The sequence below is a fragment of the Labrus mixtus genome, chromosome 9 (genome assembly GCF_963584025.1).
Source record: "Labrus mixtus chromosome 9, fLabMix1.1, whole genome shotgun sequence".
NCBI classification, from domain to species: domain Eukaryota; kingdom Metazoa; phylum Chordata; class Actinopteri; order Labriformes; family Labridae; genus Labrus; species Labrus mixtus.
This window is the reverse complement of record NC_083620.1, coordinates 19,373,981-19,517,516: the sequence shown is the minus strand read 5'-3', so window position 1 is coordinate 19,517,516 and position 143,536 is coordinate 19,373,981. Positions and strand designations below refer to the sequence as shown.

Sequence of the window (143,536 nt, the reverse complement as noted above, 5' to 3'; positions counted from 1 at the left end):
TGTGTAGAGTTTTGCTTAAGCAGACATGGAGAAGAAAAAGTTGCATTCAGGGGGGATAAGCCATTTGGGGAGCCTGAATAGGTAATGACTCCCTTTTGCGGTTTATCAAGTCATCATTGTAAGGGGGGGAGGAGTGAGATTACCCAAAGAAAAGGTCATAGCGGAGTTCATCATTAGGATTCCCCGAGGGGGTCGCATAACAGTAGTCCATCAAGATGTTCCACCTGCAGAAGGACAACACTGTGAGACAGGATGGAGGATAGAGATCTAACTGCACATGGGAAAGTAAGGATCAGGGCTTTCTCTGCCAGACTGGCGCCTTCAAGCAGAATTATACTATAATTGCATAATGAACATAAGCAAACCTTAGAAAAAAAGAACTAAATCTGTAAAAATGATGGTGGGAAAGATGTTGTGATTGACCAAAATACAATATCTACTTCAAAGAAATGATTGTCCCGCAGGCAAAAGGTTTGCTATGTGAACAACATATGTTTAAAGATTTGGGACGCCGGAAAACCCTTTTAAAAGTGGTGAAAATCAGATGTGATGTGATACCGTTTGTCTAAGTTTGTGGCTTTAACAGCAGCAAATACTCGAGTTTTCAGAGCCAGCCCGGCCATCGGGATGGAGAGAGGTTGGTTGTAGGTTGAATCCTGTACAGAAATGAAAAAGAAATAATATAAGTTATTCATTCAAAATTTGAAACTGAATCAATAGAGGTGCTCGTTCATGACATCATGAGCCTTTAAATAGTAAGACTGGCTCTATTTTTGTTGTTGTCACTTCATCCTTTAAAAATCAAAACTGAGGTTACTCTGCAAAACTTTTCTTTAACACTCAACACCAAGGTTAATTGTCCCTACAGAAAACGTAACTCAGAAAGGACAGGTAAAAAATGGCCACTGTACTCTTGAGAAAACATTTCTCCAACATGAATAAAATTTGTTGGGGCTACTTTTTGTGGCGGATTAATACACATCTGATGCTCTTCCTAGCAGTAGTAAGTAATTCTGAGTATTTAGCTTTTCATTTAGTTGAAAGATTAATTTAGAGTTTTACATCATGAGCCTTACAATCATTCAGTGTACCCTACAGAATCTAATCATTATGTCCATGCTTTGAAGAAAGAAACGACTTAACACAAGTTGAATGCAGCAGCTTTGTACTCACGTTGTAAAGCATCAAACTCAATGTGCTCACAAATGTACCGTTGCTGTCCTTGACGGATACAGCAGCAGAGGAGCTGTGAAGAGATTCAACACATACATTTCAACTCTATATTCCCTTTGCAGATGTTTGCCCAATAAATATGATTTAAAATGTAATACATTAGAATCATAAAACGTCCTGACATTAATGAATGTATTTATGAGTTGAGGGAAATGTATGCATATGAGTTTGCATCTCAGTCATTAAGGAAAAAAAGGTATTTATGTAAAATAAATAGCTCTCAGTATAAAATTAGTTTTACACCAGGCGCTTAATTGTTAGTGCAGCTTAGGAGAACAATAAATAATTCTTAATTATTCTAAATTTAATGGAACAATCCTCCTTTCAAATCATACATTGTGAAAGATTTCTCTGGGATTTTTTTTGGCGGGAACTTACGATGCCAGCTGTGAGTTATTGACCAGGTATTCCAGCGGGTAGCTGCAGCTGAATTTATACAACAAACCGGGCAGGTAGCTTATTATAGTGGGAGGGTCAGGTGTGTCGATGTAACCGGAGACATTCCCGATTTGTACCAGAGACATGTTCCCATAAGCGTTGGCCCCGTATGCTGTGCTGACCTGCAGAGAGAAACATCTCAGCCGTGTCACTTTGCTTTCTGCTCGCTCAATAAACAGCATGTTGAGGCTGCTTATTGATTTTATTAAAACCATGTTCTCTGGTTTGTGTATTCTTTACCACCAGGCTGTTTCCGCAGGCCTCCAGAGTGCTCAGACTGATGCTGAACAGGACCGCCGTGGGGAAGGTGTTGTTGTTGATGAAGCCGCGGCATTGGGAGTCAGTGTGGCGACCGTTCAGGGCTAAATCTGCGTCGGTGTAGCCGGAAAAGAGCACGGGGCAGAAGTTGATCTTTAAGGTGATGGTTTGAACCCCGCAGTACACACTGATATCCCGCTCACCTGGAGGAGAGGAGGGGTTAATGACGTGTTTTTGAACTAAGAAGACAGTCAGAGGTCGTAACAATCTGCGAGTACTGCTCAAACAAAAATCCCTCATGATCCCTAATCCCAAACTGCTTTTGCTAATGCATGGGCCAGAGTTAGGAAGTACTGTTGGCTTTGATAAGCGAAATGTACCAAAATTAATATGAAAAGAAAAGTATGCAAATTTAAATCCTGCAGAAAAGTTAACGGTCAAGGTTTGCATGTTGCAGCTTTGTTGAAACAGGCTCCAGGTCTTTGTAACCCCGAACACAGCTGCCTTCCTTTCTTTAAAAGCATTTGTCACACATCACAGGGGTCAAATAGTCCCTGATTTGATGGCAGGACTGATCCCCATAGGATTCTAGTACCATGAAATCCAGGTTCTTTAAAAAAAAAAAAAACAGTGATTGAAAAACAGTGAGCTCAAAAAAAGGCAAGGAAATTGAACGTAGCTTCATCAAAAGCACTGCTGCCAAAGTAAGAGACACGAGGCTGAAGTCCAATACTGACCAGCTTTAAAGGAGGTCTAACAATCAACACATGTTTCAATCTTCAAATTAATATCAGTCAGCTAATGGAGACATCATCAACCAAAGTTAAAAAATCATCCACAAGAAACCTTTTTTACACAGCAATATATTTAATACTTTAATAATTATTTGAATGATCAGTTAACTTAACTGTTTATAACAGTTACAGACTTGTTAAAACAAAAAGTGTTACCATTTTTTTTCTTACTCCATTTTGCCCAAATGATTATGGCTGATTGTTTGTTTATTATAAAAGCATCAAAAATAAGTAAACTAAGATATGTCTTTTTAGCTTCCTTTAAAGAGATATTAAATGTCAATGTTACCCATATCTCAAAAATATACATGCTACATAATCTCAGTGTCCTTGATAGTATCAGTGTTCCTGCTGCATAGCTACACAAGTTATTTAGTTGTACAGGATTGTCATGTTTTTCAAAAATATAACTTAAGTGCTTTTATAAGTTAAAATCAAGTCACTATGACGTGATGAACGTGATTGTGAGTTTTAGCTATTTCTGGTGATGAAAGAATCTTGCAATTCAATACATTGAACCAGACTTAGCTTATATCTATTCCTTTAAAATACACTTGCACTATGTGCCAAACTGGACAATTAGACAAGAACATTTGTTTTAATGTAATAAACAGATTGTTTAAACTCGTCATCATGAAGTTTTATCAGATGCAAGAGACACTTTCTTTTTATTAATGTGTTTGTCCAAAAATGTTTAAGCTGAAAAACATAACAAAGCTTTAACAATGAATAATAAATTATATTTAAAAGATGAAATTTGCCTGAGAATGATTTGTGCGCGTGTACAAACAGTTAATAAATGCCTTATAACACAATTTAAGTCTCGTTCATGTGTTATAGGCCTACTGTATGAGCATTCATTAAATGCTAACTCATCAGTTAAAGATTATTCTTTGAAGGAGCTATACTCTGGACATACATACATACATAAACACATTAAAATGTCCTTGTATTTGCTTCATTATAGAGAAGTGTATGAACTATACAGTACAACATGTGCAGAATTCTCACCAGGAAACCTGCTGTGGAAGTTTGAGTCACAGTTGTATCCATTGAACTGAGCGGAGACTGACCAGGCATTACTCATCAGCAGGACGACAAACAACATTGGCGTCATTTCAGCACTCGAGACAGGTTTGCCCACTGTCATCTTCACAAGGTCAACATGGCATTAATCACATTCCTCGGGTACGTGTTCAGAAACAGCACTTGTCCCTCAAATTAGATGTTCAAAAACAAGGTTCCCCTGCCTCGCCTGTTTCCCCGACTGCTGCACGCTCTGACCTCTATCAGAGAGCTACAACCTTCTTTCCCCAGGTCCCCTAATCCTTCTTATCCTGCTCCCTCTGGCCCCTTTTTACCTCAGGCGCTCACGTTGTCCCAAAACCTCGATTACCCAGCCCCCTTTTAAACAGAGGTCACCCCTCTTTCAAGCTTATTTCATCCCCCCCTTCCTCCTCGACCCCTGTTTCTAATTTTTCTTCAATGTTTACCTGCCTCCTGCTTTCCCCCCCCCCCCCTCACAGTAATTGTTTGGAACCGCTCTTCCCCTTGTTTGAGAAAAAGTTTCAACTGTGGCTGTAGTTTTTTGAGTAGCCAAACTAAACACAGCATCAGGCTTATCTGCTTTGTGTGCACAGATGGGAAAGATAGATTTCCCAAACATTTCAGTGCAGAACATGGGAAACTCTGTCAGATCTGAATGGCCTGGACAAATCTTTTCACAGCGCCCAGAAACCTGAGCACACTCGGAGGGTTCCCACTCATCTCTCCTTGGTCTGATCTCCGTCTGTCAGCTCACAACAACGGTGGGGCCTCAGCAGGAGGGGGGGCATCCCGGGAATTAAGCTGTCATCGGTTGCCGTTGCTGCTCGCATTCACACGAACATAAAAGTCAGCTCACGGTCTGATGCAGGGCTGTGTGTGGGTAATTGTGATGCACAAGGCATCACTTAGAGTAAAGGCTTTCAGTGGTGTGTACAGCTCCAGCACAGTGCTGTGTTAGAGGCTCTTGAGGCTAAAAGAGGAATCTGTGGTCTGTTTTACACTTTTAAACTCTGCCTCAAGATCACAGACTCACCACTGATTTCACGGCAGCCCCTCTAACAAAACAGGAGAAGTATTACTCTATGTTAAACTTGTATCAGGAGAAACAACTACAACGCTTGAGAACATATAGTACTTTTTTTTAACCTCTAAACTGAACTGAAGGATATAAAAATAGTGTTTATTGTATCATTGAAATATTTAATTACTGCGTAAAACCCCCAAAACATACAGTTCTTGTCCAGTATTTTGGAACTTCACTGTCCTGTCTGTGATCTATAACCAAGTCCCTTTTTTTAATAAATTGAGACGCACAACTTAAAAAGCACAACAATTACAGCATAAAAAAAAGGCTCAGTTATTTCCTAAACAACCTGGGCACTTTTGTTTTAAGTCAATTATATAAACCAAAAAATTGCATCCAGTGTTTGAAAATGAAGTACAACAGAGTGCAGTTTCTCATGTGACCATTTGAGGCTGGCTCCAAATGCCCAGGGAATCCCATTAGATCCCATATTAAAAGTATGCAATAATCGTACAAGAAACTTGGTCTAAATAGCTAATTTCCATTTGTCTACACTGTATGAGGGCTGAATTTCTTCATTTTGATTAAGAGACATGCACACATTTAGGGGTGAACATTTCTTTTGTGTAACCTGAAAAAGCTTGCATTAGATACATCTGCAGGCCAGCAAAAAGCTCCATCTACTTTCATGGATTAAAAAAAAGTAGTTAGTTTCACCTCTGATGACCTAAGGTCTTTCTGCTACATCTACAGCAGGCTGCCTGGATGATAACGGATTGTTTAATCATAGCTTTTTAGGTAACAAACTAAAAAAAATGAAATCTCTAAACTTTTTCATAAAGCTTCAGCACCATGTTTTAAAGAAAGCTATGTGTTAAAATATTGTAAGATATTGATATCTTAAAAACTGCAGATCATTCAAGGCGACCCTTCCTGACTGGTGATCAATATTGGATGACAATGCCAAACTTCAGATGCTGTGGTAAGTTCAGAACAAAAAAAATGTTGGATGGGATCCCGTAAAGTTTGGTGCAGAACAGTTGAACTTATGGGACCCTTGACTTTTCATCTCAGTCGATATCAGTTTAGAACAAACAGTTTCAGAGTTAAAACAAAGTGCCACAAAGAGGTGCTGGCGGACCATGAGTCTTTGCCCTGTTTACATCCTGATGCCAAAATGTCAAACAAGTGTTATATGGTTGGTTTGTGCTAAGATTGTAGATTGTAGAGTATAGGCACATCTAAGTTAACATATTTTAATGAGGCACAATAGAAATGTCTCATGGCAAATAGCAAACATTATGAGGCTGAATTTCAATTAAGATGTTCAGTTTCAGGGTTCAGGTGTTATTCTTATAGGCTTACTGTCACTGAGTTAAGACATGGTCTCCAATTTCTCTGTCCATGTGTGTTGCACTCAGTCTTAGACCAAAGTTACTAGAAGACAAAAAACTTTCATTTTGGAAATCTACTTACAAATAGTTCTAGTTTTTAAAAAGTAATCAGGATTTTACTAAACGTCGGGGGCACTGAGGTTTTAACCAACATAACTCTTAAAGGAGTAGATAATGCATATTCTTATAACTTTCTTCACTTGTGAATTTGGTTTGTGCCTTAGTGAATATGAAATAATCAGAAATGCAATATTCGATGTTCCTATTTTACATTGTACAGGTGCTATTTCTGTTAAGTGTCCTTCAGGCACCCTTTTCGTCTGCTTTGCATAAATGAAATCAGGGAAATGCAGACTTTCTGGACAGTTTGTCAAAAATTGTATCCCTTTTTTTTTGTTTATCCATTAGTCTGTCATTGCAACTGGTTAGTTTTTGAGGCTCTAGACTAAACTATTTTGGGGAATGTGTACAATAATGGTAGGGGGGTCTGGGGACTAATTTTTGCCCTGAGGCACCAGAGCAGGTTGTTTCAGCCCTGTTGGGCAAAGGTCAACTGTTTAAGACCTTATGAATTGTATTTTTAAAACCTTAAACTCAATGAAACAACTATTTCACTAGTGCTAAACACTAACCCTTACATTTATGTCTAGCAAGTATGGGTAACCTTATATGCTAAAATGGTTATTCACATCCCACCCATCATACAGTCACCCTCATCTCACACCTCTCCTGAGCATCTCTCTGCTTACACTCTTCCTGGCCTCTGGCCTCACGTGTCACACTCAGATCCGGACCTAAGCCACCCCCTGTTCAGCTGCAGGTGTTTGTTATTCACTGCTGCTCACCTGCCGTGATGAGGTAGAGCTGAAATCAAATATGAAACGCTTACGAGTAGACATTCAGAGCAAACCGGATCAGGTGGCCACATGTACATAAAAAGAATACATCAGGTGAACCCCTTACCATACTCCTTATTTTACAGATCCCACCCTGTAAATGGCCTATTTAGCTAATGTATAGGAATATGCTCTACTTCTGTGCTTGGGTTTCTTTCTTTAAGATATAAGGCGAGGTCTAAGAAAAAGAAACACGTGCTTTAACAGCCAAAACAACAGAACAATGCTTGAAGTCTTGTTTTTCATTGTTGATTTTCTTCAGCATACATTTCCTGATTCCTTGGTCATAAAATAATTGAGGATTACTTTCATTATACTTTATTTTGCACCACAAAGCAGCTCATATGTTGCTGGAAAACATTCTTAATCATACCAACAGTGTCTATTGTAACTCTCTCTCTCTCTCTCTCTCTCTTTGTGAATGGCCCCTGTAGGCCGTGCTGCTCAGAGACTTTTAAAGGCTCATGACCAACCGCCACACGTAGATCTGCCTGATAGAGCTGTCTCTATCTGATCAACCTGAACCATCCCAGACTCAACAAGCAGACATCTAAATCACACAATCTGACCTGCATCACAAAACCCGTGAGAGCACTGCTGTAATCCGACGCTCCAGTTTTAACACAGGCAGGAAAGTGAAGCCCTCATCAAAGGCCAAGCTGAGATTTGATCCTCATTGAGCAATGTCTCCAGAAGCAAGAAACCTACTTTTTTTTAACTCCCTTAGAATGCCAGTTTTGTAGAGTTCTTATGCAAAATGATTGTTTAATATATGCGACAGATAGCCCCCAAAAAAATAGTGCAAGTAAAAAAAGAAAAATAACATTCCAAATTATAATGCATGATGCAGCTTGTTTAAAAACACAAAGTTTGTTCCTCATTCCCTCTGAAAATAAAAATAAATAAAATAGTTTCATTCTAAAGGGAAAAGGTTTTTTGAGAGGCCTCTGTTAGCTCCTTTTGTTCGGCATGAAAAACCTGCAAAAAAATTCCCAGGTGAGAAGAGAAAACAACAGGCTGACTTATTGTTTATGTATGAAACCCGAGCCTGTATTTAGAGAACAACATGTGGGGAGCTCTGCTTCTCTTTTAACATGACCTTGTCAAGGATGTCACTCAGAGGCAACAGCAGATATTGTACCTCTGAAATAGTTCAAATATACACATGCACACACCTGGACTACAAAATGAAGCATTGTGTATGGAATAATGCAGATCTGTCACTTTATCATGTCACAAAAAGCATAAATTGGCACATTTTTTACATGTATTTTGCCCAAATATACAAGTTAAAACCTTGGATGAATTCTTCTGTAGAACTAATATAAGAAGTATCTGACATTTACACTGAAAACATAATTTTTTGGTTCTAAACATGAACCCCATTTTAATTTAGTATGAATAGAAAATGAAGACCTAACGTTTGAAAAATCAAAGGAGCATCTGCATGATTGTACTTTAATCACATTGTTTCATGAAAAGAATACTTAAATTTCACTGAGACTGTTACTCTTTAAAACAATAAGCGTAGTTCAACAATTTGGGCTCATAATCAGGTCAAGTTCTCTTAACTGTCATTTCAACCATATACAGCATTGACTTTTGTTTCTCTAGTACCGTGATGCTACATAGGACATTTGAGAATTAAAAATAAAGAATTCATAATTTAGAGGTAGGAATATGAGATTAAATGACAAGCAGGGGGTTATAAAAAGTTATATTAGTAGACAAAGCAAAGTGGATTAAAAAAAATCAGTCAATCAATAATCTATCCTTCAGCATGGTGAAATGAAAGTGTCACAGAATGCATAAAATAAGTTTTTGTTTTGCATTGAGGACAAAAGGGAACCATATCAGTGAGTAGTGTGCCTAAAAGTTCTGGTACATGGACGCATATTGTGACCAGAACTGATACATTAATAACGGAAACTTGTTGACTAATTTTAAACACACCTATTGTAGTTTGTGATGTTGATGTCTTGTCTCCTAAACTGCAATACTTTTCCGTGAAAAAATTAGAGTAGTCAAAAATGTTCAGATATTGCGGTCACTCACGATTTGTCATTGAGGAGGTGGTGGTGGGTCCAGAGTCTTCACCAGAGCTGCTCGTTTGACTTGAAGTTTAGAGGTAATCGTGTCACTGTACTGCCCCCTTGTGTTCAATGTGCCACATAACAGCTACAGAGATCTATAGTTGGAGAAAGCATTAACTTAGAAAATGTACCTAAGTACTGTTCGAACTCACATTTTTGAGCTACTTGTACTTTTCTTGAATTATTCCACGTTTAAGCTGTTCTATTCTCTTGCTCATATTTAAGGATGAGATATTACCACTTATTCAACTACATACCATTCGTTCACTATTTACTTTGCAGATTAATTTTTTTGGTTAAATAAAATAAACTTAAAGATAATAATGTATTATTATATATTTAACTACATGTTAGCTATAGTTCAGAAGTGTTATTTTTTATTTTAAGCAGATTTATTTTATTCTAAATATGTCAATCAAGTCATATTTATTTATAAAGCACATTTAAAAACAGCTACAGCTGACCAAAGTGCTGTACAATACATTAAAAAAGAAAAAACAACTTCAGATCACAACGTCCACAAGAGAGAAACATATATATGTAAACATATATACAAAAAAAGAAAGAATATATAAAGAAAGCAACAAAATGAAGAAAGCAACAAAATAAAGAAAGCAACAAAGGAACCTGAAAGAAATGGTCTATTCAGGACCAGGGGATCCATCCAAATACGGATCCATTCATGTGTAACCATGACTTTAATGTTGCCGCTGGTTAATGCTCTCCTCTTAAAGCTTTGAAGCTACTCAGATATACTGTATGTGTCATATAGTAAAACAAAATAGATTACCCTTCAAATTAAAACATGCAGATGTCAAATGTCAAAAATGTTTTGGAAGTACACAAAACCGCCTCCTCTACCTTTTGTTTAAGATTTAAACGTCTTTCAATCTAAACAAAAGCCTAGCTGTCTTTAGTCGTAGATATCAGTGAATTAAGTGTAATGCAAAAGTAGAATTTTGAATAATGTCCCAGTTCATTAGGCTACCTTTTGATTTCAGCGTTGGACAGCAATAGAGGACGGACTCAGATATTTTATTTACTGTAAATGCCGCATGCAGTGCAGAAATACTCACAACAAGGAGTCCTGCATTCAAAGTTTGACTAATGTACAAAACTATTTTTATCAAAGTTTTTTAAATTTACTACTTATTACATAAAACTAATCATTACAAGGACAAGTCTGTTTGATTTTATGTCATGAACCGTTTGAAAATATTCCAGTCATGTCACACCAACAACAACAAATACAATCTAATGCTGTTGGAAACCCTCAACTTGTAAGCTTAATGTTAATCAAATAGTTTGACAAGTGGAGCCCAAGTTAAAAGTGCTATATGTATAACCCCAGCCCAGTTTTTTTTCTGAAAATTGCAGATGCTGTAGCACCACAAAGTACGACCCAGCTTATTTGCAAAGACACATTAACATTTCATCTAGTCTATATACATTCACCTGAGGTTATAATCTGCTGTTTGAGAAAAACACCTTACCCCCCTTATCACTATTGGATTGTAGTCGGGGAAAGATAAGTTCCTACAGGTCTGTCCTTGATAGAGTCATGTGCATAATAAGTTTCAATTGGAGAAACTTTGAAGGTACACTATGTAGTTTAGGTAGAGAAATGTGAAAGTTGGAGACGTGTACAGATTCTGTGGGATACACAAACTGTCCGCAGAGGAAAATTTGGTCCCTTGCGAGAAGTTATGGAGGAGGCCCCGCAACACTGAAACCGTAACTCTCTCGGTGGCTTTTAAGCTCTAAACAGAGTTCCAGGGAACCATTTTTTCTTTGAGCAAAGTTTGTGTATTTAGTTCAGAAAATATACATTTCTAATTTCCCTACCAAATCTACAAATCTGCACCTTTAATTCATACTCTGTTGGTGCAGTTTTTGACTGAGTTGTTTCAAAGAGGAAGTTAAGAATAGATAACAGTTTTCAAATACATTTCCAAGAACAAGAACAATAAACAGGAAGATAGAAACAAACATATAGTACAGCCGCACAAAAAACAGGAAACAAAATCTAAACCAAACAGCTCGGCAATTAACAACAAACAAGGTCTATTCTTTTCAATTCCTGATCATTGTAAATAAAAATGACTGGAAGTGCAGAAATATAGGCTACACTTAATGACTGATCGAACAAGTTCCTTTATATAGGCCTACGTCACTTCAGTTATTATCAGAGAGTAGTAATATCTGTGCTACTAATTGTGTTTTTAAATATGCCATTCATAATTTAAAGGCACAGCAAATATTTTACAATGCTTTTTAGTGCTAAATGAGTGATTTAACTAGTCATCAGAGGGATGGCATGTGGTGAGAGTTACTCTAGCCTACTCTTGTGTTCTCTGTTTGAACATCCTCTAAAAGGCCCTGAACATGTCTCGTTTCTTTCAGGTCTCAAGTCAGAATCGGTAACAGGTTTTTTTCCCCCTCAAATAGCCTAGTTATTGAAATACAAGTAATTTTTCTTTGGCATAAGAAAATGTAAAAAAAAAAAACCTCTAAAAGTATGTTTAAGACATCTGATTTTAGATTGAGAAGGCTGTGCAGGAATGTGCAGACTATTGACAAGAGGAATGTGCAAACATTCAGCGTTGGGGGATAATGATTATATGCAACATAATCCATAGTTGTGAGGAAGTGTGTAATGTAGGCTACGTAATAAAGATGTTGTGAATGAGTAGCAGCAGTTTGTCTTGGGTGAAAAATCACAAAAATGACATTTGGAAGGGGGAAATAGCCTATGTCTCTTTTAGGCTTCACTGCCTGTGGACTTAAAAAAAAAACACACTACCCAATTTAGTATGATATAAAATAAGGTCACCATTAATGTTAGAATGATTGTAAAAAAATAAATAAAAATAAATAACGAGTAGGCAAGACTACAATGTGCCATGACTTCTTTTAGGCAGCCCTGTTGCATCCTGCTCACTTCACTGTGTCCACTCCTCAATCAATGCAGGCTTCATCCTCGCATCCAGGCCTCTGTCTCCCTCTGACTGAGCATTTGTGCATTGTCCCCCCCCCCACACCCCCCACCACCCACCACCCCCCCTCTCAGCTGGACTGCAGTCAGTGGGTGTACACCTGCACCACAGCGGGCCTTGTGGACTCGGAGCGTCGTAAGAGCTGATTCAGAGTCTGCCGGGCGAACAGAGCACGAATAGGCCCGCCATTTCCCCTCCTCAGTGGTCTTTTTCCTTTCATAGCGCTTTAACGCCGAGCAGCGGCGGCGGCAGCGGCAGGAGGAGGAAGAGGAGGAGCGGCGGAGCGGCGGCGGCGAGCAGCGGAGGAGGCAGGCAGGCAAGGCAAGGCAAGGCAGGCAGGCAGGCAGGCAGGCAGGCAGGGATCCGGTGTTTCCTCATCGGGATGAGAGCGAGACAGAGACCCGGGTCGGATGAGTCAGCGAGCGGACCCTACAATCCCTGCGATCTGAAATAATAAAGCTGGGAGCCGAGCGGCGCAGCGGCAGAAGAAACAGTCTGGCAATTTTTTGATTGTTGTTGTCAGATTCCGCTTCTCTTTATTCCGCCCTCCCCTGGTCCGTGTCTGCCATAGCCTGGTTTTGATTTTTGTATCCTCCAAGCCGGGGTGGAAAGAAAAGGGGGGGGTCCAGCCGGCAAAGGTTTTGGAGGAGGTGGAGGTTTCATTATTTTATCTTTTTTTTTTTTAACAGCTGAAGACAAACTAATCTCTACATATTTTTTTTTTTAAACACCTATTTGTGGTGCTACATCGAGAGAGAGAGTTAGCGAAGATGTCGGGCCAGAGCATTACGGACCGGATCACCGCAGCCCAGCACAGTGTAACGGGATCCGCCGTGTCGAAAACAGTGTGCAAGGCCACCACACACGAAGTCATGGGCCCGAAAAAGAAACATTTGGACTGTGAGTATCCTTTCCACCCTCCCCCCCCCAGCAGTGTTTTAAGTTAAATCACCGCAGGCTCCAACGCCGCTTTGAATGACGATAGAGGAGCTACCAGGCCTCAAAGCCTCAACATAGGCTAAATGCTACTGCTGCTGGTATATGTCAAGAGGAGATTATAATGTTTTTCCATCGAGGACAGGCCTTGTTGACATGGTCCTGAGTATAATAAGAGAGTTCTTCAGCGGTAGCAGGCACTATTCACTGTTATAAACACATTTCTTGTCGTATTTCTGTCTTCCAAACTAGCTTTTCTAGCTGTCTGGGTTTGCTAATTGCGTCCCTTGTCTCTCTCTCCCTCTCTCTCTCTCTCTTCTCACATTTTCTCATTCTTCTTTAACTTTAATATGTCGCCGACAGAAACACTTTGTCAATTTTTATTTTATTTTAAATGTTTTATATTGATTGGTTTCACACAACATGTTTGAAATAATCAGTGCAAGCAAGCAGGTGTGCCCCTCCACACAGAGGCCCAGAGTTATGGCTAACATTTACAGGAAGTCTTTGCAGTTTAATTACATTTCCTCCCCCCCACCCCCTTGCTAAACATCTCCCATTTTAGTGAACCTGCAGCAGCAGCAGCAGCAGGACAGGTGTCTGTGTCAGCCCAGGCTTCATACTGAAGTAATGTGACACCTGCTGTTCAACGTTGGGGTCGTGATTCTCCACACACAATGAGGCGTCACTGTAAGGACAAGACTATCAGTCTGGGGTTGAAGTTTGTGAGGTGAAACAAAGGAGGAAGTTCCCCTCCTTAGTGCTTCCTTACTTGCCTTCTTGAGGACATCGTATGCAACCTGATGTCAGCATAACAGCTTAAATCCGGGTGTGATCATTAGTCTGATGCTCTCACAGTCTTCCTGTACCTGGAGATGCAGTGGCGTGTTTTTTTCCCTGCATATTGATCTGCACTAACAAATGCATAATGGCAGGAATTAAAGTGTTTTTTTTTTTTTTTTTACGAAGGGCCGGCATCATTAGAGGAGTTCAGCAACAGCCCAGGGAGATGTGTATTCTGTAACATAAGTCTACAGGTTGTATAAAAGTCTGTGAAGAGTAATTCAACTTAAACATTCTTATTTCTTAACTGGGTTTTTTTTTAAGTTACTTGTAGGTCAATTTTTTTGGGCTGATTGTAAAAGTTGCAGGTTCCCCCCACCTGTTGTGCTGCTCGTGTTGCTCCCTTGAGGTGAGATGAGTGAAAGTTGGCAGAGCAGCACTCTTGTTGGCTCGACCCAGCCACTGACGGCATGCCTCCATAAGCACTTCACAGACGGCGTATATAATTATTGTGGATAATTGCACGTTGTCCTCTTGGTTCATGTCGTAAAACATACGAGATGATGACTGCCAGGATGAGCCAAACACAGCAGGAAGAATATTTATTGGGGTTAATGGATTTCTAAAATGTCAGCCGAAAGTTGGTCTCGTCAACTCCTGACAAAAAAATTGAAGAAACTACTGTTGAAGTTACGGGAAAAGAAATGCTCAGTAGGGCTCACATGATATTGTGTGCATTATGAACACACTATTTTTCATGGCTTAATCTGAGAAATAAACACTCGTTCTGCATCAGTCTTCTTGAACAGACAAAAAAAAAAAAAAACTTTAAATTTAAGCTCAACACAAGACGTTTTAAAATAACCTTTTTGAAAATTACAGAAATCAATATCCTGCCTTGATATTCATGCTCTGTCAGAGTGTACATTTGTTTTTTAACTCTTGCTGCACTGGACGTGTTTGTGTTCGAACCGAAGGGGTGTTTACATTTGATTCCACGTCTCTTGAGTGACATGAGCCGTTTCAATGTTATCACATATAAACTGTACTTCAACCTTACTTTCTGTCAACCTAGTAACAGGTGGAGCTGAGGCAGGCATTTATCCTTCTTATGAACATCGACTTTCCCGCCTACTGACTCCTAGCTTAATTCAACCATTAACCCATTTCTCTTATTCCCATGCAAACATGACAACTGAGCACGGTACCAAAAAAATAAAAAGTTACCTTAGGTTGAGAAGAATACTGCTTGTGTATGTATACACATTGTCAGGTGGTTGTGTTTGTGATGATAAATCGTGAAACAGACTGTGGATTATTTTAGATTTTATTCGGCCGAGGTCAGACAACACAGCAACAGAACACACACGGCTGGCTAACTTTTCATGTTAACAGTCTTTCTTATATTCTGTTAGCAGGTACAGTCGACAAAGTCCTTTCCATTTGGGTACACTTCTAATAGGCCAGAAAGAAGACATTACTGTACCTTCAGTTGTAAATGTCAGACGTATCCATGTCCTCAGTCTCAGTAAATCATATTTCCTTTTCAGCTCACAACATACACTTGGCTCCTCTCCAAATATAGATCTGCTGCTATGAGATGTCGTACACATGTGTTTTACAGCTACACAGACCTAAAAGAAGAATGACCCTAAATGGTAGACAGATTTAAATAATATATCCACAAGATTACCAAATTGAATGAATTCATGAAATGACGTACTCACACAACAACAACAAGCAGAGAACATTCTCTAAAATAAAACATGACATGCAGCGTCCTCGTACAAACGAAAGTTGTTTGCATCCTAAAGCTCTTTCAAATCTTTGGAAACTCTTTTGTCCTCATAAAAAAAAAGGATTTTATAGAAAGAACAAGTTTTAAACCGAGATGTATTTACATCATTGTGAACAGGCTTACATTCTTCTTCTTCTCTGCTTTGGCTGGTTCATTTTTGCACGTCTTGTTTTATCATCTCCACCTGTTGAAGGAAAAGTGTCAAGAACTCCTTGGAGTTCAAACAATTGTGGAACAGAGCTGCCCAACTTTTCTGATCGTTGAACATTTTTCATAACAACTGAATTATGGTCACAGACATGTTTGAGTTTTCACTCACGTTTCTACAGCGAATAGAGCGATCAGTCAGTATTAAAAGGACACATACTGTTATTAACACTTCAAGTAGAACCCCTCTATGACCCTTTGATATAAAGCGAACATTATTTTCTCAAAACAATCTCTTTAAAAATGAATTGAGTCGTTCAAATGAAGATTTGTTGTATTTGTTTAGAGTTTTGTCTCATTCAAGAAGACGATAAAACATAATTGACACATTGCTTTAAACTATTAAAGAAACAATAAGTTTGCCAACACATTTCTGCCACATGTCTTACAACATTCTGAATCAAATAAAAGTTGATTTATTTGACTGATTTAAGATTCCCACCATATACTTCAACACATTGGGGATTCTTCTCCTCTTGCAGATAAATGAAACGCTGTTTAGCAGCATGGTGTACCGCCATGACTGCTACATGAATACATTTGTGTCCCATAAATTAATCACATCAGAAATCATTAATTTCAAACACTGAACGTTTAGTGGACTGACTGAAACATGACGGTGCTGTCAGTGTTTCCTCCTCCACCATATTCCTCCTCCTCCTCCTCCCTGCTCGTCTCCTCTTCTCGTCGTCATCTCCTTCCTCTCTGGGCAGTTCATCCACCCATGCTAACTGCTGCTGCTTCTGCTTCTCTGGAAGGTTATCCTGTCCTACTTCTAGTCTCTCCCCCCCCCCGCCTTTAGAAAAGTCAAATATAGGACAGATAGGGAGGCCCAGTTCCCTGTCAGTCTGATCACTGTTGTGAATGGCAGGTCTCTTTCACTAACATCACTGAAGCACACATTGGAGGATAGAGAGCATATGAGCAGAGGAAGTGGGACATCTTGATGCCCCACACTTCATGTCGGGTTTTTTAAAAGGATGTTTCGTTTCCATTAGCAATTCAAACGAACAAAGAACTGTTTACACTTCAGCTGCAGGGATCTCTGATTGCAAACTGATGAATTAGGGTTTATTATGTTAATGTTACTCAGACAAACCGTCTAGTTTAAGACACTGTTTTCCCATTTAACTCTCAGTGTTTTAGAGATCTTTTTTGCTGAGATGAAAATGAATACCACTTAGCTATTCAGCAGAAGCCTGACAATAGTACTACATTCGCTAACATTGTCACTTCCTCATTAAGAGCATGATTTGTCAGAAAGGAGTAAAACATGGCTGCAAGAGCTGTAGCTGTCGTTTAGGGTAATGAGATCATGTCTGCCTCAGTCGTTTTTGCAAATATAGATGAATAATAATGAGTTAAAAGTTAATGACATACATTTTCTGACATGTTTACAGCGTTAGCCACTTTGTCTCCTTCTCTAACAAACGTGAAGATGTGGGAGGATGCAACAGTTTAATGGGAAGGATTAATCACCAGTGTGTGGCATTTTGCTGGATTCATTACTTAATCAGCTATCAAAGTATAAAAAAAAAAAAAAAAAAAAACTGCTTGAAAATGAAGTTTCCCAATAAACCGAACGTCATATCTTTGGGGAAAAGATTTGGGCATTTATGTCACGTAGATATGCGTATAAAAAAAAAATCCTGTTTCATTCTACCTTTTTTAGTTTTGTCTATACATAACAAACGAGAACTGGTCTGGGTTATAACTTTTGGGACTCAGTGCTTCTGCTCTCAGGTTCTCAACTCAAACCAACTGCATATGTGGTGACCAGTAATGGAGGACAGGGGCATGAGTCACGTCTCTGACTATTTTTGGCTCTGACTTCTACAAATTATTTTAAGCATCTGTGGTTACTTTTTCATAGAAGGCAGCAGGTGTGTGATCAGCAGCTCAACACGAAGCCTGCTGGACGTCTGAGAGACAATAAACGAGGTCATCTATGAGTCGATGTGCGTTCCCTGATTAAAAAAAACTGTCTACGGGAAAAAGTTAAAAATGTGTTTCATATTTAAGTTTCAATGACATTGAAACATTCAGTTTGAACAACATGGCAGCGTTAAGACAGTATTGTCAGCATATTATTTTATACAGACGTTTTGGTACTTAGCAAGGTTGCTTATAGTTCCTGTTTGTATTTCGGGCAATTTGTCAAACCCATCAATCCAAAAAAACAACTCAAAGATAAGAATTAGATTTATGTTATAATCAAGTTTTTAAAGTGTTTGTATACGAATGCTGACACAACATATGTCACCAAACACCAGATCAGCCAATGAAAAAAAATCAATTGAAGTGCAGTAGCTGGGTTACAACCTGTAGAGGGCGGTTTCTGTGCATATTTCTAACACAATATGTGGAATTGAAATACTTGATATTCAAATGTCGAGATTTGGACCTGTATTGATCAACAACACTACTTCATACCCTTACACATCTGAAAAAAGTGTTCTAGGGGTTCAGTTACTCTTTAAATGATGAATAAATTGTCAACCAAGTTGCTGAACCAGTGTGGCTTTTTTGCCGCCATTACATTTTAAAACATGTTGACACTTTTTGTTTGTGATTATTATTTGAAAGGAGCTGTTGAACTCCTTTGATTTTTTTAAGGCTTCTTTTAACCACCTAGGAGAATTACATTCAGCACGACATTTATTTAACAAATATTCATTGTGATTCTATCCGTTTGTTTATCATCACAAACACACTTCTTTATCCTAATCAGCTGAACACCATTAACCTCATGAACGTCTCCTCTTTTCGATTTAGATTTAATCCACTGTACCAACGAGATGAACGTCAACATTCCCCAACTGGCCGACTCGCTGTTTGAGCGGACGACCAACACCAGCTGGGTGGTTGTGTTTAAGTCTCTCATCACGACACACCACCTCATGGTCTACGGCAACGAGGTGAGACAACTCAGAGGAGACACACACACACACACACACACACACACACACACACACACACATACACAAAATGTTTAATATCCTTTAACAACACTGTAAACTTGATATGTTCCCTGATAATTTACAGCAGGTTATTTCAGCATTAATGTGTTATTAATGATGTTATTGTGTCCTCCTCTCCTGCAGCGTTTTGTTCAGTACTTGGCTTCAAGGAATACACTTTTCAACCTCAGTAATTTTTTGGACAAAAGTGGGCTACAAGGTAACAGTAACTTCTGTTTTGATACCAGCTACATTTAAAGTGTAACAGTACATTAAGATTAAAAAAAAATACGAGTTGAAGTAAGTTTTCTGCTGTCTGTTTTTCCCTCTAGGTTACGACATGTCCACGTTTATCAGGAGATACAGTCGATACCTGAATGAGAAAGCTGTTTCATACAGACAGGTGGCTTTTGACTTCACAAAAGTTAAACGAGGGTAAGAGCTTGAAACTGTTTTTTTTTTGTATCCTACAATATCAAAGAAAGTCGACATCCTTATCACTTTTTTTATTTGAGAAAAACAAACCGGTGTGTCCATTATTGATTAATATCGAGTACTGTTAAAATTATCAACATTTGTTTTTACTACAAGCTGTCCGTAATTGGTTAATGGTATTTATCACAATTTTTTGGAAGCCACATTGCAAAATGTGTGAATATGTGTAAAATACTGTAAAACAATAAAAAACTTTAATTTCAATTTGAGTTATTTTCAAGATTAATATGCAAATAAAAAGCACTCCGTGAACTGGATCTGTAACTTTATTGAGTCAATTGACAGAAAATCAGCTGGCAAATCATTATTTTTTTAATTTAAAAAAAACCAAAAAAAAAACTGTTTTTAGTTAAATTTTTCTAATATCTATTCAATTTCTAATATCTAACAGAATGTATTTTGTTTATTTGGACTTTTGAAAATAAGATATTTTTATTGAATGGATGAATAGATGGTCTCAGCCCGACAGTCAAAAGAAGTCAGGAGTCTGTTTTCATGTTTTAGTAGCTGCACTGATGTACTCATCTATCCTTCCCTCCCTCTGTCTCCTCTCCATCCTCCCTCTCTCCATCTTCCCTCCCTCCGTGTGTCCACACAGCGTGGACGGCGTAATGAGGACCATGAATACAGAGAAGCTGCTGAAGACCATCCCCATCATTCAGAACCAGATGGACGCCCTCCTCGATTTCAATGTGAGTTCGCGGTGAAGCCTCCTGCAGCTCGAGTCGTACCAAGCTGCTCGTCTGGAGTAAACAGATTGCACCGTGGCCGTCAGATGCATTATCTCTGTTCTCATACATAACGGGCGTTTGCTTTTGGACGTCGCTGTAAGACAAATGTGATTGCTTTCCCTCAGGTCAATGCCAACGAGCTGACTAATGGAGTCATCAATGCAGCCTTCATGCTCCTCTTCAAAGACTCCATCAGGCTGTTTGCTGCTTATAATGAAGGCATTATTAACCTGCTCGGTACGACCTTCACAAACAACGTTCACTTTCTAACATTTGATTTGTCCTCCGTTAATTTGGTTGGTGTTTTTTTTCCTTATTCCACTTTCATGTTTATCACCAAACAGAGAAATACTTTGACATGAAGAAGACTCAGTGTAAAGAAGGTTTGGACATTTATAAGAAGTTTCTCACCCGAATGACTCGGATATCGGAGTTCCTCAAAGTAGCAGAAGTACGTCAAAGCAAAAATATTCTGTAATTTTGTTTCAATTCTGCAGCAACAGGATTGTAATTTTAGTTTTCTCTCTCTTGCCTAACAGCAAGTGGGCATCGATCGAGGAGACATTCCAGACCTTTCTCAGGTAAGCACAGAACACTTTGAAAACAGTAATTAATCAAACAGGTTTCCCTCTCCTATTAGAAGGTTTTTCTGGCTTCTTCTTTTAAATTCCAAGCTTTAAACTTCTCTTTTTGCATTTGCGTTGTCCTTGTCCGATTCCAGTCTTAAACACTGACGATAATCCCTTTTAGATAAAACACCTTGCATGGTTTCCTTCTCCTAGTGCATGTCTGCGAGAGGAGGTGCTCTTCTTCTCTTTCTGGTCCTTTTTCTTCTTCTTCTTCTTCTGCCGCTCTTTACCTTCTCCCTTTTCTTCTCCTTCTTTCTACAGTAAATAAAGGTGTTTGAAAGTAATCATGGTATTTGCAACCCTCTTAGCAGAATTGCTCAGTGACAGTTAGACATTTCATGATGAAAAAATAACGAGCGCATACTCTTGCGCCCGACTGTGGGGGCCATTTCCCCATAAATATTTCACCTCCGGAGAGCTGCAGCTAAAATGCATTCCCCTCTGACTGTCACCACCTTTATATTCTGTATTTTCCCCTTATCTTTCCACTTCAGTTCACAGTTTGTGTAAGTACTATCATTTCACTCTTCTTCTATGTCCGTGACTTGCTTCAGTGTTGTCTTTTTGCATGCCTCTGCTCTGACTCTGTCTCCTACATCGTGGTGAAAAACAGTTGAAGGAAAAAACACTCGCTGTGGTAAATCCTGTTCACTTTTTGGTCACTTTTTTTTTTTTTGAGGTGTAAAATCCAGTGTAGCTCATCGACTGTGACATGGCTACCCTGTTGTGCTTAGACATGGACGATTCAACAACGCACAGGTTGTTGAAAGTGCTGTGGTGCAGTACGTCATCCCACACAGATGTTACTCTCATCCAAAGTAGCTTTTGGCTGGAATGCAGTCATCGATCAGTGGTGGGTTACTGATAGCCAAAAAGCTGTGTGGGGCAAAATCTAACCTCCTAATTAACACAATTGGTTTGGTGTATTTCATTTGTGTAGTGGTTTAAGCTCAATCTTGGTGGCCCACCACTGTCTTTACTGGTCTTGATGTCCATACTGACCACATTTTCTGTGTGTCAGGAACGTGCTGATTGTGTTTTTCTGTCACCACAGGCTCCCAGCAGCCTTCTGGAAGCTCTGGAGCAGCACTTGGCCTCTTTAGAGGGCAAGAAGGTCAAAGACTCCACCGCAGCCAGCAGGTATGCTAATCCTCCCGTCACTATCGCTGAAAGAATCTCATCTTTTCTTTGAATCTCAGGGACTGAACAATTTAACGTTTTTTTTTTTTTTTAATTTGTAAGAGATTTATCTGCGCTGCATCTAATCAGTTGATGGACGAGATTTGTATGGCGCCTTGTTGAATGTGTTTGTGTAATTTAAAGTGTTTTACAGATGACTGACAGGCAGTAAAATACAAATGCATAAAAACATCTGACTAGTTCACATGAGAAATGAAGATGTTACAAAATGCCGAATAAAGCGAATAAAAAAGGAAAAATACAACAACAGGAAATTTGTGTTTTTTTTCCTGCAGGGCCAGCACTCTGTCAAATGCCGTGTCATCGCTGGCCAGCACGGGGATGTCCTTCACTAAAGTAGACGAGCGGGAGAAGCAGGCAGCTCTGGAAGAGGAGCAGGCTCGACTCAAAGCGCTGAAGGTTGCTTTTGTTTCGAGAAAACGTTACCTTTGACCTACATTAAATCGACATCAAATTGTATTAATGACTCGTTCGCTCTCACTCAGGAACAGAGGCTCAAGGAACTCTCTAAGAGGCCCTCCTTCGCCACCACCGACACATCACCAATCTCCACCACCGGGGGCACCATCAGCACAGCACCAGCCATCGACCTCTTCTCCACACCCAGCTGCTCTAACGGGTACTGCCTAGATCTCACAGCATATATCCTGGATATTTATTATCAATCTTCCAGTTGAGGACAGTTGAAAGCAATACGTTATCACAGTTATTCCTCCTTTCATTTTTTATGGCTAATTTGTGGGGGAAAAGTTAGTTAAGTTTTTACCCATTCCTCAGTTGAATAGCCACATACATTTATCTAGAGCCCTGCTTATGGCAGAAATCAAATAGTCACTCCCTTGTAGCTCTGTTTGTGGTCGACATAAGCTCCCATCACAATTACTATTCTCTTAATCCGTGACTTTTTATGAAGAGATAAATCCAGATATATGACAGTGGCAAACTGTAATGCACAAAGCCCAGTGACTCAAAATATGGCAAAACAATTTTTATTTTAACAATGTGTTGGTCTGCAAATACGACTAAGTATTGTTTATTCAAATGGAGTTAATCTCATACAATTCTCAGAAGAGACCAGAGTCAGGACAGAAACCATTTGATTTTTTGTTTTTTTCCCCAGGCTAGTACACCACTTTTTTTTTTAATAATGTGCACAAAAAAATGCATCTTCTGCTCTTGTTTTCTTCCTGTCTGCAGGGCAGTGAAGATTGAGAGCGACCTCTTTGACCTGCAGTCGACTTTCCAGCCCTCCATGCAGTCAGGCTCGACAGGGCTTCCAGTGGCAACAGCATGGGCAGGTAAAAGAGCTGCCTCCAACCAACACCTGAGGTTGAGGACTCTGGAGACCTGTTCTGCATGCTCTCCTTCTTTAGTTGTTGTCTGACTCTGATGCCCACCTCTTCCTCTCCACTCTGTTCTGTCTTTTTCCCCTTTTCTCTGTCTGTCTGTCTGTCTCTCTTTCTTTCTCTCTCTGCCTGCATAGATCCTTTCACCTCTGCTGAAGCTGGAGACGATTCCATGCCAAACCTTAACCCTTTCCTCTCAAAACTCGTTGTCGATGCCACTCACTTACCTGTCGTGTCTTCAGACGGTGTTAGCTTTCCCTCTAGGACATCTGGTCATGAAATGTTTGGTGGTAACGGCTCATTTTGTTTCTCAGAAGTCTTGTCACTCTTGTTCATTTCTCTGTAGTCACTTCAAAGCATGACTGACTTGCATGTTACTGTGCTGCTGTAGTTTTAACGTTGATTATGTTTCTTATCTTTTTCCTTTGTCTGTCTGCATAATGCACCTCATTACTGTACAAGCTCAAACGATGTTATTTTTTTTAATGATAACACTACTTCTGTATCAACCAGGAGCCTCCATGTCCCACTGTAGAGCCCATACCATTTTGCTTCACAGTTACCCTCCATCCTCTTTTTTTAATGAACAGTTTGCTGTTGCATTGTAATACAAAAGTGCCATAGAGCTTTTAAGTTGAAACCTGTTTTCTTTTACCAACACTATGTTTGATTCTCCAGATCGTTACAATCCCTTTACTGACACAAACTCATCAGTATCAACCAATTACAAACGCACAGTGCGGATAGAACACTCCATCTCAGGTACTACGATGGCTCACCATCCCAGCCTATGTTTCCTGAACCCTGGCAAACATAGGACCCTTTGCAATGCCCCCAGGGCTCTAATTAAGAATGCTAGAAATGTGGACATGAGCTAATACTAAAGGACAAGTTCAAGACATTTTGAGATTTTTTGTTTCTTGCCTAGAGTTAGATAAAAAAAAGTTTGATAATATTAGAATAAATGTACCTCAAAGGCCAAATGCAATACAATTAAAATGAGATGAAACTTGAAACCAAAAAATAAAAATAAACTATGTACATTACACATTTGTACACACACTTTTAAACTTCAAATCAAATCAAATGTTTCCCTTGGACAGAGCCAGGCTAGCTGTTTTCCCTTCTCCCCAGTTTTCTTTAAAGCTAAGCTGTCGGCTTTGGCGACACGTTTAGCGAGCAGACATTAGAGTGGAATCAATGTTGTAATCTAACTACAGGCAAGAAATCTATAAGCTTATTTCCCAAGATATCCCAACTATTCCTCAAGCTCCTCCCCTTTGGTTGCTACAATACTGTTCTAAACAGATTCTACTTTTTATTGCCCCTAAATTGAACTTAAATCTAGCAGAATGTTTTACAGCTACAGAATTGTTAGATCAGTTAGCTGTCTTCTTCCTGACTGCATTGCTGTCTTTTCCAACCTGTCTCTCTGGCCTGGCCTTGAAATGCCTTTCTCCTTTTGCTTTCTTTCTTCCTTTCTTTCTCTTTTTCTTGGTCTTCCTCTTCCTGCTTCGTGTGGCGTGTCAGACTCCTTCTGTGGTCCAGTGTCCATTGCCCAGCACCTCCCACACCAGGCTCCTTACCCCACTGAGCCCTCTACTGTAGCAGGTCTATTCAGAGGTAGAGTACTGAGGCTCTCTATAGCATAATGCCTGCAGATTGATGCTTGACTTGTATTCTGTAAAGGAATTAGAGGTGTTCAGCTCTCTGTTCAAATAACCAGTGGTAGTTAATAAATACTCTACTTCCACGGGCTAGTGAAGGGCTCAAAGTCCAAGGTGTAGACATGTTTTCAGGGTGCATTAAATTCTTCCGTCTTCTTTCTTATCTCTCGTGAAGGATACTCAACGCCACAGGGCCCTCCTCAGCAGTCTGCAGGGGGACTCCAGGTGGACTTTGAGTCTGTTTTTGGAGCCAAAGCCACAGGCAGCAACAGCCTCAATTCTGATGGTGAGGGGTTTTATTTATTTCTATATCGCTGAACATGCATAATCTGTGCTACAAGAGAAGATAGACATGCTTAATTGTAGTTTGCTGATGACTAATCAAAGGCCTATGTCACGAATGCAAAGCTTGACCCAGTCATGCAAGTCTTCAGTTAGAGAACAGGCTTTTGTCGTCCATGCACTATATCTACCACCTCTGTCAGAGAGTGGCCCAAAAATGCTGAGTGTCACTTTGTGGTTTAAAGTTATTCAATGATTCTTTTGAGTATTGCCATCATAAAGCTTCAGGGACATCAAACACAAGACGACTCAAACTGTTATTTCTTAGTACAAATGGATTCTCCGTATGTGTTGTCAGATATAGCTGGGAGTATCTTAAAACCTACTCTAGCCGGCTCCAACCTGCAGCCTGGCCAGCTTCCAGACAAGCTGGTTTCAGATGACCTTGACTCTTCCCTGGCTAACCTTGTCGGCAGTGAGTGTGATGCTTTGCTTTCAGTCGCTCTCATTAAAATCAACATCTTCGTTACTGTACAAAATGACTACAGATAGAAACCTAACAAGTTCCCCTTTCATTTCCTTTCCAGACCTGGGTATCGGGAATGGCACGATGAAGAAGTAAGTGATGTACCGGCGCTGTGTTACTCTGCTGTACAGAAGCAGCTTTGAGCTTTCAGTGCATGTACAAGCTAACGCTAACATCAACTGTGTTAATCTACAGTGACATCCACTGGAGCCAGCCAGGGGAGAAAAGGATGACTGGTGGCACCAACTGGCAGCCCAAAGCGGCCCCATCCACGACCTGGAACCCCGTATCCATGGTGACACACTTTTCCTTTTCACTGTAGCGCTCATGATTTCTGCCTGTGGTTACCTGTCATCTTATTTTACAGCTGCGTGAATGTGATTGTTTCTATTTTACGCTGCTGTGTGCCTTTTTATTTTTGTGATAAAAAAAAATCTCACTGTCCTGTTTTTTGTCCTGTTTCAGCCTCCTTCAATCATGGCCTTCCCTGCCACCACACCCACAGGCATGATGGGATACGGCATGGTCAGTATCACGTTAATTATACTGTGCAGTACAAGTGGATTTTATAACAGTCTGTGTAGCTTTGGTTCAGTCCTTTTTTGAAGCTGAAAAAAGAATCAGATATTACGTTCAGACTTCTTTATTTTTTAACCTGCTCCTGTTTTTTTGAGAATTGATTAAATGCACTTCAAGTGGATCAAGTGAGACATTGTTTTGCTTTCATTAGAATTAAAAAAAAATGTTATCCAAAAAATGAAGGATGAAGACTTCTCAATAGGAGAAATGTTATTTTGCTCATGAATTGGTGAGTGGTGGTATTGTTTTTGATGAACAAATTATTTTAAAAAAGGGATACATTCCTTATGTATCTTAATATTAATTAATTGTAACAATCATGATGCAGAAATGATTATCCTTAAAGACTGATATTTGAAAAAGATCAGAGATGTACACATTTAAAAGAAATCACAGATGAGCCTGAAATAATTTGTTGAAAGATAAAAATGATTTTTTAACAAAATGTAAAAAATGTACATCTTCCAGCAACTCAAATGTAGATGGGTTTTTTTAGCCATTATTATACATTAAAAATCTATTTAAATATTTTCCCTTTGGTTGTGACAAATTCTGGCTTTTTTAAATATTACAGACCACTTGATAATCTATAAAAAAAAAAAAAAAGAATCAGCAGATAAACTGTTGATGAAAATCATCCTCAATTGAGTCAATAAAACAGCTGAAATACACCATTACTGACTACTTTCTTCTCTCTGCAACCTGCTGCAGCCTCCACAAATGGGCTCTATGGGGATGATGAATCCGCCCACCATGATGTACTCGCAGCCTGTGATGAGGCCACCCAACCCTTTCGGCTCTGTGTCGAGCGCTCAGGTGGGTGCACCGCAGTCTGACTGCTCCACCACGCTGCTGCACAATGAAGTCAGTATCTGTTTGCACAGTTGTCGGGTTGAGTAAATAGGTGTTTCCATTGTGACGTGGACCAATTAGTCAGTTTGTTAGCTTTTCTGTCATTGTGGATTCTCAAGAAGATGATGACAGTTTTAACCGAGAACTCTTCACTCTTTTGAGCTGAAGGGTCAAAACTGTGAATCATCTTCCTTGTTTTTACTCCCTGTTCCTCCCCAAACAACTCCTTTTTTATTAACCCTTCTGTCATTCATCACAGTTTCTCCAGACTAATCTCATCCCTCCTCAGTCTCAGTACTGACTCTCTGACTTCTCCTCTGGTCCTCCTACTTCGTGTATTTCTTCCCTAAATAGCCCTCCGCAGCCTCTAGTCCTTCCAGCCAGAGTCCTCTCCGAGCCCCTGGACAGGACCCGTTTGCACACCTCTCTCTCAAGGATTTCTTGTAGAGCATCTCTTTAGGTACAGCATGCTCTCTGCCTGAGGGTGCACCTGCATGTTCTGCATGCCCAGTGCTTATAATACCCTTTTCTTTTCCTTTTTTTTTAACGTTTGCATGATGTCGTCCTCATCTGCTTAGATGTTACATCTATTTCTCTCAATCATTTTGTTGTATCATGACCATGAAGTGCTTGGAATTCTTGCTTGATATAACGATTTAGCTGCATCATTAACAAAGCCAGAGACATTGTGACCCTTTGTTCTTTCATTATCATCACATATTGTCAGTCTTTGGATTTTTTGCACCTTGTAATAGTTGCAAATGTGATTTGACTGTTCACCAAACTCCCCCCCCCCCCCCCCCCCAAAGTCTTGCAGTTTCTAGTCGCAACATGCTATTTTAGAATTATAACAACATCAGTTTCATTGATATTCAAATAGTTTTGTAAACTTTAGGGGCACAGAAGTAGATAGAAGTAATCTTCTAATTTTCAACCACTGACTGATTTGGTTGAAACAGGTGCTGGCAGATGTTTTAAGCTTTTGCTGTCAAGCTAATTAAGCTAATGCTACCTCCATGAGTTGGTCAACAATGATGTCATCAGCGGAAAATGTAATGACTTTTTCTGACTTATTTTAGACCAAATCAAGGTAAAACATTTGCACTTGATGATCATAAGAAAATATATCATTTATTATATTTGACTGAGGTAAAAGCTAGCAATGGACTAGAATGCACTTCTTGCCTGAGACATGTAGAAGATGTGCTAGCCTGTCTATAACTAAACATAGTCATCTGGGTAAAATAGAATATCTCTCTTAGGGAGGTTTTATTGAACACTCACTCTTTTGTATTATTCTCTTAACATGTTAAGCTTTTAACTAATGTCGTCTGTTGCCTCTCTTGCAGATGCAGTTCATGTAATTTGAAGAAAAGCGTCTCTCGGAAGATGAAGCACTTAGCAGCAAAGCTTTGTCCTCGTTGCAGTCTAACTCTTCAGAGAAACATTCACACACTATCCCCCTCTCCCCCCCTCCCCCAAATACAGACATGTCAAGAACACAATGGTGCAACGACTGTCAGAAACCATGGTAACCATGTCCAAATGACGTTTGGCACTAGCTCACACCCATTATTCTGTAACTTGTCCAAGACGTCGAGTGATGCTGCTGTCTAACCCCCTTAAAGAGGATTCCTCATCCATTTTACAGCGTGATCTGTAAAGATAGTTCTGGGTGCGGAGAAACTTTGATGTTAAGTATTTGGACAAACTGTGGCTGGATGCAAACAGCTTGATGTTCAGCGGGGCAGGGGATTGGAGGGAAAGTGGAGAGCGGTCCTCCCCTTTCTTGATCCGATCATCCGTCATCCGTTCCCCACAGTTATTTAACTGTCACTAAGTAGTGATGCTAATGGCGTTTACACCTGTTTAGTTTTTGTCTTTTTTACCGTGTTTACAGTAGACATTCCTTGTGTGTTGTTTGTATTTATTTATGATTATTGGTTTAAGATTGGGGGAAAATAATAATGTAAAATCTACAGTACATTGAACACCTGTGGGAGTGCTTCAGCATTAAACAAGGATCTCAGACTATCATCGAGAGGTAGAGTTAAAAATAGCTATTATATAAATTACACCTATTAAGCGGAATGATAGAGCACTAAATATTCTACAAGTTTTGTGTTAAGAAAATTTTTTACTAGATGAAAGATTTCACCATCTCCATTGTACTTAAAGTGCAGGGGTTAGAGTATGAGTCAGTTAACAGTATATAGTCGATTCTGTGCCTAGGGTTTTTGCAATGGATCGGTTTCCTGTCTAGTTGAAAAATGAAAAAAAAAAAAACACGTCATCCACGAAAATCTGAAGCGTGGCACTGGGTGGTGGGCTCCATTTGCTTTAAGCTTGGCATGCCATTGACTCACTGACCGTATTCAAGGCTGCCTTTACTCTGAATGTGAAAGAGTTGTCTTCATGTTGCACACATCTTTCCACACTACAGTTCCTCAGCTGGAGTTTTGAGGGGCAGGCAAGGGGGCGGAGTCGAGCGAACATAGTGTGTCTGCTTGCTGGTTAGCTGTGGCTATGAGGGGGGGAAAAAAAGGGTCTCAGATTAGATGTAAATTAATTGTATAAAAGATCCAGAGGACCGGGGGGGGGGGGGGGGAAGGGGGGCGAGTGAAGGAGCACTGTTGATCGGTGCTCTGTGTATATAAAATACTGACTGTTCTTTAGGAGGTGAAAAGTGAAAGATGTATGAAATATGAAAGCAATTCAATCAAATTTGACTCTACCTAAGTTTGATTCAGGATATTCTCTGCGTTTGTCTCCGCAGATATTTTCTTTATGTAATTAGAACGTGTAGCAGACAATGACTGAAGTCTTTTCTTTCTTTTACAAATAAAGAGCAGCTTCCACAACATATTGGTCGTTTATTTCTTGTTAAAGTTTACATTACAACAACCACTACATTTTAAGAATAAGAGGCAGATATAATGCATTAGTAAACTTGAAATTTACATTTGGTTTTAAACTTAATGGACACCTCTCTTCTGTAAAAAAAAAAAAAAAACTCTAAAAAGAGACACGGTTCCTGGTTCACTGTGACAATACAGTATGCAAATAGTAAGCCAAATTAACATCTGAGTTAGGGACCATCTTCAAGATAAAGACCCTAAGGTCAAGTAATAAAGCAGGACCCCAATAAAAGTCACATATTCTCCATCTGTTTTACCCTTTATCATCATTTAGTTTTACATATTGCTAGAAAAAAGTTTGATATTATTCAACAATCAACGTCCAAAATAGTGAATCTGGGTTTTTTGGAGGCTGTCTTCGGGTAGTCTTACTAATGGGTCACACTTAAAATCAAACCCTAATACTATTTTTTGTGTCTTTCTTTTTTCCAGGGTTCTCAAACACAGATTGCTTTCTTTTAATTTGTCAAAGATAAAATGATCTTATGAGTTTAAACCACGGGCACAGCAGTTAAAATCAGCCGAAAGCTTAATTTGGGGTTATCCTTCAATTAGATAAACCCCTCTTATTACAAGAATGTGGAGGCAAGTATTCCACACGGAGATCAATAATGAGGTCACCAGAACAGGTTTTCATGCTTCTCACACAGTCTGGTTTGCTTTCATTTTTCTCCCTTTCCGGTCTGATCAACAAGAAACCATAGTTCTGGTTCTGGTGGTCTGTGGCGGTGTCCTGAAACACATGTCCTCACAACAGGGAAATGATGTCTTCTGAACACTCATTAGCTCTTCATGCTGTTATTTATATTGTGTTATATTGTGAACAGGTTATTGCTGTGTGAGATGCTTCAGGCTCTAGTTGCCTGCTTCTGAAGGGAGATGTTCACACCCTTTTGTCAAACACGGATGATATCATATTGTGGGGATCGAGGACACCTGCTGGACTGTGTCTGCAATTACACCCTAAATAGAATTTCTCAGTTTATTTAAACAAAATGCAACTTATATTTCGAACAAACAAAAAAAAGGAGAGACTTATGCCTGAAATGTCATTAATTATTTAAACATTGATCAATCCACTAAGTTGTTCGCTCTCTCTGCTGCAGCACATGTCAGGCAGGCTTCTTTTCATCCACAGCAGACTGATCCGCCCTCCTCCTTCTCATCCTCCTTCTCCACCCCTCGCTGCTGTCAGAGGAGTACCGCTCATCCAGGAGGAGCAGCAGATACATGGAGGAGTCGAAAGTTTCTACCTTCTTAAACTTTCTTGTCACTTTTGTTTAACCGACGTGCGACGATGCAATAGCGGTTTGAGACGAACCTGCAGGGGCCCTTTGAGGTAGGCAACATGTCAAATACTTCAAAGTCAGAAAATCCTTAGTAGGCCACTGAAAAAGCTGTAAGGGGGAAAAAAGGTGACAAACTGTTAAGTATAAAAGGTTTCTCGTAATACAGTAAGGAAATGTGACTGAAGTTTTTATCAATTGACTACTGTACAGTTTCTTGCATTTTTGTACTTATTTGCTACTTTTAAATAGCCTACTAGTCCACTACATGGACACTATATGCTACTTTTTAACTTCATTACAATTGTCTTGCAGTTTATGCTAATTGCAGATTAGAAATGTATCAACCATTGGCGTCAAAATGTATTTTGCGTTTCGAAATGTCATCCCAAATTCAATATGTTTTGATAAACTCAAAGTGTCCCTGTACCTCTTCAACTAGCCTATTATAAACTGACGTAGTTATGGAAAACAGTGAACAATGCTTCGTCACAGTGGTGTAAACAGAACAGTATATTCCTGACTTTTTAGAGAAACATAACTCACTGGAAAGTGACGCCACGAAAATATGACAACATTAAATAGTCTGTAGGCTAATAGCCTACATTTCTAATGATTCAACCATCCAACACAGGAAAAGGTAGGCTACCTTATATTTATTTGAGCTTAAAAATCTTTAAAGCACAAAATGCACATCAATGCAAGAGTAGGCTGAAGTTAGCCTAAATTCAAAATAACAAAATAAAAGAAGTAGTAGTAAGGTCTTGCAGGGACCACTTTACAGCGTTTATAGTCTGACACTTAGTTTACCTATAATTGTTTAATAATAATAATGTCTCTTTCTGAAGTAGGAGGTTAATACAAATGTAAGACTGCCCCTTAAAAAAAGGATATCAGAATACATCTTCTGAATGGTACAGTGAGATATTCATAAATAGACCTACTACGTAAGGCTTCTTAAAACAGTTCAGACTTTTAACAATTCAAGTGGAAATTTAAATTAACTTATTCTAAATTCTGGTGGTTAAAAAACAAGCTACGTGGGCTCCATAAAAAGCCAAATTGAATTCTTGAAAAGACAACCATGTCATCAAATAAATTACATTTCATTAGTTACAACAGAGAAAAACAAGTTGTTGACAATAAAAGATTTTCAGAATCTCATTCGCTTTATCTCAGAATCCGCGGCAGCAATAAGACTCACATGACTAAACAATGTTTTCAAGTGGAACAAATACATGCTCAGACAGCTTGTTTGTAGAGTTGTCACTCTTAGTTAGCATATGTTTTGTAGACAACCAGTTCCCAAAGTAAACATGCAAACACACAAGTAGCATTACAATACATTTTCAAGCCAGGGGTCAAGGCCCTTAGAAAACGATGAATCTCATTGGTGTAGAATGATTAATGGGAGAGCAAAATAAGTGCATAATAATCTGTTTTTATTCTCAAAGTTTGCTTTTGCTATTACATTATGTAACCGATCTGGGCCTCAAAGGGTTGTTTGCAAGCTTCTCGACATAGCACCGTTTTACAACATGCTGCATCATGTTTGTTGAGATATTCGTGTCATTTATCAGTATCAATTTTTGCTTTTTTTTTTCATGTCTGTTATCTGCTCACCTTGTGACTACAGTCCAGCTTTGAAACAAGACGTATTCTAAACCCCAAAATCTTCACTTGCTTCCTCCATGTCTCAATGCTTCACTTCTTCAGCTAAACAAACCAAAATCAGATAGCGCCCTCTGCTGGTTAAAATACGAGTATTGCAGTATATAGATTTGTCAAATCGATTTAAATTGTCCATAGTTGTAATGATTTTTAATTGTATTGCAAGATATTGTACCGAGCGGCTGAGGATCAAGGTGAGGGGTTCGATCCCCAGCTCCTGCAGCCACATGTCCGATGTGTCCTTGGGCAAGACACTTAACCCCAAGTTGCTCTCGCTGCTTCAACAGTAGCGTATGAATGTGTCTGAATGGGATTAGTTACTTCTGATACATTGCAGCCTCTGCCGTCAGTGTGTGAGTGGGTGTGAATGGGTGACCTGCGGTAACTAGAGAAGCATTATACAAACTCATGTACTGTCACACTTTACCATCCATTTACATTACTTGTAAAAAAGTTAACCTTAGAAAAGTACAAGTACCTCCAAAAGTTACATAATTACGTTTTTTCGAGTCATTGGACTCACCACCTTTGCAGAACTGTTACAGGAGCTGCAGTGATTTACTCTGCATCACAATTTTTTTGCCCGACTATTTTCAAGCACTTCAGTTGTTTCTGATTGAAATGGCTTTAATAGAGACACCTCATTCATCATCTTTAATCAGAATGGTGTTGTATGGCAGTCACTGTAGTTCAATGTTTCTGTATGAATGGCATGCTTTGGTTTTGGTCTCTTTTGGTCCTGTGATTCTTCTCTTTGTTTTTTTTTATTTCCATTCATGATTCTTTTAAAGGCTCCACTTTCCCTTGGAACTAACAAAGTTAGTTAACCTTTTCAGGATGTGACAGAGTGAATTCGTTGCTCCTGGATTTATTTGACAACCATGATTGACCTGAGCCACCTGACGGAGGAGGAGCAGGGGGTGATCATGACGGTATTGAGGAGGGACGCCGACCTGAAGAAGGCTGAGGAGGAGAGAGTCAGGTAGAAATATGTAATCAAGTTATAACATCCTCAAACAATCTGGGGATTTTTACATGAGCAGAAATGCTTCAGCTGACATTCAATCTAATGTTGAGCTTTTCAGCTAATGTGATTTTATTGATTCAATAAGTGCGTCCATCGCCTGCTCTGTGAGAAGAGGCCTTTGTGGGACATGATACCCGTTTGATTGTAATGGAATAACACAATAACAGCTTGTCTGGATACAGACGCTGCCTCGGCCGCTGAGAAGTCTCGATGTGAGACAGGGAATTAGATTAGAGACACGCATGGGAGAGGATCATGCTGCTCTGGGGGACAGGAATAGAAAGGCCTCCATGATGGGCAACACCTCACCTGTGAAGAGTGTGATGACCACAGAGTTTTAATTTGGATCCTGATACTGCCTCATTAGTGAAAAGTAACAGCTCTTGTATGTTTCAGCTTGGTATTGGGCTTTTGGGAGGGTCAAACATTCCTCTCAGTGTATGTCCAAGGCTTGTAAAGACAAACAAAAGGCCTCTGACCTCTCCCATGTCCTAAAACAAAAGGAGAAACATCTTTCTGTATTAAGACCAAACAACACTTGCAACTCTTTGAAGATGTGTTTTATTTTGTTTTCAAGAGTCAGGAATGGTCTTGAAACAATGTGCTTTTCGAAGAGTTTAATGGAATTGGTCAGCTAACTTTCTTCTTTGAATGCTCGCTGTGTCTCGACCGGTCGAGTGTAAAAGGATTAAGCCAACAGCCTGTAATAATGTGCTACCCTTCATTCACATGACCACGGCGGCTCTCCGTCAAGAGGAAAGATGAGTGCTCATTTTAATGCCTTTGATTCAATTTTGAACTTGATGGAAATGTTTTCCTGAATTCCTTCCTTTAGAAAGATCATGTGCAACTGTTATATAAGTCTCATAATGAAGTGGTGGAATGCAGAAGAGATTTAGTAAGAAAAGGTTGCCGCGTTAGGAATTGGATTAGATTATAAATAAAGTGAGTTTCTGTAGAGAAGAATAAAAGCAACACAAAAAGGGTCGTACCATTTAAACTAAGTATATTTACAATTTTTCATTCCATTGATGTCTGTCTTTTCTTTGTCTGTCTTTGGTTTTATATTCCCCCGCATAATAAGAGATTAGTGCAGCTTAAAGCGAAGTCAAACGGTGTCAGATACTCCATTCAGTGCAGCTTAAAGTAAGCGTTGTCTTCTATCTGTTCGTTCATAAGAGAGTGTCTGTAGCCACCGGGCTGGAGAGGCACTGTATTCTGTTCGTTTTTTAATAACTTCCATTCGTCTAAGCTAGGATTAACATATTTCATTATAAAAGACAATGACTTTAGTATTTGTCTCCTCTGTGTTTCCTCTCCAGGAAACTGGATAAAATACTGGACACTGGCTCACAGTCTGACTCGAAGAAGAAGTACCTGACTGGAGAATGGTTTTACGAGGCCAAGTCTCGCAGACACATGGACAAGATCCACGGCTCGGAAATCATCCTGGCCTCCATGAAACCCAGGAAAGCTGGTTTAGGTGTGTTCGAGCTGTACTGTTGACAAAGGGTTTGCTTTAATGCACACATGTTGTGATCAAGGGAAGAATCCAGCTCCATTTGTGGAGCTCTCTGGAGGTTTCGTCCTGATCCTGTCACAAACCTTAATTTTACCACTTATCCATCAGTAGGTGAAAAATACATTTACTTGTCTTGTAAAAGACTACCATGTGTCCCTGGGGTGAAACCAGAGTTTAATTCCACTCTGCTTGCACAGTGGACTTTAGGTGTGTTATAGTAGGGAAGAAGATTTGGGTGAAGCGGCAAAGCTTGTGGAAGATATATGATTTGAACATAGATCGTTCTCAGCTTAAACAATTTATCATTCAGGGCAGAAAGTTGAATCAAAAAACCTATTGATGATAGATGGTTGATAATATAATAAGTAAATCTCCATTTATGGGAACACATACTGTACAGTACCAGGCCACAATAGCAGAATCTGATTCCAATACAAAATACAACCTCTAAGGTTCAACAGAAGAATTGATGTGTGACCTAGTTACAGAGTAACATTCAGGGTTCAGAGGTCAAAAGAAAGAGAGAGAATTTGACCATAGCCCAAAATTTGAAGGTGTTCAACTTTGTATTTGGTTTCATGGTGTTTTTCCCCTCTGTCTGCTGCAGACTCTCCAAGAAGCGATCGATCCAAGACACCCAGCAGTCGAGGATCCGACATCGTAGCTCCACCAAAACCTGCCAGATGTTTAGAAACCCTGCAGCCACAGGAGAAGTAAACAACACTTACTCATATAGAGACATGCCCATTCTTCTGCCCAACACTTTCTATTTGCCTGCTGCAGTGTTGACTTTGTTCGATGTGGCCAAAAACTTGTTTTGTTGAACTATGACTCCAACACATACTATCTGCATCGCTCCTTGAAATATACACATAGTACCCATTCATATTAGATTCAGTGTTTTGAAATACAATTGCAGCTCATCTCTTTTCCTCTCCATCAGTGTGCATCAGTGTGTGTGCAGTGTATGTGCTGTCTTGTGACTCAGCCTGTGTAAATATAGGTGGTGCTTACAAGGACCATGGCAGTTTTATAGCCCAGCAACAGCTAGTTACTTACAACGTTGCAGACGTGGTCTGATGTATTCATGGAAAACAGGCAGTGGAGCAAAGCATGTAACTCAATAGAGCTCTCAGTAATAATAACTGTGTGAATGCAGAGTTAGTATTGTGGTTGTCTCTAATGTATTTTATTTGACTAATAAGCTTATTACATTTTTTTTTAGCACACAATACAAAAAGTATGTTTCAGTGACTTTGTGCTGAGACACATTTAACAACCTCCTGCGACAGGTTGGGTCAATATTTGATTTTGCCAAGCTTCTGTGCTTCTTTGACATACAGTAAGCTCAAGTATGTGATTGCCTAAACTCTGTTTGCACTCTGATAATGCCAGTGTTTTACAGTGTAGTCCCATTGTTTTCATACAGCATCAGCATGCATTTTATATTCAATAAATAAAATACATTTGAGTTTCATTTCTATAATACAAATCATCTCATTCATCTGCATAATACCAGAAATATGAGTTTATGTGTTCAGGCTCTATGCTGGTTGGTTAGTTTAAGTTCACATATTTCTGTTTGATGTCAGCTCTGTTAACGAGTCAGTAAACTCATGTCATGCACTCTTCAGTATGAACAAGACAAAATACAAACTTTGTGACCTCACCTGATACTTTTAAGGGCCTGTTTGACTTTTGAATTCCTAATCCTAACTACACGTTGCCATTGTTTTGCCTGCAGCGATGCAGAAAAAGAGAATCTGAATTCAGCAGTTCGATCTCCGAGAACGGTAGGAGTAATTGCTACAAATTATATGTTGGTCCTTTTTTCAGTGCAAGCTTGTTACAGTTAAATAAAAAAAAAAGTAATTGTGTAAATTTCTATTGAAGCCCAGGCACAACCCTTTTAACCGTGCTTCCCTTGTTGTGGAGCCAGCTGAAAATAATAATGACACTGCAAGCAGTCCACATCCGGGGACATCTGAGACAGGTTTGAAGAAAAAAATGAAATCATATCTATAGAAATATCTACAATCTAGACTGAGTTTTGTTTCCATTCTCCCCTCAGAGCCCATATCTCCACTGAAAAGCCCCCCAGCAGCAGAGTCCAGTCAGGCCTCAGGAGGCTCGGTCACATCAGAGGGCTCGTCTGTCGGGTTCAGGCCCGTGCCAAAGAAGAGGACGTTTCTCTCAAGACAGACAAAGACAGAAAACAACGAGCCTGTTTCAGACTCTCAGGTCAGGTCAGCGGGCATTGTACCTGCCCCGAGGAGACGGAGCCTCCAGCTTGGGTTCAGTGGAAGCTCCAACCAGTCAAATCAGAAAAGCATAGAGGAAATGCCTCCGAAAAACGAGGATTCTCATCAAGTATTTAAATCCACTCAGCCATCCAAATCTCTCGATGGAAACTCCCAGCAACCACTCAGTAACATATCACAGGTTTCATCCAGTTCCAGACTGGAGAGAGAAAGACACACACCATCTTTAAGAAGAGAAGCTTCTTTGGACAACTCTTCAGACCCAAAAAATGAAAAGAAACTCTCATATCCTTCTGCTGCAATTCAAAACTTGCTGGATTCTAGTAAGGCCACATTAGTGAAGAGTGACGCTTCCTCTGAGAGAAATATCCCACAGAAAAGCAATAAACAAGTTGAGCATGCGGTGAATAAACACGTCGGCAACATTCAAGATACAGACCAAGAAAACTGCAGCAGTGTGGGAACATCAACGAGGGAGGGAGAGCTAAGCCTGCCTCAAAGCACTGCAGGTGAGTTCATTTACAGGTGATACATTGTAGTTAAAAAAGGCTTGGACTGGAAGAACTTTGTAAATAAGCAGTGGAGTTTTTTGTCACACATTGTTAAATTGTTCAGATTTTTAGAGGCGAAATTAAAGAGTACCAGTACCGAGGTCTGGAACAACAACGATGGTGCTTTAGTTGTTTCTTGCTTTCATCGATACCCCTGAAAAAGAGACAGATGGTATGCTTCCATCCATCTGTTGCTCATAATGTCATTTGATAAAATTCCAGTAGAAATGTCTAAAAAGAAAGATGTCTCGAAAAAAGAGCCTTGCTGAGTTAAAACAGTTGGCATATCAAAATAACTGGCCAAAAAAATCAAATGACACCTTGAGGGGGAAACAGAAATGAAATGCTTTGATGAATCAAATAATTAGTGTTCAGTTAATATGGTGATCTTGTGAAGTCCTCTTTAATATACATTTACACAAGAATTATTGGTGTGAATGTTGACTTGTTATTTAGCTTGAATATTTGCCTAAAGAGCCTTCATTGGTTGCAATATCAACAAACGGATTAAGTTCCAAAGCTGAAGGGTGATTGAAGTAAATATGAAAGTTACCATTTATCTCATCCCAGGCTAGAAAAAGTATAAAACTGTATTTTTGCATGACATATGAGTTCAGCATTTCGTATCTAAGAAGAAGTGTTTTAGCCACACATGGCATTATTCTAGGAATGGAACTCAAATATCAACAACTACTGGATGAATTACCAGGATATTGTGTGCTGACGTTCATGTTTTTCAAGGCATGAATTTCACTGAGTTCGGTCATCCTCTGACTTGTCCTCTAGTGCCACCAGTGGGTCATTTATCCACTTAACAAGAATTATTTGAAAAACTATGTTTCACATTGACATTTAAGATCCCCAGTTGATAAATCATGATGCCTCAGGTGCCCCTCCAGCTTTTCTTCTTTCTTCTTCTAGTTAACCTTTGTGGTTTTGAGTGAAAAAGCCCATTAGCTGTTGTTAAAGTGCTGTAAAATGAGCTACCTGTTGCTGGCTCGATCTATTGAAGTCGGTCCATCATAACTTCTTATTTTAAAGCCAGACACCTTCAAAACATGGCATGTTCTGACAAGTTTTTTAAATTTCTTCAATTATTTTTCTTTTCAGATGCAGATCCTCCAGTATTATATGACCTTATCTTTATTGACAAGTCTGGTCTGAAAACACAGGCAAAACCTAATCACAACAACATATTTAAATTATCCACCCAGGCCACCAGTCCAACTGGTGATGAAGAGGACTCCATTGCAAAGGTGCTGGACTGGTTCAACCGTAGCACAGACAGCAATGACTGGCTGAATACAGACGATGGTCCAGAGGTGAAAAAGAGCTCAAACAAACATGTGGAAGTCAGAAAAATCGGAGGTAAAGATGATGGGGAAATTGTAAGTGATCAAAGGAAGGACACTCTTGAAATAAAGAGCGGTCCTGTACAAAGAAGGACACATGAGGATGAAGAGTTAAGAGTCAGAGATAGAAAAGGCACCAAAGAAGTGACCAAAACAAAGGAAGTGCCAAAGGAGGAAACCAGAGAAAAGATGCGACCATCGAGAGATGAGGATAATAACGACGAAAGCCAATCACCCCAAATCTCTCATCTAAAATCATTCTGGGAGAAAAACAACTCAGGTCCAAAAATACTTATCAGCAACTCAATTAAGCCCGGAGAGAAGGCTCAAAAACCAGAAGAGAAAAACAGAGAGAAAATGAACAAAACAGTGTCTGATATTCCCTGTGTGCCTGGAATACACAAGTTTGCACCAAATCATGTGGATGAAAGAGAAGAACAACTGATAATCAGTCCACAGAAATGCCCTGGAGACAAAGACAACTTAATCAACAGCCAGGAAGGAGACAGTATGGAGATTGATACTTTAAGGAAAATGAGCCATCATGACCCTACATACAACTCCACTGACATAAAGTTGGAAGCCAATCCCCAGGTAGCTGACAGGAGAGGCTCAGACCCTGAGATTTTAAGTGTAACCAGATTGAGTCCCAGGAAATCTATTGATTTCATACTCAGTCCAGAGTCTGAGGTCAACTCCTTGGTCAAACCAATTCCACAACTTGACGGTATTTTTCAACCAAAAGAGATCCAAAAGAAAGACGAATTGTACAAGACTGTTCCTGAAGATGTGAAGAGTAAAGACAGTGAGAATGACGCCATGCAATCAAGCGAGTCTCCAAAACGCATGCAGACCGCGCCTAATAAAGAAAGACTAAACAGTCCTCACTCAAACAGACAAGGTTTACCACCTCAAGAAATCACTGCAATAAGGATAAAGCAGCTCAGATCTTTCTGGGAGCAGGAGAGGAACAAGCCCATGTTCAAACCTAAAGCTCTTGGCGAAGGCAAAGTTGCTCGTGGTGCAAATCAGGCAAAACTAAATAAAAGGTTTACAAAATCAGAATTTGACCTGAGGTCAATTGGAAATGAATTTATCAGTGATGATGAAGACTCTAAAATAAATAGTCCAAATTTTACTGTTCTGCCTTTGAATCAGAGGTTAGAGAAGTCGTCCCCAAGTCTAGGCACGAGCAGAACACAGTTTAAAACTCTGCGTGAGTTCTGGGATGAGGCCACGTTAGATGTAAAGGGATCAATTCCTTCTGAGAAACCCAAAAGCCCAAAAAGAAAAGAGCCAATAAGTCCTCAGAAGACATCTCAAGAGTTAAAGTGTGGTGATTCTGAGATTAACCGTGCGTCAGAATTTGAGAAAACAAAACCTGGAGTCAAAAAAGTATCTTCTCCTAAGAACCGATCCGAATCTCCTCATGATAAACAGATGGGGACAAAAGCAGTGAATGACAGCAAAAAGATCTACTCTAAGAACTCTAAAGACACAGAGAGGAAAACCAACAGAGAGGAGAAATCCACTAAACCACTTAACAGTTCAGGAAAAGAACCTCGTTCTCCTAAGAGTAGAAAAGACAGCTTCAGCAATTCAAGCAGTCGTGGAAATTCTATGCGTCGCGCAACTAGCATGTTTGCTCTGAGTGTTCCTGATAAAAAAGATCAAATACAGCTTAAAATGGACGTCAGCCCTGTCCATTCCCAGAGCAGGAAGCCGAGGCTGAACGCAGAAGAAGGTGGAATGTCGAGAAAATCGTCAGTGGACAACGAGTCTCTGACTCCAAGGGCACGAGCGTATGTTCCCACAGACTACCGCCATTACCTTGGCATGACGGATAAAACCAACGTCCACACCACACTAGTTCCAAATCTGAAGGATGAGGGGTCTGAGGGTAAGTGTGAGTATGAGTTTGACCTGGATGGGCCGATGAGGGCCAGCACGCCGGTGAGCTCTGACGAGCGTTACAGCAGGAGGGGCAGCAAGACGAGTCATCGCCCTTTGTGGGCAACCTACAGCTCAGACACAGGTCAGGACTCTTCTGTGAGCAGCAGGTCAGAAACTTGGTCCATCTCCAGGAACAGTTCAAGCCGTGAGTTATTTTAAGGAAGGGTGATTTATAGCAAATCATAAAGTATCTCTAAAAATAATTTGCATGTGACCTTGATATTCCTGCAACCCAACCCATAAGTCAACCTGTGTTGTCATTGTCTGCAATTGTCTTCTATAAAAGACATTGCATCGCAGCATTAAAGGTTTAGAGTATGAAGTTCATTATCAACATTGGAAAATGTAAGTTTAAAGTTGGTGTTAAGTAGTTCTGAAAGTAAAAATGTCAATTTTATGGAACTTTTAAATAAACTCTATTATTTTTTTAAACAGAATATATTAAAAAAAAAGGGATACATGTTGGTAGGTAGCAAAATAGAAATGTTTTATAATAACAAAATACATAAATGTATTATCTAACTAAAGACCTGTTCCAGGGAAAGGTAACAGAGGTTACGTAGTAGAAGTAGTTGAACTCGTTCAGATGATCTTCATCATTGTGGGTTGTTTCCAGTTGTATCCTTGATATCACGTCCGTGTCAGACTATCTGTGTTTGCAGAAGCAAATCTCTGTAAACACTTTTATTATATGAAGTCAGGTGACGGTATTTAATTTGTGGGATGGGTGACACACTTACTAAACTGACAACACACTGATAAAAGAAAAATGTCTTACTGAACTACAACATGAGCCGCTCCTTTGCAGCTTTCTTGTACCTATGTGTGCCTCATTTTACAGAGTTTATAACACTGACTTAGTTCACTTTGTGGGATATTTCATCCTCTATTGTTTAGATTTAACAAAAAGCATTTTGTATTTGTATATATACCACCATTTTTCTGAAAAAAATATTTGTCAGAATAATCAACTCACTCAAGTATGTGACTGTTAAAGCCATCCAGTCTAAAGAAATATCTCTAATAAAACACAACATACATTCAGAATACACATCGTTCCACTTTTTACTTTACACTATTAGCACAATCATCAACTTGTTTCACACAGCTTAGTCCAAAAAATATACTTTCTCTCTCTTCTAAATCACACATACATTTTTTTTAATACTTGGTCATATTAAGCTAAATATTTAGACACAATAGATTTGAAGTCTGGACCTTTAAGTATCAGAGCAACAAACCAAACGATCGATAGCTGCAGCTACGCCCGTCTTGATGAGCTGTGTCCAAAAAAGAGTGTCAGCAAATAGTTTTTTGAACATAAAATACTATTTTCATTTGATTTAGTTTTGAAATAAGAATGTGGGTAATATGATTCATAATATGAATACAAAATGTATATAATAGATCATTTATTTTGCAGCAGCACTGTAAGTCAACAAAGAAACCAAGTTGATAATTTTCTCTTCCATTCAACCTGTAGGTGAAAATGACGATGAACACCTTAACCTGGTAAGGAAAGCTTTGAGACGAGCAGAAACACGGCCTAAAAACCTGGCTAAGAGTATGGAAGACATCACAGGATCGCTGTCACCAAGTGAGTTTAAAGACTTTCAAGTCAGATTGTCGGTATCTACAGATCCTGTGGTTGATTGTGCTTTATGGTCCCTGTTTCTCACAGGACAAGAAAGAAGGCAAGACCCATCTGACAGACGCATTAGTGATGGTAACATTTACCTGCTGCTTTTCATTACAAATATTTGAGTCTTATATAGTATAAAATATTTAAGGGTAGTGTCAAAATTAGTCAAGATTTTCTTTTTATCAATTGCCTCCAAATCTACCACTCTTCAGTTTCATCCATGCCGTCACCTTCCTCGTCCATTTATTCAGACCCAGAGCACCTGAAGAAGATGAGCAAATCAGTTCCTTCATTCTTACAAAAGGAGGTAAAACCATCGCTGTATTTCTTTGCCGATAAGGTCAAAGCTTGCTCTGCATTCTTTTGCACAGAGCTTTTTGTGCAGTCTGTTTGTGTTTCAGGACGTTGATGCTGACACTGACTCCAACTATGAGAATCATATCCACAGAGGAAGCCTAATGTCCGGCAACTCCTTCACTAACCTCACCAGCTCGTCTGGCAGGGCATCTCTGTCGTCTTCTGTATGTTCACACATAACAGCATGCCTGCGTGCACACGCTTCACTCTAACACTGCACTCCTTGTTGGCTTTTTAGCTTCATTTCAAGCCACCAGCAACTGATGTTGCTCCACATTCTGTAGTAGTAGGTCATACATTTTCTATATTAAAGAGTCCAAACAGTAGCCTTCAATCCACATCCGACTCAGGGTAGAGACCAGATTTACATTTGTAACACTTAATACCCAAACGATTAGCATTGTACTTCTGCATGGACAAAAATGGACAAAGGCAGTGCAGTAGAACAAGTGATATCTTTTTAAGGTCATGCAATATTGTCTTTGTCAAAACCTGGCATCTACATTACCCACAATGCAACTTATGACTGGCAACAGTCAGATATTTTGGTGTGTTCTATTAATAGTAGCAAATCCTGGGCAGCTATAGCTATAGGGTCTTTTTAATATCTAAAATTGGTGGAGTTCCCTTTTAACGGATTCTAATTATCTTTGACATTAACCTCTGTCTCCACAAGATGAAACAGATTTTCATCAATTAAAAAAACACCAGCCTCAAATACTCCAATAAAAGAAACTACTGTACATGTAATGATTCGAGTTTCATTTCACAATTTCAAATGTTTGCCTACTTCTTTGTTCCGTGTTTGTAGCTCAGTGGAAGTGTGATGACCATGTGCAGTGCTGACTTTGGAAATGTGGAGGTTCAAGGAAACATCCAGTTCTCCATCAACTACGTTCAAAAAATCAGAGAGTTTCACATCTTTGTGGCTGAGTGCAGCAACTTGGCAGCAGTCGACCCAAAGAGGGGCCGATCAGATCCGTGAGTAATGTATCTGAAATAAATAGGATCCTATTATATTTATTCTCTACTGATTTCAATTCAAGTGGCAATCCTAACTGTAACTGAGAAACAATGTCCAGGTTAATGTATTTATAGTTTCATGTAGTATGGTCTTTCTCTTTCCTCCACTACTTAATCAAGGTCACTACAAGTGTACACTTCTAATGATGTCAATTTGTAGAGAGAAATATTTGTTAACCAGTGGTCAGCATGTAACTCAGAGAGCACGTTTGACAGTGATTACTTTCACATGGAATTATTGTGATTCTGTTTGTTTGCCTTGTGAAGGTATGTCAAAAGCTACCTGGCACCTGACAAAGCTAATCTGGGAAAAAGGAAAACATCTGTAAAAAAGAAGTCGCTAAATCCAACTTTCAACGAGATCCTCAGAGTAAGAATCCGCGGATATTACAATGCCAGTTGAACGGACATATTTTGCAGACACTTTCCCAAAGTGTAACGTTTAAATCCTTGGCAACATGGCAGTCAACAAACAAAAGCAGCTTGCTCTCTCTTGTCCCTCACAGTATCGAGTTCGCATGGAGTACCTCAGAACACAGACGCTTATTCTCTCTGTTTGGCACAACGACACCTTTGGCAGGAACAGTTTCCTGGGCGAGGTCGACGTGGACCTCTCCAAGTGGAACTTTGACCACACCCACATGAACTACTTACCTCTGAAAGGAAGGGTAAAAGAAGAACACACGCATTCTGCTTTATTGTTTGTTTTCTTATCAAATAGCAGCATGGTTATCTTAGAATGTGGTCAAACTGCTAATTTTCCCTGCTGTATTTCAGAGGGTGTTATCACAAGCTCTGTAGTCATTGTCCAACCTGTGAACAAAGGAATTTCAAAGCGTCATGTTGGATGTCGGATCCACTGTTTATGTAATGTGTTTTTTGTCAAACATTGCAGACTACACCCACTTTAGCACCATCGAATGGCTGGGGAGAGATGAAACTGGCCATACGTTTCCTGCCACAGATCATCCACAGCGCAGGTCTGAACAGACTCCTTCTGGAGGAGAACAAATTCTCAAATTTTAGTTATAAGAAATCCCAAAAATTTGATTTTTTCCCGTTTCTTCCCAATAGGATTTGTGAAGGAGAGTCAAAATACCGGAGAGATTCACATTTGGGTGAAAGAATGCAAGAACCTGCCTCTGACCAGGACCACTATTGACCCATATGTGAAGTGGTATGTACAAAATACATCTAATTTAGTCAAAGAAACAGAATTATGGGAAATACTCTTTATTGTCAGAGAAGATTTCTACTACTCTCAATACTTTACCACAGATAAGAAACTGGTTAAAAGCAACTTCTTAGCATAGCTTAACAAAATCACTGGAAATAGGATGAAAGCTTCAGACTAGTGTTTCCCTGTTTACAGTATCCATACAGAGCTAAGTTAACCTTGGCTGTGACGTTATCATGAGGACATACTGTATGTGACATTGGTATCTTCCCATCCAAGTCTTAGCAATAATAAGAACAAGAATATTTCCCAGGATTATCCTTAGAGATATATAATTATTTTTTATTTAACCAGGAAAAAAACTTGGCGAAGACAGAGGGCAGCACAATCTGACAAACAGCCAGCAGCCATACATATAATAAATAAACATAATAATAAAAAATTACATAAAACAACACATTTAAACAGCAAATATTTGTCAAGATCGCCCAAAAGCATAAATATATCAGGGAGAAAATCTACAGCCAGATGTGTCCGCCTCCAAGTCATTTTACTGTCTCTTAAAAGCATCCAATGAGAGCAGCTGGTTAAGTTTCAGGTCTTTGTAAGGCGTTCCAAGTAAAGAGAGCAGCAAACTTAAACGCTTTTTCACCCTGTTCAGTTCTGACTTTTGGAGCAGGCAGCAAGAAAAGGTTCTTGTCCCTGTGCTGGTGACTGATGTAGGTCAGAAGGTATGAAGGAAGCTGACTTCAAAAAGACTTGTAGATAAGAATATGCCAGTGTTTAAGTCTGTGTGTGGACGAAGGGGACAATCCAATACATGCATACAACAAACAGTGATGAGTGATGGCTTTAAAATGATAGACTAACCTCAAAGCGCTGTCCAGTGGGAATATAAACTTTGAGACGAGGTGTGCGTGTATAAAACATCATCATACTGAAGTCCCATTCAGACATAAAAGTGGCAGCTTCTTCCTAGAGAAGAGAGGCAGGATTTAAAAACAAAAACCCAGTTTGAATGTTAACCCTTTAACCAGCTGCTGAATGTGAGGTGTAAAAGAGAGGGATTCATCAAGCTATTTATTTTTAACCCGTCAACATGTTTTCCTCTCCCCCACCTAAAGCTGTGTGCTGCCAGACACGAGCAGAAAGAGCCGCCAGAAGACACGCGTGTTGCGAAGGACCGTAAACCCCGGGTTTAACCACACGATGGTCTACGATGGCATCAGAGAGGCGGATCTTGCAGAAGCCTGTGTGGAGCTCACTGTCTGGGACAGAGACAGGCTTGCCAGTAACCTGCTGGGAGGCCTGAGACTTGGACCTGGAACAGGTCAGAAACACACATGATAAAATGTTTGTAACCACTCGTTTGATAATTCACTTTGGGATGCATTTATCTTATTGTATCATAAACAGTATTTGAGATGTATGTTGAAACCTGTGGAAGTATTCTTTAAATATACATGCATGCTTTTAATCCTTGTATATGTCTGTGTGTCTCCCTTTAGGCAGGAGTTATGGAGCACTAGTGGACTGGATGGACTCGACCTCGTACGAGGTGGCACTCTGGGATCGCATGAAGGCCAGCCCGAATGAATGGGTGGAGGCCGTTCTCCCATTGAGAATGCTGAACTCTGCCAGACTTTCAAATAAGTAAAAGCAAACCAAACTGTTATCAGGCAAGGACAGTATATTTCTGTATTCCTGTATGACAGTATATAAGAGCTAAAAGCACAACAACTGAAACAAATGAATGGTCTAAATATCCAGTGCTTTGATGAAAACTCAAAAATACTTTTGTAAAAAGTTTGAATGAACCAGACATATATTAACCAACATCAATATTAGCTTGACAGTATTCTTAATTAGTTGCATTTCACAGCATAATTGAAAAGTGATGAACTGCAGTTAGCTGTTTAAAACAGAGGAGATAAAAGACATTTTAAAAACTGCTTTTAGACGCCTTCTCTTGCTGCAAATTATGATAAATGTTTGTGATTGAAGTAAACCTACTGATTGTCTGGGTATCATACAGGTTTGAACTTTCAGGTCAAATTTTCAATGATTTGTAACATATATGTAAACATTGGACTGATTGTTTGATATCAGATTGATAGCAAAGATGACGACTCCTGCTGTTAGTAAGGATCTCCTGACTTTACCTCTAGTGCCACCATGAGGTTTAAAATGTGGATTTGAGTCAAACATTTTTATTTACTATGGATTTCAATTCATGGATACATTTCTTAATAAACTACAAAATGTATCACATTAATGACTCAGACAATCATCACTGATATTTCATTTATATATATCATCTTGTAACATGTATTTAAAAGTATACAATTACTACAGAGGATGCCATTAAAACATGATATAAAATACAATAAAAATGATAAGATATTTCTTTTGCACTTGCTTATCCACAGATGCAGCAATAGTTACAACCAGTTTGAAGTGAACAGTAGTAATAGTGAAACTGTTCCTCAGAAGGTTAGTGGTCCAACAGACCTGCAGATAGTGAAGTGAATGTTGTGACTTAAGTGCATCAATGTGTAACAGGTGGACACCTCACAGAGTCTTGTGATGCAGTGCAGGTAGACGCAGTGAGACACATTGGTTTGTGTGTCACTTTTACACCTTGGGAAGGTACTTTATGGGACTTCATGGGCACCGTACAAGACAGTCAGCATTAAGATAAATAATTCAAACGTTTGGAAAAAAAAAATCATGTTAAATTGAGAAGTATATGGTATTCTACTTTAATACCTATCCATGTGATGCAAGGCTACATTAAGCTTCCTGTTGGATTTGCTTTGCATAAAGGCTTGCAACCCTTTCTGACAAGAAACAGGAAGTCAGCAGTTGAAGACAGCTGAGTTTGCCATGTTCACAGATGACATTGTGGAGACAGCTCTCATGAGTATTAGCCAGGTTAGTAATGAGTATCCATGCGGCCATTTAAACCAGCCATCAAGGGAGCCATCAGGCCGAAGAATAAAAAGGTCTTAATTAATTGGGCCCTGGGATCTCGTAAGAGCACTCAGGGAGGTGATTGTGAAGAACTTCCTCAAGCTAGTTCTGGCAAACTATTGTCATCAAGAAACTTCTCATTTGAAACATCAGGGACCAGAGGAAGTGCTTTTCAGGTATCACATGACTCAGCCTGAATTACTAACAGGTTGCTGTAAAGGTCCCTTTGAACAGTTAATGACCATCAGATACAGCCTGACTGTGGAACAGCTTATTTCCCAATGCTACAGTTGCCCTTGCCAAATATTCTGTTTGGGATATAACTGGTTTGGGAACTACAGAATGGCATCTCTGCTCTTTGCAGATGACGTTATTCTGTTGGCCTCATCAAACTGTGACCTCCAGCTCACTCTAGAACAGTTTGTGGCCACAAAAAAAGTGCTCAGGATGATTCTCAGGATGAAAGAAAACTTTTTTGAGAACCTGCCAGCAAGGTCGCAGGGTACATGCCAATTGTTTCTGTCATTATAAACCAGGTTTATTTATTAGTTCAATTAATATTCCCAGTTAAGTTTGATTCAGTATAAAAACGTAATACTAATGCCAGTAAATGGATACAATAAAAGTTTAAATATCCCACACTGCAGGTGGTCTAAGTATGAATTTGTCAAGACATTTTCATGAATTCTTTCTGGATTCATGAGCACAGCACTAATGTTTATAAGGTCTCACACAAGTGTGAGCGGAGCAATTTGACTCTTAAATATTTTGCAAATACATTTTATACAGTTACATAAAACAATAAAGACAGCCCCTGCATGGTATTAGTGGCAACCTTTATTAACACAAGTGCACCATTCTGCTATATATCCTGTGTTTGGTTTATACAGTATCATATATTTGGCTGCAGTTAAATAATGTGCATTTCATCTGTTTTCTTACTGAATGGACAAGAAGAGTTCTCATATCCTTGACGTCTGATGTTCTATAGAACTGACTGCTCAGTAGTTCTAACAAACCTCAGTAATGGAGCATCCTTAATCTTTGAATATGGCAATCTACATAAATTCCCAACTTGATTTATCAGGGCAAGCTCAATGTGAAGGTTTGATGGTATTTTTATTCAAGAAAAATGCACACAAGTACTTCTCATAATTCTCGATTAAATGTTTTAAAAGTACAAAAGTGAATACAAGAGATTACAACATATATTAAATACTGCAATATGACTCACAAAAACCACCAACATAACACTTCATGCACACATATTTTACAGATTAAGTGCCCTCGTCTCCACATTTATAAAATATATCAATCAGATTTGTTATACAATTGTAAGCCTATAGAACGGATGGCTACATAATGATGTACGGAAAATGGAAAAGCTAAATAGTAGTATTGCAATATATGTAGAATGGTTTTCTGGTGACGCGATTTACTATCCTTGCACACATAATGGCCATCCTTTGGGAGATGATGAAGTATTACACTTGAAGACGGGTGAAGAGACTCCACATTTAGTCATGAGATGTTACTGAATGATTGGTTTTCTCCTGATGTAAAACGCAAAGTAGGCAGCCATGGTAACAAGGAGAATAGTTAGGATGACGATGCAGACAATTACAGCCACCACGGGGCTGCTGTAGTTGCTCTCAGTCGATGTATCTGTAATGATCAGGGAAGAGGAAAAGGATGACGATATTTTACCCCAAAGCGATCTTTATTAGAAAATGATGGTATTCATTAATGCTGCTTGTTACTGTCAGAGACCTTTATAGTAGTCAATTAAAGGCATTTCTGCAGCTTTTCACTTCTCCTTTGCACAGCCCACAAGAGCACATTTAAAGAGTCACATATAAGAACAATTATTACCGTAAGGAACAGAGAAAGTTTGGGCATCTCCTGAAAAAAAGAAACAAAAGCTTGGTCAATAACTTTTAATTGTTTTTTCTAAAATTAGAAATAACGAATACAAAAAACAGAATATAAATTCAGCTTATTAATAAATGCATGACAAAACGATGAATACCACTCACATGTACGTACATTATAAAGCTGATAGAAGTCTATTGGGCTTAGCATAAATAGTATCATAAGATGATAACAGACAGCCACATGTTATACATTTCACCTGCCTGCACCTCTAAAGCTCAAAAAATGGTGTTTGTGATGATGTTTATGATACCGCTTTGCAAGAAAGAGCAAAAAACCTGCCATATTTTGTTGCTAATTTGGAGTATTTATGCTCGAAAAATGTGTCCATTAGAACTACTATCACATTTTAGTCAAAGTCTTATCTGAAAGAGAAGTGAACCACTAAAATGAAAAGCTTCTTCAGTTCGGATGAACTCATGAACTGAAGAAGCCTTCATTACCATCAGGTGCGTGTCCAGACTTTTTGGTCTGGGGTGGCCCAATAGTGGCACTGACTTGTGCAGGGGTAGCCTGAAGTTTGTGTGCAAACAGCTGAATGAAGAGCATTTATTTACTCCTTCTGTCTACACTAATCACATCGACATTGAAGATTTTCAAGATAATGACAACATATCCATCTACAATCTTAATGCTTCAAGGACTCGAAACATATGTACAACATGTCTAAAGTTACAATTTAGAGTATTTTAACTCAAAAAAGTTGCAAACATCTGCACACTGAAAACTATGAGCTGCCTGTTGCAACAAAGCCTGGATTTCAACGTAAGGCCCAATCATAGTTAAGGATTTTGGGGTGGCCAATAAGATTTCAAGGGGGGCCCATAGTACCCCTGGCCACCCCTCTGGACACGCCCCTGATTACCATGACCTGGATGACTGAAAAATTATACTGCACATTTTAAAGTAATCGCATTTACTGCAGAATTAGTGTCTTCTTCCAACATGCACAACGGCATTGTGTTAGGATGTAGGCTTTTCTATGTTTTTTGTGTGTATGCATTAAAGACGCACCATTGGTATTCCTGCCAACAACAATGATGTGTGAGGTGACTGTAGCATTGCCTAACACATCCTCGGCCTCTCTTTTTCTCCTTCTTCCAGTATTTGTACAGACCTGTTCAAAGAAATGGAAAAAGACAATCAAAATGATTTCTCCACATTAAGCACTATTGTTTAATCTAAAAACGATGTGAGAAAGTTGTTACTCACTGGCAATAATGCGCTACAGGTGGCCACCTCACAGAGTCTGGTGACACAGTGCAGGTAGAAAGTGGAAACCGTTTGATTTTTGTGCTCAACAAATCTAAAAGCCTCAAAGGAGAAGTATGCAGTCTGCGACACCCCATTGAGCGTCACCTGAGTTTGTTCATCACGGTCACACCTAGGGAGGAGAAAAAGACAGGTAGTGTGACTCCACATGGTACATTACAAAGACTAGACTAAATGCTAAGTATCAAGTTGGTAGGTATCATTATTTGTGGTCCATATCCATAACTCACCCTACAAAGAGGTCATAGAATGTGACAAAATTGGGAATTGGTGTTGTTGTTGCGTAGCATCTATCCAGCAACACATTGAACCTTTCAAAAGAGACAGATGGCTTTAAGATATATTTGATTTGATTTGATTTTTTTAGTGCAAACTGTCCAAACTTAATTACCTTTCTGTGAGATTAGTAGCTTTAACTGCAACATAAATTTTGGTCTTCAGCTTTATCCCAGATTGTGGGAAGGTCATTATTTCTGTGTGCTGCTCATTCTGTTTAAAAAAAAAGTAAGACCAGAATGAAGCTCTGAAATATTGTTACATCTCTGTCTAATTCTAAAATAAAGAGTAGGGCTTACCTCATACAGCTCCATATTCAGTGTGCTGACGAAGCTGCCATTGTTCTCATTTATGGCAAGACTCACTCCAGATCTGTATCGAAGAAGAACACATTTATATAAAGACAAAATAACCCAGATATGTGTTAATCCAAGAATCCAAAACCATACTTACACAGCCAGTTCAGTGTTGTTCAGGAGATACTGCATGGGGTAAATGCAGGAGAACATGTACAGGATCTGCTCGCGATAGGTGATCGGGCCCGTAACGGGGTCTATAGAGGTAACCTTGCCAGAGATATTAGCAACCTGGACATTTGAGAAGTCTGCGAACTCTCCAGTCCCTGTTTGAGTGGTAACCTGTAGGGAAAAAAGTCCAAGTACGCTCCAATGAAATCACTGACATCTACTTTGTTTGTAAAAAAATATAAAAGGTATTTGTGAAGAATACCATGAAGTTATTGCTGCATGCCGAGACAGCACTTGTGTTTAAAGGGAATTTGAATCGTAAGACTGGTGGGTCAACGTTCCAGTCAGCAGTGCCATGACATTCAGGTGTGTCATGCTGACTATTGAGGGCCATCAGAGACTCATTGTAAAGAGCTTGGTAAATGGGGCAAATGTAGATGGCCAGGTCCATGTACTCAGTGCCACAGGTAACTGTGATGTCAGAGTTTTCTGGAAGACATCAAAAGGGAGGATACAGATGATCAAAAAATGGAAGCGTGAACTTTACAGTCAGTTAAGAATATTTTGATGAAATGCCACAAACCTGGAGCTCTGTTTGTATTGCTAGTAATACAATCCAGGGGTAGCTGGGCCTCCGTCTTTGAAAAGAGGCCGAGCAGGCACAGAAGGATGATCAGTCTCATTGTTCTCAGTGTGGATCTGAGAAAAAGGCAGCATATCAAGGAAAACCATAGCATTTAGATCCTTCTTTCAAGGTGCAAGAAAGAAAATATTGAAAAATGTACAGATATCCATGTTGAAGAGGACAGATCAACTGTCCTTTAGAGTAAGCACACAAGTGGCACACTTTAAAGAAAAGGGAGAGAGATTCTTGAAAATGAAAATGAACTGCCAATTTCACAAGGTACTTATCATAACTTGAAATGACTAAGTTCTATAAATGTTTTAACAAGTAAAAAACATTTGCCAAAATCCATTAAAATAAAAGTTGTACTTATGGCCAACATTTCCTGAAACTGGCTTATCAAGAAAACTAGACATAGAGATTAAGATTGTTTCTCATGGTAAGTGTGATCTAAAACAGAATCAGTTCAAGTACAAAACAGCAGCATACAGTATGCTATACAGAGTGGACAATCTTACATACTGTAATGTCTAATGCCACAATTGTATATCAATTATTGATATTGAAACAGAATCTTGGTAAAAATCCATACAGTCTTATTTATTAAACAAACTATAAGAATGACAAAGAAGTGATATGTTGATTTGAGGGACTCACCTGGAAGTCTTCATACAGTGTCCTGCTATTAGCCACCAGATCGCCCCTTTTATACTGTCGACTCCACACGAGGCGTGTGAGGGAAAGTTTCAGACAATAGTGTAACATGAGCTAGGCCTCTTACATCTTCTATTTTTCTGAAAATCCTACGTACATGCAAATTTGAAATAACAATTCATCTCAAATAAGCGTGTTTTTCACACAGGTGTCGACCTCAGTTCAGCTTCAGATGATTGTAAGCATCAGTTTTTGAAGTTTCTTTGACATCACAACTGGCTTTCTGTTACAAGACAATATAATGACATAGAACCATTTGTGATCATGATGCAGATTTGTGTCTATATACTCAAATGCTACAGTATATTCTATAGAATGAATCTGCACTTAAAAGAGAAAATGGACAGTCCTTTATTATTTCTGCATTGCTTGTTGTGGAACTTACCTTTTGTTTTAATTGCATTTACTCTTTATTTATCCATGTTAGTCCCTGATCAGAGATCTTTTTCAACTTGGCTAAGAGTAGCAGCAACACACTGTTTCAACAACAAAAACACTCAAACTCATACAGTACACATTTCAAAATAAAAAAAATCATCAGCTTAAACAGTTGCATACAGAAAGTTTGGATTTGAGACTTTTCACTACAGATTTAAAAACATTCAGGGTAACTACGTTTTGCAGTTTAAAATCAGACATGCAGGTTGTTCCAAAAGGTGCAGAAAACCAAAAACCTTTCTTCCCCAACTCAGTTCTATACATGAAATCAATGACGCAACTTTCTGGAACTGAATGTAAGTTCATAAATAGCTTTCAAATGTTTAAAATGTGTCACTAAAGGAGTATTTAATGATTGTTTTCAATGATAGTTCGTTTGACATAATACATGTTCATGCCATGTGTCCAAAACTGGGCTGTTTTATAACATGTTATGTAACAGCCCAGCAGGTAGTGATGTCAGCAGATTTCAGATTTTCGCAGCTATCGTCCCCATCCTCAATGAGGTCAGACAAGAAAGAAGAAGAAGAAGTTATTTAAAGCCAGATACAGGAAACTAAAACTGGGTGCTTTACTTCAAGTGATACATAACTCCCTTATAAGTCAATTCATTTGAAATAAATGCCTTTGCTATGTTTTGGGGACATAGTTTTCTAGGCAAAATTGTGCAATCAATAGATGCTTGTGACATGTCTGTGAAGGGTTTCTGACTCAGCTCTGAACTTACATTAGCAACAAAATATATGTATTTGCATAACTTCATATATAGGATCATTTACGTTTATTTGCTGCTAATGATGTTGTGAAATGGAAAAACAGTTGCTTGCCATCTTGAGTATGGGCGTCGCGTCGCATAGGAAACCATGATGTATACACGCAAACAGTTTTATTTTTCCTAGGCAGATGAAAGAGCAGGATCGGGGATCTGACCACAAGTGTTCTCCTCTGAGATATTTTCATGTGATAAGAGTATTGTTCTTCAGGGTGTAATGGATGAGTTTTTGTTATGGCCTCGGGCTGAACACTGTAAATAGAAAATTTCTGTGCCTGTTTTGTACAGTCAGCGAATCAAAGACGCACCTTTCCTGAGAGAAATCCAAAGTCTTTTGTCAAGCATCATGACACGAGAGGGCCTCCTGAGTAACTCTGGTCCCTGAAGAACGGCACTACAATACACGGTGAGGATACAGCCTGAAAAAGGTGCCTGGTAGATTACTTTAGAGGTATCCGGTGTCAAATGTCAGTTTTAATCTCCTCTTTGTTGTCTAAATAAGCATTTGTCTGCAAGCCATGCCATCGGTGTAATTGAGGGGTCATTTAAAAAAAAAAAACTTGGACCCTAACGCACTAAAATGTGGTCGCCCTTGGGAGTTAATGACGATAACTAGGTACAGTTCAGTGGCAGATTTGGGTCAAGACCCATGATCACAAACAAAAACATTCTTTATTAACACTGAGTGGATACAGTGGATAAAGTTTGTGTTTGCTGCGGGGCATTTACGTTGGCATTGTATAGTTTTTCCTTCATATGAATAAGAAAAAGGTCCATATTAATACATTGTAATAGCCTAATGTTAAGGTATAGTCCATGCTTGCTTCTTCGCTTTTTTTACAGTATTAGATGACCAGAGCCATATGGCCCCTTAGTCCAAAGGTGAAGCTGGCAACCTGTTAGCATAGTTGAGCAATTCACTACTAGCCTGGCTCTGCCCAATGCTACCAATAACCCTGCATCTCACTAATCAACAATTATAGGTTTAATCTTTTTGAAGGCCCAACTTATAACACAGAAGGCCATTTTGCATAGGATTATGTAGCAGAATTTAAATTGGACGTGTCAGTCATCCCATCTTGTAGGTAAAATATCAGACGCATTATGCAAGAAAACGTAATGTACAGCCTGCAAAATGATTTATTCCAGTGGTAATCTTTGGTCATTACAATAACATTTATACATTTATACAAAAAGGGGCCTGACATATCAGAACTTTATATCTAGCATGTTTAATGTACTGTATTGCTTTGCTAACGTAATCTAAGACCCATTTATCCCAACAGTGTTATCCCGCCTAAGTCTGGACTTACTTTAATGACATTATAAGCATTAAAAAACATCAACCAAAGTAACTCACTGAGCTGCTGTCAGACTTTAAAACCAGAGATACTGATGCTAATGTTATCTTAATAGCCCTTTTCAGACTGCCATTTTTGCAAAAGTGCTGTAACTAAACATACATAAACAATTTTTTTCTTTGCTGTTGTTGTTACCAGAGACATTTTGGATGGTTTGTAAAACTTTACTTATTGTCAACACAGAGAAACTCAATTTATTCTACGTGCGTGTTTAACTCACGGATGTAATGTTTGGGTAATGACTAAGCTCCACGTTCTTCACACTTTGTAACAATGCCCGGCCTTGCACATAACACGCTCATGTGTTCATGAATGTGACTCACAGAAATGTGAGGAATAACAGACTTTGTAAACGTTCAATGGGAACAAAAGCATCTATGGATGTTTACATTGAAACAAGAATGGTGGTTGATGTCTCAGATGACTACACAAGTGTCTTGTCTCTGTAGACCTGTGACAGTTTAGGCAATTCACTCTACATCCACTGCCTTTTGGGAAAATTCCTGTGAAATCTACTGTTCCTTAACAGCTTAACTTTCATGACAAGAGGACACGTTGGCGGACATGATTTTCAAGAACTGACATTTTTAATCAAAATTATTGCAACTCTAAAAAAAAAAAAGGGATTGCCAGAACTTTAAGCCCTTAGCCTGTGTAGATCAGAAACAATCTGAGAACTCTAAAGCAGCCAGTCAGGCCTAGTGGGGTTAGTTAGGTGCCAAAATAAATGATACTGTTAACCCTTTTTACACCTGTACAGTCTGTCTGATCCACCTGCTTTTTCACAGCTAGAACTGCTGACTGCTTTAGTTGCAAAGCTTAACAAGTAAAGGAAATGGTAAATGGACTTGAACTTGTATTGCGCTTTTCTGGCCTTCTGACTACTCAAAGCGCTTTTACATGGTAGGTCCTGCCTACCCATTCATACACCGATGGCGGAGGCTGCTTTGTAAAGTGACCATCAGAAGTAACTTATCCCATTCATACACATTCATACGCCGCTGACAAAGCAGCAGGAGCAACTTGGGGTAATTGTCTTGCCCAAGCACATATCGGAAATGTGGCTGCAGGAGCTGGGGAATCGAACCCCTGAACCTTCTGGTCGAGAGACGACCAACTCTACCAACTGCTCAGTGAAAATTGTTAATTTAATGCTTTGACCTCAAAATGTGCTGTGGGCCCTTAATGTTTTTCATGAAAGTAGTTTCTGTAGGTCTATTTTTAAATGTTTTCCCCTTTGTAGTCATATACCATACATTAACTTTGTTGAAGTGCGTGGTATAATACTAATTAGATAGATCATTTTGGATATTAACTTTTCTTATTTTTCATATCTCCTGTATGAGGTCAAATAAACTTACGTTATCAAATTTAACATTGCATTACATTACAATAGATTTCAGCTTTGACTGCAATTAGACCGTGCTGTACGATGAGTCACTCTATCAAACAAATGCAACACCTGAGCAGTATCATAACATGTTATGACAGTAACATAGGAGGAGCCCATTTTTTTATGGAAGGGCACGTCGGGACACAGCTCTTGCATGCACTGGGCTGTAAATGGCTCACCAATCCCACGGTTAGGAATAAAACTTGATGATCTGTGACCCACTTGTATTTTGCTGGGAGGGAATCCACCCTGATATCAATTTCTTCAATGAATATATGGTGTTGTTATACAGATTGTGTTTTTAAGGTATCCGCTGACATTTCATTGATACCTCCAATATAACTTACTTTTTCTTTTTTTACTTAGGTGTGGTCATACTTTTTCTTTTTTTCCCCCAGTCTTCCTGTCCTTGGACCGGTTTAATAACTACAGTGCAATTGTGCGTTCCCTCTTGAGTCTTCAAATACCTAATGTAGAACTACATAACAAATCATCCATTCAAGCTTTAAATACTTTCAGAAAAAGTACTCATAATGAACACAAGGACACACATAATGCTGCATATGATAGAATAGTATTACTGATTCAAGTGTAAGCAGGATTATAAACCCATTGCTGGTTTGATAAGTATTCTGTTTTGTGCTGTAATATTTAGGTTTTTTTTATTTATCATTAGGATTATAATAACATAAGTTGAAGTTTAGAAGTCTAGTCAAAGGCAATCCCTAGATCAACTTAAACCAGACAGTAATAAATCATGTTTTACATTATGTATGAGTAAATTAATATAATGATATATTGTTAAAATTCATATTAATAGAATAATAAGAGTAAACAGCTATTGTTACTCTATGTAAAATAAGATAATCCTGTCTTTGTGAGGGTTTTTTTGGTTTCCGTTTCCAATTACAAAATGTCATTGTGTGAGGTTTAATCTTTTTTAAATAAGCCTGTTAAAGCTAACAAAAGAACTGAGCCATCTAGTGATTTAACATTGCTATTGTAGTTGGAGAGAAAACATGGTTCTAATTTTTACAAGCTAAAAAGATTAGATTTATATGTTACAATTCTCTTGTTTTTACTCATAAGTAAATTATATGTGGAAATTTTATGCGTAAATAAATGCAATATAATCATGGGTTTAAGGACATGCACTTTACGCCGATCCTGTATGAGTCAGTGCTGGGGTTGGGCCACCCTGGTCAAACAAGCCCTCCTCACACGTCCCTCTGTTCCCTCCCTGTATACCCTCTCCATCACTGTTAGTTCCTGATCAGGTTTATTGATATTACTTACAGTCTTGGTAGCAACTGGCTGCGGAAATGAAAATCCAGCGTTCTTATTGGCCCATTTGTAAACGCAGTGACATGATGATGGAAGGGGATTGGCCAGCATCGCTCCTCCCGTGTTCCAGAGAGTTCTCAGTGAGAAGCAGGAGGCGCGGCCGCTCTCACACACTGACGCAGACAGACAGACAGACAGACAGAGAGACAGACAGACAGAGAGGGGATCTGTGACCTGTCACAACTACACACTCAGGGTGAAGTCGGCCTGCAGTATTAAAAAAAAAGCCGCTACTTTAACGCTAAGGCAGTGAACGACATACTTTACACTAAACGGAGGTGAGTATAGCCAGGTGAAAAATGAGTGTTTGTAACTTTTGCTGCTGTTGTTAAGAACTACAGGCTTAGCTTATTGACTCTTAAGACATTACGTTTATGAATTGATGACACCATTAAGGCTTAATCTACGTCATTGGTTAGCTAACTTGTTTTTTTTTGTCGTGTCACTGAACTCAAGCTAACATCGAAATACAGCTGCGACTCGTTTTATACACAACGACGTCTCGTAATTGCCAAATGTATTTCGAAAACCTATTTTTACGTGTTGAAGTAAGTTGCTCACTACAGGTGTGAAATGATGCTGCTAAACAATATTGACTGAAGTGTTTCCTGCTTAGCCTCCTCCCGCTGCTTCTTCATGGCCCGCTTTTGCACTGAGATGTCGAAGAAAGATAAAAAAAAAAAAAAAAACCAAGTCGCTAATTAAAGTTATGCAACATGTAGGAAGTGAAAGCAATAGTCCAGAAAGTTCCCAACATCCTGAAATGTGCAGAGACACGCCCTCATGTACTGAGGCTGCTGCTGACAGCTAAGCTAAAGATGCAGCAACACACACACTCTTAACCCTCTGTCAAACCTTTTCTTTAAAGTCTCTTTAAAAGTCTTTAAAAAGGGGATTCCGCTTACAACGGATTGAATACATTCAGGTACAATCATGTGCAGCAGACAATGTTAGATTTAGCAGAAACCTATGCATGAAATTGAATTAGGCTATCGTATTTCTTATTAGACTGACATTTTGAAAATGCAAATAAAAATATTGGTTAAAAAAAAAAAAAAAAAAGACTGACATTTGGTTGAAGGGTCACCTTTTTTCACTTTCTTCTCTTTCAAATATACGTTATTTTAATTTAAAAAAAAAAAGAAAGACCAAACTTTTTGACTTGTGGAGATCAATCAGCAGCATGTTCAACAACCCAAATGTCATTATTTAGTTTCTTTTTATTTCACTGTTGAATCTCTTTTCAACCCCCATCCAAACTCCGAATCATACCGTGTGAGCCCTGTAGCCTTCAGAGATTATCAGCATACTGTTATTGTTCGTTTACTATCCGCAGACTTTTTTTTAATATAAAGATCATTCTGACAACTTGTTGTTCACACTTTAATTTACATCCTGTTAAACTTGATCTTTAAACCTTTGCATCTCCACATTTCTTACAGCCCCTTGCTCCCCTCTGCAACAGCCTTATGCTCCACTCCCCCCCTCACAAACTCCCTTGTGGATTACCAATAGGCTAACGTTACAGTTTATTGATTCTGCTGCTGTAGCAACGGTAAACATAAAGCTGTTCCAGGTCATCCATGGTTGCTTACTGAGTCATCTTGATAAATGCATTACTTTGTGTAACTAGGCTCGTGTCTTCATTCATTTTATCAGCCTGTTTTTCAGAGTTTCTTTTATAAACTGTATTCCAATAACTAGTTAACCCAGCTCTAGTTCTGCATCTATTCACTGACATGTTCTTACCTTTTTTGCAACAACTCAAAAACTATTACATTTATTGTCGTAAAACAGGCAGCTTCTGGATCTTTTGTAATACGAGGCAGAAAGATACCAGCAGCTAATTAGAGTGCTGATGAAGATCCAAGTTTGACAATTAACACTTTAAAAAACAGTTCAGCCACTGAATTGATGGAGAATAGTGTCTGGTGGACAAACATGTCAACCAAGTGGCTAACATTGCAGCTCAGATATGATACCATAATAAACTCAGCAAAATGTTAGTTCAGAAAAAACAGCCTTTTATTAAAGGCTCTCTGCTTCCTGTTGTCCGGTGTTGCCATAACAAGAGAGCTGACAGGCTGTCAAACGTGGGAGGCTTGAAAACAGGTGCTGTGGACCCTCACTTCACTGACACAGTGTGTTTCCACTTCTGTTTGAGCTGTTCAGAGTCTGATAATAGACTCATTACCCAACACTACAAATGTGCATCACAGATGCTTCCTTCAGTCCTCAGAGTGGGCTGGAGCTTCTCATCTTCCATTTACCCAGATTTTCATTCCCATGCCAATATATGATCAACAGCTGATCCTCTTCATGTTCTCAGGAATCATGTCTAAGGGACCAGCAGTGGGCATTGACCTGGGCACCACCTACTCCTGTGTAGGGGTGTTTCAGCATGGCAAAGTTGAGATTATTGCCAACGACCAGGGAAACAGGACCACACCCAGTTATGTTGCCTTCACTGACACAGAGAGGCTGATTGGAGATGCAGCCAAGAATCAGGTGGCTCTGAACCCCAACAACACTGTATTTGGTATGAGATGTTTTTTTTTTTATAGACTAATCAAATATGATCATTTAAAATGCTTCTGCTCCATGTTTTAATACTTTTTATTGTCCTTCAGATGCAAAGCGTCTCATTGGACGTCGCTTTGATGACAGTGTTGTCCAGTCAGACATGAAATACTGGCCATTTACAGTCGTAAGCGAGGATACAAAGCCCAAAGTTAAAGTGGAGTACAAGGGCGAGACCAAGACCTTCTTCCCAGAGGAGATCTCTTCTATGGTGCTCATTAAAATGAAAGAGATCGCAGAGGCTTACCTCGGAAAGGTACACTTGTGTTGTGTCTATACAAGTATTCTTAAGAATTATTTGTTTGTCTTTGACTATAAGTGCTTGAGTAGACTCAACTTACAAAAATATTTTCAATCTAACAGTCTTAATAGTCTATGCTGCTACTAAAAATATTGAATCCCTTTTCCTGCAGTTATTTACATTTGAAAATAATACTCTGGATCTGTGAACTCTATTTAAACAAATACGAATTAAAACTGTAAACTTAATGTTGAGAGTGTGAACAGGTATCTCAACATCTCTACCTTCTTCTTTCAGACTGTGTCAAATGCTGTAGTGACTGTGCCAGCCTACTTCAACGACTCTCAGCGCCAGGCCACCAAAGACGCAGGGACCATTTCTGGGCTGAATGTCCTTCGTATCATCAACGAACCAACTGCTGCTGCTATTGCTTATGGCCTGGACAAGAAGGTGAAATAACTCTTAGGCTTTTTACAAGACAAGTTTTTAGTTTTAGGATTATACAATTATAGGATATTGACCCACACTTTTTTCCACCAATGAAATTCAGATTTAAATGTGTACTTGTTGATCCTAAGTGCTTCCTGTACAAATTACAGGTTGGAGCTGAGCGAAATGTTCTCATCTTTGACCTGGGTGGTGGCACATTTGATGTCTCCATCCTGACTATTGAAGATGGCATCTTTGAGGTCAAATCCACAGCAGGGGACACACACTTGGGTGGAGAAGACTTTGATAACCGCATGGTCAACCACTTCATCTCCGAGTTCAAACGCAAGTTCAAGAAAGACATCAGCGACAACAAGCGGGCAGTACGCCGTCTGCGCACAGCGTGCGAGAGAGCCAAGCGCACGTTGTCCTCCAGCACTCAGGCCAGTATTGAAATTGATTCTCTGTACGAGGGAGTCGATTTCTACACGTCCATCACCAGGGCTCGATTTGAGGAGTTGAATGCAGACCTTTTCAGAGGAACCCTGGAGCCTGTGGAAAAGGCTCTCCGTGACGCCAAGATGGACAAGGGTCAAATCCATGACATCGTCCTGGTTGGAGGTTCCACTCGTATTCCAAAGATCCAGAAGCTGCTACAGGACTTTTTCAATGGGAAGGACCTCAATAAGAGCATTAACCCTGACGAAGCAGTGGCCTATGGAGCAGGTATAAACCATTTACCATAAAAATACCAGTGCACTTATAAAGATGTATGACAGAAGAGCTAAACGTGTGAAACAAATATTCCACCCATTTGTTGTGCAGCTGTGCAGGCAGCCATCCTGTCAGGCGACAAGTCAGAGAACGTGCAGGATCTGCTGCTGCTGGATGTGACCCCCTTGTCTCTGGGCATCGAGACGGCTGGAGGAGTGATGACTGTTCTCATTAAGAGGAACACCACCATCCCCACAAAGCAGACCCAGACCTTTACCACCTACTCTGACAACCAGCCTGGTGTCCTCATTCAGGTACAACCACCATGATTTCCCCCTAAAATGTATCTTTTTCTTTCTTTTTTTTTGAAAGGTATTTTTTAATGATGATCTGATCTGATATTTGCAGGTATTTGAGGGTGAAAGGGCCATGACCAAAGACAACAACCTTTTGGGTAAATTTGAGCTGATTGGAATCCCCCCTGCACCCAGAGGGGTCCCTCAGATTGAGGTGACCTTTGACATCGACGCTAATGGCATCATGAATGTGTCTGCTGCGGACAAGAGCACAGGGAAGGAGAACAAGATCACAATCACTAACGACAAAGGTAACCTAAAGTTCAACTTCATTGTGTATCTAAATGTCAAAGTTTGATGTTTGTTATTGAGCTTTGTGTCATCTGACATCACATCCCCCAGGTCGCTTGAGCAAGGAGGACATTGAGCGTATGGTCCAGGAAGCGGAGAAGTACAAGTCTGAGGATGAAGTGCAGAGAGAGAAAGTGACGGCAAAGAATGGTTTAGAGTCGTACGCCTTCAATATGAAGTCTACTGTGGAGGACGAGAAGCTGAAGGACAAGATCAGCGACGAGGATAAACAAAAGATTGTGGACAAGTGTAACGAGGTCATCAGCTGGCTGGACAAAAACCAGGTAAGAATAAAAATGAACTATGGCCACTTCAAACAGTTTTGCTAGCACAGATCGATTCTCAAACCTTTCTCTGACTCTGGCTCTATTCTCAGTCTGCAGAAAAAGAAGAGTTTGAGCATCAGCAGAAGGAGTTGGAGAAGCTGTGTAACCCCATCATGACCAAGCTGTACCAGAATGCAGGTGGTGCACCCGGAGGGATGCCAGGGGGGATGCCCGGCGGATTCCCAGGAGCTGGTGGCGCCCCTGGAGGAGGAGGAGCCGGCCCCACCATCGAGGAGGTCGACTAAACTCAAAGGCTGTCAATACTTGCATGAGCCTGTTCTCTTTCCTCTGACAAAGGTTGGTGTGAAGGGTGATCACAGTCATATATCATACAAATTACTACATTGTAACACTCAGAACCTTTAACCAGCTTACTCAGCATACTTTTTTATTTCTTTTAATTTAATTCAGCACTCTCACTGTGGTTTTTCCAGTTGTTGGTCTTTTCAAGCGACTGATTTTTTTGTTCACTTAAACCTGTTCATGTTTGCATTACCATGATGTGTTTTTATTTGAGCTGTTCGTTCTGGCTGTAATAGTCTTTGAAAATACAATTCAATAAAAGATTTTTGGAACTTGAACTCGTTGCATTACATTTTATCACGTTTCATTATAAAAGCAACTTATTCCATGTTGATTTGAACGTGTTAAAGTACACATATTATGCAAAACAACTACTGGTACTTTACTTCACAATTTATTAAAGATTTTTCTTCTTCCACTTTAGTGACATTTGTAGAGATTTGCAGTAACTGCTGCTTTGCATTCATTCATTTTGTCTTTGTCTACATCTGAACTGTGATCTCGTCATTTTTGGGATGAACTTTAACTTGTTTTTGAAGTTTCATCTTTTGTAGTCAACCTTTTTATGTTTGTTTAGGGACTAGAAAGACACAAATAAGAGCTGGAGAACACATCTGTTGACTTGTTAGATAATTACCTTTTTACAGAACTTTTTTTTTCTGAAGGCATATTTTTGTCACTGTACAATTAAGTTGTTATTTAAACCTGACAGGTTATCTGATCCCAAATACAAGGAGCTACTGTAGCAGCAGGCTGATGAAGATAGTGTTGATCCTTTGTATTTGTTTTAGTGATGTGGAGAGAGCAGACAACAAGTACATTATTTATTATGTTGTTTATTTTGCTTATTCATGGATATATATGTTAACAGAAAGTGGTTGTTAAGTTAATATGGGTGTTAATTAGTTCCTTTTGGCCTAATATAATGGACCAGTGCTTATGTGTGTGTGTTGAAGTTTTTTGGCAGGTCAGCGCGAGTTAGAGTTTCTTGGGCATTCGTGCATCCGATAGGCACACATGTAGAAGATTCCTGAAAGAGAATCAGATAATTATGTCTTTTTTTTCTTTTTTTTTGCAAAACCACATTATCTTATCAGTAAGTGTGTTACTTCTCACCTGAGAAGAATGTGAGCACCACTGCCACCCAGCCCATTATGTAGGACCAGGAGAACCGCCAGCTGCCATAGCGTTTACCGTAGTAGTTCACTGTCACTCCTGTGTACACAGCCATGGCCAGCAACACAAAGAAGCCTGCGCAAGAGAACAAGCCTCCAATTAGAAATGATGTACGTCTTCTCAACACAGAACAGAGACTGAGGTTCAGCTGTGTCTGAGGAGCTCACAGGAGATGAAGAAGAGGATGCCCGCTGCAAATGTCTTGTCAAAGCCGTCAAAGGAGGAGTAGTGGATGAAGGCCATGACCCCGATCACGATGCCAATGAAACAGGCCAGCAGGGAGAGAATCATGAAGGCACGAGTGGCATCCCAGTACGCTGAGGGTGAGAGGAGGAAAAAGAGTGACGCCTAAGAGACCAGACATTTGAAGGTATTACAGACAACCAGCACACATTACTTTATTATGTGAGTAGTTGAACGTTAAAGTCAGTCATACTTTTCTTTAGCCGCAAGTTGCAGCTCAAAGTGTTCGGATTTGCACCTGATATGATGAATGAGACTTTTTTCTTGAATTTTGAGGAAGCTAACTTGTGCAAATCAGAATAAAACTCTTAAATTGAACTTCCACACATCTAATAAAAAATATCACAATAACCTGAGAAAAATGGGAGGGTTTTTAAGACAATTTTCTATATGACATACTGTACATATGACAGTATGATCATTTCTAACCTCTTTGCACTTGACTCATCTATATGTTACCACCCTCAAAGCAAAGCTACCCCATTGTTTATACGGATTAGTGCAGAAGTCACACACTGTCAGCAGACTATGACAAAAATAAACCAGGATGTGCCACCCTGCTTGTGCTCATGCTTTGGAATAGAAACCCCCCCCCCCCCCCCTGCGCCTCTCACCGATGCTGTCTGTGTGTGTCATGCATTTCCCAGGCACACAGTACCGCCACAGGCCCTGGTGCATGTAATTGCTGGAGTGACGGTACTGCATCCAGTAGTCAGTTGCCGTGGAGACAATAAGGAGTATGTTCCCGACTCCAGCGCAGAACAACCCACCTCCCATGAAGCTGTACATCCTGCCAAAAAACACACTGACTGACAAACAGAGAGAGATGAGAGCGGGTGAGGGTCTCGCAACATTTGGCCCATGCAACACTTTCTGTTACAAAGGAACAACTGGATATGAGGACAGCCTAAAATTATCCAAATACATTCAGCAGGATCACATGAATACATACATTAGTTAACCGAGGTTGGGCCAAAAAAAAAAACATGTTCAGACAAGATTTTTTGAAACTTATTTTTTCTCTTGTTAAACCAACCAGGTTTCCCAAATTACCAAACATATACACTGAATATGAGGAAAAAGGTCTAAAGTAATGTTAAAAACAATTTGACTTTCATTCAAAGTTGCACCCAGAAAAAAAAACATCTTTGGTTTTGAAAGTTTATAATACCTGGGGTTTTTCCAATTTTAATTCACTTAAGGACCTTTTTTTTTTTTACAAGGGGTTTGCTGACAACTTTAGCGATAAAGAAACACTTTGATAGTCTTTCTAAATATACAAAATTTCACACAGGTATAAAAACAACATTTTATGCTTTTAGTTTTTGGGGTTATAAATGACCTACCTTTATCTTTTACTCAGAAAAAGTCAGAGATTCCAATTTTTGGGGTTGTCAAAGCACCGAGGAGCCCGATATTGCCGTGTGTGGCAGGAAAGTTTTGTTTGTACGAAGGAAACCAAGCGAACAAGCGGCCTGATGGAACAATGGAGCATGCTGAGCCACAACCAATCACAGAGGATGAGTTTTGTGTTTTAGGGAATCTGCTGAAAATACAAAACTGTTAAAGCGCTGCGCACATCTCAGTAATACTGATGACACAGGGCCTTTCATTCAAACCGCTGCACACCCCACACACAGTAAACTCAGGGCCTGCAACAGGCTAAGCCAATGTCAGTGCTGGAAAAGTTGCATTTAACAGAGGCTACTTTTAATAGTGAAAAATGTCTTTCATTCATTCTAATTATGTTTAGCTGATGTGTTTTCGGAAAATCATTCGGTCAGTTATACAGCTAAGAAAATCAGCATTATTTTCATAAAAAATTAGGGTCAGTTCTGGCTTTTAAAACATTTTTCTGGACCAAGTTGTTAAAATAATTTAAATACAAGGTGTGCTGTGTTTTAAATTTACATAAAATCAATCACGTTTTTTTCATGTATAAATAATGAAAGCGCCTTCCCTCTCTCATCATAACAGTACAACAGAACTGAAGGGTTTGTCATCGTAGATTTATTCTCATATATTCAAAGTCCACTAAGCCGATGAAGGAGAATTTATTTAATTATAGATAAAACGTGTTCAGACTCATAGACATTTAAATACATGTAATGGTTTCTTTACAACAGTTCAGTCACAGGACAGTGGGAAGACTTAAAGCAAAATTATGCTTTTATTTTATTTAATGGCGTGCTACTACATCTTTGGACTACATATAATTATCGCCACCTTTGTATAAGTCAGTATAAGGTCACTCCTGTCTGACTTCTTGCTTCTCTTTTTCCCTTTCCTCTTCTTGGCTGCTTCCATCAATGTCCTTTCTCTCAGTCATTTTGTCCATACTAACAACAAAACTAAAACAACAAGAAGTTTGTCTTCACATCTTTCTGACAGACGGGCATTCTGTGTGTCTTTTGGGGTAGTTATCATTCAATGCCAGCAAACTAGTGTAAGATCAGGCATTTAGGACCGTGAATTAAAGTTACAAACAAGTGCACACTCAAAGTTTGAAATTATTTTAAGGTAAAAAAAAGTAAAAGTTGGGTAATGTTTTCTCTTGGCAGAACAGAGAGAGATGAGTTGGCAGGTGTGAGGCTGATAAGTGTCGTGGGTTTGAAAAGTTTCAACAAAGAAGCTGCAATAAAATAATGAAAGTGATTTATCTTTGTTGCCACTTCTTGTAGAGCGTGTAGGAGTTGAAAAGACTAAGAAAGATGGATTTCTTTGTTGTGTTGGAAGTCATAAAGAAGGCCAGTTTGTGAGGAATTTTTCAGAGAGCTTTGATTGAATCAGAAAAGCAACTCGATTTGATTTGTATTTCAGACCAGTCTCCAAAAAAGATAGAACATATTTTCTTTAGTTCCATCACCAGGTCATAAAAAGTAGATATGTCTTCTGATTGAGTCGCATTAGTCTGAAGCAAATTTTAAAACTCGGCTCACAAGTTTTTTAATGGCTAATTTTGGAGTGTGTAAATGTTTCACTGCATAGTATTTTATCATCATTGTCAAATTGTTCTTTTAGTGTGTATTGTGGTGCACTGTTGTGTTTTGTTTTTGTTTAACATGATCTCATCCCCCTCCTCCTCCTCCTCCTCCTCCTCCTCCTCCTCCTTCTTCTTCTTCACCTTCTGGACTGTATTTGTCTCTTTTTCTCATGTCTGTGCTTTCTTATATTTCGTTTTTTACTGCTGCCATTTTGGCCATTTGATCTCAAGCAATTCTTGCCTGGTAAAATGAAGGTAGAATAAAAAAATAAATAAAAAATACCCTAAACCAAAAACAACGGTTTTCAACAAGTTCCTGGAATCCTCAATGAAGTCAAACAATGCACAGAAGATGTAGATGTAGGTGTTTAACTCTGTAACTAAAGGATTATTACTTTCTTTAACAATCACGTTGAAATCACTGTGAAATGAATGAAGGCTGGATTCGATGCAGCTGCTTTAGTCTCAGGGCCTTGGTGGTACTGTGCATGCTGGCTCTCTGTCATACTGTCATGATGTCAAGAAAAGAGCCACCATAAATACTATTCATAATACCCAAGATTTTCCAACAGGTTTACTTTTTCAAAGAGTTTTACTGATAATCAGCTAAATCCAGAATGGAGTCACCGGGCTTCAGAGTCAATCTCATGTCTCAATTTTGACCACTAGATGGAGCCTTTCATCAAGTCTGGCAGGCAGTACTGAATCGAGGGCTTGAATTCCTTTCACATGATTTAGGTTGGAAAAATGTAAGTCTTGATTCACTGACATTCACTTTATGACAACCTTCAGTCTTGTGTCTTTTTATATTTTCTTCTCCTTCCTTTCTATTCTGTTGCTGATGAAAGCGAATTTACAATGAACTTGCCTTGAACTCGGCTTATTTTGAACGATATGAATATATATACATGTAACGTCTGTGAGTTTACTGATCCCACAGCTGAAGGGTCAAAGTATCAACTTCATTAAGGACACTTTAGAAGGATTATGCTGCTGCCTATGGGGCTATTTGAAATCATTCACACAGAATATTTTACTTATTTTATTCAGACATGAGCATGTTGTTATTTTCCTTTTCATAATGTTAGCTATTACAGAAAGTGTTGAACAGTGGGATGGATGGAGGCTTATTGATGGTAATATATCTGCTCCTTTGTGCAACACTGACTATTAAATGATGTGTAATTCAGAGTAATATTTCACTCACTGAATATTTTTCCTATGGTTCATATACGAGTACTTCTGACCTTCACTGTGAAAAAATAAGAATGTGCAGAGTTTAAAAACAGAAGGCCATTTGCACTTGGCCATTTGAATCTCAGTTCAAAACATGAACCGAAGAGCTGATGTTTTTTCTCAAGGATTACAACCGGTTTGGAAGCTCAATGTGGAACCTTGGAACCTGCACTGCACAAACAAATCCTACTGAAACCAGTCTGGAGCGTATCTTCTGAAGTACTGTAAATGTCAGGTACAACACATGATGTGAGAAATAACTTTTTAGAAGAAGAAAAAGAAAGAGTTTATCCATTGGAGTCCATTTGTTAATACATGTTGCAGGTCTGTGTGGGAGGGGTGAGGAGTGTAACCCACAGAGTCTGTAATCCATGCAGGCCTAAAAGCATAACATTGTAGAACCCTTCTAAATTGCATAACCCCTTCAAATTGCATCGGATTACCATTATCCTCACGGCCTGGAGGGACAAAGTCGGTAAATGCCAAATACAGTCAAGTCGAACTCAGTTACCACAGCACACATTTCCTCACCAGCCAAAATACCGAAAGTGCTTCAACCCAAGAAATCTGCTCACAAGAGGCTTATACAGCGCATCAAGGTGCAGACATGAAGAGAGCCTTTTTTTTATCTCCTTTTATATTGCCAACACACTTCAGGAGTCGTACAGTGAGAATACACTCATCTCCTCTCATTAAGCCTCATTCACAAAGATGCCTCCTCAAAAAGCTGAAGAAGCCATTAAATCTGAGCCTACACAGTATCCTGTATCAGAGGAGTGGGTTTCTGTGAGTATGAAATGAGAAAACTCAAAATTCTGTCAGACCTCAGAGACATTTGACTGATGAAAGAAATCTGAGCTTTCTCAGCTGAAAAAGGCATCTTAATCATACAGCACATATAGACACGACTATTTTTATGTCACAAAGATAACATCTTTTGTTCGGTTTACTCAAATGATCTGTACTAAAGTACTAATCTTTTTCAATATTTTACTGAATCAAACACTTTTGTGTCAACTATCTTCATATTTATGACTCAGAGTCCAGCTAGCAGCTCTGTGAGGATGTAACCTCGTTAGTATGGCACTTAGACATATCTGAACTTTGTGCTACATACTCAACATATTATGTCTCAGTAACAAAGCTAGCTTGCTGATGTTCATCAGTCTGCCATGCATCTACTCAGTGTTACAGCACGCTAATTGTCTCTAAATATGAATGACAGAGTTTGATTGTTGGGTGTTAAAGTGAGGTGGTCTTTGGCTATGTGTATATATATATACAATATACAGTCATCTTTTGCACATTCCAAAAAAGTTTTTGCATGATGTTGTATCATTTTTCTGGCTCCACGCCATTGTCTTGTTCAAATTCTCACTATGGATCAGTTGAATTTTACATCAATTATCACTGATTCTATCAGAAACAGAAATGCTTTATTTATTGCCGGGGAGAATTTGGTGAAGAAAAGATGTAGATTTTAAGCAGTATAATTTACAGACATTAACCCGATGATTATCAACTTTTTTACCCTTCCAAATGAAATGAGTTACACAAATTATTCAGACTTGGACTGTGGCCAAGCAACTTAGATATCTACAGTCTAGACTGTCAAGTGTAAGGTTCAGTTCAGTTCAGTTAAGTTCAGATCTTTATTGTCCCTGGAAGGGAAACTTGATTTGCAGCAATGGACACAAAAACACAACAGATAAACAGACATAGGACAGTGCAACACAACCTGATCAAATACAACCAAGAAATATAAAAAATGTCACTGTTCGTTTAGAAGTTTCACTCAAATGGTATAAAGAAATAAATATAAAGTGCAATAGCTCTGCTTGAAAGTGCAGTCAAGGATTTAAAGAAGATCAAGAGCATTAATTGCGTGAGGAACATATGAAAATGTATATCTGTTTGCCTTAGCCCTGGGCAGCCTGTACCTCCACCCTGAGGGGAGAAGAACACATTCCTCTAAGAGAGGATGGTCAGAGCTGGACAAGATGATCCCCTCTTCACCTTTAATGACTGAGTGTGTTTACAGGTCAGATGTAAGCTGCCCTTTACTCTGGTTCATTATGAAACATTAATTAATGACATTAGCAACACCTAAGGAGTACTGAAGAATGTGTTGTTATACACTTTATCAGAGCTCATTGAATGCTTCTTCTCCAATCAAATAACTGGGTCATGTAACTAAAGCTTTGTTTATTAATCACAAAAACAATGTATTTAACTAATAGCATTCCTTATTATGTTTCTGATGCCCATAAGTACGCTTTGAGTTTTGGCTGTCTCCTACAAAAGGTAATGAGGCTCAATGTTATGTAATATAATACTAAACCAAGAGCACAGATTGCTTATATGTACACCCACATTATCAAGTTATTGCCATGAGTTAATTCTACACTGTGCTCCTTAACGCCTACACAATCACATTTCTGACCTGAAGAGGGGCCTCAATTAAATTAGTTATCATGAACGTTTGTACCCCAATTCATGAATATCATTTAATCCTCCGTGAGTCTCGCAACTGAAATACTATCCACAGGTAGATTTCCTTCCCTAAAAATGTCAAATAAATTACACATGAACAGAAATATTTTCATAATAAATGTTTTATTGGTTTAAAAATCTTGACAGAACACACTGGTGATCTACAGGAATACCACAGTACACAGCCACACAGAAATGAGAGAGCATTACAGTAACACACACACACACACACACACACACACACACACACACACACACACACACACACACACACACACACACACACACACACACGCACACGCACACGCACTCACACACACTCACACATGCATAACCACATGATGGTTTATTAACACGTTTTCTGCCTCATGTCCTCTCCAGTCTTTCTTAAAACACACACATCATCATGGTTCCATGGTCAGGAGTAAACAGAAGATACATTCATTAATCTGCTGTTCATTTGTGTGATAGTTACATTTATGTCCCAATGCCTAAAAATACAGATTTCCTTTTTGTTTTTATAACCCCGGATCCATATTTAGTAATATATCTGTTCATGTTTTTTTTTTTTTTTTTTAAATGCAAAGATGTTTATATACATGGAGACAGGGTGAAGAAAATCACAAAAAAAAATAAAGATTCAATCATTGGGAGGAAATAAAAATTGTTTGTGAAAAAGGCAGATGGACAGCCTGGACGCTTTCCCCCTAAGACTTTAGCTTTTCAATAGTTACCATGGCAACAGATTGGTGGTCACAAAGACAGGAATCATGGTGGGAAATGGAGGATGCCATGCCTCGTAGTCTGCGCCTCACTACATGAGGTTCTGAAAGGAAACAAGCAGAAAACAGAGTAATGAAAGCAGGTTACAGCAACAAAAACTCACTGAAGAGCGAGTCGTTTTTTTTGTGTGCAAAAATTCAGAGATACGTTTTTTACTTATATTTTTTAAAATCATAAATGCATGACATATATGTCAACCGTTTTTTTTTTACTTTAGTTTTTTAACCCTGCGATGCAAACTTCGTGGCAATGACAGGATGCTTTATGCTTCTTTCCTTTTTGAGCCATATAGGTCGGCCCCAATCCTAATTGCTGTCTGCCACCTTCATTACATTTGTAATCATTTCCCGTTGTCAGTTAAACGTTATCAGCCAGGCCAGCCCAAAAACACTTCCACAGACACATGATTTTAAGCTTTGGAGTTCCCTGAAAAATATTTGTCTGGCCTTTCTAGTCATAATCAGCTCTGTGTGACCCTATTTAGAACGAAGGAATACGTGGTTGAACCAAATTTTATATTCTGAGCTCATGTATTAAATATTTTCCAACAAAACAGTTTTGTGTTTTTTTAAGTAACTTTTGGGCTTTTTTGTCTTTATAAGATAGGACAGCTGAAGACAGACAGGACTATGGGAAGAGAGAGTGGGGGATGACATGCAAACGCTGCAGTGATTACTTTAGCCTCCTTACATTGGGCACATGACATAACCACCAAACTATCTAGGGCCCCAACACAACTGTTTTGAGGGCAAAAAAGGAAGTGACAATCATCAGTTTGGTGGTAGAAGAAACTGTGAGATGTGTGTGAAGCAATGAGAGCTGTAACAAACCAAATATTCAACATGAACCAATCAAATTTAGTTCACACTGGATATCGTCAAGTTGAGGTTTGACTTTCACTTTATCTACCGTTATTTCTCTTGTGGTGCCCTACGTATCCTGCAATGACTCTCCACTGCACCAAAGACACTGTTCATCCCTCTGAAGCAAAGTCACATGTTCACATTAACAGTGATGCACTGAAACACATTTATGAGACTTTTCTTTTGTTATTTTTTAATTTGTGCTACATTAAGATTGGAAATTTAACTTACAGTAGCCTACATAATTGTTTTGTTGTATGTTGTTAAGTATTAGCTTACATGCTATTGTTAATATGTCTGATAATACAGGCAGTGCCAACATAAAAGGTCATGAACAGTGACAATGACATACTATGTCTATATTTGATGTAAAAAAAAATAATGACCTTTCAAAAGTATTTTCAATTACTGATTATGATTTTGTATGACTTGAGGAACATTTTCAGACTCATTCTTTTCAAGTATGCAATGTCAAGTGACAAATATCTCTGAAAGAGATTCCAGACAATTAAGCCTTCAGAGTGATTCAGGAAGTTCTGATAATAAAAGCAAAGAGGTGGATTATGTTGTATGTTCCGATGTGATTTGTGGTTTGGAGAAGTTTCATCGACCTTTTGACTCTTCTCTCAGTTTTGAAAACATTACATCACTTTCCTCCTTGACATCAACCTCGTTACAGTTATTCTACAATCACACCAACTATAAAAGGTTTTACAAACGTATTTCATTCCTACAAGAAGTGAGTTTCAGGCAGATTTTAGTTGGGTATAGTAACTCTTCAATGATTTATTTCATCCTCATCTGCCAAAGCAGAGATGTTCTTTAAGAAACCCACTTTATTAAGGGGGTGTTTACTGTTAAACTGACAGTGACTCATAACCAGGCAGACACAGTGTCTGCTCAGCAGCTTCAACTATATGGTCTAAGTGTACCTCTTCTCTCCTCCGGCCAGTGGTAGCGGGCCGTGAGAAGGTTCCTCCACCCAGGGACCCGTAGCCTGACATCTGGACGTTGGGCAGGAAGCTGGACTGTCCATATGGGATTACATTCTCATCTGCATGATGACAAACAAATCACTCAAAGGTACAGCTGAATTTATATAGGTTAAGCCCTAAGTAAGGGAGCAGACTGGAAATAGACCCCCTGCTACTAAAAGCAGCGCTACTACGGGATAGTAAGTGTGCAGAAAATGGTGGCAGTTGGTTCTTTCTAAGCTCGAAGGGATTTATAAAAAGCATCACAATAATATTAATACATCTGTTTGGGTTCCAGCTGTTGAGGCAAGATGGCACGAGCTGCTGGGCCATAAATTGTTCTTTTATTGTCTGTTGTTGACAGATAGAGAAAGATGTTACAGAGGACAGTTCTACATTTTGTACTTACCCTCTGATAACCACTTTGTAGGTCCTCTCCTTTGGGGTGAGAAATGTTCTCCCCTCCTCTGAAGAGAGGGCGAGTCGCTACCCTCTTTCCTCTCACTGTCTGTTCGGCTGCGGCTCAAAACGTCAACCAGGAGCTTCAGGGAGTCATCTGTGGGGGGAGGGGCTGGTGGAGGGGGGAGTTCTGCATATGAATAATCAATGATGATTAAAACGCTACAGACCAAAGACGGGAATATAAGTTTAAAATACATATTCAAGGAATGTTAGAGAAAACATGTATTTTTGCTTTTTTGCCTTGAACTGGATGAGACGATTGACACCACTCCAGCTTAGCATTAAGGCTGTAAAATGACTGAACCTGAACTGCACCTGTTTGATACATCTTTTCAAGACAGACTTGGCATAAATTGGCCCTTTAAAGAGAGGTTATGCTCTGCAGTAGTTCTTGCCAATGAACCGTTGCTAGTGAAAACCTCAGGATGTTTGTATGGTATCACTATTTCTGTATTTCTTTATGTCTAAATCTTCTGTTTTAATCCTAAAAGCCTAGCCAAAGACAGAGGTTGCAAATTAGCTACGGATAGAAACCTGTATGCATGGCATCTACTTTGTATATTACATATAAAGTAAATATATGTTCATTGCACATGTACCTGTTAAATAGACTTCTTAAATAAAAAAGTATCTGTAAGAAAAATCTAGCCACACCAGCATTGTCAAGTCTGTGTCATTGACAATGCTGATATGTAGCAGCTAAAATGCTTAAAGGTCACATGTTATGCAGAATACACTTTACCACGTTTTTCTAACACTAATATGTGTCTCTAGTTTGTCTACAAACCCCCAAATTATGAGAAAAGTCCATACTCTCCATTTTTTGCCTGCTCAACTTTTCAGAAAATGTGTGCTCAAACAGGCCGTTTGGAGATTTTCCCTTTGTGACATCACAAAGGGCAGTAACCTCTCCCCCAAGTGGGTGATACTCCTAGGTGTTTGTTCTGCCCTCTGAGTCTGCCTTCTCACTGTAAACAATAAAGCATGGTGCAAGAAAGCCCCTCCAGAGAGGGGCGTGGTCAGACACAGCTCACTTACATTTAAAGCTACAGACACAGAAACAGCCTGTTCTGAGCAGGGCTGATATAGAGGGTTTTATAGGCATGATAAATTAAAGAATCCAAGTGGATTTTTAGTAGGAAACTTATATACTTAAAGGAGGATAATATGTGACCTTTAACATGTTATCAATCTTATCAGATAAGCACTAAAGACATAGTACAGTTAAGGTTGATAAAATGCCATGAGTAGTATTTTGTGCATAAAAGCAACCAGGAGAAGCTGCAGATTTGACACAGAGTGAATAATTAGAGGAGCACAAAGCTTTAATAATTCAGCCCGTGGGTGACACGAAAATGTGTACAAAATTTCCATCCAATTCTTGTCGCGATATTTAATTTATAACCACTGCTGCTAAAGTGGTTAGCAAAGCTTAACAGGAGTCTCATGAAAAGTAAAACTCACATTCCGTCTTTTCTCCCGTACAACAGAAGTAAGTGTCATACCTGGTTGGATGTGTAGCTCTCGCCTTAGCTGTCCATCCTTGGGTGTTCTCTTCTTACTCCTGGATCTGTGTGCCTGCGCTGTGGGGCTCAACTCGGCAGCGGGAGCCAGAGATTGTCCTGACAAGATAGCACACTGATGTCATCCTCAGGAAACTTAGAGGAAACCAAAGAACACTGAGCAGCACTCTGAGCAAATGCGACATGATTTTCATGTACAAATACTTTCTGTTAGGTAACTTCATAAACTAAATTATACATGACACTGTGTGGTTGTGCGCTGCCTCATGGGAAGCCGCTTCAAAAGATGTGAGACGTTGAAATGAATTTAAACTGACCCTTGCTGAGACTCTCTCCCTTCAAATCTTCTGCCCATTGGCGTGTGTGGTACACCTCACTGGCGTCCCGGGTTTTGGTGGTAAACAGATCTGGGTTGGACTGGGAGACCTGGTGACGGGCCAGGAGGTCAAAGTGCTGCTGCCTTGGGCTGTCGCTGGGCTTGTGTGTATCTCGCTGTGGGGAAGACAGTCGGGTTGGTGCGTGGGACAGCTCATCCGGTTTAGAGGGCAGGCTGGAGAGCTCCTCCCTGGAGGTGTCCATCAGGTAGGTCCTGGCAGGCAGCGGGGGACACCAGTCGTCATCTTCCTCCTCAGAGCTAGAACACAAACAGTGAGTAACATCAGTGTGAGTGTGTGTCTCAGAGGGAAACCCCAAAACAAACCTAATTATTTTGTATAAATGAAAGTAAACAAGACAAGGAGTCTACAGCAATGTTAGGGGCTCTGTGAGGCTTTGCAAAGGTGCTCTGAGCTACATGCTAAGTCAATGTGTCCAATGTTCAACCTCTAAGTTAAGCATGCTAGAATGCTTGTGCTGTTTAATAAACCCTAAACATGCAATACTATTGATATACCGGTGACACCAGAGGATAATCATAATGATCTTTTCCTTCCTATGAATGTATGTGCAATAAATTGAGGCCATCCTTCTTAAAGTTTAAGACAATTAATAAAAAAATCCTCATCAATGCCAAACCTCTGGTAAAGAGCGAGATGATCAAGTAAGTCAGGATTCATTCTCTCGGGATAAGTACTTTTTTTTAACCAAACATCATAAAAATCAATCTCAAAATTTAAAAAGGCACTTTTATTTGCAAAGCCCAATGTTGTGGAGTTATCACAAGAGTTGTTAGCTTTCATCCTCTGGAGACCATGAATGTTGGCACCAATTTTTATGAAAAAATGTTAAAACAGGTTGTGAAAACCTCCACCAATGATGACATTCTTGGTGGGGAGGTTAGGGAATCACACTATTCTAAGGGGTTTATCCTCTTGGGACAATAAATACTTGTACTAAATTTCACTGTTATCCATCAAATGATCCAGTCTTGACCATCGTGGTGGATGAACAAACCATAGAGACACACCCTTAACAAGTTTAAGAAAGTAAATAATTACAGAAATAATTCTTTAAAAGATGATCTAGTTTAAATGAAAATCTAAACCACGATTTAACTTGAGAGAACAAGACCTCCTTCGTGCTTTGTGGTATTGTCACTTGAGTGCCATCGGGGGCTAATTTAATGATGGACCTGTCATTGAAAATGGAAAGTACTAATCCAGGCTGTCAGATGGTGGCTAATGTCATTACAAAAGACGCGGCACAGTCAGAACAGCCCTCCGATCCCACCCCGTTATGTCCGCAATCTAATCTGTCAGAACTAGTTAGAGGAGACGCCCCCCTACATAACCCCAAAGCGCAATCTACTCCCTGCCTGCAGACAGAAGTGTTGTTAATTTGAAAACTTCCCAGAGTCTAAAGCTGTGTTTGACAGCTTTGGCAGAGTTACAGGGCAGGTTTGATTTCTGACTGACTTAACTCTTTCTGTCATTTAGGTGAAGGTCCTGATGCTTATAATAAACTGACTGGGTGAATAGTAGAGCACACTTCATGAAGGAGGCAGGAAAATAATTCATTATTAAAACAATGTTTCTGAACTTATTGATAACTCTCACTCACCTGTGTTGCTTTTCTTCTTGGCCTGTTCTTGTGTGACCTTTTTCTTTATTGGCAGGAAGGGGAAGGGACAAAACATCCACCCAGGTGAGAGGAGCCTTCGACATGGACCCATTCGACTTCTGCTTGACTAGTTTGTCTACAAGGACATACAAACGGATTATATGTAAAAGAAAGAATCAGTGTTTTCATTATCTTGGCTCTAAGCCTTTGGTTGATACTGCTTACTGCCTTACTTTCTACTAAAATGCCTGGTAAAAGTCTGAAGGACGTGTCTTCAGTTTATTTTATTTTCACAGACATTATCTGATTTCTTTTGATTAGAGAGAGAGAGAGAGAGAGAGAGAGAGAGAGAGAAAGAGAGAGGAATATTGACTTTAAGGAAAGTAGCCACAGGTCGGATGCTGTGGACTACAGCCACAGCACATGGGGGGTGCAAACTAACCACTCAGCCAACGGCACCCCGTGAGTCCTCAGACTCAATTGGGGAAAAAAAGGGATTTTAACTTGCAACACATGGGAGTCGCTGGTTCACCTTTCCCAGAATAACTATTTTTATTATTACTTCAAATTTTAGTTTCATGTGTTTTGTATTTGCATATTTAACTCAAACTTCTACAAAAATGAGAAGAAAGATGGCAGCTGGGGCTCTGGATAGACTAGAACTAATGTTGCACGCCCCACATACAGGGGCTTAAGTCCTCGTTGCAGCGGCTGTGGGTTCAAATCCGACCTCGGCCCTTTGCTGCATGTCATCCCCCCACTCTCTCCTCCCAAAAATGTCCTGTCTCTCTTCAGCTGACCTGTTAAATAAATGCAAAAAAATGGCAGAAAAAATGTCTAACAAAAAAAAAAGAAAGGTGGCAGCTTGCATGCCATGAATAGTGATCAGAGTAATGTCAGCATTTAATAATGTTATTAGAGGTACTGCACTGCTTTCTCTCTTTGAATTTACATGGATATAAAATGTTTTCCAGGCACGAAAGCGGTGTTTTAATATACAAGCACAATGTTTTGCTCCTCATTAAACCATCATTGGAAATCCCTGTACAAGGTGCACCAAACTCCAGGTAACCATAGCAACAGTCTTCATGCCAGATAAACTTCACCACCCTTATCAAATTAACTGAGAGTAAAAAGACTATAATTTTCGAATATGAATATAAAAGTTAACACAGCATCTCATTCATATTTTAAACACATTTACATATAAGATGTCAGTATAATCACATTCTCTCGCTAAATAAAATAAAACTCAATAGGAATATAAAGAAGCAGACCAAAAACCCCTTACCGTTACTTTTCTTGGTGTACTGGAGCTTTGCATATTCAGACCCAGACTGACCAGACTGGATGGTCCACTGGTCCAGATCATGCTCCAGACCCACGAGCCCACCGTTTGACAGAACCGGGTTGCTGCTGTACGGGTCAGGACCCTGGACGTAGGACGCGCTGGAGTAGGTGTCGTAGTAAGCCAGCAGGTCGTCCTCCGCAGCCGGGTTGATGGTGCTGTAGATGGGGCTGTCGGTGGAGGCGGTGCTGCGTTTCTCCGTCTGGTTGGGGTAGTTCATAATGCCTGGATAACAAAGACAGCTATTGTTTTTGTATTCTGAACCAAGTTATTTCAGCAAACTTCTTTCAGCGAGCTCTTACTGTTGTAGAATCTGTCTGAGTCCAGTTTGCCCGAGTCTTTGCCGTTATGAGAGAGGTTTGGAGTGGGCCAAGAGTCGGCCAGCCAGGGGTAGGTACCCATGTTTGACCCCAGCAAGCCAGGCCTGGAAAGAGAAAGGAGGGGGGAGGGGGGGTCATATCAATACTTTTATTACCACATTAAACACACAGAGGCAGATATTATCTTGATGAAATCTTATTCTTCAGTTTACCCTCCGTTGATGATTCCAGACCCCTCGCTGTGAGCAAAGCCAACTGGAAGGAGAAAAATCAATCCAGTTTATTTGTCACATCGAATCATATAAGAAACAATCATGAAATGAAGAGTTCTAACAAGTTTTAATAATTGGTTTTTCAGCAGAAAGGTTTTGTATGAAAGCAGTTTGATAAGATTCCCTGAAAGAAAACCACATTTTAGATTTGAATCGTTTGCTCTATTGATCCGTTATAAGACAGAATACACCTAATCATTAAACCTGAAACATGAAAAATCCACCAAAAAAGATGTTGGATTGATGAACTTGTATCTTCTATTACTGTGTATCTGGAGCTTATTGCATTATGATAATACAATCCACACTTAACAGTATAATCCTTAGGTATTGGCCTGAGTAGCTGAGAAACATTTATGGGAAAATCAAATGTTTTCTTTAAGCTGTGGGCCATCCATTGAGTATTTGCAACCACAAGCAAATATCTCTCGGAGTCAGAGAACAGCTGCTGTGTTTATGTGCCAAAGGGCTTGTTTTAAAATAAACTGCAAAGTGGTTATATATGCTCCAGTGATATTGCTACCCAGCGGGGATAAATATATTTTAATTAAGTGAATATGAAGTGAAAGTGTATGAGCCTCTTTATAAAACACAACTAAAGCTGAAATCATTCATCACTGCAGGAGTTATCCCCAGTGGTCTATTAAGAACTTTGTCACCGTCAATTGTTCTGAACTAAGTCTGACGGTTTGCTATATCACAACTGGAGCCCTTTTTTCCCCCCACAGTTACGTCTTCTTTCCGTGAACAAGGGGAATGTAATGAATCAGTTGTGACAGAGTGCATCTGAGGGTGTCTGAAAATCATCCTGGATCACATCATTCTAACTTTTTCTTCTTTTCACATTTCGTTCTTTATGGAGAGATCTTCCTGACATCAAAAACCTAAAAGGTGCTGAAAATCTGCAAAAATGTCACACTCCTCAACTTTGACTTTATGACATGATATATATTTTTTCAGCTAATACTTTGAACATCCAGCTGCTGTCAAGACCTAGATAAGAAACACAAATCAAGGCCTCTTTCGGCTTACCTGCAGGTGTGTATGCGAAGGACGTGGTGTAGTGTCCCAGCTGCTTCCTCCTGCGGTGTCGACAGTACAGCCAACCGCTGAAACCCATCAGCCCCATCCACGCAGCGACACCCAGACCTGCGATGAAGGCCGGCTGCCGGATGACTCTCGTGATCTGCTCTGATATGCTTAGGTCACCGCCTTTCTTCACAGGCGTCAAGGTCTTCTCCAGTGGGGGAGCTAAGAGAAAAGATTTCAAAATTGAGGCAAAGCTGAGCACTGTTAGCCTCTTTACTGAGTAAAAAAAAAAACATGTTTGTTCTTTCCTGCTTGTTTCGTTTAGATTATTTAACAACAAGCTAGTCAGAGTTTCACAAAAATGAAATGTTGGAGAATATGATAATCACTTTGTTGAACAAAATAAGAAAAAAAAGATCATTACTGAGCCTCTGCAGTGTCTCCCTGTAGTCACAACGATGCAAAAGAACGACACTTCTGCCTCTTTGAATGTCTCATTTCACTTTAAAAAAACTCTCAGAAAGCTCAGCTGACAAGTAATATCCACCTGATGACATTAACATTTCACTTTTCTACCATTCACTTCAGCTGTTTTCATTACGTTTTTGATCAGTAACGAGTTGATTTTTTGATTTTTTAGAAAGTCAATGTCCAGAAGGTCCTTACTTAATTTCAAAATAAAAGCAGAGTTGAATTTAAACAGCAAGTACTCCCAGCCAAAGACAGTACAAAAGTTCAAAATAAAAGCCTAACAAGTTTTATTTTGAAATGCGAAATAATGGAATTTCAAACATGCAATTAAAAGTGTGAAAAAAAAGCTAAGAAAGAAAAAGTGAAGAGAAAAAGGTGGCACAAAAAATAAACAGAGCACATCACATCAGGGCTACAACTCGATTACCACCTGCGTGTCTGAATTTCTCAGCAACACTTTTAATGTTTTTACACTCTAAACATCAGTTTTAATGATGCCTCTGATAAGTCATTCACACCACAGAAGCAGCATTCCACATATACATATTTCACCCGCGGGACACCGAGCCGGCATAGGAGAGGGTGCATCTCGCCATATTTCTCTACGTGTAGTAGCTGAAACAGTTTGAGTGACTCACTGAGGAGCAGGCTGACAGGAAGGCTTTGAGCACCCACGCCCAAGCTGGTGACAGCAGCCACGGCGACGGTGTAGCGGACATCAGGCAGTAGGCCTGTCAGCAGGATGGACAGAACCGCTCCGTCCACTGTTCGGTTTATCTGATGCTCCGGCTCCAAGCTGCTGCCCAGGCACCAAACCTGATCCAATCCACACAGAACGGGGTTAAATGCTCAAATATGAAAGCATGAATATGCATTTCTAAAGAGATAAAAGTATCCTATTGCAGCTTAATCTGATCGTACGCCATTGAGAATGACAACAAAGATACAGCAGAGATAAAAAGAGCAAGGGATATAAATGTAATGACAGTTTAAAGCCAGTTGTAATCCTGATTTTGCAAATCAACGTGTCTTTAGTTTTGACATTCAGTTAATGCATTGAATATCAGCTATATGCTCCGTATGGGCTTGCAGTAAAAGAAACATTAAGACAAAGGTAGCAACACAGACAGTTAAAACAGACAGTTGTAAAAAAAACAAACCCTAAGCTTTTATAGTTTGAGCTTGATCTAGTTTTACTGTAGTTTTAAAGGTATTTTGCAGACCGTGGCTCAGTGAGTGAGCATATGGATACTGCTGAAACTGTATTGAAATGTCTAATAGAAGCTGCACAAGCAAAACAGACTTATCACGTCAGCATCATCACTTTACTGACTCTGTAATGCTTGTTTTACAGCAGCATCCATCATACTAGAGCAAAAAGGCTGCGATAGCAAAGTGTTTTTGAAATTGAACAGTAAGATTTACTGCTTATTAAATCAACCTTTCCATTGGTGAGAGAACATATGCTTTCACAGCAAATTGTACTTACAGTATCAAAAGCAACATTTTACCAGTATGCAGAATGCTATATGAATGTCACCCCTTTTTATATGATCTATTATGTAACTGATTCACCAAGATGTTTTTGTAGGGCTGGATGATATGGCCTGAAGGTAAAGAGTTTTTTTTTTTTTTTTTTTAAACACCAAACTCGTTCTATGGTTTAATCGATTTTTTTCTTAAAAACCTAAAACAAACTATGTGTAACAAAGTAATGACTGAAACTTGATTTCAGTCATTACTTTGCTTTTAAGTAATCCATACAATTTGACAAAATAATTGTGTTGATTTTCCCTTTGAGGATTGATAAAGATTGTTCAAAAATATGATATATCTATTTTTACTCCCGGCTCTATGATAATTGCATTTTAATTCTTTAACAGTTTGGACGGAACTTATTTTTAGCAAAATCATGCATGAAAAGATATTAACAAAAAATAATGGATCAAAATGTATAAAAAACATTAAGATTAGTGTATTCATTCATTTTGTTTTGTGTCTAAAATCTTATTTTGCAATTAGTAAGTAGAGTTGTCTAAACCTTTAATAGAATAATGAGTACAATATTTTCACTTTTAGCTACAGTACAGAGTAGAAGTAAAAAGCAGCATGAAAATAGGAATACATATGTACAGGTACATGTGTACATGAGTACATACTTAGTAAACGAGTACTGTAATATGTTGTAGTGTAGTAAAAAAGGCTAAATGAACTCATTTTATTACACATTGGTTTGTAAGTTTTCAAACTTTCTCTTACATGAAGTATTCGTCATCCGAGATCACATAAAACTGTGGTAGTAAAAGTCTTCAGTGTATAAAATAACAGTTTATCAATCTAAGTTTTTATTAGTAAAAAGCTGCACAGTTTCTTTCCAAGCATGAAAGAAATCACAGCACAATATCCTCTTATAATAAAAGCATTCATGTAGGAAATTATCATAATAATGTTGCAGCTGCTTGTTAGGAGAAAAGCTCAGATGCTTTTAGCAATGAGTGTTATTTCACCCACAGCTTTTCATCATTAAGGTCACTAGTAACAACTTTAGTAAATAAATGTAAATTAGAACAGAAGTTAACTGTAAATATTCACCATCCGCCTCCAGTGTTATTTGCATAATATACAATGCATAAACTTTCTATGACTAAAATTTCTTTGATGAAAATATAATCCGCATTGCAAAACTACCAATTTAACATTTCATTTGCGACATTTGAGCCACGCATGGTTTTGAGGGTGAAGTTTTCAGCAAATTGAATCTTTAAGGGGATTAAGTGTGATCCTTGCTGTAGGCTGCCGAGCCTCCACATAACAAACGAATCGGCTATTCCATGATCAGACTTCTCACAACTCTCTCCACGCTGACGGGGAGAATAAATCAAAACAAAAGAACTGCGTGTTCCCTCTTTTTTTCTTCTTGGAAAAGCAGCCTGATGATTAGTAATCAGTGTTGTGCTCATGCTAAGAGACAGATAATCAGAACTCGGTGTTTTTCACGGAGAAGAGCAGATGACAAGGACAGTCAGCGTTCTGATGAGAATCTGACAACAAAATTGAGTCTCTTTCTCTCCTAGCAGCTGATCAAGAGGCAATGAGTAATTACTAATGGTTCATTAAAATCAGTGTTCATCACGAGTGTCTAAACAAAACATTTGGGCATAAAAATACAAACATCGTGATTTAGAAGACCAATTTGTTCCACTCTATTTCTGCAGCCTACAGCTGCGCCAAAGACTGACCGTCTTACAAGCAGCAATAAATACCAGAGTTTGAAACAATGCTGTCTCAGGGGTTGTTTTTGTCTTAATCTTAAAGCTGCAGTCTCACCTTGTACTCCCGGATGATCCCACTCTGAGTGTTATGAGGCGGAGGCTCCCAGGACACACTGATACTGGTGCTGTTGGTGAGCTGAACCACTGACACCGCCTGTGGAGTTGCACTTAACACTGCAGACAAAGATAGAAAGAAAAATTTAATCATTTTTTAATTAACTAAAACAGATATTATGGTTACAGTGTACTGTATATTAGAGGTCCATAATACCAGATAATATTCTACATTTGTCCATTATTTATTTTCATGTATTTATGTATATTCTCAAAAGAAAAGCTTTGTTTAAATCTCTGTTATATTATCTTCTTTAGTCTAAATATATGTCAAAGCTTCAGATAAGTCTCATCTGTCTTTTTATTTCATGAAATGCATTGTCATTTCAAGTAAACCCTTTAGGATTAAGGATCGGACATTCTTAATAGAAAACTCAGCTGTTACTTTATGTCCTTATTTAGCTTTTTTTTAAACTCTTAAATATTACTTTTTTTCTAGAAATGCATTTTTGACTGCTTTGAAGCATTTTTTTTTGTCTTGTGGAAAGTCCTTTATTCTGCTTTCATACAAAAGATTTTGTCAATGTGTCAAATGAGATTGACTAATTCTCCAATATTCAGACTTAATATGATGCTCCAGCTAGTAGCCAGTTTGCTAAGCTTAGCATACAGTCTCACACTACAGGCGAACAGCTAGTTTCATTTTGTGCAGAAGAAACAATATTCACAACAGCTTGTGCCTTTGGTTGCTAAGCAGCATTAAAACTATCATGTTCCATCAAGTTTTGTTAAAACATATTATTTTTTAGACTTTGGCGCTTGTAAAATAAAAAAATATAAAGTATCATTTGTTAATTTGTGAACTTTAGGGATGGGTGTGAGCCTTTTAAACTTTAAGTACAGTCAGGCTAACTTTCTCCCTGTTTTCAGTCTTTATGCTAAGTTAAGTTAAACTAAGCTAAGCTTACTGCCTGAAGGATTTTTGTCGTGTCCAACATGAGGGTTGAAACACTTTATTTTCCTTTCCAACAGAAGTTGAATGAGTGTACCTCTGAGAATATTTGACTAATTTAACATTTCAGGACATCCAAACTTCTATTCATGACCCATCTATACTTGTTTATCAAAGTTCTGTGCTAAAGGTTAAACTGTTTCTTACCCTCCTCAGGTGTACGCAGCAATACCATGAGGCTGTCGTGTCCCTGTAACTCATTGAAGTACGGTCGGATCTTGATCTCATACTCTTTGTTGCTGTGCAGATCTACTAAAATGGTGCTATGATCAGACGTGGCCTCCACATCCTGGACCAACCAGGAGCTGCCAATAGTGCGGTAGAACACACGGTAACCCTGAATGTACCGAGACTGAAGAGCGACCTGAAATATGTTGGAAAGACAAAAAACAAAAATTCCGACACAGAGTTTTTATATTTACATCACTAATCGGGAGCAGAACCATCTGTGTTTGAACTTCAAGTTAATCTGTTTGTGTCACGTAATGTTTGGAGGAGGTTTTGAAGTTAATGTTTAGAGATTAGCGTGTCCTCCACACATCCAAAGCCGACTTTGAAAAGTACACTTTTCCATCAGCCAAGTCTTCAACTCACAGTCCAAGAAATCCTGGCACTGGTGGAAGACAGAACGACGGGCTTCTGCAGGTAGACAGACACCTCTCCTAACTCTCTCTGCACCTGTCTGTGGTCCACACCTTGTTCTGTAGGACTGCCATCTGAAATTACAAAGACAAACATACAGCCTAGGCTAAAGAAACAGCTGAACAGCACATATTTAGCTAAAAAATAAAGCTTTTTAGATATAATTAAACATTGCTCAGGGCAGAAGAGTATCACACTGAGAAAGCAATTAATTTTTAGGCTTTATATGCAAAGTTTTTCTAAACCATGAAGCACATTATCTTTGTGCCTGCCTTACATTCTGGATCTCTAATTTCGTGCTTTATAAATATACACTGAAATGAAGATTGTAACCAATGACTCATACTAAATAAATGCAGAGAGTCTTTTTTTAATCTAATATAACTCACCCTGAGTCCTGACAGGCTCCGATATGGGACTGGGATCACTGAGGCCGTAAGAGTTAACAGCTCGGACAATGAAGAGATAAACAGTGTTGGGGAAAAGTCCGACCACCGTGTGCCGCTCCTGCTTCACGTGGTCCGCCACCGTCTGCCAAGTGCTGCCCACTGATTGGCTATGAGGAAAAAAAAAGGTGATATTTTGTCTTAAAAACATACAAAATCTCTAAATACTGATTCATTCCTTTTAATTATAGATTAACAACACCAAAGTGACATTAAACTGGGGAATGTGTTTAATGGATTCAAAGTTCTGGACAAAAACAAATGAAGGTTAAGATCTTTATCAGGTCTGTGTTCTTTGGGTTGTTGGGTAGTTTTAAAAGGCAGATGTGCTAATGTGTTGCCCACATTGTTTCACTCCTGTTATCTTAAGAGCCTCATTAACATATTATCTTGAGATAACAATGGATTTGATCACAACTCTTTGCCCTCAGCTGATGGCCTGATATAACAGACTGATGAAGGTGGACCATTCAAAGTCATAAGGAGAAATGTCACTGATATATTTGGTAAATCACTTGTACTATTGAAACTACAGGTAGTTACTTTAAGATACAATGAAAAAAATGTATCTTGTTTTCAGAAAACAAAGTGTGACATGTCAAAGTAATAAGATTTCATAATATCCAGGATATTTATCGTCTTTGTTAATAGATTTTTAAGGTTTTAATTTGCACGAGCACAAGGTGACAGTCAAGCCGGAGCTCTGTCACTTTAAACCAGTGTTCTCAACTCGTGTGTCCGGACCCAAAAGTGGGTCGCAGAGCCGTTTTCAACGGGTCGCGAATGTGTGCCTGGAATAAAATGTGTGTTAAAAAGTCTAAAATATTTTTTTTAAATGGGGCTGTTTTATTCCATCTCTTTGTCACATGTTTCGTACCATCTGAGGTCCAAACTGCACTATTGTTTTCGTTAAATACATCTGATAGTCTGATAAATATCAAGACAGTCAGGTCGCAATTTCTCATTAAGGAGTTGGCACAGTGGGTCCTGAGGCTAGACCAGTTGAGAACCACTGCTTTAAACAACATCAAATCCCCACACATTATATTTTTGTTTCACATTTGAAAAGCTAGAAACAGCAACATTTTGTGATGTTTAAGACTTGAACATTAGGTCATGTATTAAAATTGCCTTAGGCCAATTTACTGTAAACCAACTCCTCTACTCTAGATTGTTATTTGATCATTTGCTGTGATCTTAAAGCAATAGTAGATCCGGGTCACGGCACCACCAGGCTTTCTCGCTCCTCTCATTAAACGAGCAAAGCAGTTGCTACAGGAGCTCTACCAGAGAGGCTTTGGATGGGATGAGCCTTTGCTCCAAGCTATCTCTTAACAAAGGAAGGAATGGATGGGCAGTCAGGATAGGATATATTTACTTATTCCTAAAGTTAAGTAAGAACATTGACACTACCATAATATCTGTGTTAAATATTACGATTCATCCAAGTTACAGTAGCTTAACCTAGCTAGCTAGCTTGGGTTCTTCTTATCATAACAAAATTCCTCTGAATACCTCCAATCCACACCAATTAACAAACTATCTGGTTTAAACCATGTGGTGAAATTCTTGCTCATATTAGCTAACTATCTCCACTAGCTGTAACTTCATGTATGGCCAACAAGAAATGTCAAATAAGCCTTCAATGTCTTGAGGATGATGAATGCAAAACCATCAAACACACTCATCTGTTCACAATGCCTTTAACTGCCAGTACAGACAGTATCTGTAGATAATTCAATGAATCTATTAGCTGCTTGTTGAAACCAGCAGATACAGTGGATTTAAAAACACATAGCTGTCTCAGCTTGCGAAAAAAACCAATGGCAAGCTTTATTCCTTCCCTCTTTTTATTGCTGCAGGTTATGAGGACGGTTTCTGAATGGATCCAGTGAGGATACGTGAGCACAATGCTGTGCAGAGACGAGGACTATCAAACAGCGTGAGCACAATTTTAACATTTTCCTCAACTCCATGGAGGAGAAAATGGCGAGGTAATTACAACAAGCACGCGACAGCCTTTTCTGCAATCCTCTGTGGTTTCTTCTCTGTCACCTTTCTCACCAAATGTTCTCCAGAGAAACAGCTTGCCATTTAAATACTTTTAAAAAAAGTATGCCTTTAATGGGATTGATGTAGAAACAGCAATGGGTAACCTACATTGTGATAACTTATTTTTCAACACCAAAAATGTAAGAATCTTAATTTGTTGAATACAATAAGGGATACTATAACATGAAAAAAAAAACAGTTTTTACTTCTCCTCTGTTCTTTTTTGTGCCTAAAACAAACATGTCCAAGCAATTTATCAATGCTGGACCTCGCTAAAGTGCACTGTGTGCAAGTCTGCCACATTCTCCATACACACAGCTAAGTGGACTTTTGTGTGTTTGTGTCTTGCTCTGTACCCTCTTCACTTCTCCTGCAATGAGTGAACTCCCTAACTGTGCAAGCAGCCCTGCTGCCCCCCCCCCTCCCTCCTTTTGTTGCCCCAGGACAGGACAGAGCTGGCAAGCTGACCACTGCAGTAATTGTCTCCTCCTTCACTCCCTGTCTGTCTCACTAAAGCCTCCGGTCGGTTGTTAGGAGCCACTCTGGCTCTCCTCGGGATGCCTCGGCTAAATAGTGATGCAGCGAGTGTCATGGTTTCACTTCAGGACGTCACTTAACAGGACCGTCTCTCCCTCAGGCAGAGATGAGACATTTTCAAACTCTAATGAGTCTAAATGAAGAAGACTTCATTATCTGGGAACAGTCAGAATATTATTAAACACAAAGAGCTGGTGGGTAACTTTTTAAGATAGTGAGGCCCGGCCCCCGTAGCAGGGCGGAAAGTGCAGTAAATTGTTCAACTTGAGTCAAGTCCATCTTAGCTGATCTTTAACTCAGGCAGAAATAAAATGGGGTTGCATAATAATACTAACACATACTGCAGATAGCGTGGTGAGCGTGGTACGGTTATCTATTTGTTCAGTTAAAATCTAAGTTTGCTCGTCTGACGCAGACTGCCATGAAGGTTATGAGGAGGACTGAAAATATTTCGCTAAAGTAAAGCAGTCTGTTCTCAGGTAAGGTCAGAGAGGGTTGTCTCACCTGTCTCCCATCCTCCTTTCTGAGTGGCTTTTATCATCTGACCGACATTAAGAGTCCCCCAATGAAAACTGAATTGTCTAAAAAACTCTTTTTGTAAAGAGATCGATCAAATTATGAATAATGTATCGTTTCATATGGTATTGTATAGTGTCGTATAGTATCGTGTTGTTTCTTGTCATATCGTATATATTTTTTCAATGTTAGTTCTCTTAAAGCTAGTCAGGCTAAAAAACTAGCATCACCGTTACACAAATGTTGCTGCTGACTACAAAGCAAAAACGCATATCACCATATTCACACACCTTCACCTGACAGTTCCAGATAATCATCATATTTCAAGATGGCAATACAGCCTTTACCAATTACAGCTGGTATTACATACATCTGCAGGGTTTGCAGCCAGATCCAGGACTTACAAACTACTATGTAACTTAAGTTTAAAAGTATTTTAATTAATCTAATTAAGGAAAGCAAAAGAATATCAGCACACCAAGAACCTCATGTTGGAAGGAGTTATTAAGGATCTTGCTGATCTTGTTTTGCTTTCCTTACCTATTCGTGTTTATTGGATCCTGAGGGATGTGTGTACCTTTTTTGATTTTTCAAGTCATCTAATTAAGCCATTCAAGGTCTTGCTCTTATGTTACACCAGTGACCTGTAGGGGATCTACATTTATACTTTGTATGTACCTTTGATCATTCGGCATCCTATCATGTAGATAAACTGGTGGGTGTGTTTTCCTCTGATGATTTTATTCACAGCTGTTCTCGTTTTTTTCTATCTTATTATTAGCACCTTAAAACTTGTTGGAAAAAGTGCAATATTAATTAGGATGAATAATACTGTTATAAATATGCATCCAAGTTGTGAACAAAGTGATAAACAAGCAGTAAATGACTCATACGCAAACACGTGGACATAATTGTAATTTACTGTATAAAGATTTTTTTTTATTTATTCTGTAACTGTTTGTTGTTTTGACTTTATATCAAATGATCGTTTTTACATGTCAATATATTTTACATGACAAAGACTATTTTGCGTTGCCTTATGACAAACAATAAAAGGTTTTCCAAATGCCACTAGTGTTTTTTAACCGGGTAATGTCAGTATTAAAAGATTTTTTACCACATTTCCTCATCTGCAATTTTTTTTTAAATAATATATTTGACTTACTATTTTTATACACACTTAAAATCCTCTCTGAAGATATGCTCAAAGCAACCAGCCCTAAAACAATATCTTGGAACAACTTCAGTACTTTTTTGTTTAGATACATTTTTTTGTCTTTTAATGCCTTTATTTTAGAGGACAGGACGGTGTAAGAAAGCAGAAGGAGAGAACGGCGGGAAAGGAGCAGAGGCTTGGAGTCAAAACCCGGCCGCACGATTGGAGGGGCGCGTGGCCTGACTACTTCACTTCCAGCGCCCTAACCTTCAGTACTTTGAAAAAGACTTTCAGCGTGTCACTGTGCGTACCTGAAGGCTTCGATGATGTAGGAGGTGACTGCGGCACCGCCTTCATGTGGGTTTGACTGCCAGGTGAGGGTGACAGTGTTTTTGGTCACCTCTGTCACTACAGGTTTCTGCGGAGGCCCTGGGAGCTGGATGAACTCAGAAACTTTGGAAACTGATGAAACTCCGTCCTCTGTTATACAATCAAGAAAAAAAACAAAAAAAAAACATCCTTGTTACATCACAAGAGAAAAATAACTCTGATGAACATTTGGGCTTTAGTGGATTGGGTTTCTTCCTATTACAGCTGAGACTCTTGTGAAGAACATTGGCAGGGTGAGTAGTTTCTTGAGAACCGAGGTGTAGTGTGAGAGTGACGGAGTGTGAAGTGTAACACAGAGACATGAGTGTGAGTGGTGTGAGTACCTCTGACAGTCAGCATCCCACTCCAGCTTGACTCCCCTGTGGGGCTCGATGCCACGCACGTGTACATCCCCGAGTCCATGTCCTGTTACACAAAAGTCAACTTTCTGAGACAGACACCCCATAACTCCAAAAAGAACAAATGCTGCAAGCACCTCTTGATGTTTGAACGATAGTTTCGATCCACTTCAGTGACTTGGTTTACCATTTTTTTCTCACACTTATATGTGTCCCTAGTCTGTCTACAAACCCACCAATTATGAGAAAAGTCCATCCTCTTAGTCTTTTAACTGCTTCACTTCTCAGAAAATGTGTGCTCAAACAGTCCGTTTGGAGATTTTCCCTTCATGACATCACAAAGGGAAGTAACTCCTCCCCCAGGTGGGTGAACCTCCCACAGCTAGGTGTTTGTTCTGCCCTCTGAGTCTGCCTTTTAACCCTTAACTTTAGCGCATGAAGTGAGAAAGCCGAAGACACAAAGCCCTTCCAGAGGGGCGTGGTCAAACACAGCTCATTTGCATTTAAAGCTATAGACACAGAAAACAGCCTGTTCTGAGCAGGGCTGGAATAGAGGGGTTTATAGCCTTGATAAAATACAGGATCGGGATATTTGGCAAAAAAAACAACTTTACAGACATGTTTTGGAGAGCTCTGAGACTTATTTAAGCTTTTTGAAAATGTGTATAATATGTGACCTTTAAATGATAGATTGGTATTATCTTACTGACAAAAAAAGTCATACAAAAATCCACAGTATTTACATGTTGCCTGTTGGTAAAAGAACTACAGTATTACATTTTAAGCAATAAAGGGTACATTTACATAATAAAGAAGGTGCAAATATTCACTCCCTTCTAACTCAGTTGTTTTTTGTTTCCACACTACAAATGAAATCTATGTCTTTAGCCACCTAAAGCTTTATCTATGTCATCTAATTTTCTTGTAGTTGAGAACAGTGATAGTGATCTAACCCGGACCACACTGGGTCATAAACCCTCCCAAAAATAAATCAGAGAAGTCAACAAAAAAACTCCATAGAGGGAAACAGAACTGCAGAGTTGGGTGATAACTCTCTCAGAGATTCAAATGCCTTATCAAATGTAAATTTTATTTACTGATAATACAAAAGAAGACTGATAATAGCAGCTTACACTATGTGAAGGAAAACATCATTTGCAACTGTTGTTTAGTTTTGCCACCAACCTTTAAGTAAAAGTATTCAAAGCATACTTGAGATATGCCATTTTTCACTCCAGTCCTTGTCACCTCAGCTCTAAAAGCCTCACAGCTACAAACCATGAGGCAGCACATCTCCCTCTACTGTTCCTACCCTCATGTTTCCATTATGAAGTGTACATGTATGCTTCACTGACACTGGTTGGTGTTCTCACACAGCCCTGCCCTGGCTGAGAGCCAGTCTGCTGGAACCATCATCAGACCATATGAGATCATCCTCCGCAGTGTTGACCTCTGGCTGACAGACAGAAGGCTCGGCGGGTGGTGCAGGTGAACTTCTTTAGATGACTCAAAATACCGTTGAAATATTGATGGCGGGCGGGGGCATCAGCAGGGTAAATATTTTTAGTTGCTCACTCGTCATCTCCATTTCCCCTCCCTTGTCAACCCCCTTGATGCCACACTAATGCATCTCTTCTGTTCCATTGAGCACATTGGCATGGCAGATTTCCCCCGCCTCTGTGGTGCAGCGGGCCGAACTTTAATTCTCCAAGTTTGCTGAGCACCACAGTCGAAGACACAGGAAGAGGGAGGAAGTGAACAAGCGTACAGTCCCAGGCAGGAGATTTAATTAAAAGCCGGTCAGATGATTAATCATCCATCGCCAGTCAATTAACTGAAATGATGCTGCTTTTGCTCTGTCCTGCCTGCACCCGCTGACCTCCAGGTGGGGTTATAGCACAAACAGGGCTTCTGACTGCTCCTCCTCCATCAAAGCAGAAGACATTAGCATTTGCAAACAAGCACCTTCATTAACTATACAACCAGACTAGGCATGAGCACGTAATTGTGTTGGAGAGATATGAGCCGCCTTAGAGAGATTGGTTCTTTGAAACCCAGCCTCACCTTAATTTTACGAACAAAAAGAGGAATTTATAATGGAAAGGAGAGGGAGATAAGTTGCCAAATGGGCTGCAGAAAAAGTCAAAAAGGTTTGAGATCAGACAGGAAACTTTTCTTTTGTAATTTCCATCAGTCACAAAGTCAGTCTTTCCTTCAGTTTAAGGACAAACACCTGTCAAAACACCTCGACGTTATGCCCTTCATTTATGCCTTATAAATGACGCTCATTTAATGTAAACACATACACACCTTTATGTCTGCGATTTGCAGTGTGCCGTTCTCCATCAAGGTCACCCGCGGTTTATTTCCCTGAAGCCTCTCTCCCTCCTTCTCCCATGAAATCCTGACTGCAGGCCCTCCGATCACTCGGCAATGCAGCTGCACCGTCGCACCCCTAGACACCGTCTGATTGGCTGGGCCCTGGCGAATAATCGGTGGGACACGACCTGAAGGACCTGGCAGTTTGAGGGCAGAGGAGGCAGAATATTATGTTGATCAGCTTTAAAGTGAAGAAGAGTGCAGAAAAACATATTTTGAAGGCACACAAAAGGCCTATAGAAAATGAGATTATGAAGCTGCCAGCCATTGGAGTGCAAAGGGTGAAAATAATTTAGCTGCTTAGTAGGCAGAAAACAAAAGGCTGCACAAAGAGAAAAAAAAAAAGAAGCTTAAATCTGGTGCTTACAAGCTGCCCGGGGAAGAACATTAAGCCAGAAATTCATTGCTCATCCAGCATGGGGTCTCTGACTGACTTTTTTCTCAGTCTTTATGAGCCTTAATGTTATGCACCTACTTAGTAATTAATATGCTTTCTTCTCATTAGTGTAGAATAAAGAATAAACCTCCCCCGAGTGCAAACAAACGTGACTGTGCTGCAGACTCACCTCCCTCCACCTCCAGCAGCGCCTTGGTCAGCACACTTCCAGCCACACTGATGGCCTGGCAGATGTAGAAACCTGAGTCCTCAGGGTGGACGTCTGTGATGGTCAGCTCTCCGCTCATGGAGACAGAGTAACGGCCAGACTGTGATGGGGGCTGCCCGGGGAATAACAACATCTAGGCACACAACAGACACAACAGAAAATATTAGACCAAAGATACATAAGGCCTATCCAAATCAATCAATAAATCATTTACTCTACATCAAAGAAAACCAATATCTATCCATTTTGCGCTGATTTAAAAAACAAACAAGGAAGAACCAAATGTTTTCCTTAATGAAAGACTTGAAAACAACAATCTTCATTAAACATTAGTGATCTGTGTTGGTAGAAAATGTGCTATCTCTTTAACAATGATATTGATCAATGATTTATTTCTTTAACTTATGTCAATACTGTCCATTTACAACTCTGTTTTTGTACATTTACATTCAACCTTTCATATTTAATCTTCCTATTTAAGACTAGTAATGCTTAGTTAAATCCTGGTTGTATATATTCACATTCTTAGTTTTGATATTTTTTAGTACTTATTTACTTTGTAGTTAATATTATATTGTGTTTAGATTGCTAACATTGTGTTTTTTACTCATATTGTGTGTTTGGATAACCTGCTGCTGTAACGCCACAATTTCCCAGTTTGGGATCAATAACGTAATTCTATTCTATTTACTGTGATCAATGTCAATATATTTGTGACATTTAATGTCCACAACTCAGTCTACAAGCATTAACAACAGACTAAAGCAACAATAAGAAGCCAACCATAAATCCAAAAACTTGAGATGAATTGATGAACTCTTTCTGTTTTCTCATTTGTAGGTTTAAATGATTAAACATTTATCTGGAGCACATTTCCTCAACTAAACTTAGCCAAACAATCGCCTACAGCCATGTTTGAAGTTCTGCAAGGCTGTATATGAAAAGCTCACATAACTATGCTAGCATGCAAAAAAATGCTTATCCTAACCTAGCCCCTAGCTAAATGAATGTTAATATCAGCATTTATACATGCCGGGTGTTGATTGTAATGGTAATGCCTATGTACAGTAGAATTATTGGTTAGCAAGATAACAGAGTAGCCTATAAGCATGCTTACATTTGCAAATTAATGAATTAAAAGTAAAGTTGAGGCTAAAAGGAAAAACGTACATTTTTCAGTCATAAAAGTATTGTACAGATGTTTTAACCTTATGCTAGTGCTACATTGAAAGTAAACAGACATAGATCTGTTCTAAATTTCAAGACAATCTATTCAGCAGCCAATTCATCTGAAAGATATTTCAGTCTGGACTGTGGAACAAATAATGTTAAGTTCTCAACTGGAAGTGACATGGTTGTTTTTATGTTTCACTAACAGACGTTTATATGTCTCGTCCCGTACTATTTTTCCATAAGGGCGATGTGAACAAGGGGGAAGGGATGCACATCAATCCATTCAGCCTTCCATTTCATTCCTCTAAGAGGCTTAGACTTCAGTGTAGGGACAAGGTTATAAGGCCACAGATAATCCCCCAAATACAGCAAAAAGCTCGACAAACAGCCAAGCCATGCCTCAACCATCCTGCACACCAAAGCTTATTCACAAAATCTGTGGCTGAACTTCCTGTTTTTACCAAGACTAGCTTATGAAAAAAAATTCTGAAGGTGCTTCAACAAGTCAGTGATCCCAGCTGCTGTTGAGCAACAGGGTATTTATAGTTGTGTACAGTGTGAAAGGAGGACAGTGTGTTTCTGCAGGTTTGCCCTGAAGATGAAACTTCCACACCTGGCGTACTTCCTGCCACATCTCCTTTCTTCCTTTCTACTTCTTCAACACCTCTTTTCTCCCCTTCACTACTCTCTCACTCTGCGGCCGCAAGAAGGAGAAACATTCCTCGCCAACGCAATACCGCAATGCCTTCCAACTCTTTGTCTCTTCTCATATCTTTGAGCCAAATGCAAATGTGCTGCACTATCTCTTGTTCGCCTCTCGCCTGTTCCGCTTGCAAAAAAATGTGTTTTAAAAAGTGTGGGCCACTAAATGGAAAAAAAAGGTGTTAGAAAAAGTAGGATTCAATCAGATAAAACCTGTTCGTGTTGCAGAGTCTTTCTCACCTTTAGTACAAAGGAGGTGTGAAACAATATGAGTAAGGTTTAAAAGACCCAATGCTTAAACGGTGAGCAGATGTAACCATACAATGATTTGAAAACAGAAATCTACTGTACTGAATGAGTCTACTGCTGCAGTATACGGGTCTAGAGAAGTACTTATTCCCTGCTCCAGCTTCTCACCTGGCTGCCCTCTTTCTGCCAGAAGATGGCAGGTGGAGGGTTTCCCGTGGTGCCGCATTGGAAGGCAACGCTCCTCCCCTGGGAGGCGATCTGATCACGGGGCTTTGTAGCAATCTGAGGAGGAACTGAAGGAGAAAAAAAGGAGAGGGAATACCCATTACAGACCTTATCTTTGAAGGAAATATATGCTACTTTATCAGTTCTGATGATATTATATTTAAACAGTTGTGGAAAAAGAATTGATTCCCTTTACTTTAATAAAAGAACCAATACAACAATGTCAAATTATTTTAAGGCATTTAAAGCTCCAGTGAGGAATTTCAGTTCACTTTTGGCACCCTCTGTGGACAAAGCAATACTTCTTGTCTCTTTTCTGGTCTTGTCCTTTACATGAGTAAGTAGTTTTTTTGACATAAAAAAAAATCCTGCTGAATTTTGCAGTTAAATGTATCACTTGTTGGGAATATCTGCAGTAGAAACGGCTTCAGCGTGATGTTGTCTCATCTGACACCTACACCTTGGCAGCAGTAACAGGCATTAAAAATAACTATATAGAAATAGTCAATCTGTTTGCATTTATGGGTCACAGAGAGGCATTCCTCCTGTCATTTCATTCTGTTTCATAACCACCAAAAACATCCTCTCTGGGGCTTTAAAATCTCGTTGAAGAACAAAACATTAACTGTATAATTTCATTTAAATGTCAAAACTAAAAGTTCTTATTCTGCATGAAAATGTCCCAACTGATAGATCAATCATAATTCAAGACATAATTTGATTGTTGACACAGATGATTCAGACTCTAAGCAGCATTTAAAGGTTGTAATTGATTTAGAGGGGGAGCTAGATTTATGCATTTTTGTCTAAAATACATGAAACTAACTCGGATTAATACAAATAATATAAGGAAAGACCGAACATAATTCTACTAGGACAAAAGTAGTTTGGATTTTTCAGTTATAGTTTTAAAACAGACAAGTAAAGGCATGTTGCCTAATCAAGTTCAGTCCAAATCCTTCTGCTTTAGTAAATGTGTTGCTACTCTCGATCACTGCTATAGGCCTCTTCTGTAACAATAAAACACTCATCAGCCCCCAAAGAGGAAAGATTTAGGGGCTGCATCTTTAACCTTCAGAGCGTTTTGATCCATCACTATACCCTCATCGCCCCCCTCATCTCTAATGAGAGACATCACCCCCTTGTCCTCAGAAAATAACAAATCATCACAGTGCACGGCCGAGCTCTACCGATGACATTTACTCGGTTATTTTGGGAAAAGGTCTGGGCATGAGCTGCCAATTTCCAGCTCGGGTCAGATCATTGCGTTAGCTACATCATCGCAGCCTCTGTAGATTTACACTGACCACCACCGCCTTCTACCTCCCCGTCTGAATAATTGGCTCACGCTTCCCGTCAGATGAGAGGCTGCTGCAGCCCCCGACCATCCTCTCCATAAATCTCTGCACACCAAATAGGCACACACACACACACACAAAATTTTTGTCTCAGTACACTAGAGATCTGAGTCATCTTTGTTGAGTCGTAATGTTCTCACTATGAGCATGTTCCCAAACACAGCAGACCTCTCACACCGTCATTAACATTCAACTGCTTAAATTATGTTTGTTATGATGCTGTAATGCCTTTAAACAAATCTGATGAGTGACTCTCATACAGCTTTTTTCCGATGACTTTAAGCATTAGACTCACCTTCGGGTTTCTTAATTGCATTTAGGAATACATTTATTTTATTTGTCTAAGTCCTTGTAATCGCAGCTTTTGGTTAGGCAACTTGTGTTGTTGTGTTTCTCATGGATAAAGATGGTGTTACACAGGATTGTCGTCGTGTTAATTTATTATCATTGTTGCTGATAACTTGCTTGAAATACAACAGGCGGTGATAACACACCAGCTGGTCAAAAAACCTGAATGACATCATATACCGGTTTAGTTTTCTACATTCTTCTCTTCTTTTTCTGTAAGGGAGTCAAAGATTTTTTGTCACATATTCATTTGGGTATAATTAAAATTAGTTCAACCTGAATGAAGACTTTTCTGGCATGTTTTTAAGACACCTTTTTGGTCGTAGATGAGTCATCTGCAGCCATCTAGCCAGAAATTGTATATCAAAGCAGGAGAACACGTGACTATCAAAATAGTAAAATCAACACAAGAGGTGCTACTACACTACCTCTAATAATACTATCAGTAGTAGAACGACTTACTGTTAGTATAGCTGCAACGTATAAAGAGTAATGATCAGCCTGTTGAAACCTGTTGTTAAATGTTATCTAAAGCTCCTCAGTATGATGTCATTGTGATGTCACCTGGCTTAAATGCTTTGTTTTTAGAGGACTTTGACATGGGGGTCAACTGGTCATAGAGGGCACCAGGCCAGCTGCATTACGGGAAAAGTTGGATTCAGTGTGTTTGGAATGTGTCCCATTGTAGGGATTCAAAGTCAGGACATGTCAGCCTTCAATGCAATTATTTTGATCATTTTTTTTCTTCTCTCGTTTCTACTCTGTCTCTACAGAGTTCCTTGATGTTTTGAAAAAAGCATTTCTAAATCGCTGAAGTACTCGTTAATATTAAGTGAGCACCATGTTCTTATTTAAAATTAAAGACAGAGACTTGAAATCACAAATCTTCAGATGTATTCTGAACGATGTAGCTGCAAATGAGGGAAGGATCTGCATTCACACTATCCTTACACACCCGTCTTTGCACGGCAGATGTGCGTTTGATAATAGTCCTTAATCTGCTGTGCATTAAGTCAGTATGTCTGCGACTTACTTAATGCCAGAGTGCAGCAACAGGCATGTTGTAAACATCACAGCGCCTAATGGAGGAACTTATTTACATCATTAAACTTGTTGATTGAAAAACCATTAAGAACGCCATTCAGCAATTCAAATAATCGAGCATAACACAAATGCATGTTTTAAGGAAGAATTAGATGGATGGTGAACTTACAGAGCAGGCCGACTGGAATGATGATAGGGTTTGAAACATGATGGAGAAAGATGGAAAATTAATGAGACGGATGACAAGCTGAGCCACAAAACAAAATGGGTGAAAGCATGGAAATGAGCCAAACATAAGAGGAAAAAAAAAGCAGACTGAACGCTGGGTTTGGATTTCATTTACACTGATAAAAGCATTAGTGGATGAAGTCGTCTGAGACAATTTAAACCGAGACACACAGAGAGAGAAGAAGGGCACAGGGAGAAGGGAGGAGTTGAGAGGAAGGAGATAAAGAGACAGGAAGAGCGAGGGAGAGAGAGTCATGTCTTATTAATACTGGGACTGCTCTCTGGCAGTGAGTTAAAGCACACATCTACCAAACATCTGTCAAATGGCGTAATCCATACGGTTTAGCATAAGCTCCTGGCAGCACTGCTGGACAGGGACTCACACAGATACACTGATATTAAAAACACAGAGCTTTGGACTGAAAATGGGAACTGGCTTTTGCATGATACTGTTGCCATGTGACTGAACGTTATGCATGAACATGGCTCTGGATATGAGAGCTTTTTTATGCATGCCAATGTCTGGGTGTGTGTGTGTGTGTGTGTCTGTGCACCCATATACAATATGCATGATGTGTTTCTTACCATGGACCTGCAACATGGCGGAGGCCTCTGTCTTGCCCACACTGTTCTCAGATGTGCAGATATAGGTCCCTTCATCCTGCTCCTTCACGCGGAACAAACGCAAGCTATTGCCGTTGCGGATTTCAAACCTTTGGAAGGAGAAAAGGAAGGAAGATAACATTAGATCTAACAGTGGAAAAAACACCATGCTAATCTACACTAAGCAAAGCAAATCTGCCAGTGGTACAAGATAATGTCATTTTCTGTCCTTGTCAATCAGCCTGTTGCAAGGTTTTTTTTTTCCCCCTCTTTCCAATCAGGTTACATCTTGAAAGTAGTGGAACAACGTGCCTTATCTGCCTCAGATGTTGTTACTGGTTCCAGGAAAATGTCTTGAAACAGTCGAAAATCAATTTGAAATGGGAGATTTTTTTTTACCCATGGAAGGATGGACTTAAGAAAACCGTTTTTTTTAATCTCCCAACAGAAGATGAAATATAAAGTTATGATGGACTTTGCAGAGGAGAGTTTTTTTTAAATGGCTACATACCAATGCAGTACAGAAGTCTCATTTTGGGATGCAATGAACTACATCAGTGTAAAATAACTCATTTTATTACCGACAATAACCTCTTTTCTGAGAGAATAAAGAAACTCTGTCCCTCCGTGATTCTATTTATTTTGAAAGATGACTGTAAAATCTGTTCTGCCTTGTCTTCTTATCACTGCCTGATATGTGAACACTATAGAAGCATACAAGACCATTAGATGAATATAAATTGTTTATTTTTGTCTTCACTGTCAATAAATCAGTGTCATTCAAAGATTTCACAGCACACCGACCAAAAGAGCTTTTGATAACAATTCCCATGTTCCCAGGATTCAGAGTGAGCGATATAATTCATGATTAAAAGTCAGCAGGATGTTTTTCTCTTCAGTTTGACATCGCTACTTATGCATGAATAGTACAAGATGTATCATTTTGTTAACAACAGGCGCCAAAATTAACACAAAATTAAAGTTTCTGACAGAAGTTTTAATCTTTTGGTATAATCAGTAAAAAAAAAAAATCGTTTGCACATTAGCATTACAATTTCTATTCTGTATGTAACAGTCACTTCTGAGCCTGACACTGTCTCTCTCTGTTTCAGTTCAGAACTGTTTCTAATGTCCGATGCCCTTTCCACATACAACAAATAATGTAGAATGGGAACAATCATCTTGGAAATAGGCTACTATACCCTATTTATAAATCTATATCATGTTATTCAGCTTGTCCCGTCCTGCCTCTTCTCTCTTCTTGACAATACTCAAAACCAAATTTTGTTGCCTAAATAACAAAAGTCTTGAAAGGTTTCTCGCGGGTCTGTTTTGATCTGCTTGTGGACGGGCCTCGTTAAAGACGTGTAGGGCATGGAAGACACAGAGCATGTGTCAGAGACTATACTAGCAGCAAGTACGCAAGCAGTACGTAGAAAAAGGGAGATGGCTTAGCTTAGCATAAGAAGCAGTGAACAGGAGGAATATGTCCACAGAAAGCCTACCAGCACTTTAAAGCTTACATCTTAAGTATAGATTAACTGACAAAATATGAAGTGCTACCTCTGCATCTCTTGTTTTAAGTCGTGACAACTATGTTTTATTTTCGTCTGAAGCCACGACTTTGGTACAAATCTCTTCATGAAGAAGGAGCCAAGAAAGCAAAAGAAAGAGAAGAGCTTCTGACTTCCAGAAGATGCTTTTCCAACTTCTCATTGTCTTCAACGTTCATTATCACTACATTTGTTTGTTTTTGTTGTTGTCATGGAATCTGATGTAGTTTCAGCCCCACTATCAGGGAATATGACTGAGAGATTACGTAGTATGTATGCAGTACTGCACTGCTAAACAAATGATAGCACAGATACAGTATTTCACTTCAGCTCTACATACAGCATTTCCTAACCTACATACATAGCAGGCCTTCTGTTTAATTCATGGCTGTGTAATGTACAGGTGATTGGTGATTTTGATGTTGGTACTGTATTATTTGTATCATCAAGTTTTAGAAAAATAAAGCGCTTGACAGTGAGAAGTGAAATTGATTGTATAATAGGCTTTGCTAAATATACATTATATTGGGTTAAGGTAGAAAAAGGATGAAGCTGGTCACAGGAGGATTCAGCCTGCTAATGAATCCTCTTTGGTCTTTTTCCATTTATGAATTTATATTAGCAGACTGACAGACAGGCATGAATTAATGAACAATTACTCCACATGTTTTCTGGGTCACATGAGTTTATATTCCAATACACCACTCCTCTCTTGTAACTGTGGATTTGGTATGCAGTATGATGTTTATGCATCACTTGTGTGACTCTCTATTGGCCTGTGCTCGTGTCTTTAACTCTCTGACCTCCCACGGGGTAGCTCCCCTTCCTCCCGGCGCCATCGCACTGTGGGGGGAGGGTCTCCATGGACCTCGCACAGAAAGTCCACCGTATCTTCCTCCATGACCACTTGGTTCACTGGCCTTCGTACCAGCACAGGACGTTCTACAGGAACAAGGGATGGTATTCGAGGGATTCGACTGTAAGTTTGGTTTGTGTTCCTTCATCAAGCCAACAGACAAATATTTACTCAATACACACGAGTAACTTACCGTAAACCACCAGCTCTGCAGGATCGCTGTCCCTCTCTCCAACCATATTTGTGCCCACGCAAACATACATGCCAGCATCACTCTTCCTGGTGTTAGAGATCATCAGTTTGCCCCCACGCATCTGAAAAGCAGCATAGTGAGATCAGTCTTCAAGCTCTTCTGAGTGATGGCATTAGATCAAAATACAATTTATCAGCACAGTCTTTAATGGAAAAATAATCCAGATCTGGAAACTCTTTTTATGAAATGATTTCATATTCAAAGACATTTGGTCTATTTGGTATACTTATATTTAGAGTTGTACGTTATTTAGTACATAGATGGAAGTACTGAACTCAAATAAAGTACATTCAACTATGTTATGAGACTTTATGCTGCTGATCCACTACAACTCCGGTCCCCACTGTTTTACTAGTATACTTCTTTTTTCGACAACACCTTACACATGAGCAGGATAATTCCATTATATAGGGTGTTTAATGTCTAATTTTACATAGATTTGTCTGTTTTCTCCAAATAATTCATGACTATCTTGGTATGAATATCACCTTACTAATACTTTTAATGCAGTTCTGAAAACCACTCGTACTTTAAATCAACCTCCTTAGTGCATGAAGAAATAACCTGAAGTATTGATAGAAGCAGCATTATCCATGTTTAGAGGAGTTCATTGGCTACAAGAGATGTCAGTCATCGGGCACAGTTGCGTGCAATTTGCCGTCAGAAAAGGGGGAAGCGCCTCCTTTCAACAAAGGCTCTTATTGGCTGTTATAGGCTGCTATCAGGTGTCAAAAAAAAGGTCAGTGGAATGGCGGCGTTTTTTTTATGGATCAAACCTGTTTGGATTAAATCTTTGGCCGCATTTAAATTGTGGGGACTCATTTTTGGTGGATTATTATGATCACGAAATTTCAGTAAATCTTCAAATGGTAAATTAAAAGACGTCAGACTGTCAGTCGACTATAGGTAAAATCTGACAAATCAGGCTCAACTCTGTAAATTGTAAGTCAGGGACAGGCCTACTGCAGATTAAATTAAATCTTACATGTGTTGTGAGGTAATTCCATTAAAGAGGCTAAATCATTCCCTTACATTGCTGGGTAATGTAGTGAAATTGTCAGGGATACTTTAAGCCATCATTTGGTTCAGCATTTGCTTCAGTGCACAACATGGAGTGTCTAAAGGGCTTAAAAGCTGTGAAAGCATTTCCACTTAGTTTTTTTTGTTTTTTTTTTATTTTATGGCTGCTTGGCTTGTAAAGCGTTTCAAGGGAACTCACAGAGATGCGGTCATCCTTGCTGCTGACTCGGACGTTGTTGCGTTTCCAGGACACAGTGGGCTCGGGGTGACCACGAGGAGGCACACACTCCAACACTGCAGGCTCACCCGCAGCTACCACCACGTCACTCGGGGCCTGGCGGAAATCATCTCTCAGGACTGAGGAGAAAACACACAAAGAAATCTAATTAGTTTCAGAAGCCCCGTCTGTGTGTCTGATGTATCTAAAACAAAGGCTGGAAATCAGATCGGTGAGCAGACACAGCACAGACACAAAGAGCACTACCATCGAAAGAAACACCAAACCGTCTTGGATATCATTTTGACTTGTTTTCTTAAACACCATCTTCTTGCTGGAAATTGCCTGAAAACAAGCTTATTGGGTGAAAGTCGATTATTGTGTTTGCATGTGCATGACTGCCCAAATCCCTGGCAACAACGTCCTTGTTAGACAATGCTCTAATGTTTTTCCAAGCCTGTGTCCTACTCTGCTGTCTCTCCTGACAGAGCAGATGAATAATGCACATCTCTCAGTCCAACATGAAGTAAACAAATAACAGCGCATTTATAATTTAGCTCATGTGGGTGAGGGAGGAAAAAATGGCCTTTGCGTTAATGAAACGATCGTGTCTCTGATTCCAAACGATTTCTGACAACTCTGCAACACTCTGAATTGAATCAAATCAGCTCCAAACCAGAAGAAAAGCTTCTCCTCGTGTCATCTCTGAAGTTTGCACTCCCGCCACCCTGTGGATGACGCCAGGATGAGGAGTCTTTGACACGGCCACCTCTGATATCTTCTAATCTTCTGCTGTGATTGACAGATGAAAGCCACAGCGTGAACTGTGAACTGGAGCTTTCTCATGAGACCTCCTGTGGGATGGAAACTTATACTCCAATGCTGACAGGCTCACATTTTCAAACACACACGCACATACACATACACACTCATGTCCGACCACATCCGGAAGCTACAGTGGAAAGGTTTTTTTTTTTCTCTACCGGTGTATTATTACAACATAATCAATCAATTCAACCTGCTTTACACTTTCATAAATATTTGAGCTATCTTTTCACACATACGTAGAAACATGCTGATTCCTTCCATGCACTTCTAAATCAAGAATTGTGTGTAATGACGCAGTTATGAAAGAGCATCAATAATCATGCACAGTAGACCTGTCCATACAGGGTGCTAAAATCAATTGTCTAGCGTTGCTTCATAATGCAAGGGGGCATGTTACAAGTTAAACCTAACCCCCCATCTCCTCCCTAACTCTCACCTAAAGCCACTCCTCCAAAACAGATGAACTCACTTGATGATTAATATTGCAGTCCAAAAAGGAGGTCATTGCTGTCTCAGTAACAGTATCAAACTAACTTTATTTTCATTCTTTGGCAGCTAGCTCGCTACCTTTAGCTTTTAAAATAGTTTGTCCATTTACAATGAGGGCAGAGATAGAGTGAACCAGGTAGGCAGGTACATAGTAAACACACAGTTTAACCATTTAATCATTCTATTTGGCCATAATTCATTGGATATTCTTTTTATAGATCAGTGACAGCAACAGCAACATCCAACCTGTGGCTCCGAAAGGGATTCGAACCTGGGCCGCCCGCCTGGAGGATCACAGCCTCCACAGGTGGCAGATTTTTTTAATTTATTTTTTTATTTTTTTATCACAGCATCTGTAGTTTGGAGCGGTTGGGAGATTTTACAAAAATATATACATAAAAAAGCTTCTGAACAATATTGCCCCCCCCCCCATAAGTTTACCTGTATTACTTTGAGGGGGAAACAAGTCAACACTTGTCTGAGTGTCTTCCTTCTTTCCTTTTTCTACATGAATCATCAACAGGTGAAGATACAACCTTGGAAAAGCAGATATATAACTGTTATTATCATTATATATCTGTTTTTAATCGAGTAATTTCGATTTGTTCTCTCATGATCTTAACTTTAAAAAAAACTAAATTTACAAGTTATCACAGAAAAAACAGTATTGTTATCCGGAGATAAAGAGATCAATAGGACACGACCCTGAGAAAAGTAACAGACATTACTCATCATTTTATTTTTACTCATTAGGGAAGAAAGGAGTAAATAAAATGTATGGGTACATGTCCTCTTAGGGCTACCGTAGTCAACTCCTAGAGTTACTTTAAAAGCTTATTTGTTGTGCGAGAACAGAAAGATCATCAGGTGTAACAACAGAATAAACAATCCACTGGTATTATCTCAGTTAGTGTTTACTTATTAGGATTTAGTGACATAGTAATCCACCTTTAATCGATTATTCTAAGCCTGTGGTTTGTTCTAAACTAATTACTCAATCTATGCCACATTAATTATCCCTCAGTACGTCTGTCAGGTCTGTGTCAACATGGCAGCTCTGGCCTTTAATTTCACATCAATATTCAGACCGTGTGAGCTGGAATAAAACCTCATCTCAAATGACCTCATGTCAGCTATTTACGGACGGGAAACCTTCCTCACTTCAGATTGGAGACGGTAATTGTCTTGGCTAAACAGTTATGAATATTACAAAACTTGAATCAGCAGACTGTTTTCCCTCAGGTCTCAAGTGGGATGAGTCGCTCTGTGGCCTCAGTCGCACCAAAGCTCTTTCTTTGAATGAATCGATCACACAAACCCGCCACCTTGAGCTGAACTTCATTGAAAAGAAGAGGAAACGTACTCTCACGTCACGTCACTTCAACTTTAACTCACTCCTCTTTTTCTTTTTTTCTGATGCCCTGACATTTAGACAAAGGAGAAGTGAGAAGTCTTTAAATATGAAGACTCAATCAGCACTTCTAACCTCATTGACATTATCAAAACTTCTCATTAAGCCGGAGTGATATTCGAGTTATTATTCACAGTCAAACACTGTAATAGATCTCAGAGCTGTTGATAACAATGAAGGAGAAAGTTTCCTAATAGGGGTTTGGGGATATGATGTCATCATATCATGGACATCTGCCGCAGTCAGGTTAAAGTCCCTTTATGTCCACACGAAACAGCACAATGAAGGAGCCTTTGACACTATAAAGCAAAGACAAGTGTGGACTAAAACCACTCAGAATCCTCCCAAAACGACCCTGTTCACTTGGCTGCCTTTTTCAAATGCTTTGCGGAGCTGAGGGGCTAATTGAAAGCACTGCATTATTTTTAGACCTCCGTCTGTAAGGCCTGGTTAGATGGCTGCACAGAGACCTTTCTTACACTGGCATGGTGACTGGAGTGAAAAAGTTATGGGCAAAGAGCTAATCCCTGAACTACACACACACACACACACACACACACACACACACACACACAGACGAACACACAGACGAACACACAAATGCACACACACACCTTCTGCATTTGAAACCCAGGGTTCTCGGGGCACAGACAGAAAGAAAGTGGGACATTTGAGTGCTGAAACACACTCCAGAGAGCAGAATATATATCCTAGACATTGCAAGCCCCAAACACAGTGCAACACGAGCTCCAAATTTCACTTTGAAGCTGCGTTCAAGTTAATGTGATCCTTCCTTGCTCTGACTTTAAAGCCCCGCCACACTAAACAGAGTTTCTCTCGGATGCTTGTAGGCAATGATGATGATCCGAGCACAGAATCTACCAATCTCCTCGAAAACACAACAGAGACCTAGAGCTCTCCTCCCTCCCCCACTCCCGAGGGGCTACTGTCCCTAACTTAACTTCTCAGACATAACACGTCTCTGACGGCCAAATAATCTCCTAAACCAGGCTCGGCACTCTCGCTCGCCTCAGTCCATGCAGGGCCTAGAAAGGGAGCCCTGTTACTGCGGGCCAGCTGAGGCTTGACCCTGCTAGTGTAGAGACAAATCCTAATATTCCCCAAGGCACTTCATGTAAGCTTAAATAATGGCAAAGCAGGGCCAAATGACTTTCAGCGCTTTCATCATTATATCTGTGGGTGCCATCCCAGCAAACACCCATTCATTTTCATAACTTTAATATTTCAGGGATATAAAGATTAGGAGTGTAATCTCCCTCGAGAATATTCATCACTGGATTTTTTAAGTGACATTTATCTCTACATTACAGCCGAGTGTTGAGCAGAGAGGAGCTCTAGGACCACAGAAAGGCCATCTGTTAGTGTTGTTGGAAAAAATGAACAGAGGGAGTAGGACGGATTAATCACAAGGAAATTGAAATGTAAAACATGCATTCTTTGTATTGCACGAGCAGTGTTTGTTGGGTCCCTTTTAGCCTTAATTGATTGTGACTTTGTCGAAAATAAAGCAGCTACGGGGCAAATTACTGAACAGTTCACAGAACATTTGCATACCCAGCAGGTTGAAAGAAACATGACGGGCTACTTTGACAGGCAGGGCAGAGGGGGGTGGGGAGCTTTTGTATTAAACACAAGGTGACAGTGAGTGTAGGAAGCAGACAGAGTGGGCTGGACAGATGTGTGAATGGTTACCATACTGTGTGTTTGGAGGAGGCTGGAAAAGAGAGAGGTTAAAGGACAGCTGAGGTGCACAAGACCTGCTGCCCAGCTCCTATTGTTCTTTTATTTCGAAGAGCAGTAAACCCGTTAGAGAGGAGGTCTAATCCCATTGCCATGATACTACTGTCACAGCTAATGGAGGCTTTGCCTACAGAGAAGAGAGATTGCTTTAATCCACCCATTGTCTGATTTTGTTGATGGAGGATGAGAAGAGACTCCAGGGCAAAAAGCCTTTATGAGAAGCCCATGGATATACATTCCAACACATTCAGAATAAATGTGTTAATGTTTCAATTAGAAACAGACATTACATACAGATAACACGTTTAGCATAACCAAGCTTGACAGTTGTCATGTTTAGAAAAGTTGTAGCTCACATGAATGCAGTCCTCCCAGGAGGTTGAGATTTCACAATCACAACAACTGAACACACATTTAACTACTCCCTGTGCATTCTCTGCAACATAATTCTTAATACCGCGACTTTTCCATCAATTTGCCAAATCAGTCTAGTAAGTATATTTGACATTTAAACTGCATGATTTTGCACAGCGGGTGCTTTGAGGAAAACATATCTAAAGTGCCCTTTTTTAAAAATCTCAAAATAAAGCAACTTTTTACAAAAAAAAAAGTTTTGCGATCCAGAGGTTTTTTAAAGTCTTTTATAAGAACGCTAAACACAGTTGCAGCTGGTTTTGCATTATTGACATGCTCCAGCAAATTTGATTGAGAGGAAAAAAGCCAGGAAACATCACAACTCCCACTGCATGTATTTTTGATCATAAAAATCCCCAAAACGCCTAGAAAAATCCTAGAGAGACAGAATTCTAAACTGCTCATGTAATCGTTTTCATCAAGCATGATTTATATCTATAGTGAAATAAAAACCAAGCCAGCCAAGGAAAAATCTCAGACCAGAAGTTTGATTCCTTCATAATCCCTCATCAGGAGTAAGAGCAACATCTGGCTCTAAAGCCTTTTATACAAGTTGTATTTTTTATTTGTCCTACTTTATTCTAATCCTGTCGCACCATGTGATGGTCTCCTCAATGAGGCAGGCAGACATTAACATTCATGGTTTTGAAATGGACACTTCTGACATTTTTTCATCCTTTTTGCTTTCTTTTAAAACCACAAAAAAAAAGAAACACAGTTTGGATTTCAGCCCACTCCCACTGTCTCATTATTCTGATTTTTTTTTTTTTTTTTCAACAGCCAGGTAACTCAGCCGGTCACTGGCAGCTTACACTAAAAGGGAAAGAGAGGGGGACAAAATACAGAATAATGACTGCTGCAAGCATTTCCAAGCAAAGCATGCTTCTTACAATGAGGTGCTCTACAACGGAGCAACAGCAGCAAATTCAGAAAACATCACTTGTGGACCGCGGGGTGTGCAGGATGCATTTGAGCATCACCTTCACTGCTACTGAGAGGCTACAGGGAATGAGAGCACGGGACAAATGTGTCCTTGAATCCCTTTTATGCTTTGACACAAACATCTGCGACTCAGAGATGAACTCAACATATGTTAATGCTTCATTGTCTTCTATTTAAATGAAATTAAAAAACATTTCCACACACACAACCATGCAATGGCCAACCTTGCATGATGGTTTTCCTTCACTTAACGGCTTCCAGATCTTTGAGAGTTTTTTGGTATGCTACAGGACAGCTGGTCTTCCTTATTTTAAAGCTTATGTTGATATGAAAAGATGTGGTCACTAGATTTTTTTTTAACCTACGATGGTTTCATGTCATCATATCTCTGGCTTTTGGAACAGAGACACCATAACAATGCTCCCAACCAAGTCCATCACAATTTAAAAATAAAATTAAGCATTAAATTAGGAACTTCTAATCCCATCGCATTGAAGCCTTTATGCTGATAGACCCCCCAAAAAACGTATAAGAATCCATGCCTAAATCAAGAATCTCCTAAATTCTGCAACACTTCTGTGGCATTACTGTGTTGAAATTTTTGGCCAGCTCTGAAATGATAACAGTAGAGTACCTTGGGACAAAATGTTGTATTACCATGCACAAGTATTAGATTATTGGGGCATGTGTAACAGCTCCTCTGTGATTTAAAGCTACCTTTAACACCCATATATTTGTTTCCCAGCAGGAGCAGCTCAAGCCGACTTCAGCAGACGCCGGTTCAGCAAAAGGAATAAGCACAAGTAGCATGCATAATTCAGCCGACGTATCCTGTGGCTTAAAAAATACATGGCTAAAGTGAGGAAGTGCAGAAGCCTTAGTCATGCAGCACAATACATAATGCATAACTCACTGTCAATTAATCGGTAATTAATGTGTTTAAAAAAACAGGTTACTGCACTTCTTCTCCTTACTCAGAGCCAAACCAACAGTTGAACAGATGCATCAGTATTAATTACGGCTCAGTGGGAGTTTTAAGCTCTTCCTACGTCCACCTGTTGTCCCTCAGACTCTTGCTTCACACACAGCCGCCGCCGCCGCCACCACCGACCAACACACACACACTCACATAATTCTGCAAGACCACCAGCTTAAGAACTGGCCGCTCATTAACACTGAATCCTCCCCTCCCTGCCAGAGCTAATTGGGTCACTACTTACCCCACAGTCAGCACAACCTCACGCAGAGGGGAGGGGGGAGACTAAGACCACCACCATGCTGTCTTAGCATATGCCCTCGCCGGCCGGAGGCAGTGAGATTAGAACAAAAACAGGCACTTATTAATAAAGTTAGTCACTCAGTGCCTGCAGGTGACTCATCCTTTTACCAATCTGACTGTTCAGTTATCTCCAGCCGCACACAATGCCAAATGCCATTATCAACAATTTAAAAATGGCTGCATGATAGTACACGCTTCATTTCTTCTTATATTTGCATTAGTTAGCTGCCTATGGTTCCAAGTATACATTGAATCTGACGAGGCTGTCCCTATTTTTGGACACGAGCTGGAGATGTGTTCATTCAGCCATGAGCTGCACTTGCACTGCCAGTAAGGAAGCTTCAATACGGCGGGAGATAAAGACTGTACTCAAATTGCTGTTTTTATGTGTTTAAACAAGGACAGTTCGACCTTGCTAATCTGTTATGCTCCTTCCGCTAATCAACCTTCTGACTAATCCATTTCCCCATGCCAAAGAGAGCCGCACTTCAGCCCAGGGCCGAGCCACACTGGCACGTGTCCTGAACCAAGGAGGGAAAATAATAGACACGGCTCCTACAGGGAGCTTTTTACTTCATTGCATTTTCACAAAAATATAGGAGACAGCTGCCACTTCGCTGCCGTACTCTTCCGCATGAGCTGTACACACAGCTACAAGTGCAGCGCTTGCTAACGTGATCTTGTTTGTACACACAGAGTATACTCTCAGGTAATGTGATAATAACAAGGAACCCACAGAAAAAGGATCCACAGGTCAGCAACAGCAGCTTGGTGTTGCATTTCTAATGTGTGGGGCCAGTAAGAGTTTTTCTTCTGTAGGCCGGATGCTTTTAAAAATTCACAAGTTCAACTTTACGGATACAAATATCTGCTGCTGTTGTTTGCTGCATATGACAGTTTAATAAATACCTTTGGAGTTACAAATAAATACATCATTCAAAGACTCCCACCTTGGAATGCAATTTGTTCACAATTTTCCGACAAGCAGTCAATACAAATCCATAACCACACAATTCCTAATCTATAATAGCCTACCCTGCAAGATTAATGGGCAGATAAGCCTAAACTCTTACTCAAATGTCGGAACTCAATCCTTGACACTTAAAATGGGTTAATGCCACAATATCTCTGGATTCTACAGCAGATGGATGACAAAGTCAGATCCCAAACATACGTTTCATTAGCTGAACATTAAGGCCATTTCTCTGTTGGGCTTTGCAACCAACAATCAAGCACAACAAAATAACCAGTTTTGACTTATGATATTTAAAGTAAAAAAAAAGAAGGAAATCCACAGGTTCCAGCTTCTCAAACAAGAGATTTGAGTAATTAGGCAAGGTGCACTAAACCTGTGGTTTTAAAGATTGTAACTTTCAGGTTTCATGGCTTTCAAAAAAGAAAAAAGCACTCGCTGACATGATCTTGTTGGTCGATACGAAATGACTCTCAGGTTGTGTGATAGTTAATGAGTCTACCATCGAGAACATCTCCACAGGTCGGCATCAGTTAAAGTATTAGATTTCTCAAAAACGAAGGACCAGTGAAGGTTTCATTTTTGTAGCCCTAACCATCAGAAATTCCAAGTTTCTCTTGTTTCAGTTCCACAAATGTATATAAGATTAACTCAATAGTTATGGGGTATAGAAGACATTTGAAGTCATTGCCTTGTTGGGAAAACATCATGGGAATGTTTTTTACATTTTGTTCTTAATAAGTGTAAAAAGTTAAATTGATAATACAAATGATAATCACTCACTGCACCTCTGAAAGTGGATTATTATTAGAACTAGAAGACATGTGAAATATTACAATAGGAATATGAAGGTCAGACAGGTAGATGTAATTAAAGAAAAAAATTGCAGATATATCAACCTGGGTATTATTCTAATTTGTTGTCCATTTCTTATGATATAAATTATTTTGTAAACTCTATTAATAGCATTTGAAAAGTCAGACTTACTCCAAGAATTAGAAGCCTCCTACAGCTTTCCCAAACACTTCAATGTGACAGAAATCATTTCAAACACTTTGAACTGAGCCTGACCGAAAGTAAACATAGAAAGCAGTCCCCTTGAAATACCCTGGGGCTTCTGTAATGAGCCACATAGCATTACTGATCATCTTTGACACAAAGACAAGTGCTTGACTGAATGTTTTTCCTGTTAAACCAAAGTGTTTTGAAAGCCGTAGGAGGCACGCAAGCATTTACCGTCTGACGGGGATCCTGCCAGAATCTGTGAATTCCAAATCTGTGCATTAGGAGGGCCACGATCCAACCTTTTTTCTCCTAATTCTGAGAACTATACCTCAATTTAGGAAGTCTTCCAAAACAACAAGCTGATAAACAACCACTTGTTTACTTTATGTCCAAACTTACTGGAGGTTTTATATAGGATACCATGTCTTCAGGGTGGCACTAAAAACTGATTCTTGGACCATAACTATCCCTGTTAGCAAAAAAACTTCATCGTTTAAGCTCCTGTGAGGAACTTTCAGTTTTTGTCTGTTTTGGTGCCCCCTGTGGACAAAGTGGTACCACTTTTCTCTCTGCTGATCTTGTCCTGTACATGTGCTAGAAGTGGTTTTTTTTAACAAATAAATCTAATAATTCTGCTTTCTCTGAACAGTCAAACATATCAGTCATCATGAAGCTTTGCTTTGGAAAATGTAGAAAATAAAGGCTGTACCTACAGAGCGCTTATATTGACTTCGTCCGAAACCTAGAGGCAGAGGTTTCAGGCATTAAACATAGCTACATATAAATTACCAATCCTTATACTGATGGTTTTGTTTGCTTTTCTAGGTGATAAAGAGGCATCAGTATAAGTTTCAGTCCATTTCATAACCAGCTAAAAGTCCTCACAGGAGCTTCAAATGACGATGACCAAACAAAGTAATGAAGTGAATTGGTCCCAGCATAGTTGGTTTCCAATTTTCTAGCTTCGTGAGAACTATTTACACCCAAACCTATCAGGCTTATCTGAACAGTCTTATTACTATAATACAGGACAGCAATCAAACATAACTTTGCAACCAGTAAAGTCTCGCCTTTCTGGCCATTAATAGAACACTTTTCAGACCTGCAGGCAATGTCCACTTCCTTTTTATTTTGGATTAAACATCTTATATAAATACATAAATGGCTAAAGACAAACTACATTATTGTCACTGAGGCCTAAATTAGGAACCAAGTCCACAGGCTTTTCTTTATTACTGCATTTATCTCCGTCCACACCACCCTGTTTTTAAATATGGCCTCCCACAATCTGGTCGTTTCATATCATCATTTTTAAGCTCAGCCAAACCTCCAGTGGAGGTCCATAAAACAGCAAGGCGGCTTCAAATAGATCTGGGACAGGGCTGTGAAGCTTTTGCATGCTGTGCACGCACACACATGAGCATGCAGTGCATAAAAAGTGCAGAAGCATACACACTTTAAGAACAAATACCAATAAAAAATGAAGGCCTTACTGGCAACGTCGAGCGACGCATTTCGACTGATGGCTTCTCCCAGGTAGTTGCGGGCCACACAGGTGTAGACGCCTTCGTCCGGTTTGCTCCGCCGTCCATGTACGATGCGTAGGAAGAAGAGGGAGCCGCTGGGCAGGAGCATGCGATGGGAACGGGGGTCATCTTTGTCGGTCTCCACCCGCTCGCCATCCTTGTACCACTCGATACCGGGAGGGGGTCGGCCCTCTGCCTTGCAGTTGAGGGTGGCAGGCTCCCCCTTGGAGACGATCAAATCCGATGGGTCTTCCACAATCCGAGGTGCGCTGTCTTCAAACCGAGCCCGGGACCCTGTGGAGCAGAGACGAGGACAAATGTTGGCTCTTCATCTGACCCCCTGCCATTCAAGAAAATACATAATCTCTTTGTGACAGGACAGACAGCAGCCAAGCTATTTAAAAGGCAAGAATATCTTCTCTTAGAGGTGTTGTTTGTGTGTTGGATAAATGTGTGTGAAGCGAAGCAGCAAATCGTCTCTCTTTGAAGGTTGACTTTGAACGCAGGGTAAGACATTTTCCTGTAACAACCTGTGCCTTTCAGATCACTAAGTTTGATACCCATTTGTTCAGCTATATGTGTCTGTTCACAGAGGACCACCTGTACCGAGGATGCAATCACCCGTGTGATATGATAATGGCCAATCTCTGTGTCAATCAAGATTGTTGCAGAGGTAGAGATGATAGTTGGTGGAAAGCAGAGAATAAGACAGGTATACCTATAGTATACATTTCAAAGGAGAAAGACCCGGGTTGAGAGCATGAGTGAGGCAGCAAGATATAGATAACTCCCATATTTTTCTCTCTAGGGATCCATTACTATTTTTCCTGGGCTGTGAGGGAAGACACACTCCTTCGCTTCCTAAGGTAAGCTTTTAGAGCAGACCAAATGTTTCCACCAGTGTGTTACAGTTAGAAAAATGAATAATTCAAAATGCCACTGCTTTTAGTTTGGTTCTTAGGGAACAGATGGTCTCTCCCTCAGTCTTGGAAAAAAATGGTCAGTGTGTCACTGATTATTGTGCTGCCCTGTTTGAGGCATTATTTTCAGCACATAATCTACACTGCATGACAATCCTCCATTATTACTAGACACGAGCAGTGAGGAGTAACCCAATGACACACATGTTGTAGCTGCTGTTACATTACACTTAAATCCACAGGCATGGGGGATAAACCCTCACTTTTCAGCTGTAAGCAGATTTATGTCTTTTCGTGAACTGATTTAGGCGCGGGCCAGGAGTTGCCATCATGGCATAAACCTGAAGTAAACATCTAAAGAGCGATCTGAGCGCTCTCAGCTAACACCCAGGGGTCACAAACCAGGACAGCTCAACACACTAATGCAGGATGTGGATGAATACTAATCGAGCCATTAAAATGTGGCATAGCACCTCGAGTCAGTCCTCACAAAAACAAACACTTGTTTACAATGGGAGAGCAAGTGTGAATTATTTCATGCTGGTCATGAAAACTAATCTTTCAAGGTATTAAAATGGAATTTTCTTAAGAGTATTTTCGATCATATCTATATGTCATCATCTCTGGAGAGTTTATAAAAGCAATATCACACGAGAGGGAGAGCAGATGTACTTGGCTGTGGTTTCAAGTATAGTATTGATTTTATTCAACAGTTTCATAAGCTGTATATAGAAGTGAAATCATCACATTCTTCTTTGTTTAAATCAATATGTTTTGCCTCAGAAACACAACTTATTCCATACCTTGTAGTTAATGTGTCTACATGTTACCACTGGCCGGCTACTTTGTATTATGTACATTTGACTACTTTTCCATAAATTGGTCAACCAGTGAAATTCGAGCCTATTGACAGTTTCTTTGGCAGCATGTGTGGTTAATGCATCCAGACAGACTTATTTTATGTAATGCTTAGCAACCATACAGGTAAATTAAAGATTTGTTGTACTCTGGCACAGCACTTGTGGAATGCCTCTCGTCCAATCAAATGACTTGGTTGTAATTAACTGTTGAATATACTGTATGAACATCATTTCACTTCGGCTCAGTGGTGTCCTCTTGGTGAACTGTGTTTTTAAAGCACGTACTCTCAGTTCAAATTCCCAACTCATGTAATACAGTTACATCACTGTGAATCCTGAACTCTTACATCAACATCATAACAGGATTCTACTGCAAAAACAAGAGAGAGAGTTGCCCTCTTTCAAGATTACTGTGGCAGTTGAACGTTCATTTTAATTAAAGTTTGAAACCCAGAACAAAATATATCTCTCACTAAAGTGCAGGACAATGTACAGTGTAGGGCATCAAAATACTGGACTTTACTAAATACTGTCTTTAGTTATACCCTTACATTTGAACATGTTATAATAGTGGCTTAATTGTGCTTAAAACATAAAGATTTGGCACAAACACTGAGTCAATCCATGATCTGAATATCTGACTTTACTTGACGGTGAAGCTCAGTAAGTTCATTAAATGTAATGTTTGGATTTACATTTTGACTCTTCTATAACACACATATCCCTGTTACAAAGATAATGCAGCACATGTTCGAGTCTGTTGTAGTTCACTTGAATTCATCCAAGTTTGTGGCAAGCTGTTACAGAGCTACGTGGTCCTCCTCATGAATTAACATATTCAATATTTTCTTCCCTTTCATCTTTGTTTTTGGTCTCCACCAATTTATGAGAGTTATCTCAACACTTTAAACAACTTAGGTCACATCTTTTTAAAACACGTTTGATCAAAAAGTATCAAAGTATTGACATTTTTAAAAACATTACTCTCTAATTGTGTCTGTTTACTGTTTGGTGCAAAGCTGGTGGCACGACATTTCCAAGCTTTTTTAGCTGAAAGTGACACTTTGAGACCCAATACACAAAGGGCAAAACAATGAGCTGAAATGCACTGAAACTCTGTGTGAAGCTGAGGGCAACTGATGAGACCTTTGGTAATTCTCCATGGATTGGCCCCTACAAGCTACTGCTTTCACTTTACACATCTAATGATAACATGAAAAATGGCAGAGGCTTTAATGTTTGTTTTAATGTTAGATTCATTCCTCTGAGGGGCTTTTCACTTTTACAAGCTCATATTTTTAATAATTGATGTGGTTGTTTTAATTAGTGTGGCTGATTTTGTTATTTGCTGAATAAATAAAGTGAAACTAATTTAGTATCAAACCTTTATTTGTTTGATTTTGTTTAATTATAAATGTTCAACGCTTGCTTCATTCAAATGGCTCTCTCTTGAGACATTGTCTTGTTTTAAACATCAAATGCAATTTAACAGCAGTGTTTAAAAACAGTTCTTATAGTCTTTGATTATTTATAATGATAAAGGCCTTAAATGTCAGGGGTTTTACTGTGATGCAGACATATTACTTACTCACAGATATGAAGCTCTAGAGTGAGCTCAGTCAGGACGACTATATATTTGCCTTCACGGTCAGGTCTATCTCTCATTCATCCCTCTCACTCACATTTCCTCTTGTCAATTTCTCCAGCTGTCATTTTCTGGGGTCGTCATTGGATGATCGTCAGCGGTACTTATCTAACCAATTGCATGGCGTTCCTCCCTCATTGTCAGCCTATCATCATTCTGCTCCATCTTTAAATAGGATTCTTTCTCTGCCTTCGTTCCTTCACACCAATGTTTCAGGCGCCCCTCCACCTCCCTATGTGCGCCCGTCTTTTGCAGAATCACCATCCATCAATTCTTCACCCATCCGGTCTCAACAAGTCATAAGCTTCACCAGTACAGTGTCTGGACTCCATGGAGGGGATATATTCTGTTGCCACTCAGAATTGACATTCTCCAAAACGCGTCGAACACCCCTTGGGTCCAAGAGCCAAAGACCTTCTGTCAAGTCTCTATTTTATCTATTGTAATAAATCATTTCCATTGTTCACTTGTTTCCCCTGAGTGACATACATCTATATTCTGTGGTAATCTCATCACTCAATTTGTCCAACAAAACTATCAATCTGCAAAGAAACACACTATTAGCCAATAACAATGGATAATCCTGTCATTGTTAATGGCAGCCATATTTGAGGCTTTCTTTTTTCTTTTGTGTGAAGTAACCTTTCTAGTGTTTATGAGATGTAGCTCTCGTCGTAATCTTGTTTGACAGCGCATATTGTTAAGTCCTGGTTGCTTTCAGCTGGTTTGTCACTATGCCGAATGCTTGTGTTCTCATTTAATTTGGTGCGTGCATTATTTGAATGACAAATTGTTTGAGAAACATCAAAAAGAACTTAAACGCCCCCATCTTTCAGACGAAAACCGAGAAAAAATAGATTATATCAGCAGCAGTTCTTTTCAATGACATAAAAGGTGATGGGATGATATTTGAGGCTTAATGGGTGCTTATTACTTGTAATTGCCTTTTCAAAAAAAGGAAACTCAGGCATTTTCAGATGGCAAAATGTGACTGCTACAACTCTGCATTCAGTAGAAAGTCTTCGCCACCTTGAGCATGACAGCAACACTTTTTCTTTCAGAGGAAAGGACATTTTCATTGTAATGTTGCCTCCATGACAGGAAGATTGTTGTGCAGTGGTTGAAAGCACCTTTCAGCAAGAGGAAACTCTGTCAGCCACACCTGTGACACAGAAAGGTAAACGTCACAGGCGATAATGGGCACGGTGCTCATAAACACGGCCCATTAGAGCCGGCAGTAAGGCGCTCAGAGATATCCAAGTGCAAGTGGGAATTTTAAAGTGTGACGTGATTTGTGTGGAAAAACACTAATCCGGGGCATTCTGGTGTGAAATCACTTTTAAATTTACAACGGATAAACAAGAAGGGAAGGACATTGCCTCCTCCTGCAGCGGTTTCAGAACAATTTACAAAAACACAAGAAAAGAAGCTTCAAATACTTCTGCTTTTGGTTCATTCAGGCGTACTCTTAAAACTCACAGCTTTGATTGATGTTTCTGTGATTAATAGTTTCAATAGGAATGGCTATTTCAATTTACCGCACATTCACCGTAGTGTTTTGTTTTGTTGTTGAAATGAAAGATTGCAGTCTCATCTAAGTGCACTGAGTTGTTTCTCAGCAGCAAAAAAAAAAGAAATAAAGCACTACTGTACGGAGAACAAATAGAGCTAGATGACTTTAAAAGAAACAACAGCAGGAGATCAGAGCAGATTTTGAACCAAACAGGAGTAAAAAAAAAAAATAATAATAATGAAAAAATCACCATGGTGTATTGATCCAAGAGGCTTCAATTGAAAGTCATAATACATTGTTAAACCCGGTAAAGTAACACGCATCGTCTTTGTGCCGACATCACATCAGAGCTGACGGATCAATAAAACTCTTTTAAACACATCTTAACTTCGAAGAACCTTGCAGTCCTTCGACGGGAGGGGCAGAAGAGAGCAAAGAGAATCCATAAGAGTGAATGGCAGTCAACCTTGAGCATGCCGTCCAATACGGAGGGGGGGGGGGCTTTGTGAATGAGAGCATGCCAGACTCATGCAAGGTTATCACTCTGTAATACACTCTCAAGGCTACACTGTGTACTAATGAATGTGTCAGGGAGAGAGAGGCAGAAGATATTTATTCCACAGCTCCTCTTATTTTACACAATGTGAAAGTGAGGATTTTCTATTTGTATCTGCCTTATACGCACTTCAGTCTATTAAACAGTGCTGCTACATTGAGCTGTTTGTCATGTTCTTACAGGTGAGACTCATTTAGGCCTTAACAACATCTTAATCAACTTCCTTGATAGAATTCTGGCTTAATGAAGGCGCTCTTCATTGTTAAGCTTCCTTTCTCTTGTTCATATACTCTTTATGTGTTTGTTTTTTTACCATGTTGAAAAATTGATTCAGGAATATTTTCAAGACTTTAAGCTCCAACGGGTAATGAGGGACTTTTAAAATACACGACTGTACGTAATGACGTTAATGTTTGATGCAGACCAGTAATGTTGTTTTCCTATGCCTTGTTAGAGCGTATAACTATGTTTCAATTTATGCTTGAAGAGCTCATCGACTTTACAACTGAACTGTTTTATGGGCCCTTGAATACTGCATGTAGAAAACCTTAGACTGTATAAAACATTACCATAATCTATTCCAACTAGGTTTTACAAAAAAAGGAAATGAGCTCTAAAGACCTAAACATTTTTTTTTTCATCACCAAGCTGTAAACATATTTATTGCTACTGTAAAGAATGGGCATTATAGTATAGCACCTAATGGGGATGCCTTGACTACAGTGTAGCCAACCTCAAGTGGACACTCAAGGAACTGCATTTTTCGCATTTCTGCATTGGCTTCCTTTTCCAACTCCGGAGGTTTCCACTTGTAGAGTCACAAACACAACATTGACCTTCCATCGCTTTTCAATCCAACAGTTGCTCGTTCATGCTGACAAACCCTTTTCAGAAGGAGTCATCTTTCTGTCCACCTGGCAGGTGAAAATTATTAAGTTCACTCTCTTTTAGCTCTGTTTTTGGTCTCCACCAACAGCTGAGGGAAATACATGCCTTTTCTGCGACTAAATGTGTCACCATTTAAAATGAGCAAGCTGCCAACTTTTTCAGTCTCTGCTGTTTCGAGGTGAGCAGTGAGGGTGCTGTGGGGGTGTGAGAGCTTTTCAGAGCTGATGGAGTGACCTAACACAGAAAAGTCTCAGCTCAACTTGTAGACTTGCAAGTCATCTTTATATCTGCCTGGTCATTTGATACATTGTTATGATGTAAGTGACTCATCTTTGTACATATCAGTAAGTAATAGTGGCTGGCAGTGATATAGTGTCCTTTTTGTCAAGACTTCAGGACATAAACTTCATTAATGAAGTGTGTTCAAGGGATGATAATGTGTGTGATGCTTTCTCCTCCTCTCAGAGCTTTGACTTAATTTATTCTAATCTGATCGTGTGTTTAAGGCGTACTTGCTGTGGTAATTGTCAAGATTGAATCTGATCTGTAATAATATATTTATTTATTCACAAAGAAAAAATAAATCCAGAGAAAGCCAGCAACCGCTGTTAAGTTGAGAGCCTATTAGTACTGCATGCGGCTCTGATAGACATGCAATCGCATTGTCGCTAATTGCAAACTCAGACACACGCCCACATGTGTGCTCATGGCGTCTCCTACATTTCTGCCTCGTTGAACTCACAGAGTTAGCAGGCCAAGAGCTGAGGGGGTGATCAAGATCACGTCTTAAAACCCTGGTGATCTGAGCTGTATATGGCGTTTCTTGGCTCCAAGCTGCTGCATTGCATAACGAGGGGCGCTTTCATTAATTAGTGCGTCTAAATATTAACCTTGCATCCCCCCCCGGGGGCAGAAGTGTACCACTGTCACGCTAATGTGTGAAAACATCAAAGCCTCCGAGGGGACGTCTCTGTCTGGCTGCAGATTTTGTTGCCTTTTAGCGACAGCCAAGCTCGGAGCAAAATAAAACATACAAAAAGCTGGACAGCTTGATATCTGCTGAAATACACAACTACCTGTTAGGCAGTCTGCTCAGAGTCTAACTTTCAGTGCAAGTTAAAATTGAGACAGAAGCAGCTGGCTGGCAGCTTGTCTGAGGGGCTGGTGGCTGTCTGCTGAGATTTACTTGTGTCTTTTTCAATTTCAATTCATTTACATACTTGAAAAGGCCAAAAACATTCAAGGAGTTCCTGTGACATTGCCAACTAATCTCTGCGGCGGGGCGATAGTGTGTCACACAAACTACATTTCAAAGCAAAGAAGTCAGGTTTGAATTTCTTCTGGCAACAATCAAGGGTTTTTGAGCCTTTGTTTGGCGACCTGCCCGTAATCTCATCTCTGAATGATGTCATCGCTGACTGTACCAGAAGTGGGGCATCATCTACATACAGCGACATGACTCAAGCCTGTGGCACATTACAGGACGAACCAGCTTCTGCAGAGGTTTCATCACCCGTGGTTGTTTCATCAAGAGGCACTGTGAGAGGCTTTAGTCAGCTGTCAGCCATGTTTGTCACAAAGTAATGAGCAGGAGGACAGAGTCGACACAAATCCCCGGCTAACGGTTGTTTAGCATCGATTAGTTCCACACTCAGCTGAGTCTGAATGCAGCTCAAGATAACTAAGATTCAATGAGACGTATTAGGGTCCACACTGATGCCGTCTTAATTGAGATTTTATGGGTGTGGGTGTATGTGTGAGGGCGTGTGTGTGTGTGTGTGTGTGTGTGTGTGTGTGTGTGTGTGTGTGTGCGTGTGTGTGTGCGCGTGTGTGTGTGCGCGTGTGTGTGTGGGAGACATAGCTGCAGTGTGAAATCAAATGCAATTTGTTAAGAGCACTTGTTGTTTGAGCACACAATCACACGAAGCATTGTGAAAACACAAACAGAAAGCCCAACCATGCTTACTAGAGCCAACAAGGAAAGATGTTATTAGCTGGACTCAATATAAACGAAACATATGGCGCTATAACACTCACATGTATTTTATTTCCTCCTTCTGAAAACAACAGAATAAATTCCACAAGAGGGCTATTTGCTGAAACAAAACTCCCACCGAGTGCAAAAAGCCTGCTTAAATCCTCTTCTCTCAAGTATTTTTAATAAAAGACACATCACCCAAAAGGAAGGCGGGGTATAATAGAGGTGGGGATAAGAGAAAACCACATTAATAGGTGAAGGCAGATGGTGTGGGTGTTGAAAAGTGCCTTTAATGTTGAGAGGTGGCACCGGTTTAGACATAATTATGAGATAGAGTGAAAGGAAGGAAATATTACAAGTAGCCATTGAGCTCTGGATGTATAGTAAAATTATAATAGTATATCACTGAGGAGATAAAGGAATAAAGCAGCGGGCAAATTGGACAGGTGGATGTATCGGCTCATATTTACTAATTCAAGATGTACAGTATACATCAACCAATAAGTGGAAAGAAATAGTAGAAATGACACGCCAAATAAATTGAGTTTATTTGACAACTGTCATAGTTCTTTGAAGATGCTTAAATCATTTTTTTTATATCAGTAATTGATAAAGGATGAATGGTTGAATGAGAAAGACTTTGCTCATAGTGACAATCTCACAGTGAATCATTGATTTCCCCTCAGAGAGCATTTTTAAAGCTCCTTCATTTATCTATTTATTTGTATTTTACAGGGACAGTGCAGGCTCTCTAGGCTGTGAGAAGGTTTTTTTTTATGTGGCTGCTATAACAGGAGAAGATCTACGAAGCTATAAAATGAACTCGGTTGTCCACATGCAGGGGTCGCAAAAATTGACATAGAATTAGAGTTCCTCATAGGAGCTTAAAATGATTCAGCACATTGTTTTGGTTTTACGTCCCTCAGCTGCTGTTTCACATCACTCTGGCTGCTTTTATTTAAGTCCCAATAGGCTGATGTTTTTTATGAAAAAGATGTTAAATTCTACTCTATGCCAACTGCCCACACCCGAATGCCAGACAAACAAATGCAGCAACATGCTGGTGAAAAGTATAGCTTTTAACAGCTAAAAGGTGTTGGTGGAGACCAAAAACAGAGCAAAAATGATAGCATTCATATTTGACTAACTTTCTACAGATAGACAGGAACATGACTACAAACAAACGCTAACGCAGCTAATGTATTTGGCAACCCCTGTTGTTTACTGTTGCCTCTAAGTCATGAGTTGTCTGTGTGTTTTCCCGATGTTCTTTGTTTTTCTGTTTTTAGTTTTTGAAATATTTTTAAATCATTTGAAAAAACAAATTATCTTTTTAATGAGCTATGTACAGTATTGAAGGCGCTATATAAATAAATTATTATTATCATCACCTATTTTGAGAATGGCAACTATGCTAACAAGTCACGAGCATCAACAAATAAATATAAATAAATAAAGCTGGTTTCCTCTGCCCCCACGTGGCCAAACATGTACTTTAGCTACTGGTGCACATGCTTATCAATTAACATGATACTTATAGGTTGATACATTTCAAGTATCAGTGAAAGAAAATATGTGGTAGATTAATTTGATTGAAAGACTAGAACAGAAAAACACATTTGATACAGAGTGTTCTGTCTTTTATGTGTGTTAAAAGCCATAAAATATAATATGACAATAAAATGAATAACATATCTGTACTCAAACGAATTGTTTTTTTTTCCAAGCCCTGTTTTAATTTGGGGTTTGGGATTAAAGCTCAGAATACAAAAGCTGTTATAAGAGCAATGGTTAAAAAAAAAAAAAAAAACATAATCCCTTCCTGAACAGTAATCAAAATGAGCTTTAAAATGCATTTTTTAATAATACTGTATGTGTGCATCCCCCAACCCACTTGGAGGAGTGGGGAGAGGGTTGCGGGACTATGCCACTGTCACTGAGAGTTCATGTGCTAAAAGTGAGAGTTAAATGGTTTCGCTTTGGCTACAGTGTGGAGCCTCTTCTGACCTCTCCAGCTGCGTAATGCCCCCCTGCGTGACCACCCCGGGACTCAGGGGGAAACACAGACCAAATGTGCATTCCCCAGTGATAGCATACATTTCAGATCAATATATGTGTGTGTGTGTGTGTGTGTGATATTTCGTCATACATTTCATTTCAAGGGAGGACACATTCAGTAAACAGAGCTGACCGGGAAACATTTGAAATCAATCTTAAACCACGAGAAGACAAGTCAATGCGTAAAACAGTAGTGTGTTAAAGAGGAAAGAGAAACAATTTTTGAAACACATTTCTGCTTCATTATACAAATATATATATATATATATTTTTACCTGATGCGATGGTGATGAATGAGACCGTGACAAGTAGTAAATTTCCAAAGTTCATCTCCTCTCTCTCCTGGAGCCCCTTGACTTTGCGCTCAAATTATCAATTAAAACCAGACCTCTCCCGATCATTAAAACGCGCAGATTTGACTAAAAACATGAAAATCTGACGTGGATTAGAGTTGGAGCCTCAGCTGGAATATTTCAAGCGAGCAAAATCATCCCCCCCAAAAAAAAAACTTTGATGTCACTCCCATGGACCCATGACAGCAGCAGGATGATCTTTAGGAGCAGCAGCAGCAGCACCGCCCCGGAGAAACCTAATAACAAAACTCAGCAGCAGCAGCACTTCTTCATCCCCGCATGCTCACACACACACACACACACTCACTCACTCACTCACTCAAACGGAGGGACTTCTTTCTAAGATATACCGCTGCTACTGAGCACAAAAAAAAGAAAGAGGTTTAACTAAATTTAGCCCGGTCATGAATAAAATAATTCCTCTCTCTGTCTGTGGCTCGGGCAGTTGCAGGTTGCAGCGTCAGTTTGAGCGGAGATGAGGTTGTGCACATGTCGCGCTGAGCTCCGCACTCACTGCTATCCGCACCAAATCCTCGCCAACCTTCAGGAGTCTGTTTTAAAGAGACAGGCACGACATCTGCCTCCCCCCTGTGTATGCATGTGTTCATGTGTTTAATCTCTTGAGCAAATGATCTTAAAGGATGAAAAAAAATATCCTTACATGACTGCATGGCACAATATATAAATAATAAAGGAAAAAAAATGTGTACGATATCTCTTAGTTAGGGTGAATATTGTAGTTAGGCTTTGAGTTAATGTGAGCTTTTGTATGCTGTACATTTAAGTGTTATGTTTTATTCATATACATATTTAAGGTTGGGACACTTAAGTCATTCCAATACTTAGTTTGAGGTAAACTCCAGTTTTATTCAAACAGTCTTTTATTAGAATAATGTTAGGGTTTTAGTTGGTGATAGAGTTGGACTCTGGTGGTGATGAGGGGTTGAACGTTCATGTGGTTTTAAAGGGGTCCCAATAAAAAAGAATGATATTTGGGTGTGAGGTTACATTTTAGAATCTTATAAAGACTTCAGGTTTAAGTAAAGATTGCAAAATATATTTATTTTTGGGATAATACACCCAGGAGATTTATAAACCTATCTTTCAGGCAAACGGCAAAGAACATCCACTAAGCCAAAAATAAATTCTGTTTTGTCCTTTATTCTTAAGTTCCCGGAGATATACTTAAATGTTTTAATGATAAATGTTTTTGTTTTTTAGCCATAGACTGTATAGTAACATGGACTTAGTCTCTGTGCTGTCACCCAGTGTTTTCTGAAGCAGACTTTTGAAGCATTAGCGGTTGCCATATTAGAAATCCGAACTGAATTAACTTTTGTTCAACCACTTAACAAGCACAGAGCTTGAGCTGAGGCGTGCATAAGTGTCTGGACAAACGGCTACAATGTGTCCACTCACCAGTCAGATCAGCCACATTCCTCACTATAAATAACTCTTAGCCTACATAAAATTAAAACGGATGAGTTATTAAAAAATTCACCCAGTACAGTCTGTGCCAATAAAGGAATGAGATATTCAGACCAAATTCGTTTTTTTGTACCAGTCTGTAAACATGTTTACGTCTGATGTAAAAGTGAGCATTTGAGAATGAGTGTTTATGTGATGTACAGATCTTTTGGAGCCAGCCTCAAGTGGACACTCAAGGAACTGCAGGTTTTTGCACTTCCACATTGGATTCATTTCGTAACACCGGACGTTGCCACTTGTATGTAACAAAAAAATCTTTTCTTTTTTTGAATCTTCCTTTCACAATGTTTATGGTTTTGTGTCTTTCTTCTTTATTTTTAAACTATTTAAACCCCGGACTCTTATTTCTCATTTCTAACATCATGTGTGAGCCTTATCATATCATATTATTACTCTTTTCAGCATTTGCTAGTAGTCTTCACTTGCATGCATTTGTTATGCTACAGACTTTTTCTTACTGCTTTGACATGAAATTGTTGCTTTTGTGGTTCATCATTTAATGATACATAATGTCTAATGAGCCTTTAAATCTTTCCAAGCAGCTCATATAGCATCCTCAAATATTTTATTCCTTCCTTCTAACACTCCAAGAGTACAAAAATATCATCTCTTATTTCCATGTGGTCTGTGGTCTGTGGCTTGATTGCATTGTTCAGTGAGTACATTTATTAAAATTAAGAAAATCTCAGAACGAAAAGGTTGATTAATACAGATGCTTGCCAAGTAGATGGATTTTCTGGAATTTAATCTTTCTGTTGAGTCTAATGCAAGGAGACAATATATATTACATTTTTTGAAATGCAATCACGTACTGTTATTATACACTTCTCTGACGATTGGTGATTGTATGCTGCTAATCACACTGCAGAGCAATAATGACACTTCAAGGCAACGGTTGCTATCATGGTCACTTCTGATGCTGATAAAAAAGATAGTGGAGAGCACTGATTGTGTATGCTAAGGGGTCATTGTTGCAGTCCTGCTCCTCTCTGATTTATTTAGCAGCTGTTGTTTCACACCCACTCCTCCACAATCTGGCCCCGCTTTTGGTCTGGTCTTCCTCTTGGGGACTTGTCGACACACACAGCTCCCCTGGGGGTATGATCTCTGTTTCACCCCCCCCCCCCCCCCCCCCCCCCCCCCCCCCACCTCCACCCTGCACCCCCACAGCACAGAGCAGACTCGTTCCTCGGTGCCATTGCTTCTTGTCCTCATTGTCTCTGTGTCAGGCTGTGAGAGAGGACGACATGATGGAGAGTGACTTTTGGACGGTGAGACGCCTGTTCCCCTTTGTCCCTCCTAAATAGGATTGGAAATTGGGCAACAGAAGAGGAGTCCAGATGTCTGCTGCAAGGTGTGACACAAAGAGGGGCCCACAATGGCTTCAATCTCGACCTCGGTGGAAGTGTGTTACTTATTAAGGGCCACAAAGGCTAAACGGGTATAAAATAGAGGCATCTCAACGGGAGAGTGGTTGAGGTCTTGAAGGTGTCGCATGAGCGTGGTGGTCTTATTTTCGACTAAAAAAGCTCAGAGAAGTCAGCAGGAGATACTCAGATGTCTCTGCATGTGGCACTGCTAATCAGCACACACAGGTTTCTTTTATGGCTTTAACAAAAGCCCTTTTTTTTCTTTTCAGACGGCTCAAGTTTTCTTTTAAATGTTAAATTACTGGAAACTGAAGCTCTTCTATCCGGTTTCAACTATCTTTCATATTTAAATTAGCATTTTGTTTCTGTCAGAACTTACTAACTTTGACATCAATCATTCGTTTTTAGAATCAGTCAGTTGTCGATGTTTTGAATTACAGATGCAAATGTATTTTGCATTTCATGCATTGACGAGCCCCCATCTTTTTGTTTAATTAAGTCAAACTTTCTCTACAAACTAAATAAGATGTTTGTCCATGCCCTCTAGAAAGGTACTTAGAAGTGTCCTCTTGGCCCTATTTTTCCTAATTTGCTTCAATAATGTAACAAAGCACTGTTAAGAAATGAAACGATGTGACATCACTCTGGCTAAGGTCAGGTAAAGCTGTTGAAATTGTTGTCATGGTTATTATAAAAAACAAATGAAGAATGATCCGAAAATGATTATGGAAATGGCTTATTAAGATGTTGACAAAAACAAGAACTTAATTTCATGTTCCGAAGTTAAAGATGTTTGTCTTGACTAATTCTTCCACCCAGACCTCCTGGCTACATGGCATTATTGCTCCATAAAAAATGTCATCTGACTTCTGATCTTTTGCTGGATTCATTATTATTGTTAATTGTGACTAGAATGTACACCCTTCAGGTCCCTTGTTGAAAAGACAAGGGATTGTCCCTTAGGGAGTGTTGGACAAGAAGATAAAACACCTGTCACTTTAAAATGAGTTTGAAGACAGGAGACAATTAGTTAAATTTAGCCTATAATGGAAACAGGGGGGAAACAGTTGACAATCCAGTGACACCACAAACACATCATCAACAAGTTATGGATTGTTTCATTCATGTAAAAACTAAATAGTGGCTTTAAAGGAAGTCATTTGCCACACTCTTTCTTGTGTGTTTTCCCAGAGTCTCCGGGAAACAAAAACAACCCCAACATAATTCTTAAAACTATTCTATAGGTTTTAATGTATTTATGGAGCATTTCAGAGATGAACCAACAATCTGGCTGAAATAGTTAGAAAGTTAAATCAATAGATACTTTATTGTCGTGCAACAAGATTAAGTTTAGCAACAATCAGCATAAAGCATAAAATGTCTATAGCTGGACATACTGTACATAAATAAATAGTAATAAACACTAAATAATAAGAATTATTCTCAGTGGTTCAATCCCTAGATTTGTCATTGTGATAGTTAATGCACAAACTACAGTGTTGAACTTTTATATTGCCCCTTTCTTCATTTTGTGTCTTTTTTTTGAAGAAGACACTTGGGGGCTTTTTTCTACTCCCTGTAGGTGTATGTTTAAATGTGTGTGTGTGTGTGGGGGGGGCGGGGGTTGACAGTACAGCGGGGTACAGATGGTGGGATGTGGCAGTCTGTCTGACTGCGGTGAAGAATGTGAAATTCAGCTGTCGGCCTCTTGCCCCCTGGCTCTGACCTTATGTGTCTCTGATCACCGTCTGGCTCCATCTCATTATGGGTAACTCCATATTGCCTCACTCTCATAGTGCAGCCATAACAATTACTATGCAAAAAAAAATATCTCCAAAAGCAGTGATTGTAGCTCCTCTCGGGGCATGCATTTATCACTAATTAGGCCTTGTTATCGCTCTTTAGGTGGTCAAGGGTCTTGGCTGCTGACCTGCTAAGATTCCTTGTCAGCAGATTTCATTAGTCACGGAGACGGGGCTTTTGTTTCCCTTTGGTGCATGTGTGGATGCATGTGTGTGTGTGTGTGAGCAAGTGCAAAGGACCTTCAGATAGCCGGGAGGACTCCAGAGTTTATTTATAGGCCGGGTGTCACAGCAGTGCAGGGCCAACAGCAGCAAGTCATTTACATCCAATGCACCAAAGTGCCAAGGTAAGCAGCCGCTACTGTCAGTGCAATATTCAGCTGAAAGGCTCAGCTATATATATTTTTTTTTTATGATTTGGGGCCCTCTCCAGCAGAGGGAGCAGTACATGGCAGTACAGCTGCTACTCCTCTGTCACATAGTCTAAGAGTTGTTTGTGGGACTGGAGAAGCCCTGGAGGAGCCCTGACTCCTGCTGCTTCTGATGAACGGATATAATGAGCCTATAGAGGCTGCTCACAGAACAGCATACTGTGTGATAAATGATACAGCTCCTCTAAACACTTTTCCTCCTTTTTTAAAATTCTAAATGTAGGTTTGAGTGGTCCTGACAGCTACTCCTGTATGAAAGCAAAGTAGAAGCGCTGCTTTCACTTAAAATGTTTTCTTTAACTACTGAATCTACTTTCCCTTCACTCTGAAAAGACACACACATCACTTTTTGTAGTTTACTCTGCACTAGATTTAGTGTGGAAGCCAAGTTCAGACAGCGGAAAAAGTTGATGAAGGCAGTCATGATTAAATTAAAATTGCAAATGATAACTATGAAATAAAACACATACCGTATTCATTTCTCAAAGGGTTTGACTGAGGAAGTCTTTTCTTAATTTTGACTTTTATTATGTTCATGTTTTAATCTCATAATTCTGACTCATTAAGTAAAATGTTGAGCTCTAATCCCGTATTTTGACTCACATTTTCATAATCATTTCTCAAAATTTCCACAATTTAAAAAAAAATCATTTTCACTTTTTGTTTTGAATATGTGCTTCAGATTCCATAACTTGAACTCACGTATGTTTATGTTTATCTCCCAATTTTGAAGGAGTATATGAACACAGTGACTTCTGAGTTCTTCAATTATTTGCCTTATTTAAAAATTGATGTAATACATAGTTAAATGTTGATCAAATTTGAATTATGACATGATAGTTGGGTTTATCTCACTGTTGTATCTACTTGTAAACTTTACATTTGATCACACAATATTGACCTAATGTGTAACTTTACAGTGTTTTTGAACACATATTCGGGTAACCTGAGTGTCTACGGACCCACAAAATGTGAAATAAATCCATCCAGTCCTTTGTTTGTGGTCTGCATTAGTCTTACAACACCCAGAAAAGTGCCACGTTTCAAATTTGCTCAACTTGTGATGTCACAAGTTGGATTCTGGTAAAAAAAAAAAAAACCTTCCCTCCCATCCCAAAAATATCTCCACCCATGGACTCCACCCCCAGCCTAGAACAAAACTTTTGTGCAGGTCTGCCATTTTTTTTCTTGCTACAGAGAAGTGATGTATACCGGGAAAACTCAGAGCGGGCATTTAAAGAGACACACACACCAAAACAGAGCGTTCTGAGAGAGCTGGTTTATACAGGGTCACAAACCTCCTCTGGTGCTTGATTCATGTTATATTTTGACCAAAGCACAGCACAGATGTTTCATTTAGACCACAGGAGAGTGTTTGAAAAGGTAGAAAAGGGGTATAATATGTCCTCTTCAATGTGTTTTTTTTTTTTTTTTTACTTCATATGTGAAAATGTATTCTGGATTATTTTGTCCAAATGGGAGTAATTGTATTCTGGTTAAACAAAGTGACCATGACAGGGCACTTTCTTCATTATCCTAGCTGTATCACATTATTTACCTCTTTTTTTGGTAGAAATGAGCTTCCATAGTTTAGTTAGTAATGCTGAGCCTCACTTGAATGCGTGCTTTTCCCTGATGCAGTGTGCAAAAGCAATGACATCATACACACTCAATCATAATTTACTCATGTATTTGCATGCATATTCACAACTTCATTAATTAGTAATTGCCTGTTCTTGCACATCAGGCCTCTCTCAGCATCACGCTACAATTCATGTCTTTGTAATTGATATAATGATAAAACATGTCGTATCAGCCAGCTTTGTTTGTTGTTCATGAATCTGAATTTGGAAGGTGTTCTGTGTTGTTTAGAGAAAAATATCTTACAATAACAAACTGTAATTTTGTTGGTGTTGTTTCATTGAAAATGGGAGGGGGGGGGGGGGGGGGGGGGGTGTCAGAGACAGTGAGATTAGATGAGCTCCTCAAACAGCAGTGATTCTGGTTTCTGCAGAAATGAAGGGAAAAAGACTTCTCAGTTTCCAGATCTTCAGCCACTGATTGCTTGGTACAAATAGATCTCTTGTGTAATTGCCACTTGTGCTTGAGAGCTCATTTATCTTTCCTGCAACATTACGTCACACAGTCCCAAGTCTTTCATCTCCTCCAAGTTTCTGTGTGGAACATATTTGACATCTTTTGCATCTGCTATATTCTTCTACATTCAGAGTTCATCTTTTAAGGAGGTTTACACAGAGATAACTCCTGTCCTTGTGTTTTATACTTTTACAAATACATTCTGGATTCATTCGGGAAGTACGGCACTCCGAGTACTGTGAACAACCCTGTGTGGACATTTGCTAGGACCTTATTCCAAAGTCCTTTAAATAAAAGTATTGAAAAGAGGGAGTCAAGGAGATAGAAAATAGCATGAATTCATATTGTAAGTGGCTGTCAGAGCAGCAGCAGATTCCAGTGAAGGCTCAGGGGAGTCCTCTGCTGGTCTGAACTCATAACTGCACATATTTCCTGAGAGATATCAGAGCCGCAAGAGTCAGCAGAAGTGCCAGCACAAATTGGGGTTTTTTAAATTGAGTTTTAGCTATAGTAGATTGGACACAGTGGTGCTCACACCAGATGTCAAATGTCAAATCCACCCATAAAAACATCTAGCTGTAAAAAAGATAAAGCCTCTCTGAAACACAACCTCATCAACAACATGGACAAAACCATTTGGAGCAATACTTCACTTAGCATAAGGCCAAAAGCAGGGCGGCAACATCATTCATCATTATTCATTCAGTGAAATTAAAGTATAACCTTCACAATTTTCCACAAGTCCTCCTTGATGTATTCACATTCGTCAATGTTGCAGCATTCCAAACCTGAAAGTGGGTCAGACAGTACGAGATCAATCAAATCAAGCAGGGCTAACTTTGGACAAATGCTAACTTGTGTATATGTGAACAATAATGTTAAAGACATTGAGCTTGATAGTAACCATGCTGCCATGAAAACATGAATGTCAGAGTTTGGGTATTTGACTAAGTGCCATACTGATAAAGCTTTAAAAACTGAAAATATTGGAGCAAGCTGAAACAGAGCTAGGGCATAATTGTTTTCAGTTCATTGGCGTGTAGCCATAGAGTTGCCGAATGCGTCACCCTCGCCTTCAAAGCATACAAGAGAGCGTACTGTGGACCTGAAACTGGCTAAAACATGAAAGGCCTGCACGAGGGACTGTGATTGTTTGTCCATTTTTGGCTACTGTAAAAACATGTTTGTACGACATGGCAGTCTCCATCCAAGATGATCTTCTCCATCTGTGGGTATAAAGAACTCATTATCAGGTATATTAAATAAAACTATTCTTGAAGAATGTACACTAATAAAACATATTCAGGAAAACTACACATTCAATTCCTGCAAAAGAAATCCCCATAAAACGTACAGACTGGATGTGTGTGCTGTTGGGTAACCTAACTTTAATATTTTCAGCAATTGGTAATAAGGTAATCATTTGCTCAAAATTCCCAATTTGTTTTGTGTCTATCAGTTATGATAATCTTTAAAAAAAAACATATTTTAAAACGCACTTTATGGGAGAACTCAGCTGAAGCTCCACTCTGCTCTGTGGTTCTGTTACTGGGGACACATGTGTTGTCATCATTGTATCATATTATCAAGGATTATATCAACACAAACAGGAAATGTCATTTTCTAATGCAGATTTTGTTCATTATCTGTCTCAGCATGATGTCACCTTCTTTTGAATGAAACTCATCATGAGATGGCGAGTCAGAGCCTCCTCTCTAGGCTGCTGTTATTAAAAAAACATGGAGCCACAGTCTTATCTAAGATATACAATGACAGCTGGCGAGGTTCAGCTGTGGTTTGTTGTATTTTTGCACATCTTTTCATGCTCGTTTTGTTGTCTGTAAATCCTAATCCTGCAGGAGAAAACATTTTGTTCTCACTGAACGACCTGGGTTCAGATGTGGGAAAATAAAATCCCCAGAAAAGGGTTTTGTTATGGTTCTGGCTCTCTTTTGTGAAGAGCCACAGCAGCTGTCATAAAACAGATGCAATGCTAGCATGATGCAAATTGGCAATTAGGATTTAAACAGTATCACCACTGTTTTCAGCCTGTGAAGATGATCTTGTCGAGCCATATCACGGCAGAAGGACAAATGGTCTCTGTGCTCCACAATCACTTTATTTGGCGCCATTTCCCTCTGTTTTTACCCTCAGTGTGGTAAATAAAAAAAGTTAGTCTATACTTCTGTGTTCCATAGTGTGAATCTTGTAAATGCAAAAAATGTTTTATCAAATACAGATAGCTCAGTAAACATTTGACGTTGAAAATCTAGCCATAGTTCAAGGTATATCAAATTTGATAACTCATTCTCAACAGCATCCAAGTCAGTAGCTTAAGTTCCTAGCTTAAAGTCTGCTAGGAATTCTTGAGTGTCTCACCAATAAGCTATAGAGCTTATTTGTCAATTTAGCCTAGTCAGCAGGCTGACAGCCAATTGTTGTATGAGAAATTAACACTTTTCCTATATTTTGGCTTTCCTGTCAGAAAAGCCTACGTAGTTGGCTAGGCTGACTTGCTAACTCAGCATTGGCTAACTGCAATGATATCTTGGATTTCATGCTTTTATATCATCTTGCTTAGTGAGCTCACTTGTTAGCGTGGCCTAGTTAGCTGACTGCCTTGCTAACCCCGCTGTTTAGGTTAAGGTACTTTTAGCTGGGAGTGTTTGCCTTTCAGATTGAAGTGTGTTACATTGTCAAATAATGTTTTTAGCTGAAAAAGGGCTGAATGAAAAGTTAGCAGTCGTCTCATGTTTGCTAGTGTATTTGATATGTTGTATTAAGCTGAAATATAGCCCCGTTTCCATTATTTTTAAAATTCATTGACTTTTTCGTAATTGATCGATTGGGAAGCAGCTGGATGACACTAATTTGTCAGATTGAATCTTGAAACACATCACAACAACATTTCAGCTTGAGCAGAAAAAAAAGATCTTATGTCTCAAGCTCAGACAAGGTCATCTTTGTTTTTCCTTAAGTTAGCACAAATCTGATCCCTGTATTGGCGGCAGAGAGTGATAAATGACAGAAGGTCCATTACACGGAGGGCTCATATCACCAAAAACGTGGCAGACATCCAGCCTCACACACAAACAGCCTCAGAGATTATTCAGCGGCCTGACTGTCACGGCGCTCTGCAGCGTTCTCCACAGCTGCACAATATGAGCGTGTCAGTGTGACTTCTAAATTTTTAATGGAAATGTTGGAAGGAAGCAGTCGATGTCCACAGCAAAGTAATGGCTCCAATTTCACAGAGAGGATTCTTCAAGCCATACTGTCAACTACAAGCATCAACATTTCCAGCACGTTTTGGGTGAGAAAAGAAAGCTTTGTAGCAGAGAGAGGAATCATTTAAAATAATTAAATAAAAAAGATAGGCTATGCAGGTTCAAGTTTAATATTATTTTATTTCATAGAGTATGGGAGCTGTTTATGCCTTTATTTATTTGGCCTTTTCAAAATGCAAATCATTTTAGTTAAAGTCTTCTAATGGCTGATAGCGTCACTGTTACTTTTCTGTCTGTGAGGTTTTTATTTGTCAGGTCCTGGCTACTGTTTTTTTGGTTGTTTTTTTTTACCATTTAACATGATTCGCTGCAGAGGTCACTGAAATAATCACAGTCCAACAGTGCTGAGATCCAGTGTAGGTGGATTTGAATGTCAACCAAATGTCAACCTCTGTGTTACCATGTTCTGCTGTCATGCTGTACCATGATGTTCTACAATACAATGATTAACTAGACTTTTTAACTCATTATTATTCCAACTGAATCAGCTCAAAAGACACATTTCTAACTACAAATCAGTATCACAAACTGAAAATCCTCGTAACCTGATTCTTCCTGCAGTGTACTTGAAGCTAACTGTACTCATAGTTGAGAAGTCAGTATTAAACCTACAGTGACTGTAGCTGCACTCTTACTGTATCAAATGGAAATCATGTAGGCTAGATACTGTATTTGTCTCGTGACAAAAAAAAAAAATCATCCTGCTTCCGTTAAATATTTGAGCAGCAAATATTTTTCTGGATTGAAATTTGTCAATTACCATTTGTTGATTTTGTCATGAAATGTTTGTATAAACATTCATGTTCAGCCTCTACTGTACATGAGATGAAACAAATACGGTGATCTGTTCATTTCAATCGAGGTTTTTCATTCTATCTTCCCTGCGATATCAAAGGCATTTACTGTTCTTCAGCTGCAGCTGTACATTGTGACAAGTGCTACGCAACAAATGTTAGATTTCTAACGTGTCTACTTAATAAGATAATAAACATGAAACACATGATGAACTTTAACATGTGTTTCTTGTTTGCAAATTGAATTTAGCATTCAGCAAAAACATCACTTTTCCAAATTAAAGCATCAAAGGAGTAGCTAGCACGACTACAGAATCAAAGTTATTCTTTTCATTATCAAAATGGACAATGTCCGAAGAACGCGACACTTAAGCAAAGGACTTGGGTATGAAGTTGATTCTAAGTTTTAACATAATCCCTGCTTTAAGAAAAAAAAATGAAACTCCTGGAAGTTCTGTCGTATCTTACTCACAAACAGTATTTGTGAAAATTGTGCTTCTCGAATGTTAATCAGAAGCACAAACAGAGCTTATGGTTCTATAAATAACCTTTCATGAATGAAGATAAGGGATCCAGTCAGCTTGTGATAACAGTTTGAAATGAGACCATCACATGTGATGTATAGAGTATCAGCAATTCAATCCTCAGCACCATCATTCTGCAATGAAGTGTAGGTTGAAGAAATGCCTGTAGGCTTTGGTTTGTTCTGGCAGGCCGTCAACCAACGATCTTGAGGAGCCTAAGAGAGCTCAAGAGCTCCCAGGAAAGTAGGTGGTTAGTGACTGAGATTTATAGATAGATACATGCAGTAATATGATGCACTGTATATGCAGAGAGAGAGAGAGAGAGGAGCTCAGGGTGCCAGTTCCCCCGGTAGTCTAAGCCTATAGCAGCATAACTAAGAGCTGGTCTACACCAGCACCAGCCCTAACTATAAGATTTATCAAAAAGGGAAGTCTATTCTTAAAAATACAGACTGTGTCTGCCTCCCGGACCCCGGCTGGAAGGTTCCAGAGGAGAGGAGCCCGATAACTGAAGGCTTTACCTCCCATAGTACACTTAGAGACTGTAGGTACCACTAGTAGGCCTGCATTCTGGGACCGTAATGTTCTCGAGGGACAGTACGGCACTAGTAGCTCCTTAAGATAAGATGGTGCCTGGCCATTTAGAGCTTTGTAAGTGAGAAGAAGGATCTTGAATTCTATTTTAGACTGTATAGGGAGCCAGTGCAGAGAAGCCAACACAGGAGTAATGTGGTCCCTTTTCCTAGTTCTAGTCAGTACACGAGCTGCAGCGTTCTGGACTAGTTGAAGAGTCTTTACAGACTTACCAGAGCACCCTGACAAATTATAAGTAATGAATATATTACTAACACATACACTTACATAATAAGTATTCCCTAATGAAACTAATGTCAAAAAAATTAAGTCAAGTCAGAAAAAGTTGATTCAAACATGCAGTATATTAGTAAAAATTAGAATGTAGACTTTAAAAACATCTAATATAATAATATCAGTAATTCTATCTTCACCCAAATCATTCGCCTGTAATCATTTTCATGGTACTTATTAAAATGTGCATTGTGGTTTGTTGCCAAGACGATAAACAACATAATTCATTTTACAGAAAGCAGCTTCTGGAAGTTTGCTGCCCCAGTGGTCAAAGCCGGTCTATCATAGAGACACATGTTTGATTCTCACCGTGGCCTTTTATAAGAGGACATTGCATGTTCTCACTGTGCTCTCACGTTGTTTCCTCTGGGTGTTTCCCTCCTCTGTCCAGGTTAGGAGTAAAGACTAAAGCTGCCAACAGGTACAAGCATGAGCGTGAATGATTGTCTGTCAATCTGTATTAGCGCTGAGAGGGACTGCTGACCTGTTCACAGTGTGTTACCTGCAGCACATTTTCACTGCTAAGGGAAAAAAAACAAGTGGAGATGATGAATAAAGGCGCAGAGATTGCATACTGTGCTACAGGTGTTTACCACTAGATGGCACAAAAGAACCAACAAATCCAAACTCTTTGCACTTTGTAGGAAAACAAGTTAGTCATAATTTTCACTGTTATTATACAGCAGAAGAACACAAAGAGTCCAGGATATCCAGAAGCAGATGTCAAGGCTGAGCTAACAGCATCTCAGCCAACTTCAACAATAGACGCATTCAAAAGTTCAGCGGGGAGTATTTTACCTAAAGATAGCAGCTGAAAGTGTCACAAATCAGAGAGATACTGAAGAAATCCAACACAGGCACATTTGTCCAACAAAGATTTGCTTTTGATACTTCATTGTGATCATTTAAGCACAGGTGTTGGTGGAGCAGTCAGCAGCGTTTTTCTTTTTTTTTTGCTGAATTAATTTCTGAAATGTACCTGACGAGCTGAAAATGCAACTCATTGAAAAGGAACAGGGCTGCAGACGCCTGAACATGCAAGCTGTGCAGGTTCATAACGGTGCTTCTTTCACACTTAAGGAATCAATTATTCACACGCAGCGGTGACGATCTTATTTCTAATGTAGAAGTCTCCTACGTTTACACGCACTCCCCTGCACAAATATATAAGGAATAAGATGATGTGAAATTAAAGGCAGCAGGGTTCAGACAGGGGGCCTACAGCCAGACTAGCACAGGACTGGGATAACACTTCTTGGTTGTGATTTTACCATCCTTGTACACACATTTGCATGAAAACACTATTTCTAATGTGGTGTTGAAAAGTTTATCACGCCTTGTGCCAATTTATTTTTGTGCTTACTGTACTGCCGGTAAAATATATATTAATAAAGTAAAAATAGCTTTAAGGAGTTTTTCAAGACACAGACTTCAAAACTCTACAAATAACTCAAAACTATCATGTGTTTTAATTGTTAAAGTTTACTCACTGAACTTTCTTTAGGCCACTATATTAAGCATTCATATAGAAAGTACCTGATAGGATTATTTGTTTTCTACTACATATGTATAAACATCTCCTATTTTCCCAGAAAATTAGTATAGTTTTGGTGCCATGCTAGAAGAGGTGTTTCGGATCATTTTAAGATTAACACAAGAAACAGCAGCTCTGCCCAGCCTCCAAAATAACCATAGTCAAGTTGACACCTCTCTGAAACAGTTTTAGAGAAAAAAAAGACGTGTTTATGTAATGTAGGAATAATGTTTCTAATACTTTTATTCCCTAAATAATAATGACAGTCATTTCATGGGTGATCCATGAACCATTACCTTTGTCCACAGTTGGACCCTGCATGTAGGTCTATTTTTGCACATTTAAGGTACAAGTAAGTTCTTTAGAGGTTAAAATACTTATTATAGTGAGAGATGGAAAAGAGAAAAAAATACAAAGAAAATAAAATCAATAGAGGAAGACAGTAGACAGCAGGTTCCATTATGGCAACATCAATAAGTCAGAAGTATAACTGCCTGCCAGACAGTACCTCCATTGAAGCAGGTATTTTAACAACACCTGCATGTCTGTTTTAATGTGTCTGAATGAGGGTTTCATGCGTGTTTAAATGTGAACTTCAATGCACGCAGAGGTGCAGGAACTGCTTTAAGAAAACACCTTGAGCTTAATATGACGTAATAAATCCATTATGATCCATTAAAAATACCGCACATCGACCCACCTGCATTAATATTTTACCTGGCGACCCATTTATTGTGAGCCAGACTAACATTACAATGTAAAATCCCACAGAAGCTCTTGTTCCCTTGTATAAGTGGCTGCACAGTGCGGTCCTGTGAGACTGTTACCTGTGATGCTGGAGTCTCCCCTGAATAAGACCTTGTAATATTTCTGGTAATGCATGAGGATTGAGTTGACGTTACATTTATTCAGTACTAAGTGTATTTGAGTGTTGTCCTGAGTTAACTTTATTATTTCAATGTTCACAGACAAAATAGAAGTCATATTTTCCTTAACTGAAGTCACAATCAATGGAGACTAAAGGCAGGAATTTTAGTACACCCAATTCATTGCATGTTCTCCTAAGCAGGAAAAAGTCCCCCCGTTGTTGTTACTTTATTTGGTAAACAATAAGTTTAAAAATGTACTTAAATAACCATCAGCACAGCTGTGATTTGGACATAACGGCTAGGCTGTAGGCCCAGTGCAAAACATAATCACAGCTGTGTTAATATTCAGTTCAATATGACGACCTCAAGTGTGACATCGCCTGTACACAACACTTCTACATGCAGTACATGAGGTAATAAACAGAAATAGTCTGCAGTAGAATATTATTAACATTATTTTGTAATCATTTATTTTTCTCTGTCTGCACAATAACTTGACTGAAGCTGAAATGTTACCTAGCAACACAAACATTTTCCTGCACTTTCACTACTTTTCTGTGAGTCTGTTTACAGTTGCTCTTGTGACATTTTTATTTGATTAGTCAACGGCCGTACATGTTGTGAAAAGTCTCAGTGCTGTTGGTACTCTATATCAGCGCTCATGAAATGCCTCATGGCCATCCAGATTACTGTTATATAAGACTAAACATGACACAGTCATCATCATACAAGAGTTAGTTTCAACCCATATGTACAGTCTGTGGTTTCAACCAAATAATGTGTTCCCAATGCATGAGCTTTTATAAAGAGTGAAACCAGGGGATCCTCGGCAGAGATGGCACAAAGATACTTCAAGCTAATCTTACAGTAAAACTATAGTGTGGCTTTTAGACCTAACGGTAGCTCTATAAACAGTTTGTTCAGGGAGGAAACACTTCAACGTAACTTATTGGATAATTGT

At 39.4% G+C, this 143,536-nt stretch overlaps 7 protein-coding genes across 25 annotated transcripts in view; 3 read left to right on the top strand and 4 right to left on the bottom strand.

Moving 5' to 3' along the window:
* The window catches only part of zpld1b (zona pellucida-like domain containing 1b), a 5,626-nt gene extending 1,523 nt beyond the window's left edge, over nt 1-4,103 (bottom strand). Inside the window, exons 1-6 of the mRNA XM_061045710.1 lie at nt 3,735-4,103; nt 1,912-2,132; nt 1,612-1,793; nt 1,174-1,246; nt 559-656; nt 144-224 (exon numbers count right to left, since the gene is read on the bottom strand). Coding sequence (XP_060901693.1) covers nt 144-224; nt 559-656; nt 1,174-1,246; nt 1,612-1,793; nt 1,912-2,132; nt 3,735-3,873 — 794 coding nt within the window. The 5' untranslated portion in view covers nt 3,874-4,103. The remainder of the gene's footprint in view (nt 1-143; nt 225-558; nt 657-1,173; nt 1,247-1,611; nt 1,794-1,911; nt 2,133-3,734) is intronic.
* An 8,786-nt stretch (nt 4,104-12,889) lies between these two features.
* picalmb (phosphatidylinositol binding clathrin assembly protein b) lies at nt 12,890-30,025 on the top strand. 15 transcript variants are annotated; one of them, XM_061046704.1, is made up of 24 exons: nt 12,901-13,073; nt 18,673-18,815; nt 19,002-19,077; nt 19,190-19,292; nt 19,951-20,044; nt 20,209-20,320; nt 20,428-20,534; nt 20,623-20,664; nt 21,207-21,218; nt 21,767-21,852; nt 22,188-22,311; nt 22,404-22,531; nt 23,110-23,210; nt 23,396-23,548; nt 23,937-24,020; nt 24,789-24,881; nt 25,101-25,211; nt 25,566-25,682; nt 25,795-25,825; nt 25,929-26,028; nt 26,199-26,258; nt 27,024-27,176; nt 27,519-27,624; nt 28,514-30,025. In XM_061046704.1, the coding sequence occupies exons 1-23, from the start codon at nt 12,944-12,946 to the stop codon at nt 27,609-27,611; spliced, it is 2,253 nt and encodes a 750-aa protein (XP_060902687.1). In that variant the 5' UTR covers nt 12,901-12,943; the 3' UTR covers nt 27,612-27,624; nt 28,514-30,025. The 15 variants fall into 15 exon arrangements, with proteins under 15 accessions (XP_060902693.1, XP_060902687.1, XP_060902686.1 ...); XM_061046703.1 differs by having other exon boundaries at nt 22,398-22,531; XM_061046707.1 differs by having other exon boundaries at nt 12,905-13,073; nt 22,398-22,531; nt 27,024-27,128.
* Nucleotides 30,026-31,287: 1,262 nt separating this feature from the next.
* On the top strand, nt 31,288-48,313 carry sytl2b (synaptotagmin-like 2b). Of its 4 annotated transcripts, none has more exons than XM_061046700.1 (19): nt 31,288-31,421; nt 33,876-34,021; nt 35,389-35,549; nt 36,196-36,301; nt 37,333-37,381; nt 37,482-37,581; nt 37,660-38,358; nt 39,511-41,850; nt 43,189-43,302; nt 43,387-43,431; nt 43,599-43,654; nt 43,749-43,868; nt 44,516-44,685; nt 44,995-45,097; nt 45,234-45,395; nt 45,623-45,707; nt 45,802-45,904; nt 47,029-47,234; nt 47,413-48,313. In XM_061046700.1, exons 2-19 carry the CDS (start codon nt 33,921-33,923, stop codon nt 47,559-47,561), a joined length of 4,869 nt encoding a protein of 1,622 aa, XP_060902683.1. In that variant the 5' UTR covers nt 31,288-31,421; nt 33,876-33,920; the 3' UTR covers nt 47,562-48,313. The 4 variants fall into 4 exon arrangements, with proteins under 4 accessions (XP_060902683.1, XP_060902682.1, XP_060902685.1 ...); XM_061046699.1 differs by having other exon boundaries at nt 43,560-43,654; XM_061046702.1 differs by lacking the exon at nt 43,749-43,868.
* Nucleotides 48,314-49,941: 1,628 nt separating this feature from the next.
* Nucleotides 49,942-53,520, bottom strand: si:dkey-4p15.5 (zona pellucida-like domain-containing protein 1). Its single transcript, XM_061045709.1, has 10 exons — nt 53,408-53,520; nt 53,087-53,313; nt 52,811-52,995; nt 52,657-52,729; nt 52,473-52,570; nt 52,312-52,392; nt 52,022-52,193; nt 51,824-51,926; nt 50,750-50,779; nt 49,942-50,542 (listed from the first exon to the last, which is right to left on the bottom strand). Exons 1-10 carry the CDS (start codon nt 53,505-53,507, stop codon nt 50,409-50,411), a joined length of 1,203 nt encoding a protein of 400 aa, XP_060901692.1. The 5' UTR covers nt 53,508-53,520; the 3' UTR covers nt 49,942-50,408.
* Nucleotides 53,521-59,578: 6,058 nt separating this feature from the next.
* Nucleotides 59,579-64,989, top strand: hspa8b (heat shock protein family A (Hsp70) member 8b). Its single transcript, XM_061046698.1, has 9 exons — nt 59,579-59,749; nt 61,801-62,010; nt 62,102-62,307; nt 62,590-62,742; nt 62,892-63,447; nt 63,547-63,749; nt 63,844-64,042; nt 64,134-64,366; nt 64,459-64,989. The coding sequence occupies exons 2-9, from the start codon at nt 61,806-61,808 to the stop codon at nt 64,651-64,653; spliced, it is 1,950 nt and encodes a 649-aa protein (XP_060902681.1). The 5' UTR covers nt 59,579-59,749; nt 61,801-61,805; the 3' UTR covers nt 64,654-64,989.
* Nucleotides 64,990-65,531: 542 nt separating this feature from the next.
* On the bottom strand, nt 65,532-67,602 carry lim2.3 (lens intrinsic membrane protein 2.3). The gene is made up of 5 exons (XM_061046697.1): nt 67,477-67,602; nt 66,745-66,939; nt 66,055-66,204; nt 65,828-65,962; nt 65,532-65,741 (listed from the first exon to the last, which is right to left on the bottom strand). The coding sequence occupies exons 2-5, from the start codon at nt 66,917-66,919 to the stop codon at nt 65,680-65,682; spliced, it is 522 nt and encodes a 173-aa protein (XP_060902680.1). The 5' UTR covers nt 66,920-66,939; nt 67,477-67,602; the 3' UTR covers nt 65,532-65,679.
* A 5,708-nt stretch (nt 67,603-73,310) lies between these two features.
* On the bottom strand, nt 73,311-128,043 carry zgc:77784 (uncharacterized protein LOC402947 homolog). Of its 2 annotated transcripts, none has more exons than XM_061046695.1 (26): nt 127,435-128,043; nt 116,709-117,035; nt 106,096-106,253; nt 104,817-104,937; nt 104,571-104,709; nt 102,197-102,324; nt 98,577-98,701; nt 96,246-96,417; nt 95,611-95,816; nt 93,286-93,367; nt 92,884-93,052; nt 88,255-88,421; nt 87,818-87,939; nt 87,371-87,587; nt 86,213-86,331; nt 83,524-83,701; nt 82,418-82,636; nt 81,326-81,368; nt 81,096-81,217; nt 80,737-81,018; nt 79,446-79,581; nt 77,765-78,081; nt 77,430-77,546; nt 75,872-76,051; nt 75,421-75,542; nt 73,311-73,668 (listed from the first exon to the last, which is right to left on the bottom strand). In XM_061046695.1, the coding sequence occupies exons 1-26, from the start codon at nt 127,487-127,489 to the stop codon at nt 73,657-73,659; spliced, it is 4,035 nt and encodes a 1,344-aa protein (XP_060902678.1). In that variant the 5' UTR covers nt 127,490-128,043; the 3' UTR covers nt 73,311-73,656. The 2 variants fall into 2 exon arrangements, with proteins under 2 accessions (XP_060902678.1, XP_060902679.1); XM_061046696.1 differs by having other exon boundaries at nt 75,872-76,033.
* Nucleotides 128,044-143,536: the final 15,493 nt, after the last annotated feature.

Coding starts and splice junctions, on each gene's coding strand:
- zgc:77784 (XM_061046695.1), bottom strand. CDS start 127,489: ATGAACTTTGGAAATTTACTACTTGTCACGGTCTCATTCATCACCATC. Junction 117,036..127,434: donor ATTCATCACCATCGCATCAG/GTAAAAATATAT, acceptor TCTGCTCCACAG/GGTCCCGGGCTCGGTTTGAA. Junction 77,547..77,764: donor GGGAGAGAGTCTCAGCAAGG/GTCAGTTTAAAT, acceptor CTATCTTGTCAG/GACAATCTCTGGCTCCCGCT.
- hspa8b (XM_061046698.1), top strand. CDS start 61,806: ATGTCTAAGGGACCAGCAGTGGGCATTGACCTGGGCACCACCTACTCC. Junction 62,011..62,101: donor CCCCAACAACACTGTATTTG/GTATGAGATGTT, acceptor ATTGTCCTTCAG/ATGCAAAGCGTCTCATTGGA. Junction 63,750..63,843: donor AGCCTGGTGTCCTCATTCAG/GTACAACCACCA, acceptor TGATATTTGCAG/GTATTTGAGGGTGAAAGGGC.
- lim2.3 (XM_061046697.1), bottom strand. CDS start 66,919: ATGTACAGCTTCATGGGAGGTGGGTTGTTCTGCGCTGGAGTCGGGAAC. Junction 66,205..66,744: donor GACACACACAGACAGCATCG/GTGAGAGGCGCA, acceptor TCTCACCCTCAG/CGTACTGGGATGCCACTCGT. Junction 65,963..66,054: donor CATCCTCTTCTTCATCTCCT/GTGAGCTCCTCA, acceptor TCTCTTGCGCAG/GCTTCTTTGTGTTGCTGGCC.
- picalmb (XM_061046703.1), top strand. CDS start 12,944: ATGTCGGGCCAGAGCATTACGGACCGGATCACCGCAGCCCAGCACAGT. Junction 20,045..20,208: donor ACGCCCTCCTCGATTTCAAT/GTGAGTTCGCGG, acceptor GCTTTCCCTCAG/GTCAATGCCAACGAGCTGAC. Junction 27,177..27,518: donor CCACGCTGCTGCACAATGAA/GTCAGTATCTGT, acceptor TTCCCTAAATAG/CCCTCCGCAGCCTCTAGTCC.
- sytl2b (XM_061046699.1), top strand. CDS start 33,921: ATGATTGACCTGAGCCACCTGACGGAGGAGGAGCAGGGGGTGATCATG. Junction 34,022..35,388: donor GCTGAGGAGGAGAGAGTCAG/GTAGAAATATGT, acceptor TTTCCTCTCCAG/GAAACTGGATAAAATACTGG. Junction 43,303..43,386: donor CACAGGATCGCTGTCACCAA/GTGAGTTTAAAG, acceptor TGTTTCTCACAG/GACAAGAAAGAAGGCAAGAC.
- si:dkey-4p15.5 (XM_061045709.1), bottom strand. CDS start 53,507: ATGAGACTGATCATCCTTCTGTGCCTGCTCGGCCTCTTTTCAAAGACG. Junction 53,314..53,407: donor CAATACAAACAGAGCTCCAG/GTTTGTGGCATT, acceptor GATGTCTTCCAG/AAAACTCTGACATCACAGTT. Junction 52,996..53,086: donor CATGCAGCAATAACTTCATG/GTATTCTTCACA, acceptor TTTTCCCTACAG/GTTACCACTCAAACAGGGAC.